The 144,179-nt window shown below is 35.2% G+C and overlaps 1 protein-coding gene across 2 annotated transcripts; it reads left to right on the plus strand.

Annotated features, from left to right (window-relative positions):
* Positions 1-2,188: 2,188 nt before the first annotated feature.
* Positions 2,189-68,456, plus strand: STXBP6 (syntaxin binding protein 6). Of its 2 annotated transcripts, XM_072338954.1 has the most exons (6): positions 2,189-2,359; positions 30,715-30,898; positions 51,899-52,029; positions 53,824-53,989; positions 65,363-65,520; positions 67,297-68,456. In XM_072338954.1, exons 2-6 carry the CDS (start codon positions 30,745-30,747, stop codon positions 67,318-67,320), a joined length of 633 nt encoding a protein of 210 aa, XP_072195055.1. In that variant the 5' UTR covers positions 2,189-2,359; positions 30,715-30,744; the 3' UTR covers positions 67,321-68,456. The 2 variants fall into 2 exon arrangements, with proteins under 2 accessions (XP_072195055.1, XP_072195056.1); XM_072338955.1 differs by lacking the exon at positions 30,715-30,898.
* The last annotated feature ends 75,723 nt before the right edge of the window (positions 68,457-144,179 follow it).

The following is a 144,179-nucleotide window of genomic DNA, read 5'->3' on the forward strand; positions in this document are numbered from 1 at the left end:
AGAGGCACAAAGGCACAGCCATGAAGACAGTATGCTCTCTGAAACCGTCTAACATAGTGCTGTGGGCATTGAGCTCTCTAAGTATTCAATTACATCTAGTAGATATCACTTGTCAGAACTCTGAGGCACTCAAACAATTTTGTATGGTAATTGAGAGATCTTTTTTGGATTTGTTTAATATTACTTACTTGCCTATACCTGTATGGCATGAAGGCTGAAGCCTAATGGAGTATTTTGCTGTGTTAATCTAACTAATACATTTATCCTCACGTAGGATATATGAGGAACAATGGCTGAGCACAAGCATGACAGTCAGTTCAATAAGGCCCAAGGACATTTAAGAAGGCATTTTAGAAGAACAGTACATATCATCGTATATGCTTAAAAATAACCTGAAATCTATCAACATAATTTACCATTACTAGTAGCAATTAACTTACTGAAAGTAAATACCATCAGACCAAAAGATGATGGTAGCAAAAATGTGACTCATTTGAAAGTTTGAAAGTCTGGAGTACCTGAAGAAGAAAACAAAACAAAACCAAAACAAAAAATATATACTTCAGCTTTCCAATTTGAAACACTGTCAGCAGAGAACCTACAGAGGAAAGAGAGAATAACCACCAGAAAACAGTAATGGAAGTAAAAGAAGAATATATAAAGAAAGAAAAGTTTTAAGGGCTGTTAGGTGTCATTTTGATTGTGCCCAAATGTGCATTCATCTTTTTTCCTCTTGGTTTCTGGAAGCAGTGATTCAGTGACCTTCTCATCTTCTACGTTACTGATCTGTGTGGCTGTGGAGACATCACAAAGTTCAGAAGACTCAATATTTACATAGTATATACAAACATACATGAGGCCAATCCCAAGTTATCCTTCTAAAAAGGATAGTTATGGGCTCTTTGAAGGACTCAGCACTACAACAGTCTGACTGTCCTTGCTACCACCTGACATTGTTTGTGGCATTGCTTCTCAGGGTTGTGGCCTTTGTTCCCTGCTTCTCATGACTGGGCACTTGGGCACAAGCCCAAGGGTGCTGGAGATACTTAACTTGGGTAACAAGGATCACACTGGAAAGGAAGCTGTCTTTTGGGGAAAATATCCTCAAAAGATAGGGAAAGGGGAAGGACATTGAAGGTTGAAAATCATTGCGTGTAGGATGGGAGGCAATGAAAGCATTTGTGGAAGGCTGTTGCCTACGACAGAAGTTGATCAGCCTGTTTCCACTACAGCTGTGGAATTAAGGTGAGTCATTTGGTGGAGTTCAGAGCACATTTCATGAGCTGCCTGTAGGAGCAGTAGCATGATACATAGTAACTGACTGAGAAACAGGCTACTGGGAACAGCTATCACTGTATCACATCAGTAACTAGTAGACAGAATGGTGGGAACAAAATGCACACACAGCAACCCACCAACCTACAGTGCAATGTCAGTAACTAACGGAAGCTGATTACAGTTCCTGTTAACAATCATGCAACAATACAAAATTGTAAACAGCAGAAACTATGGTACAACAAATATTTAGTATGTTCAGAGTGTTTGTTTTTATCCTAAGTTGTTGTTGTTAAGCATGGCCACAGTGACTACAGCAGTGCCAGAAGCATGACGTGAAGACTGGACACCTCAAGTCAGGAGCAGAGTACAGGGGCTACATTTGTTTCCAGATACACTCTGTGTGGTGCTCTGTTACAATTTAGCTGATGTCCGATGATCAGCAGAACCCGATGGCTGTGCCTTTCAAGAAGTCCCGAGCTGCAGCAACCACTCTTGCTCTCCCAGCCAAAAGCTCCCATCGCTGCTGTAGTGCTGTTCTATCTTTGGGCCATTTAAGAAAGCTGGAGCCACTCCTACATGGCTGCTGTTCTTTGACAAGCCGCGAACACATTTCGGTTCTTCTCGGCAAACTGAAAGGCTGCTTTGTAAATGCGCTCCACTTCAGAGCCTTCTCCGTTTCAACTCCCTCAGCCCTGGCTCAGGCCCTGAAGTCGCCTCGGGACGCTCACCGCTCAGGATTCCTTTGTTCCCTTCCCTCCAGCGATCCCAAACTGCCGGCCCAGTTTTTCGCTTTTCCCTGCTTCCCAAACCAGCGCCCTGCCGGGGCCGCCACCGCGCCCGGTTTGCGGGCGGCCCGGGACGGCGGCGGGGGCGGGCGGAGCGGATTGGCGCAAAGGACGCACGTGGGGCCGCCCGCAAGCCTCGGCGCTGGCAGCGCGGCGGCCGCCGCCGTGGGGGCTCCGTGCGGAGCGGCGCGGGGCACGGTGCGGTACGGCTCGGCGCTCACTGAGTACACCGCCGGACTCTCAGCAGCGTCCGCGCCACTGCAACGGGGAGGGAGAGAGATCCTAACGGCAGGAAGGTGAGCGGAAGGCGGCGGCAGTCCGCGGGCCACGGTGGCCGCTGAGGGGGTGGAGGGGCTCGGTTGCCCGCTGTGTGCGGTGCGGGGGCTTAGTCGCAGGCGAGCTACTGGGGCTGGGAAGTCCGCCAGAGGAGCTGCGGGGAAGTGGGCTGCGAGTTACGATTAACTCCGCGCCGGTAGCACATCTCGTACTGTGCCCGGAGTGCGGAGCAAGGCGGCATCGGGCGAGGGGAGGGTGTGGGCTGCTACGGGCGGGGTGGTGTTGCCCTGCCCGGCGAGGGGTTTCTCGCCGACACTGACCCGCACCCGCCCGTATTCCCGTCGTTCCTCTCGGTGAGGCTTTCGGAGTACTGAAGAGTGACGGAACGCCGGCTAGGATATGTAAAGTGTTTCTTGTGGTCTTCTTCAGCGTAACGCGTTAGAAAAAGCCCTTATAGTCCTGGGAAGCCGCCATCGCTGCCTTCCCTGCTTTCTGTTGCAGCCAGCTATGCTAATGGAAAGTAAAACTTCGGTTGTCAGGCTTCTTTCTCCTGTTGGGTGGCACTGGTGCTAGTGGAGACTGAAGTTCAAGGGAATATTTACCATAAATCAGAGAAACGTGCCACTTTCTATCACGTCATTTTGCCCTCTGTCAGACAACCAGAAGAGTTTATGTTGGGTGAATTCCTTCCCTTGTAAAAGCTCTCTGTCTTTCTGTAAGTACAAGCTTTTAGTATATCTTCAGCTTGGCTGTTTCCCTTTTATGAGTCAGAAATATCTTCTCATCGCTTGAACGGCATTCACAGTCCCATGACATTCCTTTTAAGAGTCAAGTATTCTCGCTTGCATGGTGGGAATCTGGCATCTCTTTGTGTTTGACATTAGTGAGGGTAGGACCATGTCCTTCTTTGTTGTGAAATACTGGAAGATGGTAAAATGGGACCCTGGTTCTCCTGTCATTCCCTCAGCTACTCAAAGCTGCAGTACCTGACTAAAGGAGGGATCTTGGTGTCCTGCTGCCTCCCTCTCAAAAGAGGAGTGAATAGAGACCAGTGAAGCAGAACTTTGCTGGTACTTTAAAAGTCATGTTTTGTTATTTTTTTCTCATATCTCTGATTTCCAAACATCTATTAGCTTTTGATTTTATTTATTTATTTATTTTCTGTAATCATAGTTGGCGGTTTTAAAGAGTCCTTAAGGAGGCCCAAGTATAGTGGGTCCTGAGGGAACGAACAAGAAATAAATACCTGGGATAGTTTGAGGGTGAATAATTGTTATGATCAGTGGGTGTTTTTTGGTTGTTTTTTTTTTCCTCCCGTTCCCCCCCCCCCCCCCCTTTCTCCCCCTCCCTCCCACCCCGCCTCTCATGTGAAATGCAACTTTACAGTTTCTTGCCCCTAGGAGACATGATTCTCCCTTGGGGCTGGTGATAATCGACATGGTAAATTACAAGAGAGAAGATCTCTTTCAGCAAAGTGTTTTAGAGCCCTTTCACCTGGGGGGATGTTGTTAGGTGTAGTCATGCCACACTAATTTCCCTTCTGTGCATTCTTGATTCATATTAAAAATAAGCTTTAAAAGTTGGCTTCTACTTTTAAGGCTTATATAAAAGAAAACAAAGACGTTTTCTGAGCAGCGTAAAAGCAGTTTGAAGAGTTAGCCCAAGTCTCTTTATTGCAATTGCTTCCACAGCTGAAGGAATTGCTGGGTGAAAAAATTTCTGTGTGGATCTGTGCTATGCAAAGTAGGAGTTCTTTTAGCCCTGAGTGTTTGCTTTGGGAACAGTGGTTCTTATAACTTGCACACCACCGATTTCACATCTCCATCTGGTTTATCTTCACATTCCTGAGTGTACCCTCTATATGCAGTCTGGATCTGAACACCTTGAGTTAGGGAAGCATGATAAGAATGCAGTTGTGTGGGCTATAGAAGGCTCAATGATAAATTTTTATTTTTTTCTTCCATGTGTGGAGTCAGGTATCTCACTTTCTTTTGTGCATGTGTGGCTTTTTAGACAGTAAGGATATAAAAATCAGCTAACTGTAAAATCCTCAGTATGAAGTTTTGTTCCTTCCTTTATTACTTAAGCTATTTGTACTGGAAGCATACTTCTTAAAAAGGAAGTATTCCTCAACAAATACTTTTTTGTATTTACACTGTTGTTAATGGATTAGAGTGTAAATTTTAGTTATATTTTTTTCAAAAACATGTAGTTTTTAAACCATATGGAGCATAGATGTCTTGTGTTTCTGTAATATGAATGGAATCCAGTAAATACTGATTCTAGAGGGCAGTAACCTTAGGAGGAGATAAGCTGTTTTTGGAGGAGATAAGCTGTCTAAATTATAGTGCATTTGTTCTCCGTTTCTCTTTTCTTCCTCTGTAACTTAATATTCCTTTTCAGTGTACAGCTGGTAAGTTGGCATTGCCGGGGTTCTGCAAAAGTGTTTTAATCACGGTTTTGGAAGACAGTATGTCTGAATAACACAATGATTGACAACAAATTAATTCCTCCTGTTTTTAACCAAACAGTAGTGCTCTAGCTAATGTGTATACAGAGAGAAATCAAGTCCTTCAAAAGAACACTTAATTTTCTCAGTGCTTGATTGGCAGTTGCTAGCAGTGTTCAGGATATGAAAAATGGTTGAACTTGTACTGTAGCCAGATGTACCAGCACATTCATTAATGCACTTTTGCCTATGACTGCTGCATGCAATACTGTATTTACTCGGGGGTGGGGGAAACACTAAAATCATGTAAAATATCAGGGAGGGGAAAAAAAAAAAAAAAAAAAAAAAAAGAAAAGAAAAGAAAAAAAAGAAAAAAAGAAAAAAAATACTGAAATCTAAACTGATTTTAATTCAGCCTGTGGAAACTGAAATCATGCATCAATTGTTCTTTTAAATTTTGAATATACAAAATTGCACCAATGCAGAAGTGTCAGTACAAGCAAAGAGTAGTTCAACACTGTATCAAGTGTAGATGCTTCCTCTGTCATTGGTAGTGCATAAGGTCAATATTTTAAAAAACACAATCCAAACTGAGCATTTAATTTTATTTTTCCTTTACTACAAAAAAATAAAAATAAAAATAAAAAATTGAGCATGTTCTATTAGCAGACTAAGATTACTTCATTTTGAACATTTTCAGTTTACTGGATCCTGAACATTTTCAGTTTACTGGATCCTGAATTAAGCATGCAGAAAGTCATCACTGAAATTCAAGTTTTGTATACCTAGCTTAACTTGTAGGAAAATTCAGGAGGAAAGCCGTAGCTGACTTCTCTGGGACTTGATCATTGCAACTGGACATGCTTCATCAGGTGGAGTTTTTCTACTTTTCTATCTCCTATGAGTTTAGATAGGTTTCAGAAAACACTTTGTTAATACAATACTAGGTGACATGAATTTATCAGATGCTAGGTTATAGTATATTATCTATTCTTGAAATAACCAAATCTAAGATTAAGGATTTTTCTTATGATGACAACTTGGATCCTAGGAGGCTGCTCATTTGTAGTTCAGCCTGTGCTTAAAACTTGAGCCTTATATGCCAGGTTTTTTCTTGCATTATGCTGTGAGCTTACACTGCATCACATAAAGATTTGTGGTGTCTGTGTTTCCTGTCTAGTAAGTGGAAATAGTCAGGAGCCTTGAAAGCACGAATTGGAGTGTTGTAGTGCTTCACAGAATTGTAATGGCATTACTTCAGTAAGTAGCATGGACAGAAATAACTTGTGTGATTTTGAAATAAGGCAGTACGGTTTTGTGACTGCACAGTGTTAGGTGGTGTTGACTATTTCTCAGGGCAGTGCTCTTCCTGAAGTTGGTGCTAAGTTCTTGGGCCTTGTCAAAGCTGGCAACTTTGTTACTATTTACTTTTTTCCATAAAAGAAAAAATACATACTTTATATAATATACATACACATACATATTAGTTTTAGTCACCTTAAGATAGATAGATAGATATTGTGATTAATATTCTTGAGAGTAATGGCAATAGTTTGGAGTGGAAGAATAGGAGAATAGGTGATCATAATGGGCCTTGTTAATATTTTGTCATGGTTTCAGGTGTGTGTACATCCAAACTTGCTCCTAGTTACTTGTGTATTGACCAATTAATTCTTTTCACAAAAATGACTACTTAAGCATGAGAGTGTGCAGGTCTGGAATTATGTATAACTTGATCCTGGTGTCACTCAGGTTTAATTCCAGTGCTCTTGCATTGACATGAGTTGGGTGACCAAAAAAAAAAAAAAAAAAAAAAAAAAAAAAAGCTTTGCAGCTCTGCTTCCCCTTCTTCACCATTAGCTTATTTGGGAACTTAATCTACTTTGTGCATATTCAGGTAAATCGCACAACTGTAGCGGCTGGAAGGAACATCTGGTGTTCTTCTAGTCAACCCCTCTGCTAAAGCATGTTCCCTACAGTAGTTTTCTCAGGACAACATCCGGATGGGTTTTGAATATTAGAGAAGGGGAATCCACAACTCCAGCCTGTTCGAATACTCTATCACCCTCAAAGTATTTTTTTCCTCATGTTTGCAAGGAACTTCCCGTGGCCTAGTTTGTGCCCGCTGCTTCTCGAACTGTTCCTGGACATCACTGAAAAGAGCCTGGCCTCATCCACTTGGCTCCTGTCCTGTAGATATACATATGCATTGGTATGATCTCTTCCTTCAGTCTTCTTTTATTCAGGCTAAACAGTCCCATGTTTCTCAGCCTTACCTCATTAGGGAGAAGCTCCAGGCCCTTAATCATCTTTGCAGCCCTCTGCAAGTTCCTTGTCTTTCTCATACTGAGAAGCCTGAAATTGGACCCGGGGCTCTAGGTGTGGCCTCACCAGGGCAGAGTAAAGGGAGAAGATCACCTCTCTCAACCTGCTGGACATGTTTTTAGTTCACCCTAGGACTCCACTGGACTTCTTGGCCACAAGGGCACACTGCTGGCTCATAGTCAACCTGATCTCCACCAGGACACATAGGGCTTTTAGGGCCTTCTCTGCTGATCTCTCTCACAGCAGGTTGCTTCCTAACCCGTATCAATGCATGTGGTTATTCCCCCTCAAGTGTAGGATATGCACTTGTCCTTGTTGAAGCTTCTAAGATTCTTCTCTGCCCAACTTTTCAGCCAATCCAGGTCACTCTGAATGGTAACAGCTTTCTGCTGTGTCAGACACTCCTTCCAGCTTTGCATCATCAGCAAGCTTGCTGAGAGTGCATTCTATACCTTCATCCAGGCCACTGGTAAAGATGTGAACAAGACTAGACTCTTTCCTTCAGTCATCAGGCAGCTCTTCCATTCTCCATGACTTATGAAGTATGATAGAGGTGCCTTGGCAGTAACTTTTGCCAGCTCCTTCAACACTGGTGGCTTCTTCAGGGGCCACAGATTTGCATGTGTTGTTTGCCAAGGTGATCTCTGACTAGGTCTTCCTCGACCAAATGTAAAAATAAAAAGTAATGAACTGGGAATTCTCCGGCATATCAAACATCTGTTTATTTGAAGTCTACCCCCTATGAAACTTGTGAGCATTGTTGAGATGCTGAGTTATGTTGTGGTTACACGCTTATTTCAAACAGTAATAGCTGATGTGAATGATGTGCAGTTTTCAAATTATTTACTCAAAACCTTGGAGAAACTTCCAGTGCTAACTCTTTTCTGTGTGCGGAAGTAGTGTTGTTACTCATTCAAAAGCTAACTGCATATATTTTGGTATTTATTCTTTGTTTTCTATTTATTTACCGTGAACAGTGGAGGAAGGTGTTGCCAGCAATCTGCGTTGCACTTGGAATGCTATGTGGGGCTTCCCTTTAGACCGCTTCTGGAGGATTAATGGGGGCTGAGGAATGCAGCTGTGCAACACCAGTAATGCTGTCCTAGTAGTCTGAAGTGTGCCACTTGGGATTGCACAAACACAACTGCTGAGGTTTTTCAAAACAACTGTGTACTAAGTGTGTTTAACCTGAATTTACTGTTAAAGTGAATGACATTATGAGAGTTATTTAAGGTCATGCTATACTTCAATGGTAAACCTGTTCATAATCCATTTTCTATTTCCATCTCTATAGATTGCCAATATATAAGATTTTATTTTTATATTTTTAAGCAATTCAGTGAAAGACTTGAACTCAGTGTGGATTTGAAGCAGTAGATTTATGACATGTAGAATCTTATCTGTTGATAATAAAATGCAAAGGGGAAGAAGTTTATATTATAAAAGTCAGTCAGGTTTTTATAGTAAAACTGGCTATGGACTATCATGTTTCCTGCCTTTCTTCGGGTACATCTGTTGTGCCTTGCTCTGTAATTTGCCATACTTCGTGTAAGTACACTCTCTGCATAAGAAGGAAATGAATTTCACAGGTACAACTGTAAAAATCCCCCATGTGAGTGCTTAGGTGTGGGTACTTCTTAGGGACCTGATTCTGATTTGGCAGCCAGAGTTAAATGGACACATTTATTCACTTCCTGCTGTTAATAAACCAGTAAATCCAGAACTATCTTTCTGTATGTTCACTTTACTATGTGGATGTATTGCATGCTCTTGCAACTTATGCTTGTCTGAAATTCCAGAAGTGCTCAGCTTTGGTAAGAAAGCTCATTATCATTTTTTGCCTTTTTGTTTCAACTTTGAAACATCATCTCTTCCAAGAAGACAGCATGAAACAGAGGTGACAGTTTATTTTTCTTATGGTTTTGTTAAAGAACCTTGTTGTTCTGAAAGGATGAAAGAAATGTGTTTATGTATGTGTGTACATATGTGTGTGTACAGGTTTTGACTCTCCCAGCAAAATATACATATATATACATATGTGTGTGTATACGTGAATGCATACATATCTATGTGTGCATATGTATGTATATATATATATACATATATGTATATATGTGTATATATATATATATATACATACATATGCACGCACATGCGTGTGTGTATGTGTGTTTTTCTGGTAGAGAGGGAAAAATATAATCCTTATTTCATTGTATGAACTTCTCTGAGGTCAGAAAAGCAGAGCCTGAACTGTGATGCAATGTACTAAAGTAAGATCTTTTGAACAAAGTGTTTTGGAAGTGGCAAGGAGATACTATAAAATTCTGAGAAAGTATTCTACCCTATAAACATGATCAGTGTGAAAAGAGGTGAGAATTCTGTACCTCTGGAATATGAGCAAACCAGGATGTGAGTAGTCTTTTTAACAACTGAAGTGTGGAAGCTGGTGTGGAGCTGTTTATCTAATTACAGAACCAGCAGCACTGGTTCAGCTGTCCTCCTCAACAAAGACAATTTCAGTGACCTGGTCATGATTGTGTGTTATTCAGTCTAATCTCTCTCCTGACATTTTCTACCTTTATGGCATTATCTATTCATTCAGTACTGCTTATAATTTCATTCTTATCTTTCAGTCCAATTTATCTTGTAAGCAAAGCACCTTCTGTGTAGAGCGGAAAGTTACGCCTTCTCTAGTTAATCCTTTCTCTGCACTTTTCACTTCTCTTCCCTTTCATAAAGTTTCTTTGATTCTTCTGAGAGTTACATTATTTAAATGAGACAATGAGGTTGTTGGTGATAGGGGATGAAAGGCAGGTGTTCTGTAAATAACACTGTGGTACATTCTGTGTCTTTCCAGCTATGCTGCACTATGGAAGGAGGATGTGAAATACATTACACTCACTGAGTAAATACTAGCTGTTAAAAACAAACACGTTTGAGCTAGCAGAGCTGGATAGCTTTTTCCTGAAAGTCCTTGAATGAAAAGCTGGAAAAAGTACATACAGAATAAGAAACTGCATTTGAGAATGCAGAGTGAAAGGAGGTCCTTGGAGTTTAACATGAGATAGGTAACTAATGGTTGCTTCTTTTGTACTGGAGAAAAAAGGCCGGTGTGTTGCCAGTGTGGAAAGGAGAACGTAGGAGTAAATGTTCAGTAACAGTAAGAAAAAGACAGATTTGTGTCATTGAGTGGTTGTTTGTCTCCAAGTCAGGGCTTGCAAATATAACGCAATATGTATTTCAATACCATGCAAAGTGCTGTATGTCTCTATAAAGCTTAAAATGGAATTAATGCAGATTCAAATGCAAGAGAAATAGATCCATTAGCTATCTTCGAACTTTTGACTGAAAGTAGAAATTGATTTCATTCATTGATTGTTGGTATCACAAGATATGTGACATCAAAAGGCAGTCTCCTGTTCCGGTTAGCTTATTTACCAGGAGGTATGAGCTTTTTGAAAGGGTTTGGATACTAGTAATGTCTTTATTGTAATTACAAATGGTCTCTTAAGAAAATTTCTATTTGTGACTATTATCAAATTGTTTTAACATACAAGGGATGCTCTGAAAGTGGTGTTTCCTATTTTACTATGTTGACCCATGACATTAGAGGTGGATGTTGGTATTGTGTCAATTGAGGTTTAATCTTCTTGCCAATATTTCATTGCATTTTGTTGCCATGTGGCAGGTGGCAGCAGAGGGGCCCTCCGACAAAATGGCATTTGATCCGGAAGTGCGTATGAAACAATGATGTGTCATTCCTCCACATAGAAGAAATGGCATCCAATGACATTCATCAATGCTTGCTCAGCATTTATGGTGATCAAAGGGTGCATGTGAGAATGGTAAGGTGGTAGGTGGTACAATTCAGCAGTGGCAAGAGAGGGACATGAAAGATGAGTCATGTTTTGGATGGTCATGCACAGCTTTTGCACTGTAGAATGAAGAGCATCTCAATAAGCTCATGTGCATGAATCAGCAGATCATGACCAGGGAACTTTGTACAGAGCTGAATATTGGCTTCAATGGGTTGGAAACAATGGTAGCATTATTGGAATATTGCAGAATTTGTGCCAAGTGTGCCCCATAAGTGATCAAAGCAGGCTGAACGCAGTATACAAACTTGTAGGGACCTTCTGAACCAATATAAGGCTGAAGGTGATTATTTTCCATATAATTCATATCATTAGTGATGACAAGATGTGGTGTCATTAGTGTGTGTTAGAAGGAAAAGGATAGTCTGTGAATTGTCGAGATGTGAATTCCCCATTGAGGAGAAAGTTCGAGATGTGGCTGTTGCTGTGCAAAATGATGTGCACTGTCTTTTGGAATAGAAATGTGGATGATCCTTCAGGGTTTCCTGGAACCCAGACAAACAGTCAACACTAACTGTGATATCATGACTTGGATTAATCTGAAGGCTCCTGCTTCCAGAGTCAGGTCAGTGAAGACTGCATTTCTCTTGAGACAGGGTAATTCCAGGTCCCATGCCAGTTTGAATTCTGTGGAGCACGTTTCCAAACTTGACAGGATTCTGGATTTGGCATTTTCTGACTGATATCTTTCTGGACTGATGAAAGATGGACTCCATGAGTAAGATTATCCTAGAAACAGCATCATCATAGCAGCTCTAAAAGTGTGGGTCACCTCCACTGGTGTGGAGTTTGAGTATGGCATGCAAACTCTTGTTCATTGCTGATAAAGATGTATAGCTAATGGTGGTGAATGTGTTGAAAAAGATGTTTTGTAGCTGAGAATTTGCTCCATCAAATAGTATTATTATGCTCTTAATATCTGTTGTAATTTCCATAAAAACAAATAGGAGCCATTATTTTGGAGTAACATTCATAAATTATTAATTTAGATAAATTAAGCATTTATCTATTTTTAAGATCTGCTTTTTAAGAAAGAAAATCACATAATGGATATGAAAGTATTTTTGAGTGTGTGCATTTGATATTTGATTTTAGTTTGAAAACTAGTCTTCAATTCAAATATGAGTTGTCTCAGGTAACAATTATGTGGAGTATGATGCTGAATGCAACAAAGTTTGTTTGCAGGGCGTCCCTTTTTTCAGTACACAGAAGAGCTTAGAACTAACATGGCCCTAGCACTGTTATGCTTTGGATTGATGATATAAGTCATGGTAAAGGAATTACTGTTTGGGTTGACTCAGTAAATGTGTTGTTTTTATTTTATTTTATTATTATTATTTGGCCTTAAACTAAAGACAAAAGCTGAGACAAAAAGCATTCCTTGGAAAATTTATCTGCAAAGGTTGTTTTTTTTTGTTTGTTTGTTTTGTTTTGTGGGGGGAAGGAGATTTATTAACACTGTATCCTTGCTTTCAGATGGAAATATTCAGATTTCAGATGGAAATGTTTTGATTCTCTTGGGGGTTTCTGTGAAGTTGTTCTTTCCCACAGTAAGCAAATCGTCTCTCTCAAGTATATAAATGGTGCTAGAATCATCAAGCTGATTGAGCAACTTAAAATAATGAAATACACATCTGTCTATTAGGTCTATACCCATACTTTTCTGATAACATCCCTGCTTGGAAAACCTCTCTCTCTTTCTCACTTACTGTGCAGATGGCTGTACAAAAGATGGCTTTGTCAAGAGGGAATGAAACGTCACTAGGAATAGTAGCTAAAAGCAGAGAATGCACTTATCTGTCATTCTCAGTCTCTAAGCATCTTTCATGTGGACTAAGAAGCAGCTATCATACAGATAGAAATTTTTTTTTTTTGGCCATTTATTTTTATAAATTAATATGCTTGTAAAAATGAACTGAAAGCCTTTTAAGAAACTGCCAGAATAATATTTATATCATGCCACATGCCTCATGTTAATAGGTGCTGGTTTTACCAGAGTTGCATGTCTTTTCTTGAAATGCTTCCTGCTTGAAATATTCTTTGCAAAACAGAAGGTTCTCAGATACTAGGTCCTTAAGACATGTTTCCTTGTTGTATGTATCTTTGTTGAGGCACATGTAATAACAGGTGGTTTTGTTGTTGCTGTTTTATTTATTTATTTATTTATTTATTTTTATTATTATTTTTTTTTGAGATTGAAAAAAGTATACGTAAGTCCAAAAGATCTTTACCTTTTCTTTCCTCTTCCAATTTTAAAAATTCAGGTGACTCCTGTTCAATATATAAGTAGGGATGATACATATTTTAAAGAACTGTAATGTTGATAGTATGCCACTTATTAAAGTTTCTTGAAAATCTTGTTCAGCTACTATAGCAGAGAATGAAAAGAAGAAAGCATGTGTAGATATGTTCACACATCAGACTCATTTATGGTTCATAATTAGTGATTTTCCTTTTGAGACTTCTCTGTGTTATATTTTTTTCTTTGACCTTGCTGCATTTGTTTTGCTGGATATAGTCTGTTTATATTTTTGGTTCAGCATTGCTCCTCAGATATCGATTCTTAATCTGTGCTGCACACTGATACTGCATGTGAGAAACTTGATCTTTTTCAAAGCTTGAATTGTTACCTTCAAGTTCCTGCTGTGGTGGGTTGTTTCTTTTTGTTTGTTTTTGTTGTTGCTGCTGTTACTTCTTTCATGAAAATGCTGTGAGCTGAAAAGTTGATCTGTTCCTAAAACCTGTCGTAATCAAATCTTAGAAAATTACAGCTGTGAAACTTGTTTAAAAATGCTTTCCTTTTTACTTCAAATTGCAATCCTATAGTTCCATATATTTTCACTGAATTGTAATTGGTCTAAAAAAATCTCTGTACTGAGCCATTTTTGCTTCCCTTTCAGAAAATAACAGAACAGAATTGTTTTGCACAAATACAACTCCAGAGCTGAGTACATGGTACTTCTAGGTCTCAATTGTTCTTACTGTACTTGTGAGAAGACACTTATCAGTAAATAATATTATTGTGCAGCAGCAAGGGCAACTGAAGGACAGTAAGCGTTTGAATTTGCTCTTCAACCTGATGTTCACAGTTTGTTTAACAAAGCTACATGCTTGTAGAATGGAAGAGCAGGAACTTTGTGGCGATTCTAAGGCCATTAGTAGCTTGAGTTTTTAGGTATGCCTTCTTCAGCTTTTTTTGACTTACTTGTTCTCAAATACTTTGCGTTAGTTGATGCATTTACCAATGTTAGTACAACATACATTTGAATGCTCAGCAAACATTTGCCTTTTACTTACTGACATGCATTTCAGAATGCAGTAGTATCCTCAATGTGAACTCAGCTATATAAAAGCTTTCAAATAATATCTATCCACGAACAGAGGTAATTTAAACTATGATGTATGTATTTTACCCATGTTGTTGCATGGGGTTGCTGTGAAACCATCCTTCCAAGCTGGGTAGTAGTAATGTCAAGATAACAGGAAGTTCTCTACCTCTTCAGATGGTAAAGGAATACCTGTGTTTTTTGGACTTGAAGGGAAATTCCTTATCCAACTTTTCTTTCATCTACACCCCTATGAATCTATATCTTGAAGTTAGACCAGCTTCAGTCATATGTGCTGGCAGTGCTCTAGATTTTTCCCGTTCCAACCTCCTTAAATAAAACTCAGGAAAATAAGGCAAGTATTGTGCTTCTTGAATATATGTTGTTGAGTAATAGCAGTAAGGGCATTTTATTAAGTCTTAAAAAACAAACAAACAAAAATACTCTCTTGGATGGTGTTCACATTAGCTTTTAAGGAAGTAGATTTTTGATTCTCATACAAAATATTCAAAAGCTGTATCTACTAATATATTTTGATTGAAAGGAATAGGCTCAAATGTCTGATGAGTTAAACGCTTTTTCTGAAATTCAAGTTCCATGAGAAGTGGCAGTTGGGGTCACTTCACTGGTTACCGCATTCACAGAGTACACCCAAAAAGTCAATAGACTCAAAGCTGTGTGGATCAGAATGAGTAATGTTCCAGGGTTATAACATTCAGATCAAATACTTTCTTTCTAATTCCTTTTCTACTATACCACCTGGATAGTTTGGAAAATAATAATAATAATAAAATTAAAAAAAATTGCTACATAGTGAAGATCCATAAATTGAGTGTTTTGTCGTATGCTATTGTCATATGTCAGTTAAAACCATAATCTATTTTTTTCCAGTATATTCAGGTCATGCAATGAAATTGAAGGGTTTACATTGTACTTCAGTACAATTCACAAGCAGTGTTGTATAGAAAGGGATCTACAGGTGGGAAAAATATAGGAAGTTCTATAACTAATCTGTTGTTATTTTTTTGTTGTTGTTTGTTTGTTTTTACTTTTAAAGGCTATGGATTTGCTCAGGGCATCCCTCAAGTGTTATCCAAAAAGTGAGGCCAGTAGTTACAGCTTGATTAATTTGGAGTAGAAAGTTGTTGAACAGAATGTGCTACTTGTGGTGAAAAGCAGTTGGCTCTATTTTTTGTCTGGATTATCATATTGATGCTAAAAGTATGTTGATGCCCCCATAGACTTGTATGCATTTAGCTGTCACTGTGAATTTTGTAATAATATGAAAGTGACAACTTTAGTGTAAACAGCAGTTTTTTAATCCATTTTCAAATAGATACTTTTTTTGTTTAAATTTCACTCATGTTGCTCTAATGTATTTGTAGAATTTCTAGCATCTGGAAAAGAGTCTGTTTTTTATAACGCTTGTCAGTATTGCCATTTATAGTCTGTACAACATATCATCTACTTCTTGCTGTGAAAATGCTGAGCAACTCTAGCTTAGATTCACATGACCTATGAGTGTTGGATACCTCTGTCCTATGCGTAAGCCCTGCAATTATCTCATGCTTATTTGTCATAAGTACAGCCATTAACCCAGTCTTTATATTGGAATGTGTATGTAATAGATGAATGGCTGATGGAGCAGTGTAATTGTGTGATGCAAAAAAGAACATGTATTCTTCAGACATGAATATTTTGTCCTGTAACTAATAAAAAGTCATCTTCTGGACTGATGTGTCTGCCATTTTCATCTGTCAAATGTTAGTTTATATATTATCAAGTACTAAATAGAAACATTTTTTTCTAAAGTTGTACAAACTAATTTTACATATACAGAGACATTATTTTCTGTTTTTAAAGGACAGGCTTATTAATTTTTATTATGGTTCTAAGATTCTTGTGTATATCGCATAGATATACAGCTTGGTGGTTGTAAGTTTGAACTCTTGTGTAGTAGTGATGTCTCAAATGATATAAATGACATCAGTAGGTAAGCAGGACAAAAGTATAATAAACAGGCCTAGGAGGCATAGCTTGTTTCCCATTCCCCAATGCTTTTGTCTTTTTTTAAAGAGAGATTTAGGAAAGATTATTCCTGACATCATCTTCTGGAGGAAAAACTACTTTGGGAAGGAGGTTACATTGTGGTAACATTAAAACATTTTAGACAAGCACTAGCTATAAATGCACATTCGAGGACTCCCCAGGAGGGACTGCACCTTTCAAAATGCTTTCCAGACCTGTCTTTCTCAGTTTCAATTACTCAAGGTTCTTTCCTTTCTTCTGCTACATTCTAGTCCAACACTTTGGAAATTAGTTGGTTGTTTTCAGTGTTTTTCTACAATTAATAATTCTTAACGGGTAGTTTGTCTAGCAAGGATTTGAGTTCATTTCTGGTAAGTGAAAAAGGTATTAAGCAATCTTTTTATACAACAGGGAAGAATCCACTTGTTTTATCAAGTAGATGTAACTGCGTGTGCACTTAAAGACTTCCTTTTTTTGCAAACGCATTCTGAAAGTAGAACAAATATATGTGAAATAACAAGAACTTTCAATTCCATCAGTGATTGTGAAATATAACTTCAAAGAATTTGTTGATTTTTTTTTTTTTTTCCATAGATAAACTGCAGTTGCAGGTTTTATGGAAATATTCTTATATATAACCAGCATTTTGAGTGGTTAATTGAACAGTCAAGGTTTGGACTCTGTCTTATCCACAGTTACTTTTGCTAGCAATATGTGAAACTATCTGATCAGAGAAAATGAGTCCTGTTCATCCTCTGTTTCAAGGATATATATATGTATACATATATGTTTACTTATACATTTTTAAAGGCTAAAGTCTCCTTGACTTTCGAAAGATTACGTGTGCTGAAATAGAATCATATTAAACTATGAAGTAATACAGTTTCTTGCATAGCTCTTCTTTATGGCCTGCTCAATTTATCTTCTTCTAGCATAAGGTTATGCTTGGAAGATAATATAAATATTGATAAGGATTATTGCAGTCTGAAATGTTATTTTCTATTACGCTTGAACAGTTAGTGCATTTGAATAAGAAGGGATATTTGTTGACACTACTATGGTGTCTCAGGCTCTGTAATTATATTGTTGCTGAAGTGGGCATCCCTCTCATCATCTTGACTTAGAGTGCCAGGACTGGCAAGGCATAGCAGGTCCTTTGCTTCATGTTTAATCTGGATTTCTTGCTAATGTCACAGAACATTTTTTTTTTTTTTGTACTCTTTTTATTGTTTTATTTTTTTATCTCACTATATCTCATCACAGAATTTGTCAGAAAGCCTAAGAAAATTCTTGTGATACTGATGAGTGTTACAAAGAATATTTCAAAGAATATTCTGTACAATGAGTCTTTCATACAGGAAGCCCCCTGTCTAAGAGAAATAATGTAGTCTTTCTCAAAGTCAATTAACTTTGTGGAAGTATAGCAACCATCACCTCTAAAGGGCTGTATCTGCTGATCTGAGGTCCTTATTGCCTTTCTTAAACACAAGTAAGCACAAAGACTTTGGTTCAATGGTGTAGCTGTCAGGTGCTTGACAGCTGCCTTCCTTGTGCTCAGCCTCTGTGCTAGGTAGTCTGTTACGTAATTACCTTTTCATCTGAAAATTAAAAGCAACTTATGCTGTCTACTGCTGTTGATTAGGAGGTGATATTACTATGCAAGCTATGTTTGGGATGTGTATGGAGTAAATTTCCTTGATTATGCTTCTCTGCTGTCATTGGTTTGCTGCCATGTAGTGGTAGCCTCCATTCTTGTGTGATTTTTAGACTGTTATTTAAAACTTTCTGAAAGCAAGTTAAATATATATATATATTTAAATGTTGTTTGCTTGATTTCTTCATTTATTTTTTCCTTTGTTCATGATGAGAGCGGAAATAGCTACACAATGAAAGGATCAAGTATAGACTTTGGATCCTTCTTGCTTGTTAATACATTTACTCAAGATGTTGCTAACATACCTCATCCTTGTGCAAATAGTTACTAATGGTTTAGTGCCTTTCATCAGTTCAACAGCAGTACAGCATCAGGATGAGTTTTTTCAGAGGAACCAGGAACAAACACAGCCTGGAATGGTCTGACAGAGCTGTGGGCCCACAGGCAGTCCTCTCTCATTACCAGTCAGAGATGGGCTGTGGGTTCTGCTGGGGCTGATGGGGATAGCTGGGCCTGAGAAGGGTAGTATGAGCCTTGAAGGAGTATGGTCAGGGACAAAACGACCTTTCAGGGACCTAAACAACATTTATGGCAGCTAAATTAAGAAAACTGTTGAAAATGCCTATGTAAAGATGAGGATTTTTTTACATGGGGTGGAAAACATTAAAGGATTGCAGAAGCACCAGTGGTTATCATATATGTCAAAGGCTGAATTGATGGGGTGTACGTGTGTATGCATACATAAAAACAGAGAGATCATGAACATATTTGTAATCCTTTTGGACAACATAAGGCACAGGATTTTATTTTTTTTTATATATATTATATTTTATTAGTATAATATATATAATTTATATTTTTTATTAGTATATTTTACTAGTACAAGTATACTAAATTACTGTTCTATAACAAGACTTGCTTTTCTGCTGATGGTAGTATAAAAATAAATGAATGTTATTATGGACACTATGTAGAGAAAGTTTTATGAAAGTACTTTCTCTGGAGCATGTGAATAATGTATTCCATTTGGGAGGAATGCATTCTGATTTACTGTAAGATAGAGGATAGACTAAAAGTGACATAATTTTAGTACTACTTTTTACATCTCTGAAATTAGATTCATTTGGAGTTAATTAGGAATGATAAAATGGAAATATCCTGGCTTTAGAGAATTAATTTTGTAATTTTTCTGGATGTTGTATAGTGATCTGCTAATAGACATGCCAGTGTACTATCCCCTCTAGGATATAACTGAGTTGGAGCTGTTAGGTTCTGTACTTTTTGTATGTTTGTCAGATAGCAGACAATGTAGGTTGGAATGTCACAGTTGCACATTGCTTGCTTTGATGCAAAAACAGAAAATCAAGTGTAATTAGAGACTGATGACCATAGTATTGTATATATATATATATTTAATCTCAAAGAAAACATATATTTTACAAAAAAAAAAAAAAAAAAAATTGTTGAATGCTTTATACAGTATTAAACTTTTAAGTCGCTGATTGAGATTCCATCTGTTTGACCAGACTTATTTTTCTTAATTTGGGCATCTATATCTCTTGTCAGTGCAGGCATGCATGTGTTATCTAGTTGCTGAAGGGTTTTTACAGATTAATGTTTCAGCTATATGGATGCATGTCTCCTCTTGCCCTGTAGGTTGCACCAGGATGTGAAAACTTGCTACTTAAGAACGTTAGCAGAAGCTAACTTTTCTTCACTGAAATGTAATATAGACACATGTTCATGTTGTAAAAGAAACAAGATAAAAGAGGAAGTGGAAGTATTATGTTAGAAGATAATGAGCCATATGCAAGAGATGATACAGTGATGACAGAGGGTGGGAGAGAAGATAACAAGTATGCATCATAAGTAAATATATCTCTGCTGAACTGGATGATTCTGTGGTTCTGTGCATTTTAGGCCTGGACAAAAATAAATATTTATAGAGGGAGGAGGCAAACATCACCTAGCAGTTACTTAAGTTAATGCAAACCCACTGATATTGAAATGTGTAATGAAGAACACTTTCAAAAAATTAACAACTACTTCTAAATGAAAACAGTGTTGGTTTGATATGAAAATTCCAACTTCCACTTTCAATAATTTGAAAAACTGTGCTTGGGTTTTATCAGCTTTTACTGCATAAAATCTATCAAAATAAACCCTAAACTTTGCAACCTGAATATTTAGGAGTTGTAGTTATGCAGATTGTAATTGGGAAATTAGTTCCATATTGACACAATAGTTTTATTTTTCCTAAATAAACTGATTAAACATCTGCATTCATTACCATTTCAATCTTGATAGAATAGCATTAAAAGAATAAGTCAGGAGCCCAACTGAGGTTTTTGTCATGCTTAATCTCTTGCACACAAAGTGAAGCCTGATATTTTGTGAGAAAGATGTTCTGACAGAATTAATTCATTGTAAACTGTCTCCTAGCAAAATAATTAAATAAAAAATCCTGGAGATGAGAATGAGTCATGGGTTTGGCAACTTTGCTTGTCTCACTGTGGTGATGCCACATGCTTTCCAAAAAGAAAAGATTACATATACCGAAAAAATCAGAGACAAGTTTTTGTGGTTTTTGGTTTTTTGTTTTTTTACATGCCACCTTCTATTCTGATAACTTGACATTACTAGGAATTCTCTTTTAGAAGGGCATTTGGCTTTCATTACCTATGATGAAGATTTGTGAACAAAATTTTTCTTTATCAATAGAAGTATGAATCTTAATGCAGTGAGGGGGAATGAAGTGTACAATGAGAGTGATGAAGAACAGTATATTGCACTTAAAGAGACAGAATAAAGGGATCTGTGCAGTTAAGGGTGTGGTTTCAATTCTGAGTTAGCAAAGTGAGCTGTAGGATATTGCAAGAAGTGGTGTGTGTTCTTAGCAATTCCACTGGGCTGACGCTAATGACATGCAGCTGCAAATTTTAGCAGAGGATTAGTGTTCTGATGAATCAGCAAAACACTGAGAGATTGAGGAAGCTGACTACTTTATTTGACATCATCCCACAATTAAATTAGCATAAGCTGGAGCTGGAAAGCAGCTTTTGGCTGAGGACAAAAACTCATTTGATTCTTTTAAACAGTTTTTCTTACCGCTAATTGGATGTATCTGTCTTTGAGCAGTTGTATGGCATACTGGAAGCTTGTATTTGCATACATGGAGAATTTTCATAATGCCATTTATACTGTATGAAGAATATTGTATTTGAGATAAGCATGTATGTATTTGCTTGAATTCCTTTTCTAGGTTGGCCCACATAACAGGATGCATGGCTAGCAGTTTGCAGTTTTCTCCTGCATTGTGTTCAGGAGCCTTTGTTAAATACACAGTCTTTTTCTTGGTATTATTCTGGTAGAAATCATTTGTTGGTTAAAAAATAGTAAGACTGTATGGATATGTTCTTGCTCTTTCAATTGGGTGTAGTTTTATCTAAGGATGTTTCCAAGAAGCTTCTCTTTTGCTTTGGTATTTTGTATGTTTTTTGCCAGTAAACAGTTTCTAGGTTGCAGATAGTATTACAAAGAAAATGACTGTGTTTTAAGCTTGGAACTGGGTGCTGGTTTAAGTTGACTTTGGCACAGAATTATTGCAGAGGGTTTGTTGCTGAGAAGGTTGTTAATTATTATACTTATGAATTTGATATGGGGATGCCCTTTGATCAGATGAAAATATGCATTTCTGAACTCAGTGTCCTTTGGTGCTGCAATTATCTTTATGTAAACCCATGGAGATACACTGAGATGATGTTGAGTAAGGCTGCATAACTGTGCACACTGCTTAGAGAGAATGTTAATTATTCACAGGTAGATTTTGAGTGAGACTAAGATTGGAAGGCTATCTGACATATTGATTAGGCTGAGATAAGTTTACTGAGAGGTGCAATTTACTTCAAAGCAGCTCTGCTGCTTTGTACAATAAATGGGTAGATGCCCGAAGGTTATATTTTCTATATAAACGAAGAATAGATAATTCCTAAACTTCTGAAATTCATGTTGTAGGATTTTTTGTTGCATGTCTTGTTTTATGACTTTCCTTCTACTCCCTAGGTTATTTCTTATTCAAGTTTGTCAGTGTTTCTCCACTTCCTTATGATACATTGTGCTGTCATTGTTAAGATATATGAAATGTAATTCCTGAAAATGAAAGCATTAAGAGAATGGAATTTCACTCTTTCTATGTTTGTAAAGATGTGATAGAATGAACTAAAGAATGTTGGGTTTTAGTTTTTCCTATTTAGGTTCTAATTTATGTCTCTCTGTGTTGTAATACTTGCTATATCAGAATTTACTGTAAATTAGAAAGAGTTACTATACGTTGTACAGGTATCCATATATTAATATACAACTTCAAGATACTTTTGACTAAAAGCTAATAGCTTTTGCATATTCTTAAGCCAGATGGAAACTTTCATGTCTTCAAGAAATAATCATCAAATTATGGAATCAAATAATGGCCTGGGTTGTAAAGAACTGTAATGATCATCTAGTTCCAACCCCCCTGCAATGTACAGGGTCACCAACCACTAGACCAGGCTGCCCAGAGGCACATCCAGCCTTGCCTGGAATGCTTTTGGTAATGGTAATTCCTTTTGTAGATTTTTCAGTTTGTAAGATTTTTGAAGTTTTTCAAGCTTAATTAGGCTCACACATTTTTGCAGTGTAAGATAGTTACTACTGAAGGATTCACGGGATGTGTTGTTGGAAATGTCTTCAGCTCACATCACCTGACAGAAAAATCACAGTTATCTGCTAGAAATTATCAAGACACTACCAACAGATGCTTTGCTACTTCTGCACGGTTCTTCTTTTCTTTCAAGTAAAATGCTGGGGTAATACTTTCCAGAGATTATATTATTGCAGAACTAGATTGTGGGTATTCTGACATTGGGCAATAGTTACTGATATATTCTGTTCTGCTATATATTCCATTCAAATGGAATATATCAGTGTGTATATGTGTATGTATGTATATATGTGTGTGTGTGTGTGTGTGTATATATATATATATATATAAAGTGTATTTACACACTTATTTTGAATGATAAAAAAAATGTCTCTACTTACCTGAAAAAAGTAGAGTCACCTTGGATGTGTGAAGTAGAGTACTTAATTTGTCATTATGTCTCATCCCATTGTATTGCCCTGTTTTGTAATTTTCCACAGTATTAAGGACAATACGAAAAGAACATGATGATGATGAATGGTTTTTCCTTTTTTTTCCTCAGATGTGGGGGTGCAGTTAAGAAAACTGGTAATCTTTAGCTTGATAGACTCAAGTTTGTTTTCTGATTCTCTCTGATATATTTGATTTAATAGATGCAGTTTATACCTGTTGTATGAGCAAGAGTGCAAATCAAACTGGGTTTTTGGAAAGTATGATCTAAGACTGTATGGAGCTGTTGTTCTTGCCAATAACTTGTTTCAAGCACAGTGTAAGCTGTTAACCAAAGCAGGATTTTTCTTCAAATACAATTTCATCTAACACTGCAGTAATTTCCTTTCTATTTGGTATCCTGTACACTAAATTATGAATCCATTTAATATCTTTTTGTTCAGTGATTAACTACATAGTACTTGCAGAATTTGCCCTTATTGAGCAGCTGGAATTTGTGTTAAGGTGAAATTGTGTTCCTGTAGAGAAGTACCAACAGAGTGGCTCCTCTTGTAAATAGGGGACTGCCACAATAGCATTTGCATAGCATTTTTATATTTTCTTATTTGCAACAGGTTCTGATGGGTTTTAGCACAGAAATCACGGTTTATACCAATTGTCCAATTTCCAGCTTATCATTTGGCCGTGTCTTTGTTTTATCCAAGAAACAATGGAATCAATACGTCAAGAAATTTGCTTTCAAACCAATTGATTTCTTTCTGTGCTAGGGTATTAGGCCAGGTAAGTAATGTTTAACAGGCAGATTATGTCTCAACTTTAACATCTTTGATACAGTTTCATGTGATGAGTCACAAGTGAGATAAGAAAGTGAAGTTTAAATGGAAGTAGAGTAAGATATAGGGACAGAAAATGATTGTAGAACTGTATTATGAGGATCTGGTATCTTTCTAGTTCTAACTGGAGGAATGAGGAGAAGGCTGTGCTCACTCTCAAGCTGTTAACAACTAAAATGCTGGAATACAGAATTTGCAGTTGATGTCAGTGTAGGCACCTGTAAATTTGGTAAGGCAGGCCTGGAAATGGAAGTGAACTTAATACTGGAGAAATAGCCTGGAAATAGTAAACACAAAAATCCCTTGTTAAGTGGGAGTAGTGAGTGTCTTATATGTCAAACAAGAAACTAATTGAGTAGTAGCAGTTTTTCAGAAGAGGATTTGAAGAATCTAGTGTATGAGAACTCCAGTTCAACATCTTCTGCTGATCCTCTGGAAAATATTCATATGTGGCAATTTCACAATAAATGGAAAGGTTAACTGTAAGTTTTATGAAGAAGCCCTTCCTGCTGACTTCACCTTAAAGAAACTAAGAAACTGTGAGTCCAGATTTGAGAATGATGCTTCAAAAAAGATGTATGCCCATGAGAGTCTAGGTGTCTGAAACCAGAAAAAAATCTATGAGGAATGAGGAAAAAAAAATAAAAATAAAAACAAACAAACAAAAAAACCTCAACAACAACAAAAAACTGAGGTAATTCAGTCTGCAAAGAATATCCTAAGAGCATGTGTAATAACTGGTCTTAATACCTAAAAATATCTAAAAGGCCTCATGAATTAAGCTAACTTCTGAAGACTGATTTTTCAGTGTTGCTATGTGGAGGTGTTACTTCTTGCTGCTATGAGTTTCCTGATGTCTCGAAGTAATAAATATAGCTTTCCAGAAATGTAAATGTGGTATCTCTGTCACTTTGTTATAACATCTGCTGTTTCCTAGTTTCTTTGTGAATATGTTCATGCAGTTAAAAACCTTTCCATTGAAAAACAACAGCAACAACAACAAATACTAATAAAGACGAACAAACAAACCCAAAACAACAACAACACAAACCACTCCAAGAGTGGTGTGGTGTTCCCAACCAGTTCTTGGTTGCTCTTTAATAAATCAATTCTTGATTTGAATGGTGTTCATATTTCCTCAAAATGTAGTAACTTTCCATTCTGAGACACCTCTAATGCTAGCTTCTGTCAGTGTTCCATAACCTGCTCACTTTTCACTCTTAGAATCCCTGAATATAGGGCCTATACCTCTTTGTCCATGCCCAGGGGAAAGTATGTTCAGGCAGCTGTGTTCTTCTCAACTTTTAGGAGAGCTCTTAGAGAATTTTGTATCAAAAAAAAAAAAAAAAAAAAAAAGCAGATGGATATTTATTTATTTATTTAATTTTCCTGCAGTCATTTACACAGAGGATTCCCGTACAGAAATAGAAATCTTACATCATTTGAATTTGATTTGTTTTCTTTCTTGTAGTACCATAGGTTTATGACTGAAAAACTTAAATTTTATTGTGAACAAGCATGGCAAGTTCCACCAGATTGTTTTCTAGGGCATTTGTTGTTTGATCTGAAATTCCTGTTTGTTTGTTTGTTTTTTCTTGTTGTTGGAACAAGAAAAACAAAATTTTTGACCTGGAAAACACAGTAATCTATCTGCCAATGTGCTTTCTTATACCAACTCTTCAGTAGGTTTGCACGTCTCTGGGAGAGAGTTAGGGACAGAAGTGTCTAAGGAAGCTGGTAATGCTACATATTCTGTTTTTGCTACCATCTAGCTTGAGAAAGTAAGGATAGTTTGTTACCATTATGTTGCATGTATGCCTCTTGCTGTATCAGAAATAGACCTTCACTGAGGAAGATCTGAGGAATGAAAATAGCTGCTCTGTCTTCTGCTCTGGTTCTCCTTGACCGGTTTTAGAATTTCATTGTTGTCACTGATAATGCAGTTATCAGTTTCGTATGCAGCTATTTTGAGGTATTTGTGTGATGAAGGGAGGGGAGAACACTTCTTGGGTGTGTTCCAATCATTTAAAAAATAAAAATTCATCATACGACAGATGGAGGCCCTGGATAATGTAAACTTATGGTAGGAAACAAAAACTGAGTTGAAAAATGCTGTTTTTCATTCCCATTCTTTCATAAATACATATTCTATTCTATTCTGTTAAGAACTCCAGATGCTTTATAGAACTTTCTTAGAATGCTTTTAGACCTACAGATCCATCTGAGTTGCAAAGAAATCAAATCATTTTACTTTGGCATGAAAGTTCATAAGAATTGCTGTCGACCTGAAGAATTCCTTCCTGCTTTGGGTAAAAAAAACACGTGTCAAATACTGATATGTCAGTGGCTTATTGCTTCTATCCATCTTTACTAATCTGTATTTAACCAAATTAAACTTGATAGGGTAGATAGATTGCTGTGTAATTATACAGGTAAGTAAAAACACATTTTGTGTCTCTCAACTGACAGTTAAGTGGTAGGCTGCACAAATATATTCACAGTTTTCTAGTTTTCATATTTTAGAATTAAATTGGAAATGAGACTGAAAACAGAAACCCTGCAGTGGGTTTGTTGAGTCTGCTTATTTTGTTTTTGGTGGTTTCTATTTTTCTATTTTTATTTTTTCCTCAGCTTTGTCTCTTTCTCCTCCCCCTCCCCTTCCCCCTCTTCCCCTCCCCTAGCATTTATAGATATTTGGAAAATTCTTAAATTTTTATTAGCAGATAGTAATGGAACTTTTCTAGTCTATACAGTGTCTGACTCTAATTAAAAATCTCTCAACCAAAATTAATTTTCACCTATAGAAGGATGATAGAAGATACTCTGAGCCTTGTGTTATGTTCAAACCTTTCAAAGATTTTTAGGATAAATTTAACTTCAATTCACATACCGCAAAACAACTGTAGAAATTGGATATTCCAATATTTACTTTTTTAGAATTCATAAATTATTTGTTAGGAGGAGCATCACCACTAAGGTTGCACTGGCTAGCTGAGGCAACAAGAAATGCATAATTTTGATGAAAAGCAATGATCAAATACAGTCACAACATTTCTAGCAAGTAAATATGAGACAATTATCACAATTAACGATGGTGTCTTGTGATGTTCTCTCAAGTAGAAGTCCTCTGTAAGGGTGTCTAAAATCGAACTTGAGAGTTCATTAGAACTCTGTGTGGCTCAACAGTAGTTGACTGCTCAGTGTTTTCATGCTGTAGGCGAACCACTGCAATACTGCCTATCTGTGAGCCCATTCCTCCTTGTGATCAAACAGTATCCTTGAGGGCAATGAGACTTACCATACTGAACTTATTTTTCTGTTCATTTGGAAAACATTTTTTATCTATTGTTTTTTACTTCACTTCTTTGTGAATTTACTACTCATTAAATTCAGCATGTTGAGAATTGTCTTCCATTACCTTAACAGGTACTTTTATTCTCCATCTTTGTACTTGCTTTCGTGGACCTGTAATGCAGAGCTAAGTTAGCTGCTTTTTAGAGATGAGCCAGCAAACAGTCTGAACTTTTGACTGACCAAACAAAGCGGTCCCTATTTGTTGTTTTGAAGAGTACGGGATATTTTCTTATCTTTATTTAAAATGTTTTTAGAAATTACCTTTAATCCCTATCTCTCCCTCCATTTCCAAGACTGTGGACTTGTTGGCTGTTCCTAGAAGGAGATTTTACTGATACAAATGCCTTGGAGATTAATTGTAGCAGAGAAGGATTTGAGGTGAGGCAGATGGGCAGTGTGCTTCAGGCATCAGATAAAATATGTACTGGTATATCTTTTCTGTCTAACACCATAGGTAAGGTGTATATTCAGACATCCCATTCTGTAAAATTGAAGTGGCTAGAGGAAAATGGAATTTTCTTCCTTCAGGCAATAGCACTAACAGAATAATTTGAGTGAAACAAAGCATGTAGAACAAAGAAAGCATGTGAGACAGAGAACCTGGGTTCCCTTTCAAGATTCCCTTTCAAGATTCTTATGCTTACTGAGGCATTCTACTCTTTTTTTTTTTTTTTTTTTTTTTTTTTTTTTTTTTTTTTTTTTTTCTCCTAGAGAGGTAACACTGGGCATTGGGTGAATGAACTCTCAGTCTTCTAAGTGCTCATAAAGCCTGCAATAATATTTTGTATTTCCAGAGCATGTTTCTAATTTTTTCTTCTTCTTCATAAATATTGAAATGAACACTTCTATTTACTTTCTGAAGGAAATGTGGATTTATTCAAGGTAACTTGGACAAAAGGAGGCACAAAGCCGCTGATACAAGGACTGTTATGTACAAAATTGAGCCAGTTCATAGGGGAAAATGGAGTTTCTTGGCACCTTTACACCCAGGAATTGTGTGTCTAAGGCACAATTTGTAGAAGTCAGTGCTTTGGTCCCTCAGGTTTATTCTGATTTCCACAACTGCTGGGTGAGATCTATGTAATAAAATTCAGAAAAGACTTTGTGAAAGGAAAGGCCAGCCTGGAATAAATTGCCTAACATTTGAGAGATGTGTATTTAGGAGTTGAATTCTGTGTCCTTTATATAAATATGAGTCCATCAGAGGAACCACCTCCCTAAATTGATCCATAAAGAACAGCTATTTTTTGTGTATTTCTTATTCATATATTCATATTCAAGATGTTTGAATCAATATCTACAACTACAGGGAATCAGCATTTGGAAGTTGGAATGATGGCTTCAATAACCTAAACCACATTCTAAATCTCTGTGCACCAAGCAAAAAACACAAACAATATTGCTGAAATATAAACAAAAATAGCCTGGCATTGATAGCAGGTGTACATGTACATGTGTTAATAATTTGGGCTTTTTTTTTAAATTTATTTTTATTTTTTTTTTAATCTCTCTGGAAAAACAATTGTAATAAAAAGTCAGTATGTGATACTTCAATTATCCATGTATATCTAAATTATATATATCTATATATCCATATATATCTAAATTATATATATCTAAATTATGACTGAAAATGAAGGCAAGATAACAGCAACTGCAGGAGTTCTTTAGTGTGTGGATTTTGTTTGCTGATCTTTTTTTCACTGGTTGGTTTGGTTATTGCTTTTGGGGTTGGTTTGTTTGTTTTTACCTTTTTTATTTTTATTTATTTATTTATTTATTTATTTTATGTCTTGGAAGATGTATTTCCCTATAAAATCTTCAGCAGTACCTTGACACTAAATCAAACACCAAGAGAATTGATTTCCTGGTGTTCTTATCCTATGCCTCATGAAAGAGTTATATTTTCACTTGTAATTTTTGCTTTTCTTTGAAGTTCAGTAGGTTTCTGATGGCTAAAATATCTTTAACATTCATTAGAATAGCATATGGTGTGGGGGAAGATACTTGCCTTTTGAAGTGCGTGAATCCATGTACACCCATTGAAAACTGGTAAAAATTTAAATTCCTCATGGAGTTAATGCCAAGAAGATAACTGTATAAAGAAATCTACACGTATTATGTGAAGTCTTGCATGTACAGACATTTTTTGTTTTTTGTTTTTGTTTTTTTTAATGAAGGAAAGGTATTTTTCTTGGAGAACTGGTGAAATGAAGACTTATTCATGTTCCTTGAGCTGGTAGCTATTTAAGGACAGTCTTCTGTGAGTTCTGGAGCTCTCCATTCTCCAGCAGAAGAAACTGTGCAAAGGAGACAGGCAAGGCAACCAGCATGGCTGAGCTAGGACCTTCAGCTTAAACTGAGGGAAAATCATAGGCTTGAGAAAAGTGAGAAAGAAGCTTGTTCAACTGAAACTTTCCAGAGTAAATAGCCATTGGGCAAGTGATTTTAAAAGTGTACAGGGGTCAAGAAAAGAGGATTGGTTTTTGCCATGGAGTTTCCTTAGATTTTACAGTCTATTAGGTTAGACTTAAATACTTGCCAATATATTTCAGTGCAGGATTATTTGAAGTTATGTTCCGTTGTCTTCATAAAGAACCTGTTATACTTTTGTAACTGAGTTCTCTGTCCTTTAACTAGTTTCCTCTGCAAGTTGTGCTTAAAGACATATTGCTTTTGCTAGACACTCCTGAATAAGCAGCAACCATCATGCTCTGCTCCTATTCCCTGGGTTAAAATGCCTTGGCCAGAATGAAAAGGTGTGATTTTTGTCCAAGCTGATTTATCTGATGTTATTTCCTGTGCAGTTACTCATTGCTGATTACAGTGGAATAAAGGGGATAAGGTATAAAAGCTGCAAGAAGAACAGGAGCTGTTTCAGCAAGCACTGTCACTGAGTAATGTCCTTTTAAGAACATTCTTTCAGAGCTGTAAGTTTTCTATGTATCTTGTGAACACATGTGTGTGCTAATATGATCAAGCCCAGAGTACAGGCGGATGAACTTGACTACAGCATTCATTCAGTATGCTCAAGCTGTGCTTTCCCAATGAATGAGACAGATGATTTCCACCAGTTACCAGTGAGAAAATTAGCACAATGAGGATAGAAGGTGTCCATTTGAGAAGATTTTGGGTCATGCTGAAGTGCTAGCATGCACTGTTTCTGCCCAAAATAGGCTTAGCTAGATTGAGAACTGTCAATAACGAGTACCTCAGGGACGACTCAAATATTTTGAAAATTGTACCTCAAAGTACACAAAATTATGTTGTAAATTCTTTGATGCATTAGAGACTTTATTTGAAGGGTCAGAATTGCAAATGCCAGTGTAAGACAAAGGGAATTTCACATAGCTTAGGAGTAGTTACTAATACATATATATTTTTATTTCTGATTTTATTTTAGAGAGTGTCAGTCTGCTATATCTGATCTACAATGAATGCCAAATCTGCAATCAGCAAAGAAATTTTTGCCCCACATGATGAAAGGATGCTGGGAGCTGTCCAAGTTAAAAGAAGAACAAAAAAAAAGATTCCTTTCCTAGCTACTGGGGGTCAGGGTGAATATTTAACGTACATCTGCCTGTCAGGTAAGATTAAAGATTTTGACATCCACTTGTCTGTTTTAATTTATCTTCAATTACATTACCCTTAGCTGTGCAGTGCTGGCTGACTTGAATCTTAGTAATGTAAGCAGAAAATAATAGCATTCAAAATATGGGCTATTAATATTTATGCTGCATAATAAATAGATTGGGCTATTTCTTTGTTTGAAAAATGTTCTCTTACAGAATATCTGCAGTTTATAAAGAAAGAATATCTAGAAAAAGTCTTGTCCTATCAAGTCTAACGTATTTCTTGCAGGGATAAAATTTAAGTTGTACCTGTGTTATATGCTCTGAAAATTCTGATTTGAAGTAAACATATTTTCCTCACATTTTCATAATTACATCTGTGTTACCAACTTACTGATTCCTTAAATGTGGAACTTTCATCCAGAATACTTTTAGCTTGTTGACATACAGAACATCTGATGGACTTCAGTCACTTGACTTTATAAGAGGTGAAGGAGGAAATAGATGCTTTGAAGGAGAAAGTGATGTAAAAACCTGTTTGGAGATGTCACAGGTAACAGGGAGCAGTGACTTATTTGTTGCTAAGCTGTTCACATGAAACATGAGTTTCTCCAAGGTCAAAACAGTACTAGTGAGAGTTTGAATTTGAATTTTTTGGAACAGGCTAGGTAGTAGTTGTACAGTTTGCTATATACTTTTTTATATTGTCTAATGAAACAGTGTCCAGTTTATTTACTTTAGTGTACATAAATAAAACACACTGATTAAATCCCCTGTAGTTTTGGTTTCTGAAAATTAAGTTTGTATGAAACTTATATCACCAGGTGCATAAGAATAATTTTGGATTCATGAGTGCATTTCCCCCTTATTACTGTTGCTTCAGAAAGGAAGTATAATCTCTTTTAAAAGCTATGGAAGCTAATATGTTTCTTGAACATCCTTACCTTTTATTTACCAAGGTTTCTTTTAACCTTGGTTAACCACATCGGGAAATCGGAAGAATTCTGACATTGACTCGTGCCTCTACTTTTCTGTTTAAAAAAGCAAAATCAAAATATACTGATGATTGTTCAGTATTTTGTTTGTTTGTTTTTAAATATTAAATAGAAATGTAATTATACAGTGGCATAATGTTTTTGTTAATCTATCTATGGATTTGTAAATGTTAATCTTTCTATGTGTTTTGTAAATGGAAATCCTTCATAACCTAGAACAGGGAGAGGTAAATAAAAGAATTGTGAAAAAGCAAACAAACAAAACAACGCAAGAATACTTTTCTTCCTCCCAGTTCTTCCAAGGGAAAGTTCCTAAACAGTACTGTCCTCTCTTAGTAATGACTTGAAGATGAAGACTTAATTATTCAGTTATATTTAGGGTTAATGCATGTATTCAGTGTTGTGCTCAGTGACTCATATTCATTGTTCATACTGGCTATTAAGTTAGTCAAAGGAGTGCACTGATGTTTTTGAATTGTGACTTGACATAATTTGATTCAGGCAGTGAATGTGTGTGTATTTATAGGCATATATTGAATATATACATGTGTATGAAGTCTTAATTCATACTTAGCTACTAGTCTCAGTGCTTGCTGAAACTAGCAGAAATTGTTTGTAGAAATGCTGGCTGATTAGAACTGGCTGTTTGAACTGATTAGTTCAAACATAACCTGTGTCGTGTCGTGGAAGACTGACACTGCTGACAATTGTTAGTCTCAGAACAGCTTTCCTGTTGCATGACAGCCTAATGAATTTGCCACAATGCATAGACTGCAGGTGCAGTAAATACTCGTATGAAACTGTTAAAATATAATTACTTTCATCTTCATCTACTTCTATTTATGATAGGTTGTAACACTGAATGCTGTTCTTAACTAAGTTTTTAGTTTAGTTTTGTTTTTTTTAAAAAAGAATGTAGGTATGTTTGCTATCTTAGCTCTTTGGTACTCAAAGGGGTGTTCAAAAGTTTACATACCACTTTCTCTTAATGCTTATGCCAAATTCCATTTTATAAAGGGAATTGCAAAAACGTCCTTTAAGAGTCTTTGAAAATCTTTGAGCAATCAAATCATATAGGTGAACAATTGATTGCTTTTGGAGTTATCTTTCTATTCTCCAATATTGATCTTTGTGCTTATTTAAAAATAGCAAAATAAGAGGGTGGTTTTTTGTTTGTTTTGCTTTGTTTTTGTCAGAAGGACTAATTTATTGATGATAGTTGGAATATTACCCATAACATATATTGATGCTTTGAAACTTTCTGTCTGTGTCCAGTTGTTGAATTAAATGTAAACAAAACTTCACATAAAATATATGCTTAGGTGGGAATCCTGTTCTAGCAAAGCTACAGAATTGTCTATTTGAAAGCATGTAGTCTAGGATTTGTGATTTATTTCTTTATTTTCCTCTTGAAAGTCAAGGAAGAATGTTTACATGCTTCTGTCAATCCGTCCCTCTGTACTTAATCTAATTTATGTACAGGAAATATTATTATTATTTAGTCTTAAGCTGCAGGTATACAGTTGTGCTTCTGATTACTGCTTGTTGTTTTGTAGTCTTGCCAGTGGTTTGTTTTTGCACTTTGATCTTTTATTCTGTTCTGTATAGCTTTTACAAGATAGAAATGTAGCAATTAAGTAAAGCTTGGAAATTAACTATCATATATCACTTTCAGTTTTATAGGGTGACGTGTTGATCCAGGAATCTTGTGTTACTGCCTTTCATCTTATTCAGAGTTAAGATTTTTGTGTTCTTTTACCCTCCAACTCATGCACAGATGTACTTCCTGGAAAGATTTCCAGAATCCCAATGACGCTGGTGGGAGGAGGGTCAGGGGAGAGGGAATAAAAACAAACAAACAAACAAACAAACAAAAAACATGCATAAAAATCCAGGAATCTTTATGAGATAAGTAAGTCATCAGACATAACTTTGCAATAATAAATAGGGGTAGGCTTAAAGCTCACAAATAGAAAGTGTTCATTGATGCAGTAAAGTTATGTGTAAAAAGAAGTTTATAAAGCTGTATGTTGGAAGCCATATGTTGTCACAAAAGAAGCTTACTGAAGGTGTTCTTGGCTGGAATTTGTAGCCTTTCCATGGGGGCATACTAAAATTACTAGATGTCTTACAGAAAGTATTTACACTTCAGAATTCCTTTCCTCCATTGCAAAAGATGATGGCAAATATATTTCTTTATCCATTTGTTGGAATTATTTGTGGTGGGTAGGTTTGCATTCCTAAGAGTGTTTGAATGTCATGCTGTCTTTGGAAATGGTTTGTTCATTCTCTGTTCAAATGAGTGGTGGTTGTTGTTGCTGCTGTTTTTTGTTTGTTTTGTTTTGAAGAGGTTAGTGTTATCTTATATTTGATTTTTTAAAAAAGAAAGGAAGAAATTGGAGATGGAAATAAGAATGTAATCTACAATGTTTTATGATAACCTTCAAGTTGGCATATGGCAGCTATGGGCGTAAGATCTGTGTGAGTGTCTTCTGCTAGTTTTTGTAGAAATCATTCTCATTTAACACTGAAAATTCAATTTGTGTTTTGCTTTGAGGTAGGATTCAGTTTGAACAGTTTTCTCAGGTTTCATGGTATTGGAGTTTGGCACTACAGCGCTCTGACTCATTGTGATACAAATTGTTCAGTTTGTATCATATGCATATGGAGTAGGAAACATCTGGAGTGCTCTCTCCAGTGGTATTTCAGAAAATGTTTCTGTTAATTACTATGTAGCTTTGCTCTGAGTTAGTTGCAACTGTTAGAGGTTCTTTCTTCTTGACCATTAATTACAGTGTTATGAACTCCTTGTATGGGTAAACATCAACTTAGAATCTTATTCCGTTACTGTACACTATGCCATAGGATTTAAATCCACTATGTTTTTATCTTAATTGTTCTATTTGAAGCCAGCACCATGAAACAATTTTCAGTGTAGAGCCCATAATAAGTACTTTAAAAAGAAACTGCTAAGCCAATTAGAGTTTTACATCAAGCTCCTCTGTCATTAAGTAGGCTTTTATTGTTGTTTTGTGAAAGATGAGTAGTATGTTCCTGATCTCCAAACATTTTTTCTTTGTTTCATCTGTAAATAATCATTTTAATGTGAATTAAATACAAAACAGTTCAGGACTGATAACTTCATCTGCTGTCATGATTTGATTGTGACCCAAGCTCATCCAAACTGCTGCCAGAAGCTTACATACTAATCAAGGAACAGGCCAATTGTGACATACTGCACAGGAGGTATTTAGAGCTTGTTCTGCCCAATTCTCCCCAGTTGTGTAATATCTGAAATTTTTCAACTAGCAATATATATGCATAAATATATACATATACATGCATACATATATATATATATGTATATATACATATCTGATTATGTATATTCTAAGAAGAAGGGGGGGGGGGGGGGGGGAAGCATGTGAGGGGTGGGGAAGTGGAATGAATATGAAGCATGCAGAGTTTTGTTGGCCTTGTGCCAAGGAGGAGCTGCCTATTTGTCTAAGCCAAAACAATCTCTAGTAACTGTTTAGCTGGAACTGCTTCACAGAGAAAGTCTGCCCCACCCTTTCAGTGGCTCTTTGCTGTGTTTCTTTAGACCTCCATGGTATGTAATAACCTTTTGTAGCCTTGGGGGAATGATCACGTTACAGCTGTACTGCAGCTCAGTTTTTCCAGTATTAGTGTTAGGAACAAAAAATAATAAAAATCTCATTTTCTTTTTCTTCCTATTTCACCTATGAGATTAAATTTTCCTCATAGCTTTTTGACTTTGTTTTCATTCATAGAAGCTTAAATAATTATCATCATTGAATTGTCCTTCTAAAACACAGATCAGTTATCTACAAGCAGCTTTTCTGAGATTCTGAGATGACTACTGTTAAATTACTGTATAGGTGAAAATAATAATGCCTGCCTGGAATCTCTTCAATGCTTTACAGATATTTCATTTAATATATCAGAGGATAGTGTCTCAAAAAAGGAAAAAAAAAAAAAAAAAAAAAAAAAAAAAAAAAAAAAAAAAGTCAACTTGAACAATTTTAAATGGAATATTGATGATTTGGTCTCCTTAAAACTTGTATGACTTAAGATTTTCTCATTCCTGTTGGGACGTTTAAGCTAAAAAAGGACATTAACAAGACTTACGGTAAATTCATTTTCAGGGGATTAATCTATGGTATCATTTTAATCAGAAACATAGTTATAATGTATGTAAAATTCCTCAGGCAATTTTATCCTCTAAATGCAGAATCTGGTTGTTTGTCTGCATTGCCTCCTCAGATATGTCTTCGGAGGAGACGCTCAGCTGGAAAGGAAGCTGCAACATAAGCTTCTTGCTGGATGAAATAACTACTAAATGCTGTTCATGGACAATATGATATCAGCCCCCGCTGTTTTAGTTTTCTTAAATCTCTGCCTCTTGTCCCTCTGTGGTAAGAGCTATTTTATATAACTGGATCATTGATTCGGAAGATAACAGAATGTTTAAATCAAAGGAATATTCTCTTAACAGTAACTTTGGCTTCATGGCATATATACTGTTCCCAAATGAGGAAAAGATGAAACTTTAAATAAACTAGTGCTTCTAACCTCCAGTTGTTATGTTTGTTCATCTGTAATCATAGTAGATTGCTAAAGAAATACTGATAGCTCTGACACTAGGTTATCTGAAATTGTCTAAAATAAAGTCTGATAGATTTTGGTGGCTTTGTTTTTGGCGTCTAAGGGTTTTTAAAACTTACTTGAAAACAAGAGCTAGGTGAAGAACTTCTGAAAAAGCTCTCAATTTTGTTTTATTTTTGTACTTGTTGAGTAATTAATTCATGAGGTATTAATTTGCTTAGCTCTCTAACACTGACATTTATTGCTTTATACAGAGGTGATCTTTTTTGGTTTTCTAGCTAAAGACTGATGTAGCCTTCTGATGTATTTCTTGTGCTAACATTGAATAGCTTATTTCCTTGGCAAGGAGGAGGGCTTGGGAGGGGGAGAACAAAAGATAGAGTTGGTATGTGTGTCTGCCTAATCTAGTATAAACTAAGGATGACTTCTCTTGACTCTAATGATGTATACAATATGATGATGCCATTTTGAAAGGCAGAGGGTTTTTTTGTTGTTGTTGTTTTTTTGTTGTTTTACTTTTGCATTCCAGTTCATGAGAAATAACACAGATTTCATTAATGCTCTAATTGTCTTTTAAATGGAATAAAAACTACCTTTTTTTAGTTGTGTTTCACTATTTAGGTTATGCTGATTAAACAGAATCTTTAAAAATTAATGTGTAGTGGGGCAATTGTCTTATTCAGGTTGTCTGCTAATATTACTCAGAACAGCAGTACAAGCAAGTAGAATTATTGTCAGGAGTTATATGTGCCATTCATTTAGGTAATACAGTCTCCAAATATTTAGTCACCAGTTGTGTTATTTCTTAGTACTTCTTTGGACTCAAAGTTGAATGGAGAAAATCTTGTAATATTGATCTTTACAGAAATTCCACAGCTGGAGACATCTGGAGAAAAGTGGGTGTTGTTGAACAAATGCTGTACTGATTTAGAGATGTTCTTTGTGTTGGATGTTCTTTTGTTTTGTCTAATTTTTGCATGATTTCTAATGTCTACCAGATAAAGACCAATCAAAGTTTAAAAGCAGTGAACCCTGGAAGTGTTGATGATTGTGTCTGTGATTATTTCCCATTCCCCCACCTCATTCAGAAGTTTGCTCTTTGAAAATGTGTTAGTATGGGCAGTGAGAACCTGTCTGAAAGCTGAACTCTTAGGAGCAATATGAAAATTGTCTTCTTTTTTTTTTTTCTTTCTTTTTTTTCTAAGTACAGACTTTGAGTTCCTATATTCACAGATGACACTGAGTGAGAATTCCATGTCAAATTCAAGACAAGGGTTTGTTTTCCCTGTCATTTTGCACCTGATTGGGTTAGTGTATGCCCTGTTGACTAAAAGAAATGGGAGAAACTGGGATAACAATGCATCAAGCAAGACATGTTCCTCAAAATGTTTCCAGCAATAGTACAGCATTGTTCTTTAATCTGGGAAAAGAAGGGGATAAGGAGATTTATTCAGATAATTCTCTAGTAAAAGAAAAGAGAAACTGCCTTTAAAAAGAAAACAAAGAAAAAACAAAGCATATATAAAATTATCATGCTTGCGTCAACCTTTTTAATTCCTAACCCAGACTAGATATAGAGGATATAGAAATATAGAGAATTGGGTGGCTAGCAGGGACAGGGAGGTGATTGTCCCTCTGTACTCTGCCCTCGTGAGGTCCCATCTGGAATACCATATCTAGCTCTATGGCCCCCAATATGAGAAAGACAGACAGCTGTTGGAGAGGTTCCAGAGGAGGACCACAAAGATTATTAGAGGGCTGGAGCACCTGCCCTATAAAGACTGGATGAGGGAGCTGGGCTTGCTCAACCTGGAGGAGAGATGGCTGCAGGGTGACCTAATTGCAGCCTTCTAAAAAGGAGCCTGTAAACAGGAGCAGAGCCAGCTCTTTGAAAGGGTAAATAATGACTGAACAGGAGGAAGTGGTTTTAAACTGAAGTAAGGAAGATTTTAGATTGGATATCAGTGGGAAGTTCTTCACCAAGTGAATGCTGAGTTGCTGGAGCTGCTTACACAGAGAGGTTGTAGTTGCCCCATCCCTGGGTGTGTTCAAGGCCAAACTGGATGGGGCCCTGGGCAGCCTGGTCTAGTATTAAATGTGGAGGTTGGCAGCCCTAACTGCAGCAGGGGGTTGGATCTCGATAATCCTTGAAGTCCCTTCCAACCCAAGCCATTCTATGATTCAATTATTGTCTTTTAACTACATGTTATTATTCTATCTCTTTTCATTTTTTAAAAAAATTATTACCATTTATTTATTTTTTAAGGAATGCATCCTTGTCTTACAGCCAACCATGCTTATTAATTCTCAATACTTTATTCGCTCCATTGGAGCATATTTTGATTTTGCTTCTCTTTCCTTCTATTTCTAGAATCCTGCCACAGCTGCAAACCCAGACTTCTTTTTTTGCACTTCTGTGAAAATTTGATATTTTGTCATTTGACATCATCCCCTGCTCAGGAGGAATCATTTAGAATTCAGCATTCCAGTTTTATTCTCTCTGCACACTGTCCAGCCTAGATGTCTGATATTTCTTAGGTTTCTTAGATTCCATTTTGTCATTTTGAGCCTCTAATATAAGGCCAGAAAGGATTGTTCAGTTGACTTGTGTAATACTAAATTATCTCAATCCAAGCATTTTCTCATGAGCTCAGGTCAGGGTATCTTATAGCAGAAAGGCAGAGAAATATTTCCTGAAATATGTTTGCTTTGACCAATAAGACTGATTTTTAAGAGGTCTGTAAAATCAAGAAGGAAGAAGTTAAGAATGTGGTAGATTTATATGTATAACTCCAAACAAGCAGTCATTAGGATACAACTGTATGAATAGAGTCCATCTGTTTCCAAAAACAGATGTTGGATTCTCTTAAATCTTAGAGGTTCAGCTATTAACTTATACTACAGCTAGTTCTGCTTTGTCTTGCTTTTCACTTGTTACTCTGGCAGTGTAAACAGGACTTTCATTGGCTTTATAGTTGTTTGTGCTTTCATTTTTTTTTTTTCATATGAATTTTCATGCAAATAATTCATTGCTTTTCTTATTTTTGCACAGTTCTCTACATAAATAGTGACATGTATACATTAAAAAAAAATAAAATGTTACATTACCCATGTTTTGAGGCTTCAGTGAAAAACACAGGAAAGAATATAAATTTATCTCCCTCTTGATGTATCCATGTTCACTTTGTTTTAGAGGATCTAGATCCTCTGTTTGTTATAAATCATCTCACAGCATTTCTTTTAAAAGATTGCAGATAAAAATTGAATAATATAGTGACTTAATTTTTTTCCATAAAATTCTTATCCTTGATGGTGTGACATCTTAAACAGTTCGTCAAAAATCTATGTATACAGAAAATAGAATTAAAAATATGTGCAAATTATTTGGGCCTTAAAGTGCTGTAAAATCAGATATTTTCTCCTATACTACAAAAAGAATACATTGTTTTGGGGACTGACTTAATTTTAAATAGTTTACATAATTAGGTAATTTTATTTTTAAGGGATTTTTTTTTCTCATTTTGAGCATTATTACTTATCTGAAGAATTGGGTGATATTCAATAAATTCTAGATTTTTAGCATAATAGATACACATGCAACTCTGTCAAGCAATGTTCTGACTGTATGCTTTATGTGTCAAAGCAAAGTGACTCAGAGTACACATAGAATTTCCTAGAATAGGTATAAATTGAGTGACATGTCCTTTATTTTAAGATGCTATTTTTACCGAGCCAGTAGTTTCATGTTCTAGTTATCAATATTCTTGAAACAAAGACAGTTACCTCTAAGTTGCTATGTGACTGTAAATTTGCATAAGGAGGAAGTGTTACTATAAAGATACGGATTAGGCAACCCACTTGTAATGGTTCTTGCTTAAAACAGAAATTTTGTCTGACTTCTCAAGTTCAGTCTTTTGACACTAATGTGGCAGTAACTGGTGAAAAAAACAGTTTTGTCCTCTTGGACTCTAGGTATGAAGAGATACATTAAAACACTTGAATCATAATGCGACCCACTGCAGGATTACCTTGCACAAGGAGCTCTGTTTCCTTGTTACCAAAGATGTTGCCTTCTGTTCTGAAATAGGAAGGCCTTCTCAGTGTTGTAATAATTGTACTGCTATGTATGGTTGGTTGGCTTCTTTAGCAAATGAAATCACTGTATCTATTAGAAGTCTTGGGACTACCTATGCCTTCTGATAAGCTTGAAAGCAAGATGGCATGCTACCTCAATCCTAATGAGGGTACACCTGTGACACAGTTCTTGTCACTTCTATTTTTTGGCACATCTCTTTGTAGTATCTATGTTAGTATGTTTTAGCTGATGATGCTTGTAGTGATTTTAATGAAACAGAATCTGTATTTAGGGAGTAGCAGATGGAACCTCACTTACCACACAGGAAAGGTCACTGGGATTTGTGGTGGCTACAGAATGTTCAAAATCAGATTAAGCAAATAATCAAAATTCTGCTTCTGGATATTTCAAATGTTTGAGGGTCTGTATAAATTTTCTTCAGAACTGTAGTATGGGTATGCATGTGGTATGGATGATAGAAGTAATACCTTAGCTTTCACTACATTTGGTGTTGACCACAAGATGAAAGCAGGTAAAAGAAGATACAGCAGAAGCTGTATCCTGGTGATAGTAAAGCTGACATGCATAATTAGGTGAATACTACTATATCCAGTTCCACCAAGTCTCATTTTGTTTATAATATACATTGTCTATATTGATACAGAATGTCATTAAATTTATTACACAGCTGGATAGTTGTCTGGTATGCTGTTGCATTGTGCTCAAACTTGGTTATTTCCATTCCACACAAGCTGTTACATGGATAAAAACACCCTGTATCTGAAAAGTATGCTATTAGTTTGAAGTTAAGACATTTATGTTTATTTTGCTGGGAAACCTTGACCTCTTCTTGATGTAGCTGATTTGATACAGTGCAAGAGACCAGAAGTTAACATTTTTCCATCAGAATTTCCTGGTCTTGAGAGTACTGAGCCACTACTTCATTTAAGCTATTGGGATATTCACTGTACTCAGACATACTGCCTAGGACATCTTTCTTTGAAGATTAGAAGATTTCTAATAAGTATCTTGTAGGGTCCTGCTATTTTGGTTTCTATTTCAAAATAAGTTAAGAAACATTTACATTCAGTTGTAGGCTGTATATAAATACTAAAAAAGAAGAAATCCCACAAACAACAAGAAGCCCTACATCCTCCTTTCCGGACCCTCCCTCTGTGGTAACTACACACTATCTGTGCTCTTGTAGTGTTAAATTATTTGTCTGTAAAATCTCTCATGCAATCTGTAATCTCAGACTAAAGAGAAGAGTTGTCATTCATATTTCAGTAATTAGATTCAATGATTTTCTGCTCATTCATTACTGTATTTTTCAAAATCTGCAGAAATTCTTAAAGGCTATTGTACTTACAGTGTTGTAGAATATTGGGACACAGTACAAATCAGGATGGGTTATCATTTTAATTTATTCTTCTGGACTAGAACTTTATACTTGCCTTTTTACTCCCCTCATTTTAAAATTGAATTTTATCTAGGGGATACTTAAACACAGTCTTTTAATCAACATCATAAAGGTACTATTCATGTGTGAACATGAACATCCCTAACGATGACATATAGTACTTGCCACAGGACTGGTGTAAGTACTTATACTGTTGTTAACTGGGTGAATTTAATAATATATCCAGTATTAATTGTTTTCAAGCTTATAAAACTTTTGTTATCTATTTCATTTTGGTACTCTTTACTGTATTTATATCCAAGTCCTAACTGCCAGTACTGATCTGTTTAGGGTACTTTCACACTCTCTATAGTAAAAATTTTTACTATAGAAAGTAGCTTCTGGCAAATCAAGTAGTAAAAGTTAAGTTAGATGCTCCTCCTGAACAAAAAGCATACCAAGCAATTGCTCCAGACTTGACTATTTGCAGAAATAAATTGTCCTCATTTTAATTCTAGTATATTAAGGTGCAATACTATTGCATCCTTTAAGTGACAAGGTTCTATTTGCTTTTACTTTACTTTACTGAAATAGATTCAGTCAAACATTAAATCAATAAGAAGGTTGCACCTCAATCTAGAAGTTAGAAAACACAGAATTGTATGCCTGATTTATTTATTTTTAATCTATTTACTCCTGTATGACAGACATCATTTAACCTTATCAGATTCATATGAAACGTGATTTATTTCCTGAATCTATTGTTCTTTATTTGCAATTGATATAAGATTTAGTATCTGTTGACATTTCTTGTAGATTATTTCAGGTCTTCATTTGTATATTTGTTTCAATAATTTAGTATTTTTTGTAAAAGTGAATCTAATATCTACATTCTCACCTTTCTCAGGAGAAATGTTGTTCTAACTGGCAACTTAGCAAGTTAGAGGAGAACATACAGCATTATTAGTTTTGCTGTGAGATTCTAATCATTGTGAATATCTTGTGGTAGCATGCAAGTACAGAACTGCTTCTATCTTTAGCAAAAGCTTCAGATAACATCCCTCATCTTGTGTTTATACGTGAGCATGATGCTAATGTGTGTGATTTGTGGGTATTAATGAAATCTATATACATAGCACACAATGAAAGTAATGCCTCTGTGGAAACTACAATAGATAGAAAGAACACAATAATGTTATTTGATAGAGGAAATTTAAGTTACTAAACACTGTTTTTTCTGCATAGTCACCATTAGCAAAGCATTTTTGCCAGCTCTTACAAGGAGACTGTATGCCTGTTTCTGTCCATATTTTCAGGTCCCTTTTTAAAACTGGTGTAGAGGCATGGTGTAGCTATGAAGTATCACTTGCTAATTGTGTTTCATGTTTATTTAGAAGAAACTGAGGTGGCTCAATTATTTGCTTATCTCCCTGTTGTTTTTCTTCTACTCATGTCAGCCATGCATGATATCTAGTATTCTGGGAATAAGCCATCCCAACTGAATGCAAAATGCAACAGTATGAGAAATGCCTTTGAGATATACCTTTAAAATATAACTTAAAACAAGAGCTCATACTGTACAATAATTGTTGAGCACATGTAATCTATTTGGATGTTTCTTCAAGAAGTCTGCTCATTAGTACCATAGCTTTTTGTATGCTTCATTCTGTTGAGTTTGATTATGGCGACTGAGGTTTTAAGATAAAACCCTTTCAAAGTGGATGGGGCTGCTCAGCTCTCTTCTGTAATTTTATTCCTTGCATCTTTTCAGTCCAAGTGCCTTAGCCTTTTTTCTCCTATGTTATTTGTAGATTCTATAGCTATTCAGTTTACTCTAGATCACATTAAATTTCTTGTGTTTGCAGTCTTTGCAATTATGCTGCATTCAGTAAATCTCTGATGAGGCTAAATTGACTTCTTAAGAGCCTTTGAAGGCCTCATTACCATCCGTTTGTGTCCTGACATGTATAATAGTCACATATTCCTGAATTTCTAGCAGTGCCAAATAACTAAGTGCTTGATTACCTGTCCTTCTGCAGTATAAATTTTCTGGGATAATGTCTGTATCTTTTTGTTTCAGATAGCATATTCTTTACAGCTGTGATAGAGGTAGTAACCTTGTAACTGGGATGCAGGTGTGACTGTATGATAACTGTTAGACCAACTGATATATATGTATATATACATACATACATAGATATAAGTATGTAGCTCCTTCTGAGTAACAAACAGAAATGTTTTTCATTTGTAGATACTTTGGGATTTAAGTTTCTTGTTCAGATAAGAGCTAAACTTTTCAGTATCCTCAGACATGGGAGGAGAACAGTGGGGTGCACTTGTGTGACAGTAGCTCTTTGTCAGCAAATATTGTAAGCAGTTGTTGCAGTAGTTATGATAGTCAAATTACCCATACTAATTACTTTAACACAGATTATCCCAAATATTCTGTTGTCTCATTTATCATTTTATGTACCAGCTGAATTCTAAAGAGGAAGTTGTTGCTTTATAAAAATGTAGTGACAGAAAATGTGCCAGGAAAGGAAGAACTCTTTTTTGTTTGTTTGTTTTTTAAGTATTAAAAAAATATTGTAGGATTATTGTTTTTTTATCATTATTTGCTCCTTGATTTCTGAAATTTTTATATGAAGACAAAAGAATAAGCTCTTTTTACCTCTCCCTTATTCTTCACCTTTTATTTACTTATTTTCAAAGGGAAACAAAGTAGCTTGGTTTTACTAAATATTTTATTCAGCAGCAGAATGCTGTTCTGAGTTTCTCCACTGAAACTGTAATGTTTACAACAGGTTACGAACTAGGAATAATTACCAGATGGAAACTGTTGCAGAAATATACATCTGTGAAACAATGACATGTTTCTCATTAAGAGAATGAGCCTGAAGATTAGGTTAGTTTTGGTGTTTTGCTTTTTTCCTTTTAGGTGTTGTCTTCTTCTTTCTCCCTAAAAGTAGTGAGTGCTTCAGCACTTTGAGCTAATTTATGCTGGTAAATTTTTTAAACTTGTATTTTGAGAAGATTCATTTTATTCTTTCTTAAATCTTGATCTGAAGGAGCTTAAAAATTAAATAATTTTATTAATTCCTTTCTCTTTTATAAAAATTCTCTTTACATGTGTGGATTTGTGACTTAAAAGCTTCCAACTATTTTCCAACTTAGTTGCCATGGGAGGTAGGGGTCACACCTGACAGTAGTTGTTGAAAATATGTAGTTATTGTAATCTTTCAAGATTGTAAAATAAATCTTTATGGTGTGGAACAAACTTTTTGAGTCTTTTAAGAAAAACTAGAAAGTGAACTAAATACTTAAAAAACAGCCTTCTGTATTTTCATTTTTAACATTTGCTGCTTTTCAGTTGTGTTTCCAATTCATTACAGTCTTCTGGATCTTACTGTTGAATAAATAAATTGAAAAGAAAAAAAATTACAGTTGAATGTTCATTGACAAGTCTGTGCATTTGCAGGAATTCATGTGTGAAAATTAATATTTAATTTTCTGCGGAATAAATGATTTTTCTCAGTAACAGAATTTCCATAGGAATGTTTCTGTTGCACTTGTATCCTTTACAATGAATTTAATAAATTCATGTTTCTGACTTTTCTAGAAGGAAAGAGTATGTGAAGATGTTGTGTCTCCTTAATTGTGGAGTAGTACAGAGGTAGAAGCCAGATACAGATGTACCATGTTTAACTTGCTTTGAATTATCTCTGTCTACCTTCTTAAAAATATGTGCTCATCTGGAAGAAACGAAACATCTATGTGGTTCATAGGTGGGAACCTTTAGTACAAATGTTGATTCTTCCTATTAGACAGCCAATCACATATTGTTTAATTACTAATTTTAAACAATAATTAAACTAATTGTAAATAATAATTTAAAAATAAATTAAAAAAAAAAAAAAAAAAAAAAAAAAAAGGCTTGTTATGACTCAATGTCATCTGCAAAGTAACATGACTGTTCACCAGCTGCCTCTGGTTCTAGCAGGAACATTGTGAAGTTAAGCAAAGACGAGCACAAAGTGCATAAGACTGTTCCAAGATGCCAGCAGACGTCTTCTAGTCAATATTAAATTTGGAGATATCTCTTCAAAGAAAACTGCACTGTGAGATTTCTCTTTGAAGGAAATGCATCTCTTCAGGGGTGACTGTATTTATAGATCATAATTTCAATTTTAGAAAAACCTTGGGAATCTGTTGCAATTTTTTTTCACCTCTTAGCAATCATTCCTCTTATCGAATTTTCCTGAGTATATGCTGGTCAGCACCTCATTTCATACACTGAGAAGCTATAATTCAGTCAGTAGGATTAAGTATGGGGCAATAATGAGCAGTTCATCCATTTTAAAATAGATCTTTCTGATTGAAATGAGCAATGATTATATAGTGACAACAGTAGGAAAAAATCTGCATGGTATTAAGATGCCAACTGTGCTTGTTGCTTGTTTTCTTTAAGTTCTTACACTTAATGAGTCATGTGATGGAATACAGGTTGCTTATTTTTAGCATATTCAGATTCTTCTTGATTTTTTTTCTTTTTTTCCTTTTTCCTATTTTATTTCTCCTAGCTTGCGGTGCTCATTGGAGATTAGTGGTTTTTTTGTTTGTTTGTTTTGTGTGTGTGTGTGTGTGTTACTGTACAATTGGATTTTTCTTCTACTAGTGCATGACCATTTCTGGAGATAAATCTTATTAAATTTAATTGCAGCACTACTCTGTCAAAAACACCTAACAGGGTAGCAGGTAACTCCAGTGTTCTCTAACTGTCAGATCAATGGTCACAGCATGGTTCTGAGCTTTAAGGGCTCAGTTAAAGGGCTGAGTTTCATTACTTTGCAGATGACTTTGAGTCTGAGTCTGTAGAACAAGAACTTGACTAACTTACTTGTTTTCCTTCCTATCTGTCCTCTCCTTCAGTTGCCTCTTGTATACCTTCACAGATGTTTGTGAATTTTTGGGTTGGTTTCTGGGTTTGTTTATTAAAATTAATTTTTTTGTAATCTAAAGTGGTTAGTAGACTTTTTAAATTTCTTATATTAAGAACTGGATGTTATATCATTGTGAATGTAGGTAGAACAGTATCCATCAGAAGGTTCAGACTGTTAATATGAAAGTATTAGCTCTGTCTTAGGCCATTATATAGCAAGAGATAATGGTGTTGTGTTTTTTTGTTGTTTTGTTGTTGTTGTTGTTGTTTGTTTTTTATGGAACGGGTGAAGTAGAATCTTTTCTTGCACCAGCAGGTGCAAGAATCTGCTGATAGTCTGTTCAACTAAATGTTAGCTGATTTACTATAAAATCAGGAAAAAAACCCTACCATTTTGTAAATTATTTTTTAAAAACAATCAAACACTTCTGTTGACACAGTTCCTTTTATGCTGTAGGATCTTAAAAGTCATTGGGAGTTTATTCCAAAGGCTAAGTTATCTAAGCAAGCATAATTGAAACACTATTTCCTAATACAGTACATTTTGTGAGATATGGAGAATGAACTTGAACTTTAGTTAGCCCCTCAGGACACTTAACTGAGTTTCAAACATTGTTTTCAGGAGGATGAGGTAATTTTGACTGTACTCACTGCATACAGATGCACATCTGTTAGACTGTGTGGGAATTATGCCAAATTCCATTTATTAAGAGAAATACTTTTGTGATACAGTCCTCAAATAGTTGTCTTTAGCTGCAGTTGAAATGACTAGAATGTGATAAAACAAATATCTCAAGCCTTCTACATGAATATACAGCATAGTGAATATCTTCAGTCTTGATTTCCAAACTAGATTGAAGTGAGATTTTCTGAAGTGTGCATGAGTGCATGCAAAGCTAATTAAAGTATCTTCTTCAGCAATTGTTGTTTAGGGTACTACCTTCATTTTATATAAAAGTGAGAGAAGAATATTGGAAATGTAGGAGTTCCGGAAGAATACAGAGGCCACATGCAATGAAAGGCTGCAGTCATCAAATAACTCCTAGACTGTAGATGAGACTTTACCATACTATGATACCAGATCAAGGTGAACAGCTTTCACAAACGCTTTATGCCAAGATCAGCAGTAGCTTTGTGTTGATTGAGTGGTTTCTGATGATGTCTCTGGTCCCTGTTGTGAGGAAGTCATCCGTATTCCCTGTGACTTGACTGGAATACGTAAAGTATTCCTGTACAGCAGCCGTAGGTGTTTGAGCACCATTCTGTTCTTCCCAAGTAGATTTAAACTAAATGCATCTATAAAATTCAAATTTGCTGTATTTGACTTGTTGCAGCTGACTCTATGAAAGAAAAATGAGGTGAGAAGTGTTTGAAAGATGGCTGCTCTGCGATATGAAATACTAAGAGGCAATTCTATGAAAAAACAGATGTTCAGTAATCATTGCAGAAATGAGTATGTGATTAATAATATTCCTTTCCAAATATTTGCAGTTGAACAGAAGTGTTCTTCCTGGCTATAAACAAAGTCTGCCATTCTCCCCACTGTTAACTGCATCTGTTTACAGAACTGTGCCAAAATGGAGAGCGATTCCTTTGGTGTTAATACCTTAAGGTGTGTTGTTATCGTATATGAAGAATACATTGAACAAGCCATTAATCTATTACCATACTGCTTCTACATGTCTAGCTTTGAAAACCTGTTATGAATGAAAATTGAGAGGCTGGCTTTTGAGATGTTCTGAGGAGATGGGGTTAAAATGTTTGAATAGGCATAAAAACAATTTATAAGGATGTGTTTTTACATTGTTCTGTGAATGGATAACCAGGTGTAAAACTAAAAGAAAGGAAGCATTACTTAGGGAAACCTGTTTGTTATTAATGCACTTTTTGATAACTTTGGAAAATATACATGTGTTCCCTTAGAATACTTCTTCTTGTCTTGCACAACATAAAATATTTGTTATCATACAGGTATTGAAAACCAAAGCAATTTATCAGAGCACTTCTTTGCCTTAGGTAGCTAGTATGCTATTTTAGTAAAATATAATATTTTACTAAATATTTGGACATCCTTTTGACATCCTGTGTCTTACCATCAAGTCTGTAAAATCTGGTATTTTCACCTTGAAATAGGAAATGACCTCCATTTTCGAAAGTACTTGAGTGTATAGCACATAGAAGCCTTCAGAGCAGTCAGAAGTTAGTTGAAATCAAGTTTAGGGTGGTACATCTCATAATGAATTATCCATGAGATTCTGAGGTAAAAAGTATCATTTCATCACATGTAAATAATTGCTTTGACAAGTGCTTCATATTTTTGAATGTTTTGTTTTGCAATACTGCTAGCATTGATTCTATGTGTGCCTTACATATAGTCTGCAGTTTTTTCTTTTAAGAAGTGGATAATTCAGCAGTAGAATATTGCCTGATATGTTTAGAAAGGTAATACCACAGAGGTAGTAAAATTAGGGCCACTCTTAGGTAGCTTTCTTCTATTGGACTTATGTAGAAGGTAAGTGGAACTGAGCCCACTGAATTCAATTTGCCAAAGTTAACACAGGCATTGACAAAAAGATGTGAGTAAATATTAAAAAGGATTAATTTAGGAAGGTATTGACCTCAGTTTGTATTGTGCTCATGTAATTTCTGTCTTTGTTTTCTACTCTGTGGTCTTGAAGACTTGCAGTAAAAGCAGAACCTGTCTATACTATGTAAGTATAGGTATGGTGTCTGTCATCTCTGTTTTGTTTGTTAGGCTTTGCTTTGCAGCTCAATTACAGAATTGAGCTGTTTTTCTTGAAGAAAAATATTCCAGTACAGCTTGAAGTCACTGAACCCCCAGAGGCAATTTTTTTTTTCTGAATACTGAGAGGTCCAACTGAACATACAGACCATTGAGAAATCGATTGATATTTAATACTTATCTCACTTCTAGTCTTTGCATTTCAATAGTTCTTATCTAATTTTGCTGCTACCTTTCTAGTGCTACATTGATTTCCTCTCTTCTGTAACATCTGAAGTGGTTTTGAATCATGTATTTTACAATTCTGATTCTCAGTGGTTTTGGCTGTCGATTTAGAGACTTCTGGCAATCTGTTAATTATATTCTAATGAATAGTCCAGTCAATATATTGAATTCAGTTGTGTTTTCTAGTGTGAATTTAATTTCATGTAAACAGTTATCTGCCATTTGAAATGTTAATATCTAATTATTTTTTTAACCTACTGAATTTTTCATGAAAGTACATTTCTGTTTAAAAACAATTTCTCATGAAGATTCTTGGGCTTTTACAACCATAGACTCAATTAAAATGAATACATATGAGATATTAAAAAGATTTTTTCATATTAAATTGAATTTGCTATTCCATTCTTAAGTACCTTTAACATCAAGTCAGTGACCTGTTCAATAGTAAACTTTCATACTAAAAAGCAATGTTAGCTATTTCAGCTCTTTGGAATGTTGATTATTACATCAATATTTACTGCATATATGTCCTCTGAGTACAAAAGCTTATGCAGTATATACCTTCAGAGTTGGCTTGTTAGTTTTTCTGAGAATGTGGGTAACAGGAGTACACAAAAAAAAAGCCAGTCTTACTATGCGAGATTTGATTATTAAGAAGTCTTTTTTAACTGCCTGGAAGCAAAGAGATAAGTGACTATTCCCAATGCTACTTTTTATGGAGGATCATATAAATTGAACAAAAATATGTTTTATTGTGAAAAATGAGTGACAGTCCAGTTTTAGTAGATTGTGCAGTACAGTGCTTCTACAAATTATCCTTCAAAACATTAATGCTAAATCCTTAAAAGCAGAGAAAATAGGTATAGAGAAAATTCATATTATTTTTCTGTTGCTGTTTTGTATTTCCATAGAATGATACAATTCTATCATTCTATGGAAATACAAAACAGCAACAGAAAAATAATATGAATATAATAGTGAATATGATTATTATAAGTGCCTAAAATTGATTTATTGATTTATTTATTTATTTTGTAGGAATTGAAGGTATGTGTAGTTATACTCACAAAAATGTATTTGTTTACAGAAAAAGTCTATTGTATGAACCTATTTTCTCTGATTTTAAGGATTTAGCGTTAATGTTTTGAACACTTAATGATGAGTTAAAGATGTGATATCTGTTCTATTTGATATTGTCTTTTTCTTTATTCCCCAAAACAGAACCATATTCTATGACATTGGGAATTTTTAATATATGTTTTCTTTGGAATATGTTAGATTGTTCTTATATATGATACCTACCATTCGATGAGAAAAGATGGAATGATTTTTAGTTCCTTAATGTTTATGTTTTCCACATATTCTCTGTGGTTTGTAGTTTTATTTTCTTGGTGCACTAAGCACATATACTTAAGTCTGCTGACTGTAAACTGGGAACTGAATGTCATAGATGCTGGCATGTTTTGAAAAGACTAGAGAAACCTGCATGTGTTGTTGCTTTTTCCAACAGTTAAATAAATAAAAGTAATATATGAAAATGTGCTTGCATGGAACTGCCATGTTTGTTTTCTTACCTAAAAGAAATAAGTTAATAATGAGATAAATGCATGACAGGCTGTATTTGAGAAACCATGGCTACTTAGGATAGGAAAATAAAAATGCTAAATTATCTGTAAAAATTCAGAAGGAAAGATCTTCTCTTTCGTTCTGGCTTTTATAAGCTGTTGTCAACCTAGCCTGTCAAGAACTGAAATGTATCTAATTTTGAGTTATATAACACTTGTTTGGAATTGTACCATCTTTCATAAGGAATATACTTTTCACTAAGTTATCTATGACTATATAGATATATGATAATGCTTTCTACTGTCAGAATCAGCAATATGTATTTACTTTTGGGGGATGTTATAGAAGATGCACCATTAAACCAATTAACTGATACATTGAGTTAAACAAAACATTTCTGAAAAATTCAGTTCATTACTGTTGCATGTGTTCCTTTTATATATTTAGTGACAAACAAGAAACCAGCTCAAGCATCTATTACAAAGGTCAAGCAATTTGAAGGCTCTACATCATTTGTTAGGAGAACGCAGTGGATGCTTGAGCAGCTTCGCCAGGTCAACGGTATTGATCCTAATCAGGTAAGTCTGAACAGTTCTAGAAATGGAAACTGAGTTCTTGTAATTGATTTGTGGAACAAGTATCTTTTGCTGTTTAAAAGGCAGATGGAAAGATAAGAAACAAGTTTAAGTGCAAATTCTCAAACAAAAAATAAGTTGGTGGAGTATATGAAATTTACTTTAATGGGAAAGATGAGAGGAGGCCAAAGCATGTAATCGAGATATTTACTTTTTTCCCTCCCTGACTCACATACTCTAGTTCCTACTCTGTCTTTTCTTTTAAAGAGAAAAATAAGAGCTTTGTTTGCCTTGTCTTCATCTATAAGCCTCTTGGGTTCCATTTTGGCATGCAGCTGTGTTGTAAGGGCGGTAAGCAGAAGGAAAGAAAGGCGAGGTTACTGAGGTTCAGGTTTCTGGAAATATTGTGAACCTTCCCCCAGGACAGCCCACTCCTCAGATCCATCCCCACTGATTATCCTTCCATGCAAAGGGCTGTGTTGTACCTTAGCTACTACTTTCACATGACCATTGGTTTAAAATAAATATCAGTTCAAACAAACAAAAAACCCACTAAGTAGTTTTGGAACTGTTTGTAGAATTTTTGCCTAAAAGATACGCTGTTTTTTTTAAGGTAGAATGTGCAGTCTGACTTGAGTTGTTTGGGAAAAATCATACTAACATGCAATAGTCTTATAAAGGTAAGTCTTCAGTAGCCAAACAGCAGATTTAGAAGTTAGCAATGTGACTAATATAAAAAAATGATTTACTGTGTTCATTGTACAGCAGAATGTATATGGCTAGCCTCCCTTGGTTTCTTCATGGTTGTGCTCTGAACATACAAATAAGCATCTCAGTGGTGCAACAAATTCCATACAGTCCTGCTAATAAATATGAAGTTTTTTGGCCACTGCTAAATGAAAACCAGGAAGCAGAATTTTATTTGGATAAAAGGGACAGTAAAATGAGAGTAACGATGCAGATATGGATATAGATACAGATATTTCACATAATCTGTAAAGGAACTCTGTACATAGCATCTGGAGATAACATTCAGTGTGAAAATCCTATCAAGTTCTTCATCTTAGACATTCCTTTCGGACTTGTATTTCTATAGTTCAAAGCGTCATTGATTCAAAATAGGATTTAATGGATTAGTTTGCAAAATGATTTTTAGGAAATATTGCTAAGTGTATAGCATCTCTGCTTTTATATAATCCATTTATTTTGGCAGCTGTTGCAAGGTTCAGAGCTGGAGGTTACTTGGTTCTGGAAGTGCTCTTTTGTTCTTGTTATCCTGAGACATATACAACACTTTACGATAATAAATTAAATCCAGTGACTAGGGCTTACTGTTTATTTTCATTCTTTGGACAATATAGAGACCAGAACCACATTTCCTATCATGCATCATGAAGGTATATTTTGGACTGAAAGGCTAAAAATATTTAAACAAAATTCCTTGTATTAATATAGAAGGCAAAAGTAACTATATATCTGTAGCTAAGAAGAATTTCTTATGAGTCCAACTTCTAACAATTTGGTCTAAAATATTATTGTTTTCAGATATTTCTTTTCTTAGCTGAATATTCCGTATTAAAAATATGTATGAAAGTAATTCCTGCCTGTGTTTTTATCAAAAATATGCAAGAGAAAAAATAATCCTGGGGAGATCTGGTGTTGCATGATCTTTATGGGGTTTCCTTGTTTGTTTTTTCCAACATAATTGCTTTTAAATTTTTTTCCAAAATCATTTTTGAAATCTTATTTCAAATCAATCATGAAACTGGAATAATAATTGTGTATTCTTTCTTCTAGGATTCCCCAGAATTTGATTTACTATTTGAAAATGCTTTTGACCAATGGGTAGCAAGCACAGCTTCAGAAAAATGCACATTCTTTCAGGTTCTTCATCACACATGTCAGCGATATCTTACAGACAAGAAACCAGAATTTATCAACTGCCAATCTAAAATTATGGGAGGTAAGTAAATTGAAATTGGATTATTCAGTGCATTTGGACATGTAATGATTGGTTTGCATGTGAGTTATTCTGTGTTTAAATGTGCTTGTCTATACCTTGATATCATGAGTCTGAATATGTTAATCTGACAGCAATGAAATTGTAGGCTTCACAGTTTCACCGTCAAACATCACTTCAACTTCTCCCAGTGTCTTTGCTTCTCAAAAATTTAGTTTAAGAGGTAATATCCACTACTCAACTTCTGAGAATTCCCCTCCTACCCAAAGTAGAGGACTGCTCTACAATATAACTTCATACAAGACGGCCAAAATGTGTTTCTTACTAGATTTCCTTTATGGGCTTTGAAATTTCATAAAATATCCTGAGCTGGAAGGGACCCATAAGAATCACCGAGGCCAACTCCTTTAATTTGTTTTTAACAGAAATCTTTGAAGGGTTTTGTTACATTTCACAACTCGGTTGTATTCTAGAGGGCAATTTCCAGTATTAGACATCAGGTTAAGAAAAAGTAAAATCTGGCCACTATGTGGTAGCTTTACCATCCACTTACCAAATAATAGAAATTACTTTGGGGGAGAATTTTCATTTATTTTACTAATTATTATTTATTTAGTTAAACCTTTAGAAGGGTAGAATTTAGTTGTTTCCTGATTTCTGGCAATGATCTCCTTTTTATTGGCTCTAGAACAGAAAACTTAAAAGTTCTTACACTTTGTTCTTTTCAGCTGGAATTAAGTTTTATTTTTCTCTTTCAGGGAGTATGAAATTTGATGTTGCTAATCTGTCTAAGAGATCCACTTAGGTGTGGATTCGTTTATTTTCCCCTAGTAGGCATCAACCACGAGTATGCTGATCCTTACTCAGTTATTTCTGGTAATTCTCCTCTTCTATAACAGTAGCATGTTTTCCTCCTGCCTGCAATGTAAGACCATAATCTTTTGCACTCACCTTTAAATGGTTTTTGTTGTTGTTTTTGGTTGTTTTTGTTTTTTTTTTGTTTGTTTGTTGGTTTTTTTTTTTTTTGGTTGGTTGTTACTTTCTTTTGCAATCTATTTGTTCTAAAACACTAAACTTGGAGGAGAAATCATCTCCAGATGTGTTTCAGCTGCCGACAGTGATGTTACCACTAATATGCAGTCAAAACTTTTCTGTCAGTCATTCCTTTACTATTGGCATCCTTTCAAAATAAGAGGAAAAAACACTGTATTTTCTTCTAAGCTTCCTTTTGCTCTTCCCATTTCATGAATCTTCCCGTCATTTTCAAAATCTTTTGGTTCACATTGTATTTAAAACTTCAGAATGTATTTATCTAGTGGAGGCATTCTTACTGCTCTAAGTAAAAACAAACAAAAGACTATGATGGCAACCTAGAATCATTTAGTTAGAAACTTGTAATATCAGAAATCTTTATGGAAAATAGTGAAGTATGTCACAGATTTCAAAGTCATTGTGGCTGGAAAATATAAAGCATCACTGTAGTATGCAAATAAATAAATAAAATTATATATATATAAATTATAATAAATTATATAAATTTATATAAATTAATAAATTATATAAAATTATATATATATAAATTGTATATCTTGACATAAACTAACTCCAGTTCTGAATTTGTAACTTTTCCCCTGTTCTTACTAGTAATTAACCAAAGCAATAGATTAAAAGCATTTTAAAACATCAGTGCAGTCAGTTTATAGATGAAACATGTCATATTATAGATGAAGCATATCTCCTCATCCCATGTATGATAGCAGCCCTTGTATTTTAAGTGATACTCTTTTGCTCTTTCTGAGGAATGTACACAGCAATTTCATACTGGATGGTTATTTTATCTTCTAATACCTCCAGTATTTTATTTATTTATTTATTTATTTATTTATTAGTATTATTAGAACATGCGCTGGTATAACATTATTTACATTATATATATGTGTGTATATAAAAATACAAACAAATACAAACAAAAAAAAAAGCAACAAAAAACAATCAAACAAAAACACTGAACTTTTTCTCAACTGGAACCAAAGATGAAAGTAGTTTAGAAGGAATTGTTTACAATTGAGTCTTTTTGCCATCCTAAAGGTCAGGAGTGAGGGAAGTGAAATTCAAGCTATTTATTTTTCTGCAGAAATTACCTGAGAGCTTAGTCTTAAGTGAATAGTTGTCATCTTCTATGGAACTGCAGATCCTCTCATTTACTTCCTCATTTTAACTTGCTGTTTTCAAAAAAACTTGTTCCCAGTGGTCTGAGTCTTCATCTCCCAAACAATTTTTTTTTTAATTATTTTTATTTTATTTTATTTTATTTTATTTTATTTTCTGCTTTACTGTTTTCTGAGTATAAAGTAAGGATATAGACTTTGGAGTTTGTCTAGAGTGTTGTCTGAAACTTGATTAATGGCGTTAGTAATTACAGTGATATTATGATCTGATGAAAGCTGTGGGTGCTAATTCTTAGAACAAAGAACAAATTCAAATTTGGAAAACAAGATTCCTCCTGGTATTACCTTTAATACCTGGTATTACCTGGTATTAAATATTTCAAGTTCGTCTCTTAGTAGAAAAGACCTATCCATACCTTACATGAGATTTCTACAAAATGCTTCGTAGAAGTAAAGAAAAACAGGCATTTATATGGGAGGGAGAGTTGTCTTTATTATTATTGTTGTTATTATTATTATTATTTATAGTAGGAAATGCTTTTCAATTATGTATGTTTCTAATGTGCGAGTAATGACACTGGAATGAGTCTAATCTGAGGTATCATTGTGCTACATGGATTGTTAGTAAGTAACAAAACTAATCGAAAACAAAAACAAACCTAAGACAAATTCTGTGCCTGTAATGATAAACAGTTGCTGCCACCCTCAGGCACATTCTAGAACTGCAGAAAGAAGCAAGACAGGTGGAAATAAGGTGATGATCTTGCTTTTTTGTTTGTTCTAAGCTTTGTCCTATAAGCTGTAGTTGTTAAAATATCCTTAGAAGCCCAAATAAATCATATCTTTGCCTCTGTAACCTTTTCTCTAGGACAACTGACAAGAATTATTAGTGGATAACTCTTCTCTAAGAATATATTGCCAGTGTGGAAATGATAATGAGTTTCTTTTTTTTGTAAGCTATTGACTCAACTTAGCTTCAGCTATCAAGGAATAGGACTTCATGGTGTTTTCATTAATTCTTTGGATTTAACTGAGAATGAATTTTCTACATGAAAAAAAGCCAATTTGAATTCAGCTCTTCTGTCATATTGTAGAAATCAAGTGATTTCTGGAAGTTTCAGAACGTAGATTTCACAGAAGTTTTGCAGTTTGTCGGTAACTGTTAGCTCTAAAACAAAATACTTTGTGTTATCTGGATACATTTTATACAGTAGAAGTGATGTTCATGAGTGATATATTTTAGGAATAAGCCATTTGAGACCGAGTAAATATGTGTTGGCTTCCTTTTTACTGTTCAGGTTGACTGAATGACTTTAGAAGACACATGAAATTAGGAATTAGAATTGGAAGGAAGACTAAAGCTCCTCCTGGCCCCTCTTCTTTCAAATATCTGATACTTACTGTTTTCACTTCATAACTGATAGTCACTGAAAAAATGTGTACCTGAGCATGTGAGCCTAACAGACTTGCACGTGTAAATTAATTCTATTATTGTGAATTAATGTGAAGGTACTGTGACAAAATTGATTTGTGTTAAAACAAACAAACAAAAACTATCACTTGTTTCTGATAGTATTTTATTGTTTTGAAATATCTGAGACAGAATGTAGTTTCGTTCTTTTTAACCTTATTACTAATAGCAGATTTTCTGGTCAGTAGAATTTTATTTGTATTGAAAATACTAACTTGGATTTGCCCTAATTTATACGAATATATTAAATTCAAGTATAAAACTAAGTTTAAATTTCTCAGTTTGGAAAAGAGCAAGAAATTGAATAATAAGGAAATGATTCAAGTTAAGAATTCCTTTCTGTATATCTGATCCTCAATGTGATAACATCCTGTACCAGCATCGATGCCAGTGTTTAAAAACATCAACAGAAGTACACTGGAAACATAGAAGGTAATTTTTTTATGAAATGCATCAATGATTTGTCAGTTTTGCTTTTAACATTTGTGCAATGTATTTTCCAGTTTTTAATTGTTGCTTTCTGATTTCTGTATTTTTCTAATTTCTGCAACTTTTCCTAGACTTTTAGATTTCATTTCAGCAGAGAAAGGTGGGGCATCAGAACTGTACGATGATATTGAACCCTAGAAAATAATGATGTTTCTGAATGTAATTGTTGAAAAATTATTAACAGTATCTCATCTTTTTAAATTTAACTTTTATTATTAGTAAGTTTAAGACAAAGATTGAGGTTAGAAGACAAAAAAGCACATAACTTTGGCAAATCATTTAATGCACTGCTTGTGTAAGAATATTAAAATGATTAATTAGATAGTGATTGTTTTCATCTGTAAATAAATAATGTATAAAGTCTGGAAGCACTTGTTCTTCTGGTCAAGAAAGTATTGAATATAGTAAGTATAGTAAGTATTGAACCTTAGGAGAAGGCTCCGTTATGAGTTTTCATTCCAGTTTACCTACTGTGATGGTTATGGCCCCTTGAGAAGGCAGTAATTTACACTGATAGATAATCAGTAGACAAACCACAAACAGACAAGCAGACAAACCTCGCAAGCTAGTGCTGTCATTGATAAGAACTTTGTAACATCATTGATGTATTATTGGGAGTTGATATTTGTTGTATATCCCTAAACAAACTTGCTGAATAGTAATTAATTTGATGGCCATTTCAGAATGCTCAGTTTGCTATGACAGTAATTTTCCTAGGATACAATTTATTGATTTAATGTCTTTGACTTCAAAGTATTTAAACTCACTCATAAAATTCAAAACAGATTGCCTTTGCACAGCCCTCTCTCATTATAGACTTAATGTATTGTATTGCTTCTGTGCAGCTGATGGAATCTGACATCTTGAGGGAGAGAGGTTTAATGGGGGGCATCACAGCTTTGATTTCAAGGGGCAGAGTCTGATCAAATCTGAAATAACAATCTCTAAAAATACCCAGCTTTCCTATTTTTGAATGAATAAATAAGCAGCTGGTCCAAACTACTTAAAGACCAGCTATAACTACTAATCCTGGTAAATTTTCTGTTGCTATCAGACTATGAACTAATTTGGTGAAGTCATTTGTCTCATCTCTGTGTTCCTTTAGAAACTTTTCTTTGTTGAAAGGAAATATAGTTGATGAATTTACACAGCATTTTCCATATCCTCTTAAATGCCAGACCACCGACAAGATATAACATCAGAAGATGTGTGCATGCACTTATATGAACAGTGTCTTCTGTTTCCAACTTCTCTCCTTCCCTCCCTCTGAAGGACTAACGTTAAAATGATGCTTTACAGCTAACTATGGATTTCAACAGGAATTTGGAGTTCTCTCAAGTGTTGACTTAAACTTGCATTTAGGGAAGTCATTGTCTTTTTTACTTTAGCAGGTCATATAGTACTATGAAGTTCAATAATGCCCTTCAGATTTCCTCTGTCATCATACAGGTTCTTCTTAATTCACTGTGAACTTCATTTTATTTTTAATTTGATTTATATACTTTGGACCAAATACTGAATTAGCTGTGTGTATTAAATGCAATTCATTGTATCTGAAAATCTATACTTCAAAATAACATGCAATATTTGCCTGTGTTTTTCTATTCAAAGTTACTCTGAACCATCATTGCCATTAAACAGTAGTAAAAGACTCATTTGTGTCAAAAGAAGTGACCTACCCTCATCAAAGCTGTGGAAACTAGTTCAATAATACATTAGAGATCACTTCTTATTCTGATACTTACTTTCCGAAGCAGAATCAGGTTTTTACAAAGCTGAAAACATTGATCTGTGCCTTGAGAACACAGAGGTTTTAATGTTGTATGATCTGTACAAACTAAAAGATGTGACACTTCTGTGCTAGCACTGCCACCTGCAGCTGAACACCCATTTGTTTAATTAGATACTGATCTGCTTGAAAATTCTTGTTTTTTGCTCAGGCTATGGCCTTTTGTTCAATATGAATTTTCTCACTGTAAAAATAGAACTTACAACAGCAGATTTAAAGAATACAATGGAAATGTCTAGTTGTAGTATAGGGAATCTGCAGAGGTGCTCCTAATCTTGGAAACAGTTTTCATGCAAATTAAGAACCTTATACCAAGAAAATCATCAAGAGTAGTATAAGACAGTCTAGTATTTCTGAGTCTAAGATTTTGAAGAGTTTTGATATAACTTCTTCAGTGAAGGGGAGTTATCTTTTAATTAAAAATATAATTTTTCAGCATATTTATCTCTCTCAAGACCTTCGGTTTTTAATGGATGTTTTAATGGTGCAATGGCTTTGTTCCTGAATGATGAGTTCATGGTCAGTCAACAAAACATGAAGTAGTGAAGATGAAGTCATTCTTTATAATTGCAGTCACACTTTCTATATTTTGTTGAACTTTTAGTGACACCATTATATACTAGTAAAAATAGTATGCATGGGCAATAAGAGTAGGTACACTGTGTTCATGAATTTTAAACTGACTACTGTTACTCTTTTAGTCTTCATTTAGTACAGCAAGTCCAGTTTTATTGCAGATGAATAGGAAGCATAAATTTCATGTTTTCTTATTTCTTTTTAAGTTTTTTTGATGTGATACACAGAGCTCCTTAGTTACTGATAATAATCTCAGTTATTTCCTTCTCAGAACAGAAGATAATTGCTAAATACATGCACAATTAAAAATTAAATGCCTGTGTTCACAAGTCAATGACTGTGAAGTCTTACCGCTGATGTACTTATAAAACCCTGGGTTGAAATGAAATGGTTTTGACATGGTTAATAGAGAACATGTTGAAGAAATTTTTGTGAATGTATGTTAAAACAGGTCATGCAAACTACAATAACACTATCTCAGGAGACAAATTAGTTCAGTGAATCAATTAATGTCTATGTTGGTTGATGATAGTGTCTGTATATCTTTTGAGTACCATGTATGCTGGCTTAAGAATGCACTTTTTTATGCCTGCTCTGACATAGTTTGTGATCATAAGAACAAAAAACCTAAAAATGAAGTTGACAGGAGCTTTGGTACTTCCTGGAAAATGTTGTTTCTTTAGTGTTTCTCTTTATCAGGAATTAAGGCCTTTTAATAAAATAAAATTACTGAACTGTATAGTTATTAATTGATTTGAAAATCTGAATTTTAAATTCCTTTTCAGATGATAAGACAATTTCATATAAGACAAAATATCATTGAGAAATCTGTATTAAAAGCTACCCTGTTAAGCCAATCATTTGAACAACTGAAAATAAATTTGTAGTATGTTTCTGTGTTTTCAATAGCAAATTTGCTGTTGAAAAATACTGACTTAAACCTAGTGTCCTTCTTGATTTTAGTTTCATATCAAAGTTGACCTAAACATACACATTCTGCTTATTATATGCTTTATTTCATAACATTTGCAAGAGGAGTAAAACTCTACCAAAATATGCATAGGGATGAACTGATGTTCTGAGTTCCTTTTTAGAGGAGGCCACTTGCTTGTAGTTTTTAACACTTTTAACTACTTAGTAGGTAGTGTTTTGCTCCTCTTGCAAATGTTATGAAATTGTTCCTGAGAAGACATTACGTGAAAAGTTGTTGAAAGCTTTATGTTGAGCAGATTCTGCATCTGACCTGAAGATCATTAGAAGTTGTGAAATCTTTGGGGGGGAGGGGATTAATGGCAGTTTTTGCATGTCTACTTGTTTATTTTACATATTTTTTTTAAGTGGTGCTGTGCACCTCAGTTGGTTGAAATAAATTTAAATTATTTTCTTCTTAGTAGATGCAGTTCAGGCAGTTTTGGTGTTTAGTCACAGAACTAACTTCTTCAAAAATTTGGAATGTTGGTAATTACTTCCTGTAAAGCAGCTTGAAAGTTTTGCAGCTTATAGGAAGAATTTTATGTGATAGGAATACAGTTCATAGGAACGCTTCTCCAGTCAATCTTGTACAAATGTTACTATTTAGAGATACTAATGTAAGAACAAAGTGTAGTCATTAGTATCAGAAACCACCTACGTGTCCTCTAGGAATAGACCCATGGAATTCAGTCGACTACCGAGACATAAGTTTCTGTGTTGCTCACATACAGAACAGGACTGTTTTTTCGTTTGCGTACATTTCAGGTCAGCGATCTGTTAGCTTCTATTCTCCAACAAGTTTTAAGGCTTTAGATGATTATGAGTTTTATGAAATTCTCCACATTCTTTGTTTCACTGGAATTCTGTGTAAGTTTTCTGACTGCAGCTGCACAGTTGAGTGCTTTTTAATAAATCTTATCCCAGAGAACAACAGGAGGCCTTAAATCACTCCACCAAAAAAGAAAAAAAAAAAAAAAAAAAAAAAAAAAGGAAACTATTTCCAATGCAGTATTGCCTAGTATGCCTGTTTACAGGAAATGTGACCTGAACAAAGGCCAAAATAAGCTTCCAAGAAAAATTAGTGGAACTGGCTTTAAAATTTAAACAAGCAAGCTATGAACAAAGTAGCAACTGACTGAGAAACACTGAAGTATGAAAATATACAGTATTTAAAGTGGTTTGACTGATTTTATAACCAGTCTTCTCAGAGGCTAAACAGAGACTACTGGAAAAGGTGAAGTTTCACTTATGTCATAACAAATGGCAGCTCACAGTATTCTTAGATATTCACGGTCTTAGTTATAATAACAATTTTCTAAATTCAGCTTCTTTGTTCTATGCAAAAATGAAAAATTCTGTAGATGTTTCATATCTCATACACATTTAATTTTTAATTGCTAATGTGTGTAGCATTAGCAGTATTGATAGACATGTAATCAGGAGGTCACAGCTTGGTATTTCTATTGTTGATTCATCTTCCACAAATCAGCATATGTTGGATTGTTGGGTCCTTTCCGTACCTCTATACAGTTCTGTTTTAGTTTATTCAAATTGCAAGGTGGTTATTTTTCTCAAGAGTTTATATGTCTGTAGTTTGCACTGTTGTTTGATAGGTTATCTGGAGCAAAGTCTGCTTTCACTACTCAGTGTTTGTTTGCTGTTTCTAAGGAAAAAGTTATTATCTGCATAGTAAGGCTCAATTGATCTTTTGTTCTTGATTTTCCTAATGAAACTAGTAGCAAAATAATCATTCAATGTAGTGTTTGGGTACTATTTATTAACCTGCAATTACTCTTAAGTGGTCATGCCTCTCAGATTAATAGTAAAGATAATGTAAGGTTTGTGTTGATTTAAAGTCATCTTTGTATGTCCATAAGAACAATAAACTCTGTTTTAACAAATATTTACTATGCTGCTCAATTTTAGTTTTATACCTTTATCAGCATAATGAATTTAAATATTACATATTTATGTTTAATACTGTGAAGAGACTATGTGAATATACTATTCAGAGGCAGTTCAGAAAACTAGCAGTGTTGATGTGCCCGGTATTTTATACTCTACCTACTGTACCTGTATTGACTTCTTGTCTCTCACAGTGACTTTGTGAATGTCTAGATAAGCAATTACCGTCAGGTAGATTAAACTTTAAAGATTTTGCAGTTCTTTTGGAAGACATCACAGAATTTTCATACCACCAATTTGGGGAAAGCTGATATTTTACTGGTCCTTTTTGCTGAAAAGGTTAAAGGGTGGAACATACATTTTTGTCATATGTGTATTTTAATACATACCAGTTCACACTGAAAATGTACAATGCTGTGTGAGGAGTTTTCAATTTGTAACACTGTACATATCATAAACATCCTTCAGCAATTCCTCCACCAAGGAAAATAATCTCTTCTATTGAGAAGCAGTATATAAAACATAGAGACTGGAGTGAATGTTTAGAAGTGGTAAATGAAGAGGAGAAATTCAGTTCTATTAAACCCTTGTAGAAACTGCTATGCTATATTCCAGAGAAGAAAAAGATAAATTAATTAACAGATTTGGATGGTGAATCTAAGGGCTTAGATGATATTAAATCTTGCTGTAACTTAAAATACGATCTGTTAAATTAACTAAGTTGTCTCATGAAATCATGACTAGTACTTCACATGGACAAGGTATGAAGCCTGACATTAAATGACTGTAGCAATAGTGTTTGGATGGACATGTATGTGAAAGTTGATTAGGGTGATTATATAATATGGAAGGCAGTGGTTGAATTTATAAGAAGTGTCCTTCAGAGATATAGTTCTCGAGCACAGATTCATGTTGGGTGGAGAATGGCTTGAGAACTGCCTTAAAGAGAAGGATTTGGGAGTTTTGATTGATGAGAGACTCAACATGAGCCAGCAATGGGTGCTTGCAGCCCAGAAGAACTGTATCCTGGGTTGCATCATAAGAAGCGTGACCAGCATGTCAAGGGAGGTTATTCTGCCCCTTTGCTCTGTTTTCGTGAGGCCCCACCTGGAGTACTGTGTCCAGTTCTGGAGCCTCCAACACAAGAATAACATGGAGCTGGTGGAATGACCACAAAGATGATCAGAGGTCTGGAGTGCAAGGAGTGTCCTCTGCAGGGATAGACTGAGAGGGCTGGGGCTCTTTGGCCTGTAGAAGAGAACGTTCAGAGGAGACCTGATAGTGGCCTTTCCAATACCTGAAGTGGGCCTGCAGAAAAGCTGGGAAGGAACTTTTTACAAGGGCAGGTAGCAACAGGATAAGAAGAAATGGTTTTAAACTAGAAAAGGGTAGATTTAGACAAGATATTAGAAAGAAATTCTTTACTGTGATGATGGTGAGACACTAGAATAGGTTGCTCAGTGAGGTTGTGAATGTTCCTTCCGTAAGGCCAGGCTGAACAGGGCTTTGAGTAATCTGATCTGGAGGGATATATCCCTGACTATAGCAGATGATCTTAAGGTCCCTTCCACCCCAAACCATTTTATGATTCTTTGGAATACTGTAACTGTTTCAAAGAAAGTTATTCTATATTAAGATGAGAGCATTTGAAAGAAGCTGTACATTTGAATCTGTGTAATGGATTTATTAGAGTAAGTTCCTGAAATAATATAGGAGCATAAGGCTTAAAAAAACAACAACACGTAGTTAACCTATTTCCACTGCTTCCTTATACTTTCCAAGTATTACACTGTAGCATGGTATTTTTTTATTTTATTTTTTATAGCTTACAAATAATATGGTTTTATTGAATATGGTAACTAATCCCGCTATCAAAAATGCAACTAGATGATAAAGTGGCAAGTGATGCATTCGCTCTAGGACAGTATAAATGAAAACGTTTGTATTTATTGAAAAACATACAGATATATATGTAGTTGTTCTAACTGCTTATTTTGATATTGCAGGAAACAGCATACTCCATTCAGCTGCAGACAGCGTGACAAGTGCAGTACAGAAGGCAAGTCAGGCTTTGAATGAGCGTGGTGAGAGACTAGGACGAACAGAAGAAAAGACAGAGGAACTGAAAAATAGTGCTCAGCAGTTTGCAGAAACTGCACACAAGGTAAGATTTTGGTGGAATAAGGCTCTCAGTAGGTCAAAGTCATACATTCCTTTATTGAGAGCAGAGGAAGGTGTTGGAAGAATTGCAGTCAGTCACTGCTTACGATCTCTTCTTTCCGTGTCTGAATGGAGATAAGCCCTGTCCTTCAGGGGTCAGTGCTGAGACAAATACTCTTCAATATCTTCATCAGTGACATTGACAGTGGGGTTGAATGTGCCCTCACCAAGTTAGCTGATGACACCTAGCTGTGGGGTGCAGTCAACACACCAGAAGGACAGGATGGCATCCAGAGGGATCTAGACAGGCTTGAGCAGTAGGCCCAGTTGAACCACATGAGGTCCCTTCCAACTCTAAGGATTCTGTGACTTTTTTTTTACTTGAGTGGTTTCTGCTTTTTAAATTCTGTGCATGGATCTGTAGCCAAACAGCTTGGAGAAGAGATCAAAACTTAATATAAAAGGTTACATTTCCATCTTGGTGGATAAAAGGATTTTGGCTTTTTTGTGCTTATGCCAAACAATCCCTTTGGATGAGTTGTGCTAGGGGATGTGCAAGTTGTCATCTTTTTAAATGCTTATTAAATGTAATATGGTTTTTGCAATATTTTTTATTAAAATATTTTCTGTACTGTTTCCCTAATCCTTAAATTGCATATAAGAGGTGCAGTAGGTCTGCAATTCTGCATCTGTTATCTCACAAAAATGCATAGGACAGCTACCCAGCAGTGTATTTTTTGAGTAGACGATTTCTGGCAGAAATGGTGAACGCTTTGAAGCAAATCAGAATTTTTGTTTTCATTGCCTTATAACAGTTAAGTGTTGCCTTCAGTAAAAAATAAAAATTGTCAGCCCATAATTAATTTCATCACTATAGTATCATGACTGAATAAGAATTTCTCTTACAGCTTAATTTGTGCATGTCTGGATTTTACTTTGGCTATGTCTCAGGCTATTTTAAGATATATACAACCTTGTACAGATGGTGGAAGATTCATGGCATGGGAATGATCTTTCTAGCTTGTTTAAAATATATCTTAGTCACCTGATGGCAGGAAAAAATAAAAAATTAGTTTGCACCAGAAACAGTATTGCACCATATGGAGTGTTCTCACATATGTAAAGTCTTGAACATAGTTCAGGGTAACTATCAAATTCTCCTTGTGATACTTTTTTTTAACCTCCTTTCTCTCTGAAGAATTACAGTGCTGGTGAGTAATGCAGGAGGTCAGATTCTGTATAAAAATATTTGCTGTCACATTTGCCTACTAAAGAATGATTTTCCTGAAAAATCTCTGATTTTTAGAGCGGGGAAAAGAACGTGTTGTTTGGACTTCTTAAATGTTGAAATGTGTTTACCCAGCGTATCTCTACAAATCAGAGTCTTTTTAAAAACAGTGTTTGAGTATAAAAGGCATTTATTTCACCTTAGTTTTGCCTTATCACTCTTATTACAAGTTTTCAGTCTATTTTTTATTAGTTGGAAGTGAAATATTCAGTAATTGCAGAGGCAGAATGACAATTAATCCTTAATTATTTTCATGATCGTGCCATGGCAGAGCTGCTGAACATGTGTTTTAAATTACTTGTCTAGAATTTCACATTGGACTTAATCCAAATAATTTGGTCTACATGACTTTTCTTCAATGTGTGTCTCTATTTCTGGATTCTTGCTTATACGCACAGCCATCATCATGTATAGCAAAACATAGAACACTGGGAAGCACAGCTCTGAAAGCTGATAAATCATTTACTCCATTTTTCTTTTCTTTCTTTTCAGCTTGCAATGAAGCACAAGTGCTGAGATACTGCCCAAAGTTGAAATATTCTCAAAAGAAACTGAAAAAAGCCTAGGTTCAGCAGTTTTGACGGGAGATGAAGATTTGTGAGCGATTTTTTCCTTCCAGTTCAGTGTAGATGCATTCTTTCAGTTTCTGTACAGGAAAAAATGTTCCTTTTCTACCTTTTTTACTTACATTTTATTCCTCTTTTGTAATGCTGCGACAAAATCTTGCAGTACTTTGTACCTGTATTTCCATTTATTACAGGAGCTAAAGTGAACAGGGGAGCTGGACCAAATGACAAAGTTGATCCACATTAAAGTAGTAATATTCTTCCCCAGTATTCCTTCCTGGTATTGGATAGAGGAGTATTTAACTAAGTGCAGACATGCACGAAGAAATAAAATACAAAGAAGGGGTACACGTTTCTTGATATTATGTAGCATCAGCAGAATACTAATGTTGGTATTAAACACACAAGGGTTTAACCATAGTGGAGAATACTGTCTTGGGAAACAGAAAATTTGTTTAGCCTACCCAAAGTAGAAAGTTTTGCATGTGCCATCACCAGCATTTGGAATGGCATATCTGAATTTCATAGAGGAATCTGTTTCCAGTGCTGCATTTTGAATACTTCAATTTAAATTCAAGATGGATTATTTGAAGAGAAAAATGAAAGAAACATACAGTGAATCTATGTGTGGGGTTTCAAAATTGAGGAAAAAAAGAGAATGATTAATCTATACATGTAGCTGTGCCTCAAAAATAATTTAGTATCTAGCAATGTGGTGTAAAATAACATTTTTATTTATTTATTTATTTATTTTACCTGTTCTCCTCTAGCTAAAGACAGATATAAAGGAGAACACACCATTTTGCATGTCACTGGTTATTCATAAATATCACAGTAAAAATTTTAGGGAATACTCTTCAGAAATTTGATGAGAATTATCTTTGTCTTAGTTGATCATCTCATTGTTAAATTAGAGGCTTTTTAAAAATGTGTTGGTATAGTAAAATCAGACCTTTACTTTGAGCATTGGTTTTCAGTTTACATTATCACTGGAAGTGTGACTCCCTACTTCATTTTGTATTCACTGTATGCAATCTGTGTATTATTTTATTTTGCAAAGACAAATAGGTTACTTTTTTTTTTTTTTCTCTTCAAAGCTGTTTTTTTTTAATATTTTCATAGCATCCTAACATGCTTTTGAAAGATGCTTGCACTTTAAAAGCAATGCACTTCAGAAACTTTTGTCCTCATTTTACTGGAGAGTCAGAGAGCTGCCATTAAATGAATGCACTTTGGCTTCCATTTTCAATGTAGAAGAAGATATTTCCATTGTTAATGACACTTTAAACTATCTAAAGTCCCCCAAGCAGTGTTTGAATAACAAAAAAATTTTCTGTGGGAATTAAGAATACTTTGCTTACCACAAGCTGATGTGACTGAAGTTCCGGCTTAAAAATATTCATGCTGTAAAAAGATGTTTGTCTTTAGGAAAACTTTAAGACATGACATTCTGAAAGCTACATTCAAAATGTACATCTATTTTTTAATAATTTAAGAGGTTTGTGTGACACTCATTATTTAACTGCACACACGGACCTGACAGCGCATATATTTGTCATCCATGTAGTAACATACAATCCTTTAGACAGATTTAGCATCAGATGTAGCAGTTACCTCATTGTGCATGGTTAAATGTAAGGGAATTTGGCCAGCCCTATGTTACAAGTCTGAACAGGCTCATTAGCAGCATGAGCTCTGCAAACTCAGCCAAGCCACTTATAATTAATACTTACCCTAGAAATGTAGTAGCACTCTGAATGCTAATATAATGGGTATGAATATTTCATTCAGTTAGTCAGGCAGACAGTCTCTCAGTAGAAATTAAATTTTTGCTAAAGACAAAATGTTAGGCTGTTCTTTAAAAGATAAATTCAGTCTAGGAGTACATATTTGACCACATATCTTCTGTCATCCTCTTTTCTACTTTTTTTTTTTTTTTTTTTTTTTTTTTTAATGGTGACTTGCAAGTCCTCTTGACAGAAGGAATGGATTTTGAACTGCTACCATTTAGCTGATCTTATGAGCTTATCAGTAACTCAGAAAAAAATGTCAAAATCCTATTAAATTGATAAGAATTAATTGTTTAATTTCAGATAAAAATGTGATAGATTTTCAGACTTTTACATGACTTTCTGCTGAAAAGGTCAGGATCATGATTGCACTGCTAAGTTCCAGCCCTTTTGTGAGTTCAGCTTCTCTAAAACATTGCTTTAATCTCAATGACAGTTCTTCAGGATTTTTTTTTTTTTTTTGTATTTTATTTTTGATTTTTTTTTATTTTTTGTAAATCTTCCAGTTAATAGTATTGTGTTATGTATCATAACTCAGGGCTTTTATCCAGCCATAAAAAGCCATTTACTATCAAAATTTTGAGTAACTTAATGTTACTGAATGAAGGAAAAGGGGGTTATTTATGTATTCACTTTCTTCTTGCAGTTCATTTAACTATAAGATTTAGTAGTTTGTAGGAAAAAAAAATGAAAAAGAAAAAAAAGAAGAAGAGAGAAAGAAATGTATAAATGTCCATACAAAGATAAATCTTATAGCATTGTAATTTCCTCTTGGAAATTAGTTTGTAGTGTATAAAACAGTGTTATTAGATAGTGATGTACATAACAAATACTGTAATTCAGGTTAATGTTTCATATGAAAGAATGTATTTGTAAATTGTAACAACATCAATAGTTTCTTTATCTTTTTAAAGTTCTGCAAAGAAAAACATACACTGCTAGACTTGAAACTACTGTGCTGCAAATTCTGTCTTAAAAGGCTATCTCTGAGTCTAGAAAAACTTGTGCGTTATGTGAAATATTAACAAAAATGTGCTCTTTTAAAAAGTGATATTAAAGGTTGGTAGGTTTTGCTATAATTTGCCAATTTATATATATAAATTTATAATTTGCTATAATTATTTGGTATAATTTGCCAAAATTGTAATAGTTGCTGGTATCTATGTAACCTATTCCTCAAGAGTTCTCAGAGATGTAGAAACTTCGTGCCATTCTGGGGAAACAAAATGTGGGACCTGCTCTCTTGAGTAACTACTGGAAATCCTACCTTTTTTTTGTTTGTTTGTTTGTTTGCTTTTTTTTTTTTAATTATTATTATTATCATTAAATACTTCAAGTGTGGTCAACACAAAACTGTCCTTGGATTATTTTTGTTGTTTATTTGAAAATGATTTGTAAATAATGCTTTCTTTCATCTTACTCTAACTTTTTGTTCAGTTCTGCTGGAAATATAATTCTTCTAGTGTTCACTGGAATGATGAAATCTGTTTTTATGAAGAATACTGTACAAATAATTTTTTAAAAAGTAATGGGAAGTAGGTAGAAGAACATTCCAGACCATGCTTAACACAAGTAAGTATTCTACCTAAATGATTTACAGGATAAAAATAATTGTTGATTCCATGATTGCTGTAAAATTCTTACTCACAAATTGTTATTGCTATCGAAATGTGAAGCACTCAAACAACTTGTCAGGTACTATTCTTTACTGAAACTGTGAACAATTGCAGAGATGCCAGTGTCTAACTGAAATAATACCTGTACATACAGGATTGTTTGTAAGACAAATGGTTAAGATAGTTACCATTTATCTGCCAGACAAGGTTTCATACCTCTTAGCATGCACTCACAGGGAAAGCATTGTTAACTGTTAGATGTTGCTAATTAACTCATTTTAGAGACCTCAAAATAAATGATTTTAAGCTAGCACTATTTTGTATAGCAATTGAACAGACAGAGGAAAAGGAGGTGAAAAGAGGAAGGATATGTGTTCACATCCTTTGACTGGTGATGCTTCATAGGATCCTACCTCATTTTCTGTGTGACACAGGTTATTTGTAGCTTTCCCTACTCCAGGTGTCTTTCCTTTTTCCTGTTTTTGTACAGTCTTCCCATATTCAATAACAATTTTCTGTCTTATTAGCTCACTTGCAACTCCCTCATGCAGAGAGATAGCTCCACAGTTAGCTTCTCATTCTTTTAAGACACTCATGTCAGAAGATATTTTGCTCTCCCTTGTCCCTTTGGTGTTAAAAACCTCTTGTTTTGTTACTGGATTTATCCTGTTACTGTTTGTATATGATGAAGGTGTAGATGCGTACTGCACATAAAATGAAAGCACTCAAGAAGACCAAAGTGTTTCAAAAGGTCTGAAAGGATTGAAGAAGACAAGATTTATTAAAGTTCATAGTACTGGGCTACCCACATAGGTACCTTGTCTAACTATAGCTCCACTTTGGGAAAATAAGTTTTTAGCAAATTTAAGGAAGAATCATCTATCTTGAAGGTATGTAGGCTGCTCAGAAAGTAATGTCTCCTATTTATTTCCATGGAAACTACAACTGATACAAAGAGCATGAGAACACCTTTTGGTATATTAAATTCTTAGCTACAAACCATTGTTTTTCAACAGTCACCACCGTTAGCTATGCATTTTTACCAGCCAACATAATAAAATAGTAGACATTACTTTCAGAGCAGTCTTCATAGCATTTTTCACCCTTCTGAAAAAAAGAGTTCAGAGAAACATCAACTTTATTTCACATATACATTAACCTAAACACAGGTAAGTAATTATTCCTGTCCATTGTTTTACTATAAATTAGAGATCTGGAACTGTAGAACCCAGATCTCCTTAGATTTAGTACAATATATCATAATTATAGATGATATATGTTATATTTATCTTTGTGGTGAAAGATTTAGAAACAAAAGTAGACTTCTTGCAAGCACACTTTTTTTCATCCTGCTTCATCAGTATTATCTCTTTGGTATCATCTCTTTTATGACTGTGAAGAGGAAAGGGACCTGGGGATGTTTGGTGATGCTCGGCTGAATGTGAGCTGACAGTGTACCCAGGTAGCTAAGAGGGTCAGTGCCATCCTGTCCTGCATTAGAAATAGTGTGGCCAGCAGGAGCAGGAAGGTAATCATCCCCCTGTACTCAGTACTGGTGAGGCTGCACCTTGAGTATTGTGTTCAGTTTGGTCCCCTTAATACAAGAAAGACACTGAGGCCCTGGAACATGTCCATAGAGTGGCAATGAAACTGGTGAGGGCTCTGGAGTACAAATCCTATGAAGAACTGCTGAGGAAGCTGGGATTGTTTAGTCAGGAGAAGAGGAGGCTCAGGGGAGACCTCATTGCACTATACAACTCTCTGAAGGTCAGTTGTGATGAAGAGGGGCTTGGCTTCTTCTTCTGCCAGGCAACAAACAGGATCAAAGAAATGGCTACAAGTTGCACCAGAGGAGACTTAGATTAGAAATATGGAAAAACTTTTGTCTTAGAGAGTGGTCAGGCACTGGAATGGCCTGCCCGGGGAGGTGGTGGAGTTGCCGTCTCAGGCAGTGTTCAAAAGGCTTCTGGATGAGGAGCTATGAGATATGGTTTAGTGGCTTGTGGTAGTAATTGTGATGGGAGGACAGTTGGACTAGATGATCTCATAGGTCCTTTCCAACTTTGTGATTCTATGATTCTATAGTGTACGGCATATACTGTCTGTGAAACTCAACTCGTGGCAAAATCTTTCTGTACAGAGAGAGCCCAAGAGGTAGTAACTATAGAGGAAGGCTGGGCTAGAGGAGGCATCACTTCTCTGCTTGAAATTTACAAGTGCTGGAAGAAGCTCTCAGCTGTCAGGCTAAAAGCATTTGTATCACTGCAGTGAAGGAACCCATCCCATTTTAAAGTATTTGGGAGAATGCTGTGTGTGTGTGTGTGTGTGTGTGTGTGTGTGTTGTTCACAGGACTCCAGCTGTGAGGAAAAACTGGGTGTTGTCTTGTGCTCAAGCAACTCCCTTACATTTGCTAGTTTAGTATAAGGAACAAAAGCATCTGTGTGTCAGACCAACACAGAATGCATTGTTATTGTCAACTTTCATTAAAAAATGCTCCTTAGAGGCACATGAATGCTGCCTTCTATAAGAATGGAAGATAAAATTCAAGAAAAGACAACAAAAATTTTAAAAGATTTGTATTTTTACAGTACTGTAACTGTAGGTGTAACAGTTCATATTGCAAACAGTGATGTAGTTACATTGAAGAAATGAGGAATGACTGTAAAACGTGGTCCTCAAAGGAATGCAAAACTCTACTGGAGGGATGAAGTGACAGTCTGAAAACAATGTGATTCACGATTGCCAAGAAAGAAATAAGGCAGTTATGTAATGTTGTGTTTCCTAAGATAATGCAGAAAATTTACAAATTTCTGGGGAGAAAGCTCATTGTATAACGCTGAACAGTTCGTCATAGTTCATCAGTCTCTAACAAGCAGCGTAGATCTTTATTCTGTGATGCACTTATAATTACAATAACTGGACAATTTTCAGGTTATGTACACTAAACCAAAACAACTTTTTCCTTCTTAATGCTAATGTAGTGTCAGAGGGCTTATTTTTCATTTCATTTGGGTTATACTTGTTCCAAGCCATCAAAACACTACTATTTAGACATCTTTTCCATACAAAACAAATCTTTGCAGTGTTGATATTTTAGTATTCCACCAACTCTGCTAAGTTTCCTTGACCTGTAGTGGCATTACGTGAATAACTTTCATCATTTCCCTTCATCAATCTTGAATTCTTTGACTCTCAGTTTTGTAAAACTTTTACTACTTGGATGACTTGAGTCTCTTATTTTCTATTTTTTATTTATTGTTCTTATTATTTTTAACAACAGTTTCTATATGTTTACATTGTAAGATGACTGACTGAAAGCTGATACTACTAGCTATATACCTGAAATGACTTATCAGTCTAGGGTAGTGTTTAAAGCATAAAAGTTTAAATCTGTGTCTTTTTCTATTCCAAAGACTGCAAAGCTGCAGACTGGTATTATGCCAGACAGATTTCTAGATTTCCCTGATGCAAACAGTTGCACTTGCAATTTGACATGGGGAATAACTTTCAAGGTAAAGTAGCTTCAGGATTTTTCATACCAAGGAAGTCAATGTAAAACAACAATGGAAAAGTTTGGGGAACAGTAGTAAGCAGGGGTTTTATTTTCTCAAATTGAAAGGAAGGAAGAGAATGATTGGTTAGAATCTTCAAAGGGTGCTGGCTGAGCAGAACATTTGAGGCACTGATAATAAATAAGGGTTGCTTTGTATCAGTTCAGAAGTAGCCTTGTTTACACAATCTTGGATTCCCTAGACAATTTTTATGATTTGTCAAAAAATGCTGTGTAGAGTTACAGGTTCCTGCCACATCTACAACATAATACCCTCTATTGTTTCTTTCTCATTATCCTTAGTAGTCTTTTCTTAAATCCTGCTGATAGATAGACCATGGAATTACACACCATCATTTTGTAGCAGAACCCATAGCCCCAGCTTTGGTTCTTTGATTTCTGTGAGGTTCAGACAGCACATTAGCAGTCTCAAAATTTATTTATGGAAATTAGCAGGCTGTCCAGCAAAACTGTCATACATTTAATATGAAACCACTAAAGTAAAGAAAACCTGCACGTAGTTGGTGTATTTTTACCAAAAATAGAACATGTTCAGAGTGTAAAAAATACATTCTAATGGATCAAGGTAGCAAAACCACATCGATATATGGAAATACTTGTTTGCCAGACATACCTGTAGAGTGGCATTTTCGTGATTTCTATTCCAAAGCCAATTTTAAATCAGGGGAATTAATGTTTTGGTGAATAATAAATAAAATTTTTAAATGACAGTGAAGGCAAGGTAATCAGCGTATCTTAGTGGATCTGTTTGTAATGACAATCACTGCAGTCAATTTCAGACACATTTGGATTAACATCTAAATGAATTTACAAACAAAACAATGCTGCAATGACACCAGCATGAGGGAGCCTCTGTGTGGGGGATTTGTTTTGATCTGTTCTAGGAAGCTTTTTATTCCAATCCATAGTTGCATATTCACAGTTTTCAATGAAAATAACAACTTTATATACAAACATCTCTCCCTCATACACTGTCCCCAGGGCTAAAATTGACTGTGAACATCTACAAGGCTCATTCACACCCACCCATCACTTGTTCATGTCTTTATATGGAAAGGGAAATTATTCACAGGTGCACAAAATAAATACAGACAGATTTTGTTACACATATGCTCACAACCAAGTAAAAACTTACCACCAGTACATCAAATTTCTAATATGAAATAAGGTTCTAAACATGATTTATTTTTTCACATGAAAATATTCATTTTTCTGTGGAATTTTGTATCCCATTTTCTTATTTTTATCTCAGCAAATGAAAGACTAAGTTTCTTGATTTAGCCAGAAGGAATGAGAAAAGTTTCTTAGGAAATTATAGCTGAGAATATTTGTTTTGAAAACAAAGAGTGGGACATATGTCTAGTAATATGATGAGAATGTCATAATTAGCATGAGCCAAACTGATACTTTTGATTCCACTATTTCCTGAAGCAAGATTTATAGAGAATGCAACCATAACTAGGGTTAGAAAATGCTTTTTACTCCCACATAGAACTAATTGGTGAGGTAGGGTAGAATGGTATATATATTTTTTTCTCCTATGCTTCTCCAACTGCACAATACTGATCTAGTTTTTTGTTTTGTTTTGTTTTTCCTGAAGTTATCAGGAAAAGGAATTTCTGGAAGTCAGGCTTACTAGTGAATATCAGTAACTACTTAGTTGACAATTACTCTGAAAAATGGTGACTCTGAGAAGAGCAAAGTTTTTTTTTTTTTTTTTTTTTGTTTTGTTTTGTTTTTGTCACTTACTTATTGTTACTGCAAAGTACTAATAATATCTGGAGCATAGTGCACTTCAGTCAAGCATTCAAGCATGACTGTTCTTTCTGAAAAAGAAAATGAAAAATTTCTGCAGTATCCTTGTTGATTCAGGGAAAAAAAGTGTGAATTTATATATGGATTTATTAGAGCATTACAATTGTCTCTTCAAGCATTTAAAACTGATGAACAGCTGCACTGTACTCTTTATTACTGGTGTTTTGAAAATTGCCAAAGCTATACTAGACAATTTTAATTTCTTTTATGTGTTTTTGAAAAAGCTACGTCTCCTGAGTCCAATAATTAATGTATAAATTATTGGAAAAGTCATCTGTGGTAAACATAAATAAATGAATAAATTTATACAAGTCTTTGTTGTTTTTTTTTTTTAACTCTTATGGTCATTTTGTTTCAGATGCCTTTCTTTAATTTATCACTGCTGCTGTTGTATGTATTTTGCTTTAGCTTATAAAATGCCATCTTTTTCATATAAAAAGGACTTTTTCTTCATGAAGTTCTGTAAGTTAGCTAAGACCAACTTTTTTTTCTGTCACAATAAAAGGACATCTGTTAAGAAATGAGAAATCTGGGATTATTTCTTGCTAGATAATTTTTACTGTAAAACCTTGGGCCACGCTATTAATGTAATAATATATGTAGTTTTCTTCCTACTGCCATGATACAAAGATTAATTTAACTTCAAAATTTTAGAGTGTTGTTTCTTATATTATTACTCTTTAACTTCATTCTGATTTTTCATATGTTGTATTTACTGTATTAAGTACTGGAAAAGAAAAAAAAAAAAAACACAAATTTTCCCCGATTCTCCATTAGTTTTATTCTACTTATGAATTACAGCATTGTATTCACTGTCCTTTAAAGTGACATAGATAGCCAGGTTATAAAGGAGATATTTTGCTATTTTCCCCTAAACATCCTTCATACATAGCGTGGCTTCTCACCTTGCAACAGTATGTAACTACTATTGATCACTTTCTTTATGTTAAATTCTAGTTCTTTTCAGTACTGAAGGGCACATGCAGAATTCTGACAGACTGATCAGCACATGCAGGATGCAGTTTAAGGAAGTAATATTTCTGACCTTCTACTGAAAAGTCAAACCAAGTTGCTGTGTGAAGTGTGTTTCTTAATAACCTGAACCACAACTTTCATATTTTTTGTATTTTCTGAGGTAACTGTGGAATTTATGTAATATGCTGTAGATAAATACTAAGCAAAGATTCACAAAGTACAGTTGATCATTCCTGCCAATTAAAAAAAAGCAAACAACCTGAATTTTGAAATATTACTTTTAACTTCTTTTGAAAAATGCTCTTGATAGATACCACTACAGGAATGCAATTCAAAGGAATATCAAAGTTATAATTAGCTTGCTTTCAGTATTGCACATCTGGCAGACAAGGCATCTGGCTTATTCAAAGTAGTAAAGGAAGACAGAGTTGGTACTTTCTATTGATAAAGGATTCAGTATGGCAAGTCTCAAAATGATTTTTGGTTCAAAAAGTTAGATATTAAGATGGCATATTAAAGTGAAAAAGGTTACTAAAATCTCAGCAACAAAGGGTGTTAATAACATATTTCAAGCAATTTAAATAAGAGGTGGAACATCAGTAATATAGCAGAAAGAGTATTCAAGGCAAATGTAGTATTTATTGAACTCAGTGGTTTGTGAGTATGTTACAAAAGAATATGGGAATGTACATAGGGATCTTCAACTTGTCATCCTGCCTTACATACACTGAAAATGTGGACATTAGAAAAGAGGAGTAAGAAATGTTTGGAAGGGATTTGGTTACTTTTATCCTGAAAGTACCTTAGAAGTGTGTTTGAACTGATTTGGATCAAGGAAGAAAAAAGATTGAAGAGTAATATCTGTACAGTCCTTTAAAAATCATTATTGCCAATTTCATGCTTTGTAAGATGAATTGATGTTGGGCACTTGAGACTTCCTGTTTAAAACAGAAAACAACAACAGAACAACAAAGCAGTGCTCTCTCTGTGATACAGTGATTTCTTCTCATATGGGTGCATAGCATGGAAGTTCTCAGATGATTTTAGCCCTTCACCTAATGTCAAAGTATGAGAACAGCAAAAGAAAAAAGGAACAAAATCTCACCTACCCTGGTCAAAACTAGACCAAGATAAATGTAGCATCATTTCTTTTCTTTTACTGTACCGAAATACTTCAAGTTCTGCAAAGAGGGACTAAGGAAAGAATTTAATCAGCTTTCATTAAGCTCCCTATTGTCCCTATTTTCCTGCTTTTAGAATATAATGTGACTGTCTCAGACTTCTAAAGATTTCAAAACTTTGGTTCTGGTAAGTTTGGAATTTCCATTTTGGCATTGGAAGTTTTCTTACATCTATTCCTAATGTAGTATTTCTAATACTCTGAGATTCTAAGGTGTTTGTTTTTATTTTTATTATTTTGACGACAAGATAAATATAGGAACAGTTTTCAACTTCCATCAAGTACTAGCATAACAAACAATAGGAAAAATAAGGTTAAGATGCGGTTCTCTGATTGATGAGATTTAGTTTTGAGCAGAGGACAATCAGGCAAAATCCATTTTTCTGAGCATATTGGATTTCAAAGCAAGACCTGAATATTGGCTCACTGTGTCCTGAGGTTATTTTGCCTCACCTTATTAGGTATGAACCTAATCACATTGACTTGAGCCTGTAGTAATTACTAGTGGTAATTACTAGGTGCTGTGTTTTTTACATCAGTGCTGGTTATATCACTGCTGTCAGTGTTGAAGACTACAGAATAAATGGTGCGATTTCTGAAACCGGAAATGCTGGAGGTATTATTTGTCTTCTCCTAAGGCAGGTAACTTCAATATCCTTTTCATCCATACCATCAATGGCTCTTCGGTTTCTGATTGCCATTCTATTAACTGTTCTCTTAAATACAATGACTCAAACTGCATTTCAATAATAATTATCTTGTACTGATTCCCTAGATGTACTCAGTAGATTATGAATTAAATTAGTTTGTAAGTGACCTTTACTTGAGGACTGCTTTTAAGTGTCATTTCAGTACATGGCATAGCAGAAAAATCTATTGAGATTATTCTGAGTATGTCTCTGTAGAGCAATTCTGAAACTCCTTAAGAATTAGGAGAAATGAGAAGCACTAAGATAAAACAAGAGATAAAAAATTAAAATTGACTGCCTTGTCACAGTTTTAATAGTTTTGGACTGCGTCCCTAAGCATCGTAAGCAGGATATGAAGTTCACAGTCATTTTTAATCAAACCTGACATGTTAAGATCTTGGCAAGTGTAATTGAATGGATATGTTGCATAAGTATAAGACCAACAGCATTGCATAGCTGTACAGAAATCAAAAATTCCATAGTATATCTTTGTGCCTAACATGATTATTAAGCTATATATTACTGGTTTATTTTCTTATTTTGTTCATAATGAGTAAGAATGTAGAAAATTGAAATGCTTCAATTTTCACCTGCTCTTAAATTTCAGGAGACACCAGTGTGCCTGTTCTCTTCGTGTCCAGCTTAGTGATGGAAGTTCAACTTGGAAATATTATTTCAAATTTGGATTCTGTCAGACCTAGACAGTGCAACTGAATCCTGAAAAATCATGCAACTCCAATGGCTTTCACATGATTCAATATTTATGACAAGAAAGTTCTTGCACACTGGGCTGCACCTATTATTTCAGTAGTAGACTGAAATGAAATAAGCCTGTGGTAATAAGAATTACAAATATTATATACCGTGTTAATATTTTTGTTAAAAATAATCCCAGAAGTATTAACTGTGGTCAACATTGAAAGAATATTCAAAATTCTAGTTCTAAATTATTCTGAAGCATCAAACCATTTTTAATTTTTATTTTTATATTAGAATGTCACTATTTTTATGTGCAAGGGCATTTCTGAAAGCTTTTTTGAGGACTGGAAAACCTTTTAAATAAAGAAGCACATTTTTAAAAAGAAATCAGAGCTCAGAAACAAAAAAAAAAAGTAATGACCTTAAAAGTCAAATATTGTAAGTAGAGAGCTTGCCTCTCACTGAAGCTGGTGGGAATCACATCTGACATTTTTCTGTTCTGCTTTAGAGCAGAGTTCAGGAACTCCTGAAGTATAGCTCTGTATTTTAATACATATTGCAAATATAATGAGCAAAGCAAAAGGCAAGCTTAATTGGTGCTATTAATCTTCTACATGAAGGAAGAGTCAAATTCTAACTGTAGTTTCTATTATAAAATACAGTCCTAAGTCCTAAATATTTTGTCCTGCTTTGACATCATACTAATAGCTGTTCAAATTGGAAATTTTCTTGTGCCAGTCCATCACAGCCCAGATGATGCAAATGGTAGGTGCCTCCTGTTTTCTGAAATTGGTTTGCAGCCTCTGGAATATTTGTGTGGTAACACTGCTGTCCCAGAATGGTTCACAGAATCCTTTTAGAGACTGGTAAGCTTGTATTCATTTCCTCCAGGCCTTTTTTATTTTTTTATTTTATTTTATTTTATTTTATTTTTGTATGTGTGAATTAAGCCTGGCAGAATCAGAGCTGCTCCCTTTTGATCATATGTTCTGGACAAGGGTTGTAGTTCATTTTCTGTTTCTCAAGTGACCATGTCAAAGTACATTATTGAGCATGTTACTGAGGGAGGTATTTCTACTATCTGCAGCAAAGCAGACATATTTGCAAATTCATGAGCTTTTTGAAATTCATGAGCCATTCTGTGCTTAGGTTTTCATTTTGTTTTCTACAATAGAATATTCAGCTTATATCTTTTTATTTTTTGAGTGTGTCTGACAGCAACTTCTATTAAATATCAAATAAATAATATAAATATAAATACAAAGTAGAAAAAAAAAATACATGCATGGATTATACAACTAATCCTTAGCCACCATCCTTCCCTCAGGGAGGTGGTTGAGTCACCATCCCTGAATGTGTTTAAAAACCGTTTGGATGTGGTGCTCAGGGACATGATTTAGTAGAGTGCAGTTAGAGTTAGGATAATATGGTTTGGTTGTTGTTGGACTTGATGATCTTTAAGGTCTTTTTTAACCTTAGCAATTCTATGATTCTATTATTCTATTCCTTCATTCAATGCATTTCCAACTGAAATCATATTTTATATGCAATTTTTACTTATTTCCTCAGTTTCCATTTACCTGATATTTGTTGCTTTTATTTATACTGAAGTATCTTTCTCTGTGGTAGATTCCACTGATAAAGTATTTGTTTGTGCAAATAATGTGTCTGCAGAGACAACGGAATTGTATCAGATTGTGACAGCACAAAGGTATGCATTTTTGTCCAGTTTCCTTGAATGTATGAGTATTTCTCCAATAAATCCCATCTACTTTTCTTGCTGGACTCAGAAGAGGATGTATGGACAGTAATAATCACCAAGATAATTTATTGAACCCTTCTATCTGTTGTGATAATTTTTATGTGGGCACTTGATGGACACTATTTAAATGATTTTTAATTCCATACATATTTTATGCTACTCACATCTTTAGGAGATAAAGTGAGAAGAGCCCTTATTATTCCCACTTACATGGAGCAACATAGATAACAATATATACTGTAGAATGAATAAAATTTATCATTTTTACTTTATGCAAAATCTTGGAAACATGAAGATCTTTGAAAACAACAGTAAAACATATTTGTGTAAATGAGTAATAGTTCTAATGAACAGCACTAATATTTTACATATTGCCTATAGTAGGCGTTTGTATTGGAGTACATAGAATCCAGAATAGTTTAAAGAGTTAATGAAATGATACCAAGTAACAACATGAACTTCAGTTCAGCACATTCTTTTTTTTTTTTTTTTTTTTTTTTTTTTCTCTCCTTTCTCACTCCAGATTTGTTGGTTCTATTTAAATGTCTACTGAGTAAACATAAGAGATGACAAATTTACAGGGGAAAAAAAAGGTGAAAAATGGGATTGTTTGCTTCTCTATAACCCAGCATTAAATAAGTACACCCACAAAATATTAAAGAAAAACACAATGAGCAAGTCACCTATAGTCCCTAATATCCAGACAGCTTTGATTTCCAGACCAAAGTGATTTTCATTGCTCCATGGAAACTTTACTGAAGTTTTCATTGATCTGGCAGGTTCTTTTTGTTTGGTTGGTGTTTGTTGTTGTTGTTGTTGTTTGTTTGTTTGTTTTGTTTTGTTTTCTGTTTGTTTTTTTTCTGCCTATTGGGGAAACTTTTGTTGAGATGGCTGTGCAAGATAAACAAACTTTTTGTTAAACTCTATTTAGCAAACTGCCTGTGCCATGTGCTTGAGCCATTTTCTGTTTTTCAGTTCTGGAAACTGAAACGCCATCAATAACTGTTGCTTTGCCAATAGGTAAAGATGGAGGTGAACTTTACAGAATTTTCCTACTAGTTCTGCCTCAACCCTATCTGTGATCAGGTAAGTACACCAATAACCAATTTTGTGAATAAAGCAGGGAATATGTTGCATATATTTAGCAGAACTACTTTTTATGCTGTCTAATGGTGATAGGACAAAGAGGGATGGCTTTAAACTAAAAGAGGGGAGATTTAGATTAGATATTAGGAGGAATTATTTTACTGAAAGGGTGAGGAGGCATTGGCAGAGGTTACTCCAGAGATGCCCCATCCCTGGAGGCATTCAAGGCCAGGCTGGATGGGGCCCTGTGGAACATGGTCTAGCAGGCAGCATCCTGCCCCCAACAGGGGGTTGAAACTGTATGGATTTTATGGTCTCTTCTAACACAAACCTATCTATGTTTGATGATTCTATGAGTCTGTGCTGACATGTCACTGGCTTCAGTAGAAGAGACTTCCAGGCATGACTAGAAGTGTTCATGTATTTTGCTGTATTATGCCAAGCTGCTTTAAAATAATGAATCATAATAGCATTAGGATAATGCTCACCAGATGAGCAAAGACACGTTCATTGTTAAACCAACTGCTTTTATACTAGGAAAGTGGATGTATGAAGAAAACCGACACTGTACCACAGAGGTGTTCACAATATGTTTAACAGAATGATGCATAGACTACATGGTGATAATTACATGCTATGGTATCTTAAGATGCTTAAAAATTCAGTAAGTCATAAAGTAACATGTCATATTGAATGACATCCATTCCCCTCACTGTCCAGGGACAGTGAAGAGTTATTTAATGTCTAGGTAAGTTAAAGTAGTCTATCAGAACATTCTTTACAAATCTTTCTTATGCTTCCTGAAACTCCACAGAAGGAAGGATTCCATTCTGGAATCCTTTGTATGTTGCAAACCTACATTTGGAATTTTTTTCTACTGCTGCTAAAAAGTGTCCTTGGAGTACTGGATCCAACCCATGCTGTTGTTGCCATTTTCATGCACTGCTTGAAGCTTGCAGCAATATAAAAATGCTGTCACCATTGACAGAATTTCCTATATACTGTAATATGAAATAATATATACAAAATTTACATAGTCTGTAAAGATTTAAAGGCTGGGGAAAAAAAAAAGTAAAAAATGGAAAATGTGTTTAATTTGCTCATATTTTGGGCTCATTAAATTGGTTTGATGATTAAGTTTGAAATAAATAAATAACTATACCAGCTCCAAAGCATTTTGATGCTACGAGCAATAACAGTGTACTTCATAAATTCAAAGCTAGATTTTCCTATGACATACTGCCCTCTTGTGCATCAGTAACTTAGTTACGGAGATAACCTGAGAAGCTCATTCAAGTCTGGTATCAATGCTGTGAATATAACAACCTGAAAAACATTCCCAAGACAATGGGCTATGTTTCATTGAGTTATAAGTGTGAATAATAGAATTGTATATGCTGTAGATTGCTCAAATAGGTCTGCTTCTTCCATAACTTCCTTCACCTGAAGGTTCAGCTTATTTATGCCAAGTTTCTGAGACAACAGAGAAAGCTGCTACCTGCAGTTAAATTTTTGTTGCTATTTTCTCTACATTTGGTGGACCGGAGAATAAAATTAGAGAAAGGTGATGTAGATGTAATAAATTAGTGGAAACACAAAAGATTCTGTGTAAAGGAAGTAAAGAACTTTTCCAACTACTCATTTCACTGAGTTTTAGAAGGAAAATTGGAGACAGAAGTGTAGTAGTGTAATGATGTAATGGGATGGAAAGTTCCATGATGATTGCAGGGTGGAAAAGTCTGTGGCTGCAGAAAATGAGAGCAAGCCCAAATGCAACACCCACAAACTCAGAAATGAGTTTCTAATCTTTGGAAGGTCTCAGCTGGGCAGGGATCTCCAACAAGATATGCCCTCATCTCCACTGCCAAGAATTAGATTAAGTCTGAGAAAGGGTAGAGTCAGGATCCAAACTTTCTGTTTGATCAGGTGCATTATATGCACCTGAGCTCCCCTGGGGTGGCCCTGCCTTCCCATGAAGTGCTCAATCACTATTTCAGGCTGTGATTAACATTTCTGCTACAAGTACTTTCCCAGTTTCTCCAACTGCATTAAGCCCCATGATCAGAAACTCTATCATTGAGTCTGTTATCATGATCACAATTTATGTGCCCTGAGGATTTTGTCTGAGTTGTTGCTCCACTAGAAATAACTTATCAAGTCATAACTGTTATTACCCATGACTGGTCCCAACGCTTTCCTTGGAAGGTAGGTCAAAAATCTATTATGTGTTGTTTTCAGAAGTTTCTTTCTTTGGTTGTCAGCATATTTTTTTCTTTTAAAAGTGTCATTCTGTAATACTATTTCTTTCATGCCTGTGCTCTCTTGCACACATGAAGAGGGTTTTTTTTTGCTAAAAGTTTTCAGTATTTGCATATGGATGATGCATCCTCATTTGAGCTTTTTCTATGATTCTATATCAGTTGACATATTAATTCTTTATTCAATAAAGATGTTACATTTCTTCTTTTCAGTGTAGATTTTAAATCACTTTTGGTTAAAAACTAAATAAGAAAACATCAGAGAAGAGGATTTCCCATCTTAAATTCTACATGAGAATTTCCTTTTAACACAGGCACTTCTTTATGCACTTATATATGGTTTATCATATTTTTATTACTGTTTAATTAATGGCTGAATTAAATGTTGCATTAGTGATATTTTCTATAAACAGACAAGCATTTTGAGTTAAAACAATGGTTTTTCAAATTAGTTTTATAACTTGAAAATATTATTAATAATGAGACAGCTCCCAAGTGAAATTTCTAAACCCAGAATAAAACCAGTAAGGAACATATGTGCTAGGGCAGGGGCAGCTGTAAGTCCAGACCAAACAAAAAATTGCCTGAGGCAGCAGCAGAGAGAGCAAAATCACAATGGCAGCAGAACAGCTTCCCCAAACACCATCTGGTGTGCTGAGATTTTAGTGCCTTCCCAGTCTCAATAATGATAAAATATATCATGTTCCCTGTCCTCCTGGCATTGGTTCTTTCTCCTCCTCCTCCTGGAAGACATAGGCTGCAAAGAAACATTCCTGCAAGGCTCTCTCCCCTACACTGCTCTTCTCTCAAAGAGCCATGCTACACTGGATCAGAGTCCAAGCAGATATTTTTTATTTTACCATCATTCATTTTTCTTCACTGCTAATAAAATTTGAGACTTGCCCATGAGAAAATCAGTATATGGATTTCTGTATAACTGAACTGAGTTTGACTGGGATTGAAAAATATTCTTTAACAGATAAAGTCTCCTGAGCAACAGCAACATTTCAGTGGTTCCTTCTGGAATTTCTATGGCAGTAGTTGTGGATAGAGATTTTTTGAAAAATTTAAGAACAAAATGTATTTCTTCAGCATACTTCAGGACTGTTGTTTTTCTGAAACTTAGACCTAGACTTAAGAAATGTGAGGACATTTGGCAGTTTAATTATCTAGGAGAAAAAGTGTGAGACATAACTACTTAACACACAGAATAAATACTGAATTCATTTGAATTTTATTGATTTATTCTCTGTAGTAAGATCTTGAGATTTACTGCCACACCATGTACCTAACAGATAATTACTGGTAAAAAAAAATATGTTTCCTGTTCTTTTCTTTTTTTTCTATAAAATTATAAGAAGGCAGCTATGATGATATGTTTCCTGGCAGCTTAGTCATTATTTTTAATCTCTGAGAAATTGAGTACTCTGGTTCTGCTTAAATAACATGTGATTCCATTGCAAAATTCCACATACGCTGTTGATATGATAGACAATGCTGAGAATTTTAATTGTTGATATATGTTTTAGGAAGGAAGGGAGAGTCAGGTTTTTTTTTTTTTGTTTGTTTGTTTGTTTGTTTGTTTTTTTCCTTAAATAGAACAAATCAGCTTGTAAAACCTGATATTGTAACTATGACTACTGAGTATAGGCACAGTATTTCACTCAAGTTAGGTAATCTGAGATATGTTGGGATGTATCAGCTCCATAGCTTGGCACTGTGATAGTTACACTCTCTCTATTTTGTGCTGGTGGCACTTTGGCTCAGTCATCTCTGATAAGTGACCTAATTAGACACAAATATCATAAAATTACTGAGTCATGCCTTGCCAGGAGCTAATCTCACTGTCCAGGGACATGTATTTCTATGCAGAACCTAAATCATTAATCTATTTCCAGCAGGTGGGAGATCTGAAGAGGAGTAAAGGAAATACTGTGACATAAATACAACAACACATTAGATGTTTTTATATAAGACAGTCATATAACTTAAAGAGCAGCAGAGAACAAAGAATTCAGCATCTAATGAAACTATCATCCTTGGCAATATTGCTTGCCTGGACTGGGGATCTCCTTGAAAAGAAGAATGTCAATTTTTTTTCATATTCAGCTTTATTCAGATATCTGAGAGTGGAGCAAGAGAATTTGAAAGGGATTGATTCTTATGGTATAGTATTACTTTTAAGTCTGTAGTGCAATGTTGTTACTTTTTCATCAGTGATGACTGCTTTGTCACAATTTTGACTAAAAATTAGTTATTCTTTAGTTTTAAAGAAGCTCATTGGTTGTCAGGAAATTGTGATTAACAAGCAAATTTTTGTGAGGCCACTAGATGGAGCCAGATCAATTGTTTGAATTAGGAAAAACAAAAAATCAACCAACCAACCAACTGAACCAAACAAAACAAAATAAAACACCATTAACACAAAATAGTGCCAAATGAAATGACAATAATATTTCTAGATTATTTTTATTTTTATTTTTTTCTGAATATCTTTCTATAGATTCAGGGTATGTTTAGAGTTAATTTTGCAGTGGATACATAATTCTAGCCAATTAATTCATCTCTGAAGTTCACAATTCACTGTTTATTGTTAGTGCACTTCTTATATGTGACATCCATCACTGGCTTGAGACTATTTCAGAGTAATGATGAGCGAAGTCAGTGATGACACAAGCTGATGAAAGCTAAAGCAATCAGTCAGGTAACTTGCTGGACACTGAAAAGGCCAAAGTATTAAAGTAAAGCACTGTAGTTCATAAAGTATTACATTTTCTGAAGGTTCAGCTATGGATCCAAGGTTTATTGGAGGCAAAAAATCAACCAGAATTTTATTTATTTATTTATTCCCCAAAAAAACATTGTAGAAAATATGGTAAAGAAGTGTACATCTGCTATGTTCTCGATCACTTCATAAAATCAGGCTGCATCTTCCTCAGAGTCGACCACAGCTGAAAATGGAGTATCATCTCAGTCTTATAGGAAGGTGGTAATGGTAATGATTCTTAGTACCATTATTTTTGTTTCTATCCCAATATACGCTTACTTTCTGTTGCTGTAAGAAGTGCTTTTGTAGGATTATTTAGACTGAGGAAAAAACTCATGTTGCTTTCCTCTCATTATCTTGGTGATTCCCAATGTAAATAGTTATATGACATTTCTATGTTTGTTTAGTCAGACACTCCAAACCTTAGGTAACGTTTGATGAAAATGTTCCTCTAAAGATTTTGAAAATCTTTCTTAAAAACACAAGGTTTCTGTTTAACCATCTCTTCCATTAGGAATGTTAGCTAAACAGACACGTCAGAAAACCAGAAAGTACATGCACTCTTTAGTGCCTTATGGCTGTTGATTCATTATCAACACTGCCTATGAATTCAAGAGAATATGAGGGTATAAAAAACCTTTCTATTTGTTGTTTATATTTGGGGGGGGAGGGGAAAGGTAAAAATAAAATAAAATGTTAGTTCTCTTACTAATAACAAAAATCTAGATATCTAGATTTGCTTTAGATGGAAGAATGTCTATGATCCTCCTTTAGGCAGACTTAAGAAGACTACAGCTGCTTCCCTCAGCTTTTTACATGATCCTAAAGAAAACCAGCCTCTCGTATTCATGGCCTTCCAACAGTCTTTCTCCAGTTTGCCAATATCTCCTTGTGCTGAGGATCTCGTGCAGGGTTCAGTGCAGCAGATATGACCTCTTAAGTGCCAAATGCACAGTAGGGAGCATCCACTGCCCTGTATCAGCTGGTGTGGTCCATCCAGCTCACAGTCAGCCCTACTGCCACAAGATCACACTACTGAATCTCATTCAACTGGTATAGCAAAATAATCCAGAAAGACCCTCTTGGTTTAGTCAGAGGCATAGATTCATATGATCAAAATTTCTAGAGAGATGCTTGTGTTTTTGCCAGGCCTGTCTTCTTTGCAGCTTTTGATGCAGCTGTACATCAGCTCCGTGATAACAGATACTGGCTAACTCTTTGCCTGCCTATTTACATGTGAATATTTAGCTTTCCTATACAAACCAAGAGTTGTAAATCAATCCTTAGAAATAGCCTGAGGGAGAAAGAGCCCCTGGAGCAGGCATATTTTAATTTTGGCAAAATTAAAAGAATATATTTAGGAGTCAAAGTTTTTTTTGCATGTGATTTTAGGGATGTGTGGAGATTTTCAGGTGTTGTGTTGTTGTTTGATAATTTTTCATATATATATCAGCTTTCTTTATTTACATGAAAATATATACATATATATTCTCTCTAGTCTTAGAATATACTGTAGCTAAATAACTATGTAAGTTTGTTAGTATTAAGCCATCAAGAGCATCCTATAGTTAAGGTTTGAGGCAGCTCTCTTTGCTAAAAACCATGAAGTTCCTCCAAGTCTTATAATTGTGCTCTTATAAGTTGGATTTATTTGTTTTGATCTTGTGTTTGTTTGCTTCAAATTGCTGCCTTTTTAGAAAGTCAACTCTAAAGAGAAGTCAAAAATTAAGCTAAACATATTTTCACTTGACTTGAGGACATAACCATGATAAAAATATTTATTACATTTGAAAGCTATGAATCTAAAAGGTGAAGGTCTACTTTAGTCTTCCAGCCTACTGAAATGTTCCAAATACTTGGCTGTGCTACAAGCTGTTCTCATTACAAACTGGCTGGTAGCTGCAGGAAACTGTCCTGTGGGAGGTGACCTATAGACGAGGGTTAAAATTTTAAGCCTGGGTAGGGGCATCAAGATTCAGCCATGTGTAATGCTGAAATAGTCTGTGCAAACAAAACCTTTTGCCCAAACAAAACATCCACCTCGTTCTCCACATTTACCATCAGTCATGTCTTCAAGATTTGTTTTCGATTTTTTTGTTTTTGTTTTGTCGTTCTTGTTGTTTTTCAGAAGATGCAAGCATGTTTTGCGAAATTCCATCCCGTTGGCAATAATATGTCAGTTCTTTTTAGGACAAATGTGTTATTTTGATTAGCCTGATACCATTTTAGAAATGTTGCTTTCTCCCGAGGCACAGTGTAGTCTTCCTTATATCAAGTGTTAAAAAATGCCTCAGCAGTCTTTTGCTCCTTCAAAGCCCTTGCTTTATGTCATTTTACTGAATTTGGGAGAAAATAATAAGAAGTGTGCCATCTTCACTCTTGTTTCTTCCTCTCTCTGAACTCCCAGTTTCACATTCAGTCTTAGGTATTCCTTTTTTTTTTTTTTTTTTTTTTTTTTTTTTTCCTTCAGTTGACAAAATAGTCACTTTTCACTATCATATAAAGCTACTTAACTCCTAGATCATTTTGGATAAGACAGGCTGTCAGATATGTCTGTATGTGCATTTTTTTTTCCACTGGTTTTTATCATACTATCAGATTAAAAACATACAAACAAACATCTGTTTGTTTATTTCTAACAGTCTCAGGAACAGAAAATACTCTAAAATTAGGGCTTCCCAGATAAATTAACTAGTAGCCTACAAGCTTTTATACATTTAATATATTTATAATATTTAATATATTTATATGGGACAGGCATCACTATTCAGTGCATGCCTTTATTTCCAGCCTTGGCCGGGACAAGTTTCTAGATTGGAGGTGAGCTAGGAATGTTCAGGAAAGCAAAGCCTGATATCAGCAGCTGCCCAGCAGCTGGGTGGTGTAAGTTGATACAACATCCACCTCTGATGTCATGAGCCAATAGAAAAAAACAGGGGTATTACTTTTAGAGCATCCCTTGTATAAAGATTTGTAGAAGATTTAGGATTCTGAACAAGATAAATAAGGAAAATGCAACGCTCAGCTCAATTCAAAGCAGGATAAAAATAGTAAACTAAATTAAATCAAAAGCTGAGTAAATGACAGATTGCACAGAATAAAGTGAGAGTAGCACTGTCAAAATGTGAAGAACATTGATATTTTGATAGGCCTTGGAAGGCCACTACTGTTGGCTGAAACATTTAAGTCATGTGCACACATCCCTAGAGATGTCATACAACTGTCATAATGCAGCATCTAGATTTTAATTTAGACCTTTTTAATAGTTGATGTCAGGAAGCAGCTTGCATTAGTAAAGATCATTCAAAATTAAACTGAGATCATATTGCACTGCATAATGGTATTAAATTGATGTAAATCAAATAAACAGTGCTGGTTACCGCAGTACTGTATTGCAAATTCTTCTCACACTTTGGCTATTTAACACTGAAAACTCTGGCTCTTTTATTGTGTACATTTATATTATACTGAGTGTCACAACTACGCTAAAATACTGCAGAGGGCACTAATGGTACATATGAGCAACTGTTGAGCAAATCCACAATTTCGGCTACATGAAATTAGGACAGCATATGTCCACAAGTATTTATTCATTCACTACCCTCAGAATTATTTGGTCTAAGGCCTGTTGTTACAATCATATCTGACAAAATAATCTTAGAAACAAATTGAAAATAGAAATAAAATAAGATTCTGAGGATTGAGTAGTTCATAGTTCTTGTATGTTTGAAACATTTAAAAAAAAAAAAAAAGGCATGGCAAAGGGATTTTATATATGTATATATATATATATATATATATATACCCTACCATTTAAACAAAAGTTACATTTCACATCTTTGTGCATTTTTCTCTGGGATATTGTAGGTTTTAGATCTTATCATTCATATGAACTCATACCAAGTCACTATTTTAATATTTAAACGACAGAACTACTTTTAAAAACCCACTTATCTTTAAATAGATACATTATACCATACAACACACTTGGTTCATTCTCTGATGATCATTGAAAGAGAAGGTTTGTTTCTATTTCCAGATCTGTTTTTTGAGTAGTACTTTGACTTTAGGCAAATGACTACTTAGTTTCTGTATGTCTGAAAATTGGGTGTGATTCCTTGTAAAGAGATTTATAGTTCTTGGACAAAATGCTTTATATTCCTGTAAATAGTTTTAGGAAAATATTTTAGCAATTATGGTCCTAGAGACTCTATCTATTTAGCTGGATTTCCATTATTTTTAGGCTAGAGATTTTGAATGGAAAAGGAGATTTTGACCCACTGTTTAAGTAGTTTGCCTCCACAGAGACAAAGTAATCTTTTCACAGATACAAAGTAAGCAGCCAACGCAGAATGTAACAGTGCTGGAGGTATTTGATGTGACCAGATCTGGTGCCTAAAGTGAACCCTCACCACATCTATGATTAAAAAAGTAGAAAGGTCTTCCTGGTAGGGAAAATCTCAAGGAGATATGTTTGTACTGACTCCAAGGAAGTTAGTGAATGATTTGGTCACAGTCTCTAGATTGCTAGATGTTACAGAACAAGTTCTCAGCCTGGCATTAAACAATCAAACAAAACAAAACAAAAAAAAAGAAGCATTAAAGGATCAGAAGCTGAGAGTTGAAGATAGATCATATCACATTAGGTGTGTTTACATTTCTAGGATTAACTAGATACTGAAGTGATTTGTCAAGGCAGCTTCCTCTTATATTCATGAATGTATGAATGTATCTATTTTTATCTCTGAGAGCTATTCTCTTCTGAGGTTAGAAATAAATTCAGAGAGATTCTGTACTGTCTTACCAAAATCAGTCCCATCTAGCTTCAGATCTAGACCTATGTCTTCCATCTGATCCTAAAGAAGGGAGTACAAAATATTTTACAAGTCCATCCCCATGCTACTAATGTGACTTATATAAGGTTTATTTTATACAACTGTCTCCTGACCGTCATTCATAAAACTTGCAGCATTTGCTATCCAAATAGCTTCCAGCTACTGACATTATATCCTCTAGCATATCTGCTTACATTCTGCTGTTCTACTTCCAAACAGCATTCATCTTTGAGCACATAGTTTCACTAGATGCATGATGGCTTGCTCTGCTGTCTTCATTAAAAGCACTCAAAAATTGAAGGTAGCAGGTGTTCTATAAACAAAGCATCTTTGTGATTTGATATTTTCATATCCTTCAGGTTACTTTTAAACTTGCTAATATTAAACACAAGATTGTTTACTCACTGACTTTCATGAGATTACTATAAAGCTATTTAAAAATTGTCTTGAAGGAAAATTGACTAACAAGACTCTAGTAATCCATATTGACCATTCAAAAATTCTAATATTCAGATGAATGAGACAATCTTTTCACAAATATTAAATCCACCTAAATCAGCATAGTCAAAAAAGTGAATGACCCCGGCTTTTCGTTCATTTTTATGTTTCTCTTTCCTACAATCTCATCTCTCTTCCCCACAATTGCATCCTATGCCACATCCATTACATTCTAAAAATTTCTTGGGTTAAAAGTAATTCAGTACAATAAATATATACATGAATTATTATTGTGTTCTGTAGTTGCTTCATACATTCACACATTCACAAATGACTGTTCTGGAATAAGGAGTGGAACAGCATGGGGATGTGAAAATAAGCACAAAAACTATTCAGTTTCTCATTGGGATGACTGTTCAACTCCCAGGTATTTGTGAAACTACTTGCTTTGCACCCCTTGCTCCATTGTAGCCAGTTTGAGACCAGTTTATGGTTTAGGAATAACACAGCTGAGGTGTTAAATATCTTCTTACCAAGGTACAACATCAATCAGCATTTTATAAGTGCAGACAATAATGCTATTATAATAATCCTGAATCACTGAGAACTTTGAGGCAAAGTAATTGTGTTTGACATAGGAAGAGTGACACATGCAACTAGAAATTTTACAAAGCACATTCAAATCACTTTCATGGTACTAGTTTCTGTAACTTTTTTTTTTTTTTTTTTTTTTTTTTTTTTTTTTTAAAGTAATAACTGAAGAAACAATTTTAGGAGATCTTAATTATTATTTATTTATTTATTTTATATTCACCACCAGTATTGCGAGCCTTTTACATCTTGGAAGAAGATATGCAAAGTCCATCTGTATAGTACTTTCTACTGATTGCCTATAACTAGTAACTAATCCCACTGAACCTCAGCAGTATAAAAGCTACCTACTTTAAGTTACTCATCTAGATTGCACTTTTGTCTTCTCAATATAGGCATAAATATACCATTCAATTGGGTTGAACCATCCGTGGGGTCTCCCTCCATTGCCTATAGAGAGAAAATAACTTGTGCCTTTCTTTTTAGGCTGGGCAAAGTTAAGTGAGCTAAAGGTCATCCCAGTAGTTCCCTGGATAATTCTTCAATTTCTTTCTGAATGGTTTGTCTGAGAGTTTAAGATTTCATTGAATTAGGAGCATTACACAGCAGTGAAATTCAGGCAGAATTCTTTGTCTTTATGAGTCCTTAACAACCCTATATTTTATTTTTTTCTAGGTCCAAATTAGGAATGGTGTCTAAGTACTCTTGTAAAACAGTTTCTTTATAGCAGCTCATGTGTAGTAAGAGTAAAAAAAAATCTAACTATATTAGAAGCTAATATGATTTAATGGACATGGAATTTCCTGACAATTAATTCTGAGTTGATATTAATATGTACAGTGACACCAAAACATGGTAATTAGTGGTATGAAATTTGTTGCTCTAAGACCATGAAAGCCAATACTGCACTTATACAAACAGGCTGCATTCTTATTCAGTCTAATGGGAGGAAGGGAGGGAAAGAGAAAAGGGTAAAAGAAGGAAAAATGTATATGCACAGAAAAATAAAAATGAAAATTTTATTCTAACTGAAATAAATCATTTGCTTTGGGAATGGTTCATCCCTTTGGGAAACCTAAAGGCAGCACTTCATATTAGGGCCTAATGGGCTGCAAAATTTCAGTGTAATGACAGAATTTTGTTTCTGGCAGATTGACAGAATTTTGTTATTTTGGGGAAGGCTTCAGGGGTAACTGTAGCATAAAAGTAAGGTCAACTCCAGTCAGATAATTTTTAGTAACTTGAAGACTGTGATGGTTGCCTGGCAACTACAGCAAATATAAACTAACATTTGCAGGTGACCTGGTATAAGTAAGATTTTTCTCTTGGCATATTGAGATGCTTGTCTTTTATAAGGACCTAGCAGTCAGAAAAGTAAAGTGATCATGGCTATCCTGTGGAAGAGACAGAGCTTGGATGATAGGGGTTCTTCCCAACCTTTCCTTTCCTTGTTTCCATGAGTTGTTAATCTATCTCGAAACTCTGTACAAGTTAAAATAAGCAGCTTTGTTCTATTGCTGTGCCTGTATAATCACAGAATGGCTTAGTGTGGAAGAGACCTCAAAGATTATCTAGTTCCTACCCACCTTACCATGGGCACAGTTGCTACTCAATAGATCAGGCTGCCCACCATCCCGTCCAACCTGCCTTGAACACCTCCAAGGTTGGGCATCCACAGCTTCCGTGGGCAACATTGCCATCTTCTGAGTAAAGAAGTTCTTCCTAACACCTAATATCAAAATCTCCCCTTTTTTAGTTTTAAACCATCTTGTCTAATCACTATTTGCTTGGATAAAAAGTTGGCCTTTCTCCTGTTTACACTCCCTTTAAGTATTGGAAGGCCTCAATGAGTTGTTCATGTAGATATGTTTTGAGTCAGATTGGTGTTGCTGCACCTATTTTATTGTGAAAATAGTCAACAATCTTGACTTCCTTTTGATTTTGACAGTCCCAGTCAGTTTCATTTGCACTGGATTCCCTGTAACATGTGCCACAGTCTGATTGTAGTATTATGAATTTTGTAGTTGCATTTACAAAATATTTTTCTGAGAACCCTTGATCAATTACTGATTTCCTGTTGTGAATGAGAGTTTTACTACACATCCATTTTTGCTCAGTGTGGAATAACTTAGTTGAAAATCAATGACCATAAAGTAAGTTGTTTGTGTTAATATATTCACAGATTTTGTTGGATTGTTTTTAGACTGTTTAATCAATGTGTGTAGAATAAATAATATTTCTAAATTAACAGAAGAGTGATTATAATATATTAATAATGCTTTGTACATTTTTTTTTCCCAGGAACTCAATGTTTTATCTTTCATTATTTCCCACTCTCCTAATTTTATGGTAGAAATTGTCCATATACATGTCTTCAGAGTTGCATTTTCTTGCTGTGCAACAGATGACAGCATAGGGGCAGTCTGACAAAACAGCATCTGACATGGAAGTGCATTTGAAGAAAAGTGTCATTGAATTCCTCCATGAGGAAAAAATTTCACTCCTTGACATTCACTGACCCAGACTTGCTGAATATGGAGTCCAAACAGTGGATGTGAGCATGCTGTGACAGTTGATAGAACATTTCAGCAGTGGTGACAACAACAGTGGGTCACCTCTGCTGGTTCAGAATTTTAAGAGCACAGCACACACTCTTTTGTTCATTGTTGGTGAAAATGCATAGGTAATGGAGATGACTATGTTGAAAAATAGTGTTTTGTAGCTGAGAATTTGTTAGATCAAATAGCATTATTGTGCTCTTTGTTGTAGTTTCCAAGGAAATAAATAGGAGGCATTACTTTTGGAGCAACCTACATTATTTCTAGGTGTTCATCAAAAGAAACTCAAAGAAAAATAACCACACTGGAAATGGTTTATATGTTCTTGTGTCTAAATGTAAATGGTTAAGTAAATGGTTACTCTGGTTTTGAAACAACATATTCTTTCTTTTCTAGCCTTTTACTCAGTGTTGAACAGCTACCACTCAGACTACTGTTACAAAGCTAACCTCCCAGTCATCACAGAGATTTATTATCTGCTCCTGAGAAAACAGATATTATAGCTACTAGCTTGACAAAAAGAGATAATGTCTTCTTGCTAACTGCATTGCTAACCCACTTAAAAACAATAATGTTGAAAGCCCTGCCCTTTTCAGTCTAATGCCCACTGATACAGTTTCCTCAAAAAACTGAATTAAGTGCATAGTTTAACTAATTTTAGTTGTTCTGTCTAGAAGCCTCTGTACACAGTTTGTGTTTCTTAAAAACAATTGTTCAAATAATTTCCAAAACTTTTGTGTTTCTATTTTTCTCCTTTCAGTTGTTAAATAACATTTTACAGTGCTCAGTATTAGTGCAAACATTCAATTTCTAACACTTTCTACAAAACAGCTTTTGTAGAACAGGATGAATAGGTTAAGAAATTATGGCAAGTGATAACTCCGAATGACCTTTCACAAAGACTATCTTTGGATTAAGGGACAAATTGAGGGGCACAACCATGCATTGACTTAATTTTTCTATGAAAAACACTTACTTTAAAAACATCATAGTCTATAAATAGAGTGCTTACTTAAACCAGCTGACCTAACCTTATTTAACATAGTCCTAGATATAAACTCAGTCACTTTTTGTTAACTTCAAACCTCTGGCTACTCCCTCAGATTGTCTCATGACTATCTGAGAGCCTCAAGCCAGAGCCATGGAACTGACAAACACTGAGATTGTGGAGTGTCAAAGGATGCCTTCAGATTTAGACTGAAAAATGTATATTGTGAACCATGATTTGCAATCAAGACAAAATACTTTACACAAAGGTCAGAGAAAATCTTGTGCCAAAGTATTAAGAATTCATGAAGACTTTAAAGGAGGTAGCTTAATTTTTCAATGCTTTTGAAAGAAAGTGTTATCAGAACGCATCAATAATTTTGTCTGTTTCTAGTTTAGGAAACATACTGTGCTTTTCACCCCAGATCACCTTGCAGTTCTCACATTCATCCCTATGTGACACAATACAGCTGAAAACAGCCCTGGAGCTATTATGCAATGCTAATGCTTTTTTTTGTTGTTTATAGTGGAAATCAGCCATTTTCTTTGTATGCTGTATGTTACCATTCTGAACGGTCCTACAACATGGCATGGACTTTCCATTGTTATTCTAACCTATCCCTACAAATCCAGTTTCATAGAAACTCCTAACAGATTTACCCTAGTTAATGCTGCTGAAAATGAATTTTAATTATACTTTGTTCTGTTGCATTTATGGTTATACCTTTCTTATTTGGAAAAAGCAATCAAATATTTATGCAAATTATTTTGTTTGAATATTTGCTGTGTGAAAAATGGTGCTTCCAGAAACCTTAAAAATTATATATAACTTTGACAGGAAGACAAGTACTTAGAAGTGACTATATGTAGAACCTTTAAAAATCATTGCTCCAACTGAGATTCAAGAAAGCTTTTAGCCACTATTGTGGCAGAAAGTATAATGCAGGCCACAAACAACTCTTCTGAAAATCTCCATCCTCTGTTCCAGTGAAACATAAAAATGATACCACCTTGCAGATGAAAAAAGCTGATTAATTATTTGCCTCAGAATAATAAAAAAAAAAAAAAAAAAAAAAAAGTACTTGTAGAATATTAATCACAACAGTATCCTTCCAAAGGATTCTTACAGTGGTATTTCTGTGTCCAGAAATTTAAGTGGCTATAGTTAAACTTCTGCTCCACTGCAACAGGCTGGAGAAAATCAAGTACCACTTGGGCTTTTTTCTCTAATAAGGGATAACTTCTCTGAGAATATACTGGGGGTCATTTTAGGAATAAAAGGTACTGTTTTTCTGTGTTTTACTTTTTTCATGCTGAAACACTGATTTTGTGGTTGTTTTCCAAAACCAGTTACTGGGCTCCTTCTGATGTAAGTTGCATATTATACTTGGCATTGTGCGTTACTGCATCTGTCTCTACACTAAACTGGAATTTAATCCTCCATTCAAAGCATGGAGAGTTCAATTAAATTTTCTGACATGACAGCATTACAGAGAAGACTACAGATTGAGAATTTTCTCTCTTGTTTCAGATTATACAAGATCAATTCAGTCAATAAACTGATCATGCAGAAAGAGGTGAGGGTTGCTTGAAGTTGTGTTTATCGTATTACATGGTAATTGCTGAGTCATAGCCTGAACTACTGATCAGCTGGAGAATCAATTGGGTCAGCCTTGGATGCACAGGTGAAGTTTGTATCTCTCTTAGACACCATTTAAGGGCTGGCTGCCACTGAAGAAGGATCTCTGGTCTGTAATCTAAGGAGGTGGGTGTGTGTATTTACTTTTCTGGGAAATATCATCTTGTCTGTGCTGGTCCCTTTGTTGTTGCATTTTTTTATTGCACTTCCTCTATGCTAATCTTTATGATTGTAACAGTTGTTGATGATTGATATTAAAGGACTGATTCAGCTTTATGAGAAATAACAAAATACAACTCATTTTTGTATAGGGGAAAAAATGGTTAATGATGTCATCTGCTTTCAATCTTATTTAATTATGGAAATATTTCATATTAGGAAGTTCTTCACTAAAGAACTTTTTGTAAGCCTGTGTGTAAATTTGTTCATTGGTGCTTTTCTGTTGTTGTGAAGCTTACATACAGCCCAAGCTTATTTACTGAGGGCATACACCAGCTCTGTATTGTCTATTTTGTGTAGTCCGTATGAAGATAATGCTGGGTCCTTCATAGGCCCCCTCCATCCATTTCTGCACATGTAGATGAAATTGTGGCAGCTCTTCTTTCTTGGCAGTTGGCCAAACAGGGTCATCCCCTGGTCTACATCCACCTTGGCTCACAGTAGAGAAGAAAATAATATTCTAAATTTGTAATTTCAGGCTGCATGTCTCCAATGAAAAATTCAGTAAGATGGGTGGATTTTGGAGGAAATTCCTTTTGCAATTACAACTAAGCATGTGTCTATTGCTTTTGGTTAATTGAGCAAACAATGCCCTTGATAGCTGTTTCCTTTCACTAAAGTCAAAGGCAAGGCAATTAACTAATTGCCAGTAGGGTTTGTTAACTGCTGGTAATGAACCACTATTGAGAAAATTATTGCTAAGTACCATTAGATAGTGCAAGCATGAGTGAAAGGAGAAAACATGTTTTCTGACAATTTTATACTTCCTTCAAATGTGTTGTAATGTGTAGACTTCAATATATAGCATCCTTCATTCCCACTAAAGAAAAGAAGAGGAAAAAACATTTACTTTTTAGAGTAAAAACATTATCCTGCTGTTAAGAATTTCTATTCATGTGGGGTTTTTATGGTTTTCACAAAGAAGACTTAAAAATAAAAAATAAAACACACCTTAATCTAAGCTGTATGAAATTCTGTATATAGACTTGGACCAGATTTAGTGATGTCCCCATTATAAAGACTAAAACAGTAGTCACTGAGTATTTTTATTTGATTTTTCAAGATTTTAAGAAATTCTTAATGGAGTACTTGAAGCAGGTTTCAATTTATTATAAAAAATTCCCTGCGTATTTTATGTTGACAAAATATCTGGTAATAAATGTACTGTATTAAACCCAAGTCCATAAAAGAGTTGTTAGTGTGGTGTAAACTCAGATAAAAATATATTTATCCACAGCAAGGAACAAAAGCGAGTGCTGACTTTTCTGGATTTAAGTGGTTGCATCAGCGAATGCCATCTCTTGTGTTCAAACCTTTAGAATACCTACCCTCCTTCAGCAGATTAACTCTCTACATATAGCTTCACAATGGAATTTAGATAGCACTTTAGCTGACTAAATTTAGATAGCCACTTCAGTTCCCTAAATCCAGCTGTGAGACCCTCACAAAGCCCTACTCAAATGCTACTTAGCCTGAAAGGCACTGAAATTATCTCAGCTCCAAAATACTCCCCCTAAGTAAATGCTTCTAGTTGCCCAGATTTCTGATGCTGGGTAGACATATCCTATACGTATCCTATACAAATCCTATAGATGCTGAACAGCTGTGAATACAAGAATAACAGATTCTCAACTTAGGCATTTTGTAACCTGGCTTGTCTTTTGGGACTAATCTCATAAAGAACTTCATACATCAACAATGAAATCAGATTTCAGATGTCCTATTGCCAGATGAAATGTTCCATTATCTCTAAATAATGTTCACTTCTTGATTGTTTATTGAGGAGATTGTGGGAAATATACTTGCTGCTATGGATCCTATTCTTAAGATCTGAAGTCTTTCTGCATTCAGGAAATTCCTAACTCTTGGCTGAGGAGTCAACCTACCAATCAGATCCACTAAAACTAATTCTACTTGAAATTTGACATCAATTACATATTATCACTGCTTTAAATGACACTGAATCAGATGTGATTAAGGATCACAGTTCCAAGGGACTTGTCGCAAGGGGAAGCTAGGAAGGTATACAACTATTTTCTCATTGCAAGTCCCTTGAGTGCAGTACTGCCTGTTACCTGCTTTTAGCATATCATGCACACCTGCAGCATTTAAAAATTATAGTCCTAAGAGGATGGAAAAGGCTATCAGATGATGAAAGGAGTTTGTTAGAAATGACCATAAATAGTGAATTTTTAAAGTACTCCACCAGGCTTAATATGTCATACAGACAATGGCCTTAGTCTGGAAAATGAGCTTTTGCCACGACTGTCTGAACAATTGGCATACAGTTTAAGTGGAGTCCACTATAGAGCCTCTTTAAAAATAACACCACCAATTTGTCTTATCTGAGGTATTTTCCTTGCTATTGATCTGAAAACATTGCTTCAAATAATTTTATACTCAATAATACCTGAAAATTAAAAAGAAAAAAAATTAAGACAATACTAATTATTAGTCTCAGAGGTCTGACTGGAACCTGAAGATTCTCTATTTTTACATGAATTTCAGAGAAAAAATGTATTGTTTTATTTCTATAGCTAATAGGGAGAAAACATGGTTAAGAAAAATATCTTTGCTGTTGTAGATTCTCAGGATGTGACAAAAAGTGAGTGAAAGTAAAGTGGAACAACAGAAAGCCAAATAGGATATTTGCATGTTCCAAATCAGCAAGTGATGAATATATTTTGAAATGTGATTACCACACATAGATTTGATTGAAAGCAAACAAAAAAGGAAATCATTATTTATATATATATTTACTATATATTCACGAGGCTCGTGAAGGGCTTGGAGAATCAGCTCTACGAGGAGAGGCTAAGGAAGCTGGGGCTGTTTAGTCTGGGGAAAAGGAGGCTGAGGGGAGACCTGATCACACTCTTCCAGTACCTGAAAGGTTCTTACAGTGAGAGTGAGGCAGGTCTCTTCTCACTAGTGACAAGTGACAGGACGAGGGGAAATGGCCTCAAGTTGCGCCAGGGCAAGTTTAGGTTGGATATTAGGAAGAATTTCTTTACAGAAAGGGTAGTTAGGTACTGGAATAGGCTCCCCAGGGAGGTGGTTGAATCGCCATCCCTGGATGTGTTCAAGAGCTGTTTGGATGTGGTACTCAGGGATATGATTTAGCAGAGGATTTTTTAGAGATGGGGTACTGGTTAGGCTGCGGTTGGACTTGATGCTCTTCAAGGTCTTTTCCAACCTGGGTAATTCTATGATTCTATGATTTTGGAGTAATACTTGTTATTTAGGAATTTACAACATTTCAGGTATCTTATTTTACTTAAACTCTAACACATCCTTATCATGAAGAGAATAGCTAAATTTATTCCATTATACTTTAAATTTGTTTTTGATCTACAGTTTCTTAAATGTAGTATTTTTCAGAAAAAATTATATAACAAATTTGAGACCAGAAATAAGTCTGTTTTTTGACATTCTGAAGAAATGAAATGAATCAATCCCTCTTTCAAAATACATAAACTGAAATAGTGTTATCTTACTGCTTTGCATTTGCAACAGGGCTATAATGTGCACAATAGTTTTAAATATTGTGAAGTGATGAACAGTAAGAAACTTATGGGATATGTTTAAATGCCCTTGCTGAAGAATTTGACAGTTTAGGGTTTTACAGATAGTTTTCTTGTTTGTTTCATTGTATAGAAGACAGAGGCTTAAGTACTTCTATACTGTATTATGGGAGTGATTTGCAACTTGAGTCCAAACAGGTAAGTAATGCAACATACTTTACTGCCACACTGTAACTGAGTTAAGGCTGGTGTACAAGTCTAATGCGTTAGCTTGGGTCCAATGCTGCAATACCACATCTGATTTTTTAAAAATATTAAATAATATTGTACTAGCTATAGCTGTGCACTCTGCTTATGGACTGTGTCTGCAAGGCTTGAGCTAGATCCACGGTCATCAGAATGAATCTAAACATTGATATTTTGCTCTAGTCAGAACATCACGTGTTTTGTGAGAATGTGAGAGTTAATCTTGCTTATCTTTCTAATTTTTCTACAGAAATTACATCTAGAGGATGAATTTGTAACATACATTACTGCTACAAGGTAAAATGATACTTATACTTTCTGTGTTTTCCCTATATAATTTCAGCAATGTGAAATGCTACAAACCAAACAACAGAACTATTTTAAGCAGTGAATTTGCTGCTTCTCGTTACAAAATCATATTAAGCTTGTGGGTAAAGTTTTATGCATTTTTGTGTATTCTGCGTTGAGAAAAGAAAAGCTGAAAATTTTCAACAAGCAATTTTTATTATACAGATAAATTTCAGTTACTAATATCTTAGTTTCAAACATGTCTTTTGAAGTAAGATAATTTGGAATTATAAACATCATTGCTTCTGAGATTTACACACAAAGAAAAATCAATTTGATAAGAAACTATTGTTACAAAGATTGTTTTGCCTGATCTATGTTACCTAAATTTTAGCTAGGTCCAAGGTTCAAACAGCTGGCATTCAGTTCTTCAGGAGTGTCAACTTTATTATCTAGTGGTTTGTGACACTGCAGAAGAAATGAAAGCTGCATACTGCTGGAAATATGAGGAAAACCAGCTTTTAGCCCTATGACATTACATAAGAACTGTAACACTGTGACTTTCTGCTGGCATCAGCTGAAATGCAGCAGGAGGAGCTCGCTACCACCTTGACATCCTATGTGAACCTATAATTCACAGCAGCCACCTCTTGAGTAAACACATTCAATTTGGGAGGGCTGGGGGGGGGGGGGGGGGGGTAGAATAAACAAAGCAGTCAAGCATGGAAGTGGTGGGGTAAATGCATCTCTTAATTTGTATCTACAGAACTACATGTAGTGACCATCATCCATAAAAATTAGTTCCATTATTTTTATATTTAATTTTTGGAATTATCTCTCAGATTTTGACCTTCTAGAAAATGTCAGTAACTATGCAGATGATATTAAGTTGACAATATTATTAGCCTAAAATGTTATCATTATAATAATTGCATATGGTAAGTACAGGGAAATTTTAATGTCCATATTATCTAGTTGTTCTCTGTTTAATACAACAGTTAGAACCCAGACAAATTATTTACTGTTCATCGTATCAGTTTACTTTTAAGGAAGCAACCGTGTCATTTGTGAGCATGAGAAATTCTCCCTGCAATTTTTGTTATGTTACTGCTGCTGTTAAATGCCTACTATTTTTATTGCTATGTTTTAGTTCCCATAGTGCACTATCCAACAAACAAGATGCAAAATGAGTAGGCTTGCAAAATTATATATCAAGACTCTCACTCTATTGTGAATAACAGATGATATTTGAATCTTGGTATAAATACAGTACTGTGAGGCACATATATACATTAAATTAAGGGGTTATTAATACTGTTTACAGGAACACATGAAGACTGATTTATATGAGTCATGTTCTAACACATAGGAAACTTGTTAGGTAAAAGAGAAAAAAACATCCTGGAAAAAAGGAAAAAAAAAAAATGTAGTGTTCTAATAACAGCAAAACTAGTTCCATTTTATTATGACCAGGAAGTCACCAACTTTGCTTACACTCCTAAGAAGACCAAAATGGGTATATTGCTGATTGGCACTGTAATGTTAGTATTTTGTGTCAATGTTAAGAACATTCCAGTCAAGCTACTGCCAATAGATAGTATTCCCTTACATCAGAGAGATCGAAGCCTTTGTTGCTGTCAAAGATTAACAAACCTACTGAAGAAATAGCTCTCCCAGACCACACTCAAAAGCTGAGAAACAAATTTCAGGCTTACTGTTCGGTGTTTAAGTCAGTGATAAATGGTAGTAGCTGTTTAACTAGATGAATAAAAGTAACTCATGTTCTTGTATTATCTGCATTTCTGAAGAAGAGAAATACCTGAAGTGGATATAACATATAACATTCCAATGTTGTTAGATCAAAACATATATTTCTCTGTAGTTAGTGCTGTGCAGGTGAGAAGACACAAGTATTTTTAGTTATAATGGAAATGTAGTCATCAAATTGAGGGAGATGTGTTAGACTAGAAAAATGAGTCACAAGTAACAATAGAAGCTGTTCAGAGTTGTAACACAGTCCTACCAAAGAGATGCACTTCTGATCATTGATATTTGATATTTGAATTAGAACAAATATTGAAATTTTATGGAGGGGAGAAGTTAAATTATACTGTTTCAAATTCTCCCCATGGACTCTGACCCCTACAACATACCAGCCTACTGATCTGTTGCAAGGAGGAATTCTTGCCCGGACTAAAGGTGAAACTGAATCTTCTAATCCTGCCAGCACTCAGCACTTATTTTCTGAAAAGCTGTGATAGAAAATTTATCAAAAACTCTATGGCTGCCAAAGCTAAGAAAGATGGAAATTTTTCTGGTAATCCAAAATTTTAAATGAATAAAGAGCAGCCCTTGGGTACAATCTCTTATACTTGCCAGAGGCTGTAGTATCAATTTTATTTAAATTTTGAGAGTGATTAATATAAACAAAGGCAGTTTACTAATGCTTTACCCATTTGTAGATTAAACAAAGACTCATTAGCTCACATGAGACGGTTCAGTTTTATTTTTAGACACACTATGGATGGTGCAGTGCCTCTTCTTTTAGCATTTTCATTTTGCATTGCCTTCAGTCCTGACATGAAAGTTAACATTAATCTGCCAACTCATTCTGATTGGATTGCTTTGGAAGTCACTCCAAAGTCACAATGGCTAAATGGGATGAAGCTGTAAGACAGAAATGCATTGCAGTTAATACCTCTGCAGTACTGAAGCTAAGCCAGGGCCAGCCCTAATTCCTAAAAGAAAACAAATCCACAATAATCCATCCCTTAATTCTGAACGGAGTGGCACAATGCCAAATAATATAAAACATGCATTCCTTATGAAAACACTGCATCTTATTCCACCATGGTTTCTCTTGGCCTTTTATTCATGTAATTTGAGGTCAGTGAGCAGCATACATGCGAAGGTGTTATCTATACTGACACTTGCAGCACTCCAGTGTTCTCCCGAAGTAAGAGGACTTAGGGAGGAAATGGCTGTTGAAACAATATATTTCAGTTTCAGTAACAAGAATTAGAGGACAAAAATTAAGATTCTTCCTAATACCACAGCCATTCCCAGACAGGATTTTTTCTTTTTTCTTGAATGTATTTTAGTCATTTAATTCATCTAATGTCCAATTGGGTAAAATAATAACTGTTACTATTATTTTCTTAATCCAGGTCAGACTTAGGTTCTGTAAAAAGTAAGGATGGTCCCATTCATGTCTAATTAGACTCAAATCAGAGATTTTGATTAGGAGCATGCTGATTTTAGCCCAAACATAGACTTTGTTTTTAGATTCTATTCTCCCTAAAGTCCTTTTGTGATGATAATTTAGTGTGACAAAAAGAACCAGTTTAGACATTTCTATCTTCATCCAAATATGTGTCTTCATACAGAAATGATCCTTAAAATATTTTTACTAATATGAAATGTCCCACAGAAATAAATATGCATGTTGGGGTGTGTTAGGTGGCTAACAAGTATCTCTAGAGGTCAGGAATTATGTAGGACTCCTTAGGATTCCTTTGTGATAGTTGTTTTATTGTGTAATATCATATAATGTTAAAATTTGTTTTGTATTATTAACATATATATTTCAATTTTGTGTTAAATCAAACTGTAAGAGTTGTTCATTACGTCACCAGAGCTGGCAAACACTAACAAGGCAAAGAAGTGCCCCACTTGTTTCAGGATTGCTTGACATTACTGTAAATTACTTATAATCCTGAAATTCTAAGGCCTGGAAGGTAAATATTTCTTCACAGAGTAGAAATATTTAAAACATAATCAATTTAACATGCATCATAGGATATTGAAAACAATTCATTTTTCAAACTGAACTTGATGCATTCTTGACCATAGGTTCAGTGTACAGACAAAAATGATCTTTCCTCTTCCACCATTTTTTTTTTTTTTTTTTTTAACAACGGTAGCATACCTGTCTCCAGTGCCATCATCAGCGCATAGATGAGTGTCTGGAGTGATGTATAAAGATAAGTAACCATGAGCCAGTCCCCTGTACTTAACCATGTCTGCATTCAGTTCTATGTTATGAACTGGAATGACTTCGAAAAACAATGTCACTTCATCAGGTTAAACCCAGCATTTGTGGCAGGCCCTATCCGTTCAACTGTATTGTGCTGACACAGCTATTTGCTTCTGTTCTGAGGTCCCACTGTGTGTTTGCACTAGGCACACATATGTATACAAGGGAACTTTCATGCCTTCTGTTAAAATCTATTCTTGAAGGTTGAAAACCCTACTTACTTAACTCTAGCAAGTGCTGCAAACAATTGATTCAGAAGTGAACTATAAATAATGTTTACAACAAAGAGCCCGTGTAACATACTGCTCTAACATTACTGAATATTCAGAACCTGCTACCTCTTGTAGCTATATACATCATGTTCATGACAGGTTCAGACTTCAGTAACCCAGAGCCCAAGATCCAGCGTGTGCTTTGGATGAGAGCATTTGCAGATTAGTGAATACCAGCCTCCTTGTAAGTACATATATTTTTAAACAACACTGACAACCTCAGGGTATTTTTAAAGGAAAGGTACAATACAGGATAGGAAGTCAGCAACTCACAAGTGTTTCTGACAAGCAAGATATTATATGTAATATTTAGATGTGTAATATTTTGAGAATGAAAACTTCTGTGGCACCTAATATAAGAGAACATCGAGATATTTTTTTCAAGTAGTGCTAATAAAAAGCTTTTTGATTGCTAATATACATAAATGGAGGAACCTATTGTACCATTAGTGACATAACTCCTTAATCATCTTGTTTTAAAAAATGCAAATAAGTTCAGATTTACATGTTTTAGAAACCTTAAGAGATACCAAAAAATCTATGGTAATAGAGCTTATTGTCCTATTTTAAGTAATGCAGGAAGTGGAGAATGAATAGAGATATACCTAACATGATCTAAAAGTTTAAGATTACTAACAAAGATCATTAACTTCCGGGATCTATGCAGGCCATGGCTGAGGACTGTATTAAAACAAATTTTAGGAAAGAATATAGCTTTATCTCCTCTCTTTTCACATAAAAATATATTAGTTCTGTTACTTCTAATGTAGAGGACCCAAAATCTGCTTGTATGGATAGTTACCAAATTTATTGTCCAGTAGCTTGAACTGACTTCTCCGTTTCCTCCATCAGGCAAGTAGAACACTGCCTAGCTTGATGAAACTCAAGGAAAGAAAGACTTGGAATGTGACGTTAGAAATTGCTAGGTGTTAAGGCTACTGAGAGTATCACCAGAAAGTTACCTCTTCTGCTGCCTCACTGAGAAAAGGAGGGAGGAACTTGATGCAGCACAGTAGAAGAGAAGTCTAAAAATCATAGTGGTATTGTGTCACCTCTAGTAATGAGTACTCACCCATAATACATGTTGGTGGCCTCAGGAAATCTGTGCTGATTACTTAAGGAATTTATGACCTTCAGACTGAAGAGAATCCTGGGGAAGGGCAGGGTGAAGAAGGTGGGTCAGTAGCACTACAGCTCTTCATTAAGCCATAACCTGCTGCTAGCAGACTGAAAACATGTCCATTCTTCTTATTCTCGCTTTGAGCCTGAACCTAATCCTATGCTAAAGTAAATTCTGCATAGATCAGGCAGATTTCATCACAGTGCTTTTTGTGAAGTGCATTTGTAAATATTACATTTCTTGAAATGACAAAAAATATTTACTCTGAATATACAATTACCATATAGTGGTTTAATTAATATTGTTTATTTGTTTGGATGGTTTGGGTTTTTTGTTTTGCCTTTTGGGGCTTTTCTGTTAGTTTGTTTCTTGGTTTGTTTGTGTTGAAAAATTTCCGTTACCTTACAAGCATCACCATAATACGTCCTCATCTTGGAGCACTACACTACATATCTTGTAAAAATACTCTCCACCAGAATAAATAAAGGCTTTAAATGTGTCACTCCATATTAATATCACAGCATTAGAAACCAGATACAAAAAGGAGGAGGGCACAATATTTGTCACTTTATTTAGAAACACAGTACAGGGGGAAAAAAGAGTCTCACTAGTTACAAAGCACATGGCAATGTCGCTTTCCACAAAAATTTTGGTGCAAAGAATATAGCAGTCTGTATCAGTTAATTTTTGTAACACTTAACACTAACTGGAGCAGAAGGAAACTACAGTATGTTCTGTTACTGCCGTTGTTTATGCCTAAATATAGGAGTCCTATAGAGCCTGTAGGTAAATTCTTGTTATCCAAGGGATCATTCTTTACTCAGTCAAGTCTACGCAGGAAGACAAGGCCATCATACACTGTTAAGATGCCTAGTGTTTGCTCAAGAATGTTTAGAAACATATGACCTGAATTCACTCTTAAAACAAGCTGTCCTCTTCAATGTGTTCACAGACAAACCACTGCCTGCTTCTCAGCTGTATGACAAAAGGCTTTATAGCAGAATGATACCTGTATGCACACCATGCCCTCACATGACCTCCTTGACTTTAAAATGAAATCCTAATATTCAGGAAGGAAAGAGTTGCAGTGAAATCCAGTGTTTTCCATAGACTGAAAGTGTGGTTATTGCAGTTGCAGTACCAGTCAGCTACCTTGCCTCTGTGCCATGAATTGTTGTGCATATAATTTTGTGTAACTTGACATGATTTCTTAGGGGGGAGAGTTTTTTTTATTGATTTTAAATATAAGCACCTGCTGATATATATCGTGATGTTGACAGGACAGGAAAGTCTGTACCCCGACTGAAAAAATACAAAATAGTGCACATTAATGTGCAAATGGATAATTGTTTTTCATAACAAATGTAATTTTCAAAAGTTTTTTGCTTGCTTGTTTCACCTTTCCAGACTTATCCCAGTGTGTATTTTAATACAAATTTTGAAATAACTTCATAGGAAAATTACAATATCAGCCGCTGATTCTTAGAATCTGGTTGAAATATTGACCTGAAAACCTCAGGTTAACAATTCACACAGTGTACATTTGGGGGCTTAAAAGTCCCAAGGGAAAATATTTTACATTTCTCATAACAGACATTAAAAAATTCTCATTCCTTTTTGCCAAAGAAGACTGAAATGTCCAGGCTGAGTTTAACCTAGCTGCGTATGCTCTTTGAAAGTGGTGATGGGTTCAACCTTTCATGTTACGTGGATGCAGGGAGTGCGAACATTATCCCGCCACAAATGTGTTGCATCCTCATGCCCTGTAAAGGGGAGAATGTGGTAACTGAAGCTCCCACAAACTGAAAAGCTGGCTGCAGTCTAATTCAGTATTTATGCACTTTGGTTTCATCTGTTGTGCTGAGATCCTACTAGGTATATTGATTTCTACTACAGGCATTTTAGAGATGTTTTTTATGCTAATGTTTTGGAAAGGTACTGGGAAAAAATGATGTCCCAGTGCCTCCCCACAATGAAACACTATACTGGGTCAATCCTTCCTCTTGTCCAGAGAGGCTCAAATGCATCTTTAGTGTGTGTTACACATACACTAGAAGTGTTAGCTTCTTTTGAGATGCTTGACATCACTTACTTAATTTTCTGATTTAGAGAGAGAGAAGAATCATAATGTATTAAAAGCCCAACCATAGAAATGAGAAGAAAACATTCTGTTTTTGTCTATTCCTGTTAGCTTAAACTTTTCTCTGCCATCACTACAATTTAAGCAGTAACTTAAATTCATAAGGGCTAATAACTTAAAAGTTAAAGCATTAATATTTTATGAGAGGTGTTGTGTTTTTTTAAATCTTTATACAGAAGGTGCTATGAAAATAGTCTGACAAGTTAGTTTCATTATGAATTAGCACTTTACAGTCAATTTCCTTTTATTCATAGGTCTAACTAACTTTTTTTCTCTGCTTTTACAGGAAGCAATGGAAAACCACAGAAATCTTAATTTTGTCCTAACTTGGGATTGTTGTAGAACAGGGGTCATATTTTACATTGTTACTTTTTTTTTTTTTTTTTTTTTTTTTTTTTTTTTTTTTTTTTTTTGCATATAAAAGTTACACGAAAGGTAGGAGCATGGACTTGTGTGAAAACACTGAGACATATGAACACCACATGTCTAGGACAGAATAACTGTCTAGGATCACTGCAGCTCATGGAGAAAGTACCTCCAGAGAATCATTAATCTCACTTCAATAAAGTAGTTGCTTGAGACATGCAGAGTCAGTTATGTCCTGTTTAACAGAGAAAGCTTAATGCTTAGCTGATAAAATTAGTTACTTCAGGAAAATGAAAGAGAATTTTCTTTGATATAATAACTTTCATATTTACACAGATGGATATTTACACAGATGATGTAAGTATGAACCTTCATACCACTGAATAAGAAAACAATAAACATCAGTGTAACTTCTTAATAACTTCAAGGCAGAATCTTTCATGTTCTCTTACTGTACAACAAAATGTAGTAGATATCATGCCAGAAGTTTCACAGAAAATTTTGAATGTCAAATGGATAGAGCAAGAGGGAAACTGAATTTCAAATCAGAATTAGAGTCCAATTTTTCTGTAAATCTACAAAAAAATAAATAAAAAAAAATTGAATGATCAAAATGATTAAAGTTTATGAGGCAGAAATTGATGTAAATCTTTCACTGTTATTCTGCCTGTAATACTGTAATACTTTTTTTTGCCAGCTTGTTGCACGTTTCCTCAGATTTGCTTTAAGATCTTGGCTGCATTAGAAATTAGGTCCCATATGGTTCTGGAAAGAACCCAACACTAACATCAGAGAAGTTACTACTAATCTGAAAATTCAAACCCACCCCATATCCAGAAACATGAAAGCATTCAGATTCCAAGTCCTTTTTTGGCTGGCCTTCAGTTAACATCAAAGTTCTAAATGTAATGTACATTACAGCAGGAAACCAATGCAGAAAGGACAGAGTGAATAGGCAGCATTCCACTCTATGTGGCCAGGAATAGATCTGCTGTTGTTAGCAGATCTGCCACTAAATACAGCACACAACACTGTAAATGTCACAGCACTGTACTAACTGCATCTCACAAAAACATCACACCAGTGTAATAGTGATGCAGTCTCCTCTGTTATATGCAGCTGCAGCATTAACATGGGAGAGATCTGCAATCATTCCCATGCATTTTTTGCTGTGAAAACACATAGGATATATTTATAATTGTCTGGATTCCCTCTTTTCCTTCAGTCATCTCTCCTCAGGCAGCCTTCCAAATGCAAAGCCATCACACAAGCAAAATAAATATATAAAATAATTGAATAATCATCGCATATACAAAACCCAGGAATTTTTAAAGAACAGGCAGAAATTTGGTTTTCTGCTTGAAAGATAACAGAGAATATAAAGCATAAGAGCTAATCTCTAGTGATCACTGAGGAAGTTACAAACTGGCCTTTTTTTGCTTTATTAACTTAAATGTATATAAAATAGTCTATAGTTGCCTTTAATTTTGTGAACTTGGCATTATTTGCTTGTTCTTTTTTCCTTGGTGGTATTTCATTCAGGATTGAGCAGTTCTAAACTATGCTGTGGCAGACAAGAAATCAAAGATTTCCATGAAGTTCCCTGAAGTAAAATGCATGTAAGTTAAACAATACCCATCAATGAATATAATGGAATCCTGCTAGCATCAAATGATTTTAAAACAGAATTAAATCCCAGGAAGAACTCTGGAAGTTAAAAATCCAGCAACAGTAATGGAAATCTAAATCATATGTACCCTGAAAACTCAAGACTTCCCTGTTTGTCCACTGTTTCACTGCAGTATATAGGTAAGAGATGAGGTGCTTTGATATATGTATACCTGGCATGAGATTAAGAAACAGTTGTTCAAATGTTGGTCTGACCAGTTTATTAAAAATCTTAATTAGGGAGATGGGGAAGGGGAGGATGGACACTATTACAAATTGGGGTGATGGAAAAGAAGGCAGTAGAAAAGACAGGAAAGAAACAAGAATTGTGTAAAGCAGAGATAGCCACCACCAGGATCCAGCAACAGTCATGTTGCATGTTGTTCTGATGGTCCAAGGCAAAAGCACAGGGGAAGAGCAGCAACAATGTGGCTGGCCTTAAGCAGCAAGAAGGTGCAGAAGCAGAGTAGGTCCAGGAAGAAACCACAGATCCAGGAAGAAGCAGACCTCAGGTAGCAGGCCCAGGAGAGTCTGTCAGCATGCAAGCATTCTGGAGTGAGGAATCAGATGGCAAACACATTCTCAGGGGGAGAAGGGGGTGGACAGCAGCAGCAGAGTGGCTGGCCTTAGGTAGCAAGCAGGTAGAGCACAGAGCAAGTCCAGGAGGGAGAGGCAGGTCATAAGAAATCTGATGTCAGAAACCTCTACTTCTTCAGCATGCAGGCATCACATAGTAAGGAATATGATGTCAGAAGACCTAACTTCATGGCTGTTGGTCCCCTTTTTTTACCCTTCCTCTGCTAATACGGCATTCCAGGGCGCTTGGGTAAGAGTCATGTGCAGCACCCCCTGAGTTTACCATCTTCCTCAAGATAAGTCCACACAAAAGGCTGCTTCCCAGCCATTAATCTGTGGCTTATCTGTCTAGTTGCCTCTGGCCTTTTCTGTGTCCCTCAGAAAAAGGATTTCTCAACCTTTGCCCAGGACTTGCCTGGCCAAGCTCATTGGTGTCCTCAGCAAGCTTTGAGATAATGATATGAAAGAATAATCTCTTACATACATACATCTATCAAAGAATCATAGAATCATTGTGTAAGGGAAACTGCTGATCACAGCCTGAACCTCTGATTAGTCATCTGAGGTAATCAATGGAGCTGCGGGAGCACTGTGAAGGTAATTCAGCTGTGCTCCTGGAAGGGGTGGAGTTTGACTCCACATCTCCTAGATCCCATTTAAGGGCTGATCACCACTAAGGTAGCATCTCTTTTTAGAGGTTGCCCCTTTGTGGAGTTTTTGTGGTAAGCTTCAACATTGGTGAACATCCATCTCAACTGAAAGCCTCAGCACTGGTGAGTCTTAGATACTCTCTGGCTATCTATTTACTCTGTAATTACAACTATACACTTGTTTTATTCCAGCTATACACATTGAAACATAGAACCATAGAATGGCTTGGGTCAGAAGGGACCTTAAGGATCATCTAGTTCCAGTCTTCTTGCCATGGGGCAGAGTTGCCAGCCTCTATATCAAGCACTGGATTAAATTGCTCAGGATCCATCCAATCTGGCCTTGAACATCTCCTTCAATGGAGAGATGCTCCAGCCCTCTAATAATCTTCATGGACCTCCTCTGGACCCTCTCCAACGACTCCACTTGTTCTGTACTTCCAGGTTGGGCCACATGAGGGCAGAGTAGAGGGCTGGCCACCCCTCTCTTGATGTACCCTAGGATCCAGTTGGCCTTCTGGGCTGTAAAAGCAAGACCTCCTTAGTTGAGGCAGAAAGGAAAGACAGTGAGAATTTAGTACTTGAGTACTGGCAGACTTTGTCTGTTCCACAATGAATACTGACATGTGCCTTGAAGGACACAAGTTCATGAAGAAATAGAAGATGTAGGCAGAAGAAGGAGAAAAGACAGTGTCAGCGATTTAAGGCATCAATATGCATCAGAGGATTACATGAGTAGTGCTGCTTGGCTTGTCTAGGAGAGACAATCAGAAGCCCAGGTAGACCCAAGACTCAAGGTGGAATATTGTGCAGTGGCAGTAGTGCAGGCAAAATACAAAAGAGAGAGCTATTTCATGAAGAGTGTAATCAGCAAGTTGTGTTTTTCTGACTCTTCTCAGTGGAAAAGCGCTATACTACAGAAACCCCACAGAGCACAGTTACCATACCTCCAGTGAAACACTGAAGGGGATTGCACCCAATGGAATGCAATATCTCGTGAAATTGACAGATGTGTATGAAAAGTAGTGACTTATTGCCATCATTTAACATGGGAAACTTGTTCATTGTAATGTGAATTTCTCCATGAAATCTTTTTGCCAGGAGACATGGGAACTTTCTAGGATTTAACCTAGTGTACAGAGGATGATGAAAGGAAACTTAGACATCTGCAAATGCCAGCAAGGAATGACAACAGTTTGCACTTATTTTCTGGGTGTGCTTTTTAGCTCATCTGTGGAAAACATTTTGTTACATAAATTGAGCTTATTTTTCAATAGGAGTCAGAAACAGCCACCATCAATACTGCTAGCTTATGAGACTGGGATTTTCATGCAGTGGAGGGAAACTGTTGAAGTAAACACAACCCCTTAGCCATTCTCCTTTATGTGTTTGCCTTCAGGACTGCCTTGGATGAGTGCTCAAAGATTATATAACCTGGCATCAGCTCTTTAGGCTGGTTTTTTAGCCTACAATATCTGCTATATCTTGCTCAGAATAAAAATTATATGCTCTATCAGAGTTATTTAAATACTATTGTCACTAATACAGATTCTTTCATATGTCAGACATCATCAACATTTTATATTTTCCTTTTTAAAATAGTTAGCAATAATTAATTTTTTGTGGCTCTATTTCTACTTGGAAAAGACTAAATAGTTGGCAAACCTCCTAAAGTAAGATTAGACTGCAGACCAGCTCAGACAGTGCTTCCAGGCATTGGGGATGTACTGCAGAATCAGTTTAATAAAGTCTGATTAGATTACTTTCTCTGGTCAATTTGAAGCACACTGGCCACAGGATAAATCATCTTTTTATCTCACTGCGCTGTTCTTTTTCTTTGCTGAATCATATTTTAAAATCATTAAACATATTTTCTAAGCATCTATGTATTTACAGATGCAAAGAAGCATAACCTTTTGAATTCCCTATTGCCCTAGTGCAGCTTGATATTATAACACAGTGTAAAAGATCCACCCATTCTCCAAGATGTCTGTGATCAGTTGTTTACTTTCTTAATACATTCCCCTTTGTTCCCCTGCATAGTGTCATGAGAAAATAACCTTTCATTTCTTATCCTGATCTGTTAGGATATCAGCTTATGTAATGAAAAATTGTGTATGTATGTTATATAGTGGTAAAGTTAGATGCTTCAACAAATGACCAGGAAGAGTGTTGAATTTAGTCATTTGGGAAGACAGGAATACAGAATAATAGAATGGCTTGGGATGGAATCTTGGATCTTAAAGATCACTTAGTTCCAACTAAGATCTTCAAGCTTGATTTGTTGCATGAATTGTGGAGCAAATATAGATTTATTCAAAATGTCTTAGTTTAGAACTTCTTTTTTCCTTTTTTAAGTTGTCAGTGCTTACAGTAACATTATACTAATTTTCTACCTAATGCCACCACTAGTAGAAATGTTATTTAAATATGATGGTCAAAACAATATATGCCTTCCTCTGGAATTTTTAAATGATGCTTAGCTATGCCAACAGATCTTAGTAACCAGCTTATTTCCTTGAAATTACATTACTCTAGTCTGTTTTGTCTTTCAACAGTCTGTGTTCAGTAAGAGCATACACCTTCAAGTCTGTTCAAACTTTGTTTCACTAAGATGATAATTTAAAACACTTTATGTCCGTGCAGTCTACCTTTTCATACAATCTTCCTTTTTATTTTCTAATTAACTATTGATTAACTAATGTTTAATTAACATGTGGATATTTCCTTCACATTATATTCTTGCACTTTTCCCAAATTGCTGAAAAGGACTTGGAGGTACTGCTGAATGGTAAACTGCACATGAGCCAGAAATGTGCCCTCACAGCCCAGAAAGCCAACTATATCCTGGTGTCATGGTTTTGCAGCTTTGTAATTTTGCTATCAGTATTCCACATCATAACATCATGATAAAGCATGGATAATTTTGACAAATGTGCTGCTCACAAAAGAAGACTGAGTGTCCCAGAGAACATCACGGTCAGTCATATGACAAGGACTATATAATCTCACTTCAGTGCTGGACTCGCTCTCTTGGACTTTGCCAGCCAGGGGGGAGCCGTGTGGGAGCGTTCCAGCCGTTTCACCTAGAATTACAGTAGGCCTCTCAGTTTCGGGACTCACCCTCTTATTTTACTTGATTCGTTAGCCTTAAGTCCAATTATATTGTATTATATTGTGTTATTCTGTATTCCAATATAGTATTTAGTAAATAAGTGTGCCTCCTTAGATCGTTTCCGCTGTATTTATTTTCCTTTTCCCTTTTTCCCTTTTTCCTTTTGGGATAGCAGCCCTGCAGGCCATCTATACCCCTGTCATGGGTGCAGGTAGATTTTAGGTTAACCCATGACACCTGGGCTGCATCAAAAGAAGCATGTCCAGCAGGTTGAGGGAGGTGACTCTGCCCCTCTACTCTGCACTGGTGAGGTCTCTCCTGGAGTACTGCATCCAGATGTGGAGTCTCCAGTACAGGAGAGCTGTGAACCTATACCATAAGAGGAATACAGAGTACAGGAAGCAGAAGTAGGGTTATGTAGCCTGGGAGGAATACAGGGCTGTCCCCCGTGTGTGAAGAGATAGACAGGATCTGGAAAGCCAAGGGGCAGATGGAGCTGAACTCTGTGAAGGATGTGAAAGATAACAAGAAGGGGTTCTACAGCTACATAGGCAGGGCGAGACAGGCCAGGGAGAGTGTTCCATCTCTGACGAAAGGTAATGGAGCTGGCTTTCACAGATATAGGAAAAGCTGAGGTACTGAGTGAATGCTTTGCCTCAGTCTTCACAGATGGTCAGGCTTCTCATGTCCCCCAGGACTATGAGACTCTAGGTGAGGGTCTGGGGAGTGGTTTCTGTCCTACTGTAGCAGTGGAACAAGTCTTAGTGCTCCTCATGAAGCTGAATGTGTATAATCCATGTGACCAGATGATATCCACCCGAGAGTTCTGAAAGAGATGACTAATGAGGTTGCTGAGCCACTCTGTATCATGTTTGAAAAATTATGGCACTTCACCAGTCCTCAGTGACTGGAAAAAGAGAAACATTACTCCCATTTTTAAGAAAGGGAGAAAGAAAGACTAGGAACTACAAGCTGGTGAGGTCTTGCCTCTATGCCTGGTTAGATCATGGAGCAGATCCTCCTGGAAGCTATGTTAAGGCACATACAAAATAAAGCAGTGATTTAAGACAGCAAACACGGCTTCACCAAAGGCAGATCTTCCCTGACCAATCTAGTGACCTTCTATGATGGAGGGATAGTTTCGGTGGACAGGGGAAGTGTGGTAAATGTCATCTACCTGGACTTCTGCAAAGCCTTTGGCATGGTTCCTCACCACATCCTTCTCTCTAAATTAGAGAGGTGTGGATTTGATGGATGGACTGTTCATTCAATGGATTAGGAACTGGCTGGCTGGATGCAGTCAAAGGTGTCACGATTAATGGTTCTTAGTCTGGGTGATGGCCAGTCACAAGCAGTGTCCCCCAGGGGTGAGTCTTGGGACCAGTTGTATGGGAGATGGTTAATCACAGTCTGAACCTCTGATTAAACCATTTGAGGCAAGTGTCAGATTGTCAGATCAGCTGCGGGAGCACAGGTAAAGGTAATTCAGCTGTGCTCGCAGAAGGGGTGGAGTCTGATTCCACCTCTCCTAGATTTCATTTAAGGGCTGACCACCACCAAGCTAGTATCTCTTTCTGGAGATTGCTTCGTTGTGGAGTTTTGGTAGCAAGCCTTGACATTTTCCATCTTGACTGAAGACCTCAGAGTTGGTGAGTTTTTCCCATAGATACCCTCTGGCTATCTATTTTCAACTATTTTTGTATTATTCTAATTGTACATTACTATTCTTGTATTATTCTAACTATACATAACTACTCTTGCATTATTCCAACTGTACACCAATGCTCTTTATCATCCTTATCAATGACACAGACAAGATGATCAGAGGGCTGGAGCACCTCTCCTATGAGGAAAGGTTGAGGGAACTGGGATTGTTTAGCTTGGAGAAGAGAAGGCTCCAGGGAGACCTTATTGCGACCTTCCAGTACTTGAAGGGAGCATAAAGACAGGAGGGGTTTCGGCTGTTTATGAGAGCAGACAGTGATAGATCAAGGGGGAATAGCCTTAAACTGAGACAGGGTAGGTTTAGGTAAGGTATTAGGAGGAAGTTTTTCACTTGGGGTGGTGACATACTGGAACAGGTTGTCTAAGGAGGTTGTGGATGCTCCAAAGCTGGATGCGGCTCTGGGTAGCCTGGTTTTAGGGGTTGGCAGCCATGCATATTGCAGGGGCATTCTTTGGAAGACTCTGTGAAAGATTAACAGTCTCTGGATCTGTCAGAGACCATCCAGAGAAGGCTCATAAAAACAATCCAAGGCATGGAACACCTCCCTTAAGAGGATGGGCTAAGAGAGCTGTAACTGTCCAGCCTGGAGGAGAGAAGGCTTTAGGGAGACATGATAGTGACCTTTCAGTATCTAAAAGGAGCTATGAGAAGTAAGGAGATGATAGACTCTTTTCTGATAGGATGAGATGTAAAAATAAAAAAGAGATTTAGATTGGGTATAAGAAAAAAGGTTTTTTTTAATTGTAAGGGCAGTGACGCACTGGAATAGGTTAGCCAGAGAAGTGGTGGAGTCCCAGTCCCTGGAAACATTTAAGATTTGGCTGGAACAAACTCTAATTAACCTTGTCTAGCTGTGGATGTCCCTGTTAATTATGGGGGAGTTAGTTGGACTAGTTGACTTTTAAGGGTCCCTTCCAACAAAAAAATAGTATATACTGTAGTGTATATATATATGTAGTATATAGTATAGTGTATATATAGTATATAGTATACTCTGATATATTTATGTTATGGATAGAGAAAGAAAGAGGAAGAAAGAGCACAGAAACATTTTTCTCATATTTTCTGAGGAGATTCTTATGACTAATCAGGAAGTTCTGACATGTCCTTGTAAACTGTGGTTAAAAAGTCAAAGTGAAACAAAGTTTGCAGAAACAGGCTGTGTTTTTAATAAGCTTTCTGCAGATTTCTCACTAACCGTCATTGGTAGCAAGTGCAGAGGAAATGCAAGGTTTACCTCTAACTTGTTGCACAAAGCTGCAATGCCAAAGGCACGTGTATAGTTGAATGGTTTAGACAGATATTCTAGCAAACAATGTTTGTTGTTGTTGTTTTTTTTTGTTTGTTTGTTTTGGTTTGGTTTGTTTTTTTAGTCTCTTTTGAGGTCCTCCAGTTCAGACATTTATGGATGTGAGAATCATTCTCAAGTTTTTCATTGATAAATATGGCTACTTTTCCTCTTCTATGCATGGACAGATCAGCACAATACACTGGAGCATTATTACTCATTTCTTTCTGACTAATGCATTTAAAAAAACATATATACCTTACATGTGATTTAGGCTTTTAAAATAAAAATGAATAAGGTATTCTCAGAAAATTTGAACATGCCTTCATTCAACTCAGAAATTCTTGAATAAGGTCTGTTAATTAGAATCTTAAAAAGTTTAATGAGAGAAAAGAAGCTCTATCAGTAGTCTGTTCTTGAAAGGCTATATCTTCCACAGTTATCTTAAAAGTAGACATTGTACAGCTTCTTAATTTCTTGAGAAAAGCCATTGTATGGTGTTGGATGTGGGACTAACTCCGCACTAATATCACTTTCTTCCTAATAAATCCAATGCCAAAAGGATCTAAGATCACTCTTCATTTTAAATAGATTAACTCTGGGGATATTATCCCAATCTATTTTATATGTACAATAAGGATCTCTGGTAAGTTCTGTCTACTGAGAAACCCTCAAAAATTGTCCACTGATACACTCTGGAACCTGAATTGCTAGAGTTTGTCCATTTTCTAGTAAAATGTCACTGTTCAAATTCACTTAGACTTTACAAACAAACTCACTCAGTGTTTAAATAAACTGGTTAGGAGCCAGAAGAGATGAGACAGGATTATTTAAATCTAATATGTGTTAGAATACAGCTTAAGTCCTCTGACCCTAATCACTTTCCACTGAGGTACATCAAATTAGGATCCTGGGACAATTTGCGTAGGAGTCACCAGCCTCGCCCTTTAGAAGAATTCATGCCCTTCAATAACATGAAAAATCATGGATAACCTCATTATAGTCCAGAGGCTACCTATATGTATAAGAGATCTACAAATTGTGCTGTTTCTAAGACTTATGTATAAATGCAGCAAACAATGGAAAGTGTTGCAACTTTATTGACCTTTAATGTTGTTCATCTTTTATGCTAACCCCCCAAACTCACTTAGTATAGCAATAACTACTTTAAAGTTAGTAATTGTTCATTTTCTTTAGGAATCACCTCAGATTTCTGTTTATCTTTAAACTACCTTTCTCAGCTATTGCCCTCGAAAAAGCAGAGGTGGAATGGATAACCTAATCCTGTAATACTGTTCATTGTTAAAGAGATTTCAATCAAGCTTGTGAATTGGCCATGGTAATGACATTACCTTAATGGAGGCACTGAAATACTCAGGCGAGCAGTGACATGGCAATACACAGAGTTCCTCTGGACTTTTCCCATTGCCTCTGTTCTGAGAATAACTGAGATGACTGGAAGTAACTAGAAGTTACCAGTATTGACACCTGAGGTGGTTTATTTGGCATGGATTCACTTTTTCCTGTATCTCTGAGCACACTGGGTGTTATTAGTTGAAGCAGGTGTAAAATAACATCTGTGTGGATTCTTTTCATGTTTGTTTACCTTGTAGTCCAGGTTTTCATAGTCCTCCTATTTCCTCTTGAAGCATTCAGAATAAGCCATTTTTCAAAGTAAACCTGTATGATGTTTCTCATCTAATCTCATACAAAGCAACATATTTCTGATTATTTCTGCTTTTGGCTACATCCTTCTCTCCAAAATCTGCATAAATTCTCATGTTTCCTTCCATTTCTCAGTAATCAAAGTAATACATTTCACATTGATGTGAACAGTATAGCAATGAATAAATCATTTGGCTATAATGTCACATTCAAATTTTTATTTATAGTCTCACATTAGGAAAAAAAAATGTTTTATCTATATCTTCTATTCTAGAGCATTTTTAGCTAGACCTAGCTGAGCCTGTGACTTTAAACTGGCTCTACATACAAAATCATATTAGCTTTGGGACTTAGACAGCAATGTCAGTCCCTACCAGAATGTCCCTACCAGAATCAGTGATTCAGATTAGTTACAGTGAATGTAACTAATGAATGTAACTAACGATGTCAAACTTTTTTTTTTTTTTTTTTTTTTTTTTTCCCCTCCAGAATTCTGTCTCACTGAAACATAGCTTGTACTTTTCTGAAAGCAAGACATCCTTTGCAGACAACAGTACAGGACATTAGTTAAAAGTAATTAAGACCTGTATATAACCATGCCTAAGCTGCTAAAGTAGTAAAAAAAAGAAAGTGTCCAAAAATGAAGGCTTTACTGTAGTTCTAAAGGTGAGATGGCTAAGGAGCACACACTGCAGTGATGAGAGGTAAAAAAAGGAACCAATCTCATGACTAGTGAGCAGTTTTATCCTCTCTAAATTGAAAATGGAAACAGGAAACAGAACTGTGCAAGTCTTCTGGGTTATGTAGTTCTTCTTGTCTGGGAACCAGGTACCCAATTTGACAATCCATGGAACTGGAAACTCTCAGTGCATTACATGATGTTATGATGTGGAATACCAATAACAGAAATAGTAAAACCATGACATATTTTTATTACATAGTATGTACTTGTAGTAGGGAAATAGGGGATGAGATATTCTTTTTTCCACTTCTATTATTTTTGCTCCTTGCACTGTTTCAGATCATATTGTTAAGAATATGAACACTTCTGTGTATTTTGTAGATGGTTGTTGAATAACAGCTCACTGACTGGGGACTGGCAGAATAGCAGGCTACAGGTGAAAAGTTTGCATTTCTTTAGCCAACCACTTTCACTAATGCTTGGTATGTTTAAATCCTTTTACCATAAGCTTACTTAAGGTAGTCTCAAGTCTTCTTACTAATCCCTCTGATAGATTTTTTTCTTTGACTGAAGAACTGAATTGTACTGTGCAAATTAAAAAAATGAGGCGGGTTGAGGGAAGTAGGTTAGAAAGTCATCGACTGAATACAGAGCCTCAAGAGACTTCCATGTGTGACGTTTCACAGGGGTAATGGAAATTGTTGTTTAAAACATTAAAATTAAGTTGGCTAATGCAGCTCCATGTTTTTTTTACTCAAATGCAGCTATAGTACCAATTGCTTATAATTCTCTTTGCATTTTTGATGAGGACTAACTGGCTTCTGATGAACTAAGTTATGTCCTCCCACTCCAAGGTAAACATGCAGCTCTCTTTTCAGTTGAGCCATGCAGATTAAACATTTTGAGACATTTTCACATTCAGAGAGCTGAGAACCATATTATTTCTAACATACAAAATCAGTGCCACTGACAAATTCCAGCACCTATTCAGGCACCATCAGAACATTAATTGCCTTTACCAAAACTATTTTTCATTTGTAGCAACTAAGAAAAAACCACGCTATAAGAAGCAAGTAAATTATTTATGACTTATTAAAGATATGGTTTTGTCATTCCTGCTAGAAAGTTGAAGAAGACAACTGAAGAAAGAAAGGCATTATTTAGAGTTACACATTGTTACCCAAGTGACAGAAATAATTGAACAAGGGCAGTAAATCTACAACTCCAAGATGTCAGTTTCTGTTTTATAGAGCTGCAGGTGGATAAGGCTGAGCCACAATTAGATGGTACACAATCTTATACCATTTGTCAAGACAGATTCAGAAATACATTTTTCAGTTATAAAAACAACTATGGAAAATCTTCAAACAAAAGACAGTCTAGTATGTTGATATCAGTATTTATGAGCACATCTTTAAAAAATCCAGCAAAATACAATGGGTTTCTATATTCTACTTTCTCAAGTGCTAAAAATGAAAAACTTCTCGACATGTAGATAACAAAATTAAACTGAGAAAATGAATTTTCTGATAGCATAAAAAACCACCAAGAATATGATAATTTATAACAATATTTGTAACAACAGTAATAAAAACAACAACAACAACAAAAACATTAACTCCAGCAAAGAGAGATGCTTGGAAGATGGGCCCTCCTCTAAAACCTAAAGAGTCATCTGTATTTTTTTTTGCATCCTCTCAGATATACCTGTTACACCATTCTTGACTTCTTTCAGACTTTTCACAGGCACTTCACTCTCTGTGCGTAAGACTTTGACCCCTTAACCTTTGTGACTTGCCTTTCTCTCCAGATGGTATCAGAAGCAATTGCGAGCACATTCAATGAATTTCATGAGGCTTTTTGGAGAAGAGATATTGAAGTGTATGTGTGTGCGTATACAAATACCATTTTATAAAGTGGATTTTTTTAAATTAAAAATGGAAAATGCTTCAGAAAATTTCTGGAGAGACTGTAATTGACATGCTGGTTAGATCTAAATGTAGAAAAGGGCAACAGTGGGCAATGAGGTTAAGTAGAGATCTAAAGATTAGTGGAAGCAATAAACAGAAGGCTTTTAAAAATGAAAAAAGTACAGAGAGTCTGGGAAGGAGAAAGATTAAGGTGCTGTAAAGTACACAGAACAAAAAGCCACATTCCAACTTGAGCTACAGATAGTGTTTCAGCACATGCTCATAATTCATCAGAATAACCATTTTAAAATAAATAATAAAAGGCTTAAAGACAGCCTAATAGAAGAAATAAATACAGTGTTATTCATAACATGATGTACTATGTAAAGTCCATTTCATATGTCAGAGAATATAGTCAGTAGTACAAAATTTGAAATCAGCTAGGTCAGGTAAAGAACTACAGTTAAAGATAACACACAATAATACTACAGAAATCACAGTAGAAATTACTATCTTAAAATGGTTTAAATTAGGTTTAACTTGAGATACTTGATATTTCACAGAAGATTGAGGTGGAGGAGAATAGAGACATTAAAGAGGTTCTGTTTTTGTTGTTGGTTTTTTTTTTTTTTTCCCCCAAGTTTTTTCTCCTTTATAACAATTTTGAGAAATTATTAATTTATCAAATTAATCTTTAAAAAGTATAATTTATTCAAAATGAAAAATGTATAAAAGACACTTTTGCTTCAGAGTGAGTTTACAGAGCAAAATTCACTTTCATGAATTAACAGTTTTCTCTATGGCTTCTAAATATTGTCTCTTTCATAGCAGTGTACAAAGCAGTTTTCTCATACAAGGAAATATAGGAAATAAGAACATAAAAGAAGAATAGGGGATAATTTACCTATTCTCAGATTGTGCTAAATGATCATTGATGCTGAATAACTACAAGGAATAAGTGGGTTCATTTTTAAGAAAACAGAGCAAGTTTTCCTTAGTAGATATTTTACGCTTTTTTTCTTATATATATATTTGTTACATTTTGAAAATAAGGGCAATTATTTTTACTAGTATAAGCAGGAAGAATGTTTCTGAATTTCACAAAAAATAAAGGTTAGGAAAAGCAGTCTTGCTGAGCATCACACGCCACTTCCAAGGTAGTTCCAAATCAACGACCTTGGATGATCAGCTTATGCCCTGCTTCACAACGTGTCCCTTCCTAATACATATAAGAGTGTCTAGATTGTAAGAGCTTGAGATCTGTCTTCATCTGCACACTCAAACACACAATGACACAGTCCAGTGGAGGAAATTTTACTTTTATTCGGAGATGTATATGTAAGTGACCTAAGTGTTTTTCAAACATATAACAGAACACAGACAAAGTTTTTTTCTTCTAAAAACAAAGTCACTAAGGGAAGTAAATCTAGTTCTTCATCTTTAGAGAAAAAAGTTAATGCTTAATTTAAATCATCATAGTAGATACATTTAAGAGTATCTTTAAAACAATCTTTTTTTCTAGCCAATTTATTTAATACTTCAAAGAATTAAAGAAATCTTTCTAGCATGAAAATTAACATTCAGCTTATTAGACTAAAATAAATCAAAACTGTTCACAGCAGTACTTTCTGATACTGATGACCAACACAAAATTTCTTACCCTTTAACTATTTCTGCAGCTTGTGAAAGGAAATCTCTTTGTCTGGCTTAAGCAAGTGACCAAATTCAAGTGAAAATCCTCTGTAGTCCTACAGTTACTTCATGCAGGTACAATTGCATGTTCTGAAAATGAATGAGGTTATCAGTGTCCCTATCGTCCCTATCTGAGGAATGGCAATGAAGACCCCCCCTTCTCTGCCCATTTACATTCAGTGGAGCTGTGCTCAGAAGGCCTGAAAACATACAATGCTGAGTGTCAGCTGCAGGCTTCTCTCTTTTAGCCACTTGTCCTACTTCCTTTAATATATTTTCACACTAGCTCTCAGAAGTCCATGCAAAATTTTAAAAATGCCTAGTTTTGTGCTGGCCTTGAGAGCATAATATCAATATTTAATTTCCCCAAATCAATTCATTTCACTATGTTAGGCAGCACAGTGTTTGATATTGCTTCATTCAAGTTTAAAAGACAATTCTTGTATCATTTTTTTTCAGTTCAATGAAGGTTATGTAAGAGGGTAAAAAATGAGCCAAAAAACCACAGCTTTGCTCAAAAGTGAACACTTGAAAAACATAGGTTCCTAAGTAGCAGGAAAGAATTTTGCAATAGTCAAGAATAGAAAACTAAATGACAGAGAGAAAAGATCACATTCCTAAGGGAAAAAGAGACATGGGCAGAAGGGAAAACAGAGTAAGTGTAAAGTAGTAATTTCATTAGCAATAAAATGAGCATTTTACAGTTTAGACAAATACATCTGTCCTTCTTTCAAAGACAACATATGAGAATAAATAAATGTAACTGTGTAAACACATTTCTCTATGTTACTGCAAAGAATCCATCTACATCAAAGCAACAGGACCACCTCACAGATCTGTAATAGATATACCTAAACAAAGTAAGCATATATTCTTTATTATTTTTCAGCACAATGATAAAAGAAAAAAAAAAATTGATTTTGAGTTGGAAGTGGAAAGAATCCTGTCCCTACCAACTGAAAGATACTTTGATTGAATCTCCTTTGAATAGTCAGATGTAGCCTGTTCAATAAGGAAGGTCCTAAAACAGAACTAAAGAAATTTGAATGTCTGAATAAATTATTTCATTATGACAACTTCTGCAGGTCTTCTAAAAAAAATTAAAAAAATAAAAAAAAATGGAGAACATACATTGGTCACTGTGAAAGTAATGACTCCTATTTATTTCCATGGAACATTCAAAGTTACAAACAGCACAATAGCACTTGGTAGAGAAAATTCTCAACTACAAGACACCTATTTTCAATGTAGTAGCCACCATTAATTAGGCATTTTTTTACATTGATGAACAAGTGCCTGCATGCCTTTCTCCTAAAAAGTGGTTTGTCTTTCATGTCACTGTTGCCACTGCTCTGTAACACACCATCCTCCACCTTAGTCTGCTCACACTCATTGTGTGGCCTCTATAAACATGCAGCAAGTGTCAATGAATATCAATAGGTGAAATTTTTCTCCACACAGAGAAATTCAATTCCACACATTTACTTCTATGTCAAATGCCATTTTCTCAGACTGCCCCTCTTCTATCATCTGTCACACAGCAACAAAATGTAATGAAATATTGGTAGGAAGATTCAACTCCTGCTGCCATGCCTCAAACACCTTCTTCTGACACTGTAGGCTAACCTAATAAAACAAGAGGCATTACTTCTGGAGCAGATATTGTTCTAAAGAAAAAGATGAATTCTAAACAGCTTTCCAGCTCCAGATAGATGTGCCTACTGGAAACAACTATTATTTTCGTGTGTCCATCGTAAAACTCAACATCCTAAGCTGATTATACTAGATAATAAAAGACTAGAAGTCTTAATAACATCTGTAAATACAGAAAGACTTCAGAATAAAAATAAATAAATAAATAAATAAGGAGCCTCTGGGTTGATGCAGTCATCTATTTGTGATCATTAGTTCTGAAATTATCAGAATGACTACATTCTGGCATTATTTCGAGATAACATAAAATATTTCCATCTCAGATAAACTGTGAAGATCTGAAGACCTTCTGAAGAGCAGAAGAAAAAATATTCTGTGAACAAAGTATTTTTTCCAAAGTTTTCTTTGAGAAATTAAGAAGCTGATAAATAAGACTCGTTAATATATCAACATTAATATGATGTGTGCAGGTAGATTCCTAAGATCATATGATACATAAATGCACATCTATGCATGCAAGAAGTCTTACAGTAGTTAAATATGTCCTCACATGTCCTTCTTCAAACTTTACTAGCTTTTTTTCCCAGATTTTCAAACAATGCGTGTCTGTCTTTGACACTCTGAGATCACCAACATAACTAAGCTTTGAATATTTCATAACTGAAAACAAATGACATGTTGTTAGCTTGAATATAATCATTAATTTATGTGTATATTTAACCTTAAGTTTACTGAGAAAGAGTGGATTTCTAAGTTTATGTTGTACTGCAAAACCTTTTCAAGATCATACCATATTGCTAAAAGTGGACATGGGCCTATCACGGGCCTTACTTAGTACAGCTTGAAAACAATACCTAAGAAAGAACAATTTAGAATTTGTAGATTTTTAGTTTAAGGTGAGCTTTCTAATATATTTCAATCTTTTTATTTTTGTTACTATATTGAAATATATCAAATAATGTTTTTGATGGTGAATTTTACTTTTATTATAAGACATTTTAAACAGACCTTTAACAAATCCACACAGGACACACGTATCATCTCTGCTATGGGACTTCCATCTCACCTTAGAGGTAAAAGTCAGCTTAGAGCAGGAAAGGAAGACTTTGTTGTTATGAGCCATAACTGATAAAGAGTACTTCCATGCTACTTACTGCATTTCAGCTCTTCTCCAGGAGAACATCAATCATGCACATGTGTTTCATCTGTACTTCCTGATTTCTAGAGTAGTTATAAACATGTTAAGTAACATCAGTAAAATATCCTTAAAAAAAAAAAAAAAAAAAATTAAAAATGCTTGCTGTTGATACATCAAATTCCATATGGCATTCCATACAAACAAATTCAAGGGGGGAGGGGGGGGGGGGGGAAAGGGGGAAATAATAAAAAATAAAAAAATAAAAAAAATAATAAAAAATCTGTGCCTCTTCTTTGTATTCTGTTCTGTATTTTAGATAACCTGAACAATTTACATTGCTGTTTTGGAGAAATGTGCAGTGCTCTTAGGTTACAGGATTTTACTTTTAATAGGAAAATGCTTAATCTAAAAATAATAAGAAAAGATTAGTGCACCTGTACACATGTAATATATACTTCTCTAAACTGACTTCTGTCTAGTTGGCTCAGTTCTGCTCAGAAAATTTTACAGGCAAATTAATATTATTTTCCTGGTCCTGAAATAACAAGAGACTTGCACTGGAAAGTTGTTTAAAAAAAGTCATGTGAAGATCAATCCTATATTAATTTTTATATCAGTGTAAGAAGAGGACTGGTCTCAGTGTTGTCAAGGTAATATAAAAGCAAAATAATATATGAAAATTAAACAGTATTTTAATTTAGATTAAGCAACATCATTTACATAAAATGTTAGTTTAAATACAAAACAAATCCATTTGAAGCAGCATATTGTTAAGAAGTATTTCTGTATGAGAGCTTTACTCTATACTAATCCAACTGTAGGTGTAACAAAAAAAAAAAAAAAAAGTGCAGCATTAAAATGATGCTAAAGCAATAAATCTGGAAATATAACTGTCATACATCTATGACAGGTGAGGGAGTTTTGTTCATTCTTGTTTTCTTGTTTGTTTTTGAAAATAGTAGTTCTTCAGTGTTGCCTAGTGTCCCAACAAATGTTCTCTCAAGGACATTGAGTCAGACAAGCTTCAGAAAAGTGACTCAGACAAAGGAGGATTTTAATAACATTTAATCTGAAAAACTAGGATAAATTGAGCTTATCCCAATTTGTAAAATGATTTTAAATCTGATTCACTGGAAGTGGGTAATTTAATTTCAAAAGGTCAGAAGTTACCTAGATAATGTGTACTCTGGGTGCATTTAAGAGGTGACAAAGTCTGCATCAAAGGAACTTTGCCCTTAAATATACTATAGGGGTTTCAATCACTAAACATTTTCTGCATCACCTTTTCTCTTAAGTATAATTATCTGTTGTTTTTTTTGTTTGTTTGTTTTTTAGGAAACATCTGTGCTAAAAACAAAACAACTTCTATGTTAGTTTGGGACAGGGTCTCTGGCACAGGAAAAAAAAATCCTTTAAAGAAATATAACATCATCAAGTGTTTAAAAGATTTTGGCAGAAATTAACATTTAAAAGATCAGCCTACAGCTGATTCAGACATATTTTACACGGGGGAAGAAAAAAAAAAAAAAAAAAAAAAAAAAAAAAAAGTAGAAAAAAAAATGAGAATAAGCGAAGAAACTGTAACAGCTGAGAAATCTCTTGAATTTTGGTATAACTCCTGATTTTAGGTAGAATAACAATAGAGAGTTTTACATGTAGAACAAATGCTCTCAGGTCTGTGCACATATTTACATTTGAAGGGAAATCCAGAGAATAAAACATAGCACAAATACAATCCACCGTTATCACAATGAAACCTTAAGTATTTCCAGAAATAAATGTCTTTTCAGTTTGTTGCTCTGTTTAAAACACATTTCTAAAATCACACATCTCTACATCACACATCCATCAAAGCCTAACCAAGTTTCAGAGAATTTAGTAAAAACAGCCTTTTTTTTTTTTTTTTTTTTTTTTCCCTCTACAAGGTGGTGATAGAAAGAAAGACATAGCTTCTAATCTGTTAGCAAATTCTAGCCATCTTCATCTCCACCAGCCACAGGTCTTTTTCACAAGAGCTTGCTATGTGTTCTGAAGAAAAATAACTGTTTTGCACAATTGCTGGAATAGAGATACTGAATGCCTAAGTCTGGAGGTCTCACATAGAACAGTCATCTAGGAGCATTCATACAAATTAATGTTTGCCTTAGAATATCATGGTATAGCCACAGAGGCTGTTTTAAAGTTGGCAGCTTAAAAATAAATGAAATTCAGGTCTTGCTCCAGGACCATTATAACTATGATGCAAAAAATAAGTATTTGAATCTCTTCTGCTTTTGACTCAATTCAGCCTCCATTGTCACTTGAGGTGCTCTACACAAAGGAAACAAAACAATTTATAAGCAAAAACAAAACAACAAAAAACAGAGTAACTGTGTCCTGCCCATAAGAACCTCCATTTTGGATTCCTTCCAGAGAGTGACAAGTCTTTGTTATTTTATGTTTCAAAGTGCAACATATGAAAAAACAGTGTTACAAACATCTAAGTGCAAAAGACTACATTGACTCCTCGTCTGTCAAGCAGGCTCGTTTTGAAATCCATGCTCCAAAAGTTCTGTTAGTATTAGTAGGAGACAAGTGTAGGACAGATTTGAATCGTGACTCTTTGAAGTAGCAGCTTTAGTGATGTTAGTCGTAACAGAGGAGTAAGCTTACAGTAGTTGAATTGAGGAGGTTGAATGCATGACAAAAATTCTTATGCTTTTCATGAAAGATGAAGCTTGTTTCAGATTTCATGATTGTTTCTCATTAACCTCCAGTAACTTTCATAAATTTCTAGGGTACAGGTGAGGGGAAAACAGGTGGTCTTTTCCATTATTGAGGACATTCTCCAATCTGCTTTTGGAATGCTTTTATTTGTATTTATTTTACTTTAATAAATATTTTTCAACTAAATGGGGAGGAGCCAAGGCTTTATTTATTTATTTATTTTAAAATCAAACAGAAGCTTTCCTAGATGTCCTAAAGTAAAAGAGATCTGATTTTCATCTCATATTGGCATATAGGAGGCAATAGCTATTCTGCCAGCTTCACTTCCTTTTCCAAAGGCCCTTAGTCTTTAATCTTGTGACAGAAATTCAAGATCAGAACACAGACCTTAAGAAATGGAGGTGTATTTGTCTTCAACTCAAATAATAAATTCATTTGACCAGATTTTTTTTTCCTCAGATGCCTCTTCCCTTGCCTACTAAATACAGCTGGCTCCCAGCATGCAGCAGCTTCTGCCACACTTAAAATTAATCAGAAAAAGTATGTTACCTGTGCTGCTGCTGTAAGCAAGAGAAAGAAGATGGGGCTCATGTACTTTCCCTGTCAAGCATAGGCTTATCTGAGATAGATATGAATTTGCTTAAAGTTGCTACAGGCATTTTATCCCAACACCTAACATCTGTTTCCAGTGAACTATTTTAATCAAGGTATTCTTTCACTGGAGTGTGAAGTGGGAAAAGTTATCTTTATACAAGTTATTCAGTGGTAAACATTAGGTACCCTTCCGCTGTTATGTTTAATGCATAATTACAAATTATCTACAAAGCTTATTACGTTTTCATCAAAAATGTTTTATAGTTTCTTTCCCATAAAGTTATGAAAAATCTTGCCTTGGCTGGAGAAATGTGAGAGTTTGGTCTAAACAAAACCACCGCTCTCACTTATGTGCATAAAGTTTTCTGTTTAAATACAGCATAGTCATGAAAAGCCAATTACAATCATATTCATGCAACCAATAATATGACTTTTTTTTCCACCAAGAGGGAAAAATGTATGCTTTCCATCTGACAAAGTAGTTTTCTACAAATTCTTATCCTGAGGCTGAAATAAATAAATAAATAGAAATAAAGAAAGAAGTAGGGGAAAAAAAAAAAAAAAAAAAAAAAAAGTCCTCTACTCTAGGGCATTTTTACAAAAATTAAATTGTCTTAATTTCTTATGAGAGAAAAATCTTAATTTCTGCTATTTCTACTTCTCTCAGCCATCTGGAATTCTCACGTATAATATTCATCTGTTTATCCCATGAAAGTATGTACTTCCACAAGGGGCTCCAGTATCTGAGTGTGATTTCAACAAGTAGGTGTTTACTGCATTTGAGCTGATAGCACAGACTATTATAAGTATGGGTCAAGTCATATGAGAGCCTATATTACAGAGATAGAGTGCTGGTTAATTACACACCGTGAATGCCCCTTGGAAAGAAGGGCACAACGTAAATATATTAACATTAAGCTTCTAAGGAATTAAGCTAAACTCCCGAAACTCTCAAGTATGATTAAAAAATAAAATAAAATAAATAAATAAAATTTACACATGGGTGCTTTCAGAAAGCAGTTTGAAGTACATTCCTAAGGGAGTTAATCTTAAAATATGAGTATAAAATGAGTGGCACTCTGGTTTAGACAAAAGACACACTTGCCATAGTAATTAGCTATAAGCTGTGGTAAGCAGAGTTCATTTCATAAATAAAAATAGAAGAAAATCTAAGGAAAGGTCGCCTAACCTATTTTGGCAAATTCCGCTACTTTAATGTTAGAATTCTGGACACCATACCTGTCCTCCCCAAAGAAATTCTACTTTAAAGAAATCTTTCTTTCTGAAACTATCATATGCTATTTAACTGGAACATCTAGTGAAACTTTGAAAGTGGAGCTGAGCTGAATAATTAACTAAAATTTGCTTCTAGCAAAAAAGTTTCCTTTTTTCATCTTCTTTCTTCTTAGCTTCTATGTCTCTTGTACCTCATGGTTCCCAAGGGACTGAAGATAATAGCCTTCAACACACACTGCATAATGGGTCTGATGTCTGTAATGTATAATTCAGTTCCAGACTTCTCTAGTCTGTATTATAAGAAATGGCACCTTTATCATCTTCTACAAGGAACTAGAGTTGTTTATTTGTTGCAGATTCTTTTTTGCCCCATTTGTGCTAATTAGCATGGGAGAGAACTTTGGTGAGAATTATGAGGGGGTTATACTCCCCAGGGTACAAGGTTTATTTATGTAGTTACTCCAGCTCAGTGAGCAGAGTTATTCATGTCAAAGTTTGTGACTTAAGCCAAGTGAATTACAAACTTTGCTCCAGGAGATTATTTGAAACCTAGAGAACAGAGGAAGTCTGTGACTATGCAGTGGGTAAAGTACATATTCTCAAGAACCATTACCATCAAACAGTTAAGAAATGTAGAGTTCCAAAATTGCCTTTGCAGCAAACAGTTACAACTGAAGAACATATAATAAACCTTTTTTAAACATAAACCTGTGTTTCACGTCACACACTGTCTCTTCAGTGACAGGTAAGTTGTACAGTTGAAATGACACAAGTATAGAGTTGTACAGTTGAAATGACACAAGTATAGAGTTGTACAGTTGAAATGACACAAGTATATTTGGAAATAGATAGCCAGAGAGTATCTAAGAAAAAGGACTCACCAGCTCTGAGGCCTTCAGTCAAGGTGGGTGCTCACCAATGTCAAGGCTCACCACAAGAACTCCACAAACAATCTCCAGAAAGAGATGCTACCTTAGTGGTGGCCAGCCATTAAATGGGATCTAGGAGAGGTAGAGTGATGCTCCACCCCTTCTAGGAGCACACCTGAATCATCTTCACCTGTGCTCCTGCAACTGACTCTTCCCTTGCCTCAGATGATTAATCAGAGGTTCAGGCTGTGATCAATAGTTTCCCTTACAAAAGTTCAATTTTCTCCTTAACAAAATACATTTCTTAATCTTAAAATGTTCAAAATATAAATGTCTGTGTAATCAGTACAGTGAATGTATTTTGCTTATTTACCTGTGTAATATTTCAGATTCAAAATCAACACCAATTTTTTATGGAAAAACTTATCAGCTTTGAGCATCACCCAAAAATCATCATTATCTTTTGTGTTCCAACCATAACTGCCAAATCAATATGATAATACTAGAGGGAATTCTTTGGTTGCTACTCAGGTCATCCAATCCAATTTTTGGTTGTCCTACAGCAGATAATCCATGACACAGCACATTCTGCTCCTGTATATCCTACATGCTTGCAAAGGCTGGTAAGGCTCACAAATGTATATGCCATTTAAGCTTGTTATTAAGAATCTTTTTACTATCAGTTGATTTTCTTTTAATGAGCATATTAACATAAGAAACATTAAGAAACAAGAATGAAACTAACAGATTACAAATTTAGACCTAACAAAATACAATTCCTCTCAGAATGGGTAGTTAGGATTAACACTGAATTGCCTCATGGATTTATTTACCTGTATTACAAAGGCAGATGGGCAAATTAGCAGGAGAAATATGAGACAAACAGTGAGGCATTCTTCTCGTTTCTCTATAACAACATTATAAAAATATGCAGCTGAGCTAATCTTCTCAGGCTATCTTTTCATTCAAGGGAGAAAGACAAGCACTTCTAAATTCCTTTCGCTGTGGAAAGAACCTTGAGTAATACATTCAGACTGAAATGTGGACTTCCACAGTCAGACAAAGTCCACCAGTTTTGCTTTTGCTTAAGAATTTGCCATTGAATCTGTTCCTGATGATCACACATTTCCTTTAAAGTGGCTGTAGAGATAGACAGAATTTCTGTTACTTATTTCATAAAGACATATTTACACACACAAAGGACAACATTTCATCTAAATTTGGCAAAATATTACTCAGTTGTTAGCACTTCTGATTCTTGTGAGGTAAATTGTTGGGCCAACTGGCATATGCACTACCTAAACAGTGCTTGTGTGAAACAAAACAGAAGGAACACTTCAACAGGTTCAACAGGAACTTGTGCTTCATCAAAACACACTGGCTTTTAATTTTCTTCTCAGTACAATTCAGGAAATACAGCCTAACTAGTTATGCTTTGCACTGTGCAAATCCTATCTCAAATGTTGCCTTTCCAACTGTGAGCTCTGGAATACTAATGCAAATTTAACACTGTGGCCTTGAACAATATAAAACATATTCTCAGCTCCAACCTTGAACTGGGGAGGACAGTGAACTGACCAAAATTCATCAAGACAAAAGTCCAAAGCACTTTCTGGATGTTTCCCAAGAAATGGAAGTGCAGTGAAGAGAAATTGTGTGCCTCTGGGGAAGAATTTCTTTGTTTTCTGAACAATTACTATCATTTTAAGCTTACATTAGTTGTTGAGTTTTGTGAGGTATTAATTAAGAATAACTCCTGCACAGGGAGATGGATGGCTGTGGTGACAGAGAGAGATATTATATTTACCAGTTTGCAAATGCTGGCTTTGCTAATGCATTTATTCTCAAAACACAAATTAGGTTTACTTGCTCTATTTGTTTTCCTAAGAATCAATCTTTTCTGTTCTTCATTTAATTAAAAATGTTGAAAAGTTGATTTTGAGTGAGAATTTTTTTTTATTTATTAACAATTTATTAACAATTTATCATCAGTACCTACAAAAATCAGTACAAGGATAAAAAGGATACAATAAGTAAAGTACAGCTGTTTACCTGCTCTACTCTTTACTCTTTTCTTCCCAAGTTTTCACACACTACAGCAGCTAGAAGTCTCTAAGTATCCAATTAACAATGCAGATGATGCTTCAACTTTGTGTTTTATTTTTTTCCTGTCAAAATTAAAGCTTAAGTGCAACATCTCTTTACCTTTTGAAATAAACAACTGTGATCCAGGTAAATCTAGCCTACATCTAGAATGATTCAGGGTCCAGGCAAATCTAGCCTACATCTAGAATGATTCAGGGTCCAGGCATATTAATGTCTTCAGAACGATACTTCAGCTGTAACAGCTGCTACAGAAATAGAGTTAAAGGAGTAAAAGGAGGACTATTTTGTTTAATTATGATTTTCTGTGGTATACCATTTATAGAGGTTTCTATTGTTTATCACTGAAGCTGTAGATATTGGTTTTGTGCATGCCTCACTGCTTTTTGCAGTAGCAATGTACTCGCTACACTGAATTCCAGTTAATTTTAATGGCCTTCGCTGAAACTGATTTCCTTCAGATCCTATGTTCAAAAATTGCAATGATGTTCTATATACAACCTCTGGGCATCTCTCAGTTAACTAATGAACCAGGCAGGATTTTCAAGGGCAGTCATCCAGTATTCCAGCCACAGAAACCAGGTGCACGTGCAACTCATGTGCTTTGATTCTCCTGGAAAACTATTAGGAACACTAGTAGTTTTTCATGAATGCTGACAATGGAATTTCACTTCCACACCTGAAAAATTTTTTCTCCACTCTGTTGACACCCTAGCTATTCAGAACTAGACTAAATCCTTTTCTTCCAAGGCAGCTTTCTCTCTGGTACACCCTGGCCTCTGATCTTCCATGTTCAGTTGATAACCAGTCAGAGAGCCTCAGCTCTGCCCAACATGCTGGCTACTCCATGGCTGGTTGCATTAGGGCAGCTGTCAGAGCACAGACAAGAAGTGGGCAGTGTTCAAGGATCTCCTCTCTTCACAAACATGGCTGTGGGAGCACAGTAGCCCTGGGCACTGGTGATGCTGGGAAATGTAATTTTCTTTTTCTATCAATCTTCAAAAACCTAATGAAAATTATACATTAAAAAAGATAACCTCCTGATGCAATATATTTCAGACAACTTTTAACAATAAAAGTACTGAAAAAACATACTGATATTCTCATTCTTACCATGTGTCTACAATCTAGCATGCAAATTTCAAGTGCACTCTGTAAAAGTTTAATATTTTCTTCTTCTTATCTCATCCTCAGATTCCTTCCTGCCATGAGACACCCATAAAGCATTAAGCCATGCAGAAAGTCATGGTTTTACTTGACTGGGAATTCACATTTCTAGTATTTTTTAATATTAGAAATATCACTTCCTCTACAGGACAGATGTGCTCTAGAAAGTCCCCAGAATTAACATAAAATTATTGCTTGCTAGTATATACTTAAGTTTCAATAAACATCAGTCAGATTATATATTACTGGAGTTCTGTTACATAAAAACCATAATTATTATTAGGTTTTTAAATATGCTCAAACAGAAAAAGCTACTCTAATATTATGTGTGCAGCTCTACAGATTCAATAAGGAGTTGCACAGACAAGATCAAAAGAAGAACAGAATTCTGTGGTAGGAGGGATTTTATCTGTGATGTTGTTCTATATTTTCATGTAATAGTAGCAAAGTACTAAAGTACTAAAAGTAGCAAACCAAAACTGGCAACATCTTTTTTTTCTATCAGAAATAAATTTTTTCACAGAGATAGAGGAATTCATTCTTGAATTGAAAGAAGAGATGATCATCAAGAATTTCATAATGAAATCTTTCAGAAAGCATAAGCTTTTCTAAGTAAGTGAGAAAACATTGACAGGAATTTTATATGCATATATAGTAAGTACTGTTATCATTGCTTCATTGTTTCTATTGCTGCTAGGAACACAAAAATAAATCTGAGCATGGTTCAATGCCTTTGGGCAGATAGTCATTAAAAATTCTTTTTCTGGATGTGCAACTTACTGAAAAAAAAAAAAAAAAAAAAAAAAAAAAAAAAAAACTGTTTAATTAAATTTAACCATAAAAATTAAGTATATCTTTCAGTTAGACCAAAAAGAACAATTTTTACATTTGTATTCTTTTCTGCTCTTCTCCCTTGATTAGTAATCCACTGGACTTGTATTCCTACTCTTTTCTTCTTTCTGTTAATCCTTCTCCTGGACTTCATTGGCAAAGCATAATTCAGATTTCCATTAGCTGCAGGAACTACTAAGACTCTGATTTTCTGTCAGTTTAGAACTTGTGCACTCTTCCCTGGTCAAAATCTGCTATGCTAAGTATGCTCCCAGTATTTCACTAGGGCATTGCATGATCTGTCTTCCATTAGAGCTGAACTCAGGGATTTTTAGTGTCAACAAATTAAACCAAATGTCATGAAGCTGTCTTGCCTAACAGTCTTGTTCAATATGGAGCTGGGCAAACTCACTTTGGCTGAAATAACCATCCTAAGATCAACACAGTTTCAAACATGCAGACAGGCAAAAAAGCAAAGTCAAGCAGCAAAACCCAGAATGATTCACAGTCTTGAGACAAAAATTCATGTTGCTGACAGATGTTTTTTCTCCTACAGTATAAGTAATATATGTAATTCACCTAATTCAGGCTAAATGCGTGGTACATACGTTCGTAAAATGAAGAGCTGATAAAGTTCAGTAATAGAAGGGACTGGCTTGTTTTCTTTTTCCTTCTTAAATGGGATGTGGGGACATTGTTCTTGATGTAATAATCAACCTAATTCCATTTCTGATGTTTGTTTATTACTATCTAGACAGTTCAGGCTTTGGGCACTTCAGTTGCAGTGACTGTTCTACTGAATTCTTCATTGTTCTGCACTGACTTCTAACCATTAATGACTTTTAGACTATTAACTGGCAGGATCTGTACAGTTGTTTGTATATATCACTTATAGATTGTTTGTATTTTTTTCTAAAAAATGGTAAGAATTTTACAATTAATTATAATTGAAGTACACATTATATTGTAAAAAACAGTAACTTGTATCCTCCATGAAGTGACTTTTTGGATAGAGCAAGGAACATGTTATTGAGAATGAAAATATTTGGTAGTTAGGCTCTGTCGCTGTGATGTTAGGAGTCTTGAAAAAAAATATACACCTAGGGTGATATTTGCAAATTATTTCACCTCTAGGTTAAAGTTCTAAAATATTTTATCCAGTTAAAAAAAAAAAAAGTATTTTCAGAATGACATGGAAATTAAAATCATTGCAAGTCATTATTATATTCCTTAGGTTATTGTACTTAAATACAAGGTCTATACTCAAGTAGACCATTTTGGGAATTTTACTTTAGTATAAAACAAAAACTAAACTCAATACAATTATTTTTTGTTTGTTTTCGTTTTTTAAGGAAAGTATCTACAGATATAGAGGCTTATACGTGGGCAGTATTTTTGAAAATGTTACATTGTTTACCAATCTATAATTTTGAGGCATGGCATACCAGTGAAATACAATCAAAATCTAGAAATCCATTTATGAATCTAAATAAAAAGTATCTGATGTACTGTATATTTGCTCACTCACATATTAAAGTAATACCTTACACTTGCCCAGTAACGTGCTGTGCAATGATCTTTGTATTATTAATAAATTATTAGTAATTAATTATTCATCAAAATGTTTAAGTTGATCCTTATTTTGTGGCCTGCTGAAATGTTCAATTTTATAGCTATTACTTTATCAATTTATTTAAGTGGCTAATTCTTAAGCTCTAGGCACATCATTTTATTTCTGCCAAATTTTGGAAAGTATCTTACAGCTCTTGTGTTACAGAGCTCACAGTTCTTTCTCTTCTGTTCACACGTCCAATTATGGGTTTTGACAAGTTTCAAAATGTTGTAAATGAGAAGTGGCACTTCCACTGTTTATTCAGGTAAACTGTTTCCAAAATATTCTAAATAGAATTGAAGCTGTTGAGGCTCTTCTGCTCAAGTGAAAATAACTGATGCAGGGGTCGGTTCCAGTATTTTTTCCCCATGGTGGGAAATGTTTTGGCTGACAAGTTGATACTTCTTGCAATTTCTTTGAATGATCAAATTCAAAATCCTACATAAGTCTGAACATCTGTTTATCCATTAAAACCCTTCCTCATTCATCCATGCAGGATGGATGAATATCATTTCTGAACTTTCTCTCACCATGAAGGAGCTGTGGAAAGTCATTAAGGCTTTTATGCTCAGCTTGAAAAACATGTTTTAGACAAATATAAGCAGCAAAGCTTTACATGTGAAAAACTGAGTGACTTTCTACAGCCACCGCAAAATAGATCTCAAACTGAGTACTCTTTTCTTAACTTAGTATCTCCTATCACAGTAATATATATTTTTGAGAGAACACATTCACACAATAGCTTTACAATTTCAAGAGACTATAAATGCTGAGTAAATTATTCATAGTAGTAGCTGCATGCCAGAAGAGAATATTATGATATTTCACAAGTAAGGGTGTCAAATCTGATTAAACGTAATTTCCTAAATAGCTTTAATGACAAAAGGGGAGTCTTCTAAACAGCAAGAAAGGATCCCAAAAATTAAACTTTAAGAGGAATGAAGAATACTGTCCTCTAAATTCTCTCCTTTCATCATTTTAGTGTTTTCCTTCTGCAAGAAGTAGGGTAGGACTGCCACTGTGCTACCTAATGAGTCATTAAACATATTTTTTCAAAAGAGTCAGCAAAAGAGGTCATATAGGCATCATTTAGGATTTTGCTTCAGCATCTTTACAGGATTTCTTTCTTTCTGATGATTTTGATACCTGAAAGATCAAGTAATAATGCTCACTATTTTGAAGGTTAAACTGAGATTATATTGCTGAATTAGATTGGCTTTACGGAACACACTGCAGCAAAAAACAAACATTTTCATCACAGCTGACGAACAGGATTGTATACCATTAACACTCTCATAAACATTCACTGATTAGTCCTGATCAAAAGCTTGCACTTACATGATTTATCTCATTTACATTTGACAAAGAACTTAAGTGTACTCCAATTCCACCTAAGCCTACATGAGATAAGCAATTAATGTAAATTAAGGATGTATTTTAGTGATTTTTGTTAGCTGAGGTCAGATTGTTTCAATCATAAGATTACAAAGTAGAGATAGACAGACTTTTCTTACCTTTTTTTTCCTTTCTTTCATGAATATTCATTTCCCTTCCAGTAAAAAAACAAACAAAAAAACAAAAAAAAACAAACCACCAACAAGGAACAACAGACAGCAACAACAAAAGCAAACAAGAAACAATAAACAACAACAAAAGCATAAAAACTCACAGAATGTTGCACATTCTATTTATCTTATATTTCTCTATTTTTTCATGCATATATAATAAAAATTATTAAGAGCTACAAGCATTTTTTTTTCATTTTTTAACCACCCAATCTACTTCAAACATTTAAAACACAGAAATAGAAAATAATTACCTCTGTGTTTTCATGCTGCATTTTTTTTTTTTTTTTTAACAGAACGGGAAGCTAAAATAAAATTTGATGAAGAACGTAGCATTCATACAACGTACATGTGCTACCAAACCATTTTAAACAGTAGTTCACACTATACATGATGCTTCACTAAACATGTATTCTGAATGGAAATCTGTAACAACTAAGTCATTTTTAAAAGAGGAAAAACATTTCTGAGTATTCCTTGTTTACAAGGCTCTAGGTAATATCTGTGTATGTACTGGGGACTGAGGTGATTTGGGCCAGGCTTCCACATGGTCAGTTTCCTATAAATACACGCTTCAACAATCATTAACAGTCTCTGCCCTATATAAACCCGACATGAAAACTGACTAGTTCAGTGCATCAGCTATTTTTAACTACTCCATACAGTTTTCTCAGCCATGCAGATCTCTAGTTTCTGTAGTGTTCTTACCTGACCAGAAAGCTAGACTTCAGGCAGCTGTCTTAACACTGCTCCTTTCTGCTTCCCACAAATTAGATATTTCTGAGAGAAGAGACAGTGACGGTGGCTGCATGTTAAAAGTGAAATCTGTCCAGATGGCCATCTTGGGATCTCTGTTGGTTCTGCAGGTGGACTAATAGAGGTATTAAATCTTCAAAATCTCAGATAGATAAATATAATTTTGATCATCCCATTTGTATTAAAGAACAATACCTTTCTTTGTGCTAGCCTGAAAATATGAATGTGAAATTGGAAAGACAAGGTCTTACACTGGTTGCACTTGGAACATTCAATATGAACTGAACTGCCCTATTTAAATCCTATGTTCCTTGAATCTTGAAATATTTCTATTATTTTTTTTCAATATTAGGCATATGTGGAGTTATTTAAGGCCAGGTTGGATGGGGCTGCAGGCACCCTGATCTGATGATTGGCAGCCCTGCCCACGGCAGGATGTTGGAGCTCCATGGTCTTTAAAGTTCCTTCCAACCCAAGCTGTTCTATGATTCTCTGATCCTATGTGTTAGTGATTTGTAAAAACAGTTCATGAAAAGTACTCTCAGAAAGTGTCAGAGTGATATAAAAACAACAGGAAGGTTGTTATTGAAACATTGGTAAAGTTTTGCCCTGAAATAGGGAAAACATATATTGCAAATCTCAGTTAAATAATTCTGTTCTAGCTGATGGACAAACCTTACTGTTTTCACAGTGTGAAATTGAATCTTAAGACTATAAATACAATTGTGACACTCACCAGTCCATATTTATACTAAATTACTTGTTAATTAAAAATAATTAATAATAATAATAATTATTAAAAATAATACGTTTTAGAGGAGTTTTAGAGATTCCTGAATGAAGAAGCGGGCCTTGTTTGGTTAAAGTCAGTGCTGTGTGCCTGCAGTTGGACCATGAGACCAGAGCTAGTGTGAGCTCTGATTTGCTCTCCAATGCAAACACCCATGACCATAACCTGCAATTTAAGGGCAATTTAGCATTTTAAGGTCCAGAATTTACATATCACTCTTTCAACTATAGGATCAGAATTGGCACACATACCTAAGACACAACTGCTGTTAGGTTTCTTATTAAATTTTACAAAAAAAGGCCTCCACCTCTTCCCCAAAAACAGAAACTAAGATAAATAATTAAATTCTAACTGAGATTATTCAGACCCATTCCAGCCCTTGGAAAAAAAATTCTAATGAACTGTAAGCTATCTTGGAGGCAGGGCACTTTCTTCCCCTTTTCTGAGGCCAAAATACTGCTCAGAATTTATTATAAAAGCAGAAAGTGGTTCATCATCACTAAAGTAACAGAACACCTCTCTTGAAGAGGGCTTCAGACCTTTCAGATGTTTGTATGAATGGCATCAACAATGGATTAGCTATTACTCTGTGTAGACAGGCATCACTGCCTGCTCTGCAGGTGACATTATCATAGGATATGGATCAATAGCAATGACCTGCTAGACTTCTAAGCTATTCAGGTTTCAATTAACATTAGTATTATTTTCTACAAATTCCAGAGTTCATTAGCAAGACTTGACAGTCCTGACAGCTGGTGCTTTGGAGCATTCCTGTACAGTATTCCTAAGTGACCTTGACGAACCTTTTAAATCACTTTAGCTCTACTTTGAAGAACAGATTGTTCGTGCTGAATTTATAACCCACACTGCTGCTGAGGCAGCTTTCTTGGCCAGGTTCTGTCTCCCCATTTCTGAACATCTGCTGCTTGGAAAATTCAAGTCATCACCTGCATATTGGGCAAATTTAATGATAACAGAGTTCATAAAAACTTAATTTGTCTCATTTCCCATGTAATATTTTGACTTATATATTTTTTTTTTTCAAATTTCTGTGGCACTATGTGTTTGATCTTTTAAAGGCAAAATCAGCAGTTTCTGTAACTTATAGAAACTTCTGCTATCATGTTCTAGGAAAAAAAAAAAGGAAAAGAAAAAAAAGAGAAAGAAAGAAAGAAAGAAAGAAAGAAAGAAAGAAAGAAAGAAAGAAAGAAAGAAAGAAAGAAAGAAAGAAAGAAAGAAAGAAAGAAAGAAAGAAAGAAAGAAAGAAAGAAAGAAAGAAAGAAAGAAAGAAAGAAAGAAAGAAAGAAAGAAAGAAAGAAAGAAAGAAAGAAAGAAAGAAAGAAAGAAAG

This window comes from Excalfactoria chinensis, chromosome 5 (assembly GCF_039878825.1).
Source record: "Excalfactoria chinensis isolate bCotChi1 chromosome 5, bCotChi1.hap2, whole genome shotgun sequence".
Taxonomy (NCBI): Eukaryota; Metazoa; Chordata; class Aves; order Galliformes; family Phasianidae; genus Excalfactoria; species Excalfactoria chinensis.

Bases quoted from the DNA above. Each gene is read 5' to 3' on its own strand.
- STXBP6 (XM_072338954.1), top strand. From the start codon at position 30,745: ATGAATGCCAAATCTGCAATCAGCAAAGAAATTTTTGCCCCACATGAT. The intron at 30,899-51,898 runs GTAAGATTAAAG...TTATATATTTAG, and splicing joins AACGTACATCTGCCTGTCAG to TGACAAACAAGAAACCAGCT. The intron at 65,521-67,296 runs GTAAGATTTTGG...CTTTCTTTTCAG, and splicing joins TTGCAGAAACTGCACACAAG to CTTGCAATGAAGCACAAGTG.